General features: G+C 57.7%; 2 protein-coding genes across 3 annotated transcripts; both read right to left on the bottom strand.

Annotated features, from left to right (window-relative positions):
- Positions 1 to 74,658: 74,658 nt before the first annotated feature.
- On the bottom strand, positions 74,659 to 94,155 carry MICALL2 (MICAL like 2). The gene is made up of 17 exons (XM_081299623.1): positions 93,702 to 94,155; positions 87,207 to 87,255; positions 85,560 to 85,701; positions 84,483 to 84,670; positions 83,581 to 83,696; positions 82,169 to 82,963; positions 80,466 to 80,719; positions 79,467 to 79,560; positions 78,570 to 78,730; positions 78,094 to 78,249; positions 77,566 to 77,630; positions 77,337 to 77,460; positions 77,087 to 77,177; positions 76,925 to 76,998; positions 76,219 to 76,333; positions 75,341 to 75,396; positions 74,659 to 75,055 (listed from the first exon to the last, which is right to left on the bottom strand). The coding sequence occupies exons 1-17, from the start codon at positions 93,842 to 93,844 to the stop codon at positions 74,979 to 74,981; spliced, it is 2,700 nt and encodes an 899-aa protein (XP_081155749.1). The 5' UTR covers positions 93,845 to 94,155; the 3' UTR covers positions 74,659 to 74,978.
- Positions 94,156 to 104,747: 10,592 nt separating this feature from the next.
- On the bottom strand, positions 104,748 to 137,375 carry INTS1 (integrator complex subunit 1). 2 transcript variants are annotated; one of them, XM_081299620.1, is made up of 47 exons: positions 137,151 to 137,375; positions 136,536 to 136,826; positions 133,368 to 133,564; positions 133,098 to 133,235; positions 132,647 to 132,806; positions 132,388 to 132,493; positions 132,098 to 132,284; positions 131,840 to 131,985; positions 131,611 to 131,752; positions 130,030 to 130,206; positions 129,321 to 129,429; positions 128,634 to 128,754; positions 128,002 to 128,079; positions 126,874 to 127,031; positions 126,365 to 126,461; positions 124,059 to 124,150; positions 123,857 to 123,917; positions 122,087 to 122,284; positions 121,635 to 121,764; positions 121,139 to 121,318; positions 120,913 to 121,062; positions 120,085 to 120,264; positions 119,900 to 120,004; positions 118,685 to 118,852; positions 118,498 to 118,609; positions 117,292 to 117,453; positions 116,503 to 116,649; positions 116,029 to 116,127; positions 115,689 to 115,813; positions 114,816 to 115,070; positions 114,052 to 114,211; positions 113,707 to 113,847; positions 113,205 to 113,382; positions 113,009 to 113,132; positions 112,119 to 112,249; positions 111,316 to 111,403; positions 111,008 to 111,234; positions 110,779 to 110,902; positions 109,927 to 110,060; positions 109,125 to 109,317; positions 108,492 to 108,619; positions 108,054 to 108,166; positions 106,565 to 106,678; positions 105,950 to 106,020; positions 105,537 to 105,628; positions 105,246 to 105,355; positions 104,748 to 105,165 (listed from the first exon to the last, which is right to left on the bottom strand). In XM_081299620.1, exons 1-47 carry the CDS (start codon positions 137,206 to 137,208, stop codon positions 105,050 to 105,052), a joined length of 6,573 nt encoding a protein of 2,190 aa, XP_081155746.1. In that variant the 5' UTR covers positions 137,209 to 137,375; the 3' UTR covers positions 104,748 to 105,049. The 2 variants fall into 2 exon arrangements, with proteins under 2 accessions (XP_081155746.1, XP_081155747.1); XM_081299621.1 differs by having other exon boundaries at positions 132,098 to 132,291; positions 132,389 to 132,493; positions 137,151 to 137,363.
- Positions 137,376 to 139,799: the final 2,424 nt, after the last annotated feature.

Here is a 139,799-nt window from a genome sequence, read left to right as displayed (position 1 = left end):
CCCAAGGCCCAGATTCTCCAGATGGCAGAGGAACCCAGGGAGGCCCAGCATTCCCTGTCCTTTCTCAGGGAAGTAGAGTCCAGGCCATGGTCCCAGAGAGGGTCTGGCCACTGGGAGTCACAGTGCAAGTGCATTGTGAGGTCCTGCTAGGATGAAGGATGACCAGACTTAATGGCTGTCCCCTCCCTGGGCAGGAAGCCCCTGCTGAAATGTCCCCTCTGACTGTCCTGGGCTGACCTTGTCTTCTCCTCCTTTGACACCCCCTCGCTGCTGGCCAGTACTTTCCTGAGCTGAAGTCCAGGTGGCCCTTGCTGGCCATGTATTTGGGAGTATCCTTAACTTTTCTCACCTCTGGGTCCCTCCTCTTTGCATGGGGCTTCTGAGGAGGGGCGTGAGGGGCCCTTGAGGGGCCCTGGGTCAACCCTCTGCACCAAAGGCCCCAAATCCGCCCACAACTGCATAACAAGCCGCTTCACACACACCTATTTCACTTATAGTCGGAACTTGGCAGATTCAGTGTCTCTTCTGTCCTGGGTGCTGGCCACAGCTGGGGGGCTGGGGCCTCAGGAAGGCTGTTCTTCCGCTGCCAGGGACCTGCCCAGATGGTCCAGGTCACCTTCTTGAGTTAAAGTTGCCTGGGTGCAGGTGTCCAGCCCTGAAGAGCACCCCCCAGCCACTCCTGGACCAGTGTCTGGTGGAGTCGCTGGCTCCACAGCCTGCCCAGGTGAGAGCAGCGTCCCATCTCCAAGGTGTTCCACTCTATTCCTCAGACACTGGTGAGGGGTGCCATGCTGCTGGTCTCCTGGGAAGGCCTTCTGAGCAACCTGGGAGTCCTCTCATGGGGAGGTGAGGTGGCACTTGACTTGGAGGGTCAGGGGGTCCAGTTAAGAAGCATTAAAAAATCCGGGTACAGTGGTGGCACACGCCTGTAACCCCAGCAGCTTGGGAGGCTGAGGCAGGAGGATCACAAGTTCAAATCCAGCCTCAGCAATGGTGATGCACTAAGAAACTCAGCGAGACCCTGTCTCTAAAATAAAATACAAAATAGGGCTGGGGAGGGGGCTCAGTGGTCAGGTGCCCCTGAGTTCAATCCATGGTAACCCCCCCCCCCAAAAAAAAGAAGCATTAAACAGGTACCTGCTGTTTGCCAGGCTCCACTAGGTCTTGGGAGAGGATGGACAGGGGGTGTGGAGGCCTGGCAGGGAATCAGGCAGAGCAGGCCACTGTGGGAATCTTGGTGGACAAGGAGCCCAGAGAAACCACAGAAGAAGCGGTGAGCGGCGGCTTGGGGGACAGAGCATGCGCCCTTTCCCCTTCCCCTCCCCGCAGGGCTGGGAGTCCCCGAGCCCTGCACCCAGGGTGGACAGAGCCTGAGAGCTCTGCCTGCTGCTCTGCCCTGCTCCCCACCCGCTGGCCTTCTGCCTTGGTACCCAGGAGGGGCATACGGGAGTGTCTGTGTGCGTGTGCAAGTGTGTACACACTGTGCTGTGACGGAGTCCTTGGCCCCACAGGGCAGCCCACGTGTGCCAGGTCTCCTGGGGAGCAAGGAACCCCCTTAGCCGTCTGTGAATTGCACCTTGGGCCCAGAGGTTCTGCAGGTTCTCCAGGAGAGAGATTCCAAAAGGCCAAGGGCTGGCCCCTGGGTGGGCCATCGGCTCAGTCTGTGACTTCATTTTTCTTTTTTGATGCCAGGGATTGAACCCTGGGCACTTAACCACTAAGCCACCCTCAGTCCTCACCCCAGTCCTTTTTAGTTTTTATTTAAAGACAGGGTCTTGCTAAGTCCCTGAGGCCGGCTTTGAAATTTCGGTCCTCCTGCCTCAGCCTCCCAAGTTGCAGGGATTACAGGCGTGTACCACCATACTCAGCCTCTGTATTTCCTTCCTTCCTTCCTTCCTTCCTTCCTTCCTTCCTTCCTTCCTTCCTTCCTTCCTTCCTTCCTTCCTTCCTTCCTTCCTTCCTTCCTCTCTCTCTCTCTCTCTCTCTCTCTCTCTCTCTCTCTCTCTCTTTCTTTCTACCAGGGATTGAACTCAGGGGCACTCAGCCACTGAGCCCCATCCCCAGCCCTATTTTGTATTTTATTCAGAGACAGGGTCTCATTGAGTTGCTTAGGGCCTCACCATTGTCAAGGCTGGTTTTGAACTTACAATCCTCCTGCCTCAGCCTCTGGAGCCACTGGGATTACAGGCGTGCGCTATGGTGCCCAGCTTAGCCTCTGCATTTCTTGATGGGCCTGAGGTAGGACCCCTGATCTCTGAGATGAGACTCATGCAACCATTGATTACATCTTCCAGCACATGCCAGATGCCCCCCGAGTGCCTCCTGGGGTCCGGCCAGGGCTGAATGGGGCTGTTCTGGAAGTGGGCAGATGGGTCTCGAGCAGGTGAATGTGATGCCCGACAAGGCTTCCACAGAGTATGGACACATATGGGCACCATGCTGGGCTCTGGGCTTGGAGCAGCAGCACATGGTAGCAAACAGAGAGGCCCCTGGCCCAGCCCTGGCGCAGGGCATCACCTGGGCAGCCTGCACTGCTTGTGGCTGTCACGGCGGGCCCAGTCTCAAGGGGGAGTGCTGAGCCCCATTCCAGGGGAGGAGTATCACTGGGGGCCATGTCTCCGTTATTGGCCCTGTTTTAAAATGATCACGGTGACGTGGTCAGACAGATCTCCCCAAATCACTTTGGCTGGGAGTGGTTAGAGGAGGCCTGGAGCTTGTTGAGTGCTCATGGTGACCAAAGCTTGCACCCCAGAGAGAGAGAGAGAGAGTGACCAAAGGCAGAGGGCAGGCTCAGGACCAGGGGCTGTGTCTAGGATGCCATGGTCAGCAGGCTGGACTCCTGGGGCCTGGGGAAAGCCAGGAGGGCTTCCTGGAGTAGGGGCTGAGAAGACTGGACTCTGACCCAAGACCTGGACAGAGCCTTTGGCCCTTCTGGACATCAGTGCCCCTGCTCATCTGACCCCTGGCCTCCCTGCCCACAGGGCAGCCGGATCCTGGTGTGGGTCTGTGCTCACGTGGGCCTCCCTGACAGCCGATATCTCACAGCGCCCGAGCCAGCTCCCACTCCCACCCGCTCGCTCCTGTTTATGAAGCGAAGGGTAAGTGTTTAATTAGTCGCCTAATTGCCTGGGTAATTGGGAGACGTACTCAGCTCTCCAAGTAATCAGTCGGAACAGGCCTCGAAAATATCTGGCCCAATATTCATTAGTGTGGTTCAATCATTAAACAGTCACCGTGTTTGGTTCACGACGAGGCCCAGCAATCAGCCCGGCGCCCCCCACCGCCCGCCAGCCTGGGCTGGGCAGGCCACCCTGGGCACACCCCCAGACAGATGGCCACTGGGCACATCCCCCCTCCCAGGGCTGCTGGTCCCTGGAGCCCAGGGGGCGCCCCAACCAGCCTGCAGGGGAGCCCCACGGGCTCTGTGTGCAGCGCTGGGGGACAGGGAAGGAGGTCCCCCTGCAGGGGACAGCCCGTCGCCATGCATCCTACTCACCACCCCTTGAGGCTGACAGAGCAGGTGCCTCTGCGTGTCTTACTCACTGCACCTAAGAGAGGACTGTAAACGCGCCCATTTCACAGACAGGAACCGAGGCCAGAGGGGCGAGGCAGCCTGGGCAGAGCCAGATTTCCCCTTAACCAGCAGCCCCAGGGGCCTTCTGGAGATGCCACTTGGCCCCTCTCTCCTCTGCCCAGAGCCCCACCTCCCTGTGAGGAGACGGGCCCTTATTGGGGGATGCAGCTGTCATTCAGGGTGATGTCAGCTGGGCCCTGGGCATCCCTCAGCCAGACAGCCCAGACACCGTCCCCCATCTCAACATGATCTGCTGCTGGCACCCAGAGTCTGCTCATCCCTCCATCCCTCCAAACCTCCATCCCCATCCCCCATCTCCCATCCCTCCATCCCCATCCCCCATCTCCCATCCCTCCATCCCCATCCCCCATCCATCCATCCCCACCCCATCCCTCCATTCCCATCCCCCATCCCTCCATCCCCATCCCCCATCCCTCCATCCTCATCTCCCATCCCTCCATCTCCATCCCCATCCCCCATCCCTCCATCCCCATCTTCCATCCCTCCATCCTGATTTCCCATCCCTCCATTCCCATCCCCCATCCCTCCATCCCCATCCCCCATCCCTCCATCCCCATTTCCCATCCCTCCAACCCCATCCCCCATCCCTCCATCCCCATCCCCCATCCCTCCATCCCCATCCCCCATCCCTCCATCCCCATCCCTCCATCTCTCCATCCCCATCCCCCATCCCTCCATCCCCATCCTCCATCCCTCCATCCCCATCTCCCATCCCTCCATCCCCATCCCCCATCCCTCCAACCCCATCCCCATCTCTCCATCCCCATCCCCATCCCCCATCCCTCCATACCCATCCCTCCATCCCCATCCCCCATCCCTCTATCCCCATCTCCCATCCCTCCATCCCCATTTCCCATCCCCCATCCCCATCCCTCCATCTCTCCATCCCCATCCCCACCCCATCCCTCCATCCCCATCCCCCATCCCCCATCCCTCCATCCCCATCCCCCATCCCTCCATCCCCATCCCCTATCCCTCCATTCCCATCCCTCCATCTCTCCATCCCCATTCCCCATCCCTCCATCCCCATCCTCCATCCCCATCCCCCATCCCTCTATCCCCATCTCCCACCCCTCCATCCCCATCCCTCCATCTCTCCATCCCCATCCCCCACCCCATCCCTCCATCCCCATCCCCATCCCCCATCCCTCCATCCCCATCCCCCACCCCTCCATCCCCATCCCCCATCCTTCCATTCCCATCCCTCCATCTCTCCATCCCCATCCCCCACCCCCATCCCCCATCCCCCATCCCTCCATCCCCATCCTCCATCCCTCTATGCCCATCCCCCCTGACTCCTGTTCTCACTGCTCCTGGCTCCTGGGCCAGCACCGTCTGAGGCTGGCACAGTTCTGAACAAGCCAGATCTAGCTCCTGCCCATGATGTCCCCGGGACACTCTGGGGAGAGGACTGTGCAGTTAGGGTTTAGGAGAAAGCAGGCCTGGGGGAGGGGCTTCCAGGAAGTGACCTTGAGTCAGGCCTGAGCAAATGCCACAGTCACCCCAGGGGGGAGGGGAGCGAGAAGCACCCACAGTGGAGCTGCAGGTGCCAACGCCGCAGACAGGAGGGGGGGTGTTGGCAGCTGGTGGGGTGGGGTGGGGATCGTGGGGGGTGCGGGTCTTGCCAGGTGCAGCTGAGGACACCCTGCTAAGAGTGGTGGGTGACTTCAGGGGTCTCCAGGAGGGGGACAGTGCAGCCCAGCTGACCTTTTATAAAGACTGTCCACTAGGAGGATGGGGCCCAGGACAAATCGGGAGGCCTGTGCAGATATCCAGCAGATGGGACACTGGAGACCAGGGAGGGCCACTTGCCTGTTCCCTCTGCCTGGGACCCAGCAGGGAGCTGGCCCTCTCCCCTGGGCATTGGGGTGGGAGGTGGAGGTGAAGATGTGTTTCCCAACTTCCTCTCTGACGCGCCCTCCTGTAGACCCTGGCTCCCCGCTGTCTGCACGCAGCCAAGGGTGTTCACCCAAGAGCTCTGCTGCCCTCAGTTCTGTCCACACAGGGAACAGCTCCCCTATTAAATCTCCTTCTCCATGGCTGAGGGACCCTGTGGAGCCTGAGCCTCATCCCACCAGGACCAGGACTGGCCTTTGAGTGTCGCACACTAAGCGCCTCTGCCCTCAGGTGAAGATGGGTGGCTCCGTGGTGGTGCACAGAAGGAGCTGGACCTAGACTCAGGAATCTGGGTTGGAGTCCTACCCCTTGCTGTGTGACTTCAGGCAAGACACTTGCCCTCTCTGAGCCTTGTCTGCTCATCTGTAGAATGGAGGTAAAAATAACACCACTGGTGTGATTATCATGGGGAAATGCACTGAGGTCCTAAATAACTGGGATCCAGGGATGAGCTGTGCTGACAGTGCTCCCAGCTGATGGGACTCTTCCCAATGTCACCACGTGTAATCTAACTCTTCCTTTTCCAACGGAGGGAAACTTTGCATAAATTTAGTCACTGGTCATTTTAGTCGCATCCAGGATGGAAAAATTGAAGAGATGTGATCAGCAGAAGGGAGGGCCTGGATATTTTCTCTCTCTCTCTCTCTCTCTCTCTCTCTCTCTCTCTCTCTCTCTCTCTCTCTCTCTCTCCTCCCTCCTCTTTACCTCTATCTTTAAAACTTAGATATTTTGTACACCATGGAATTTTTTTCCTTTAGTTCATATTGAATTTTTAATTAAAACACTGTAATTAAAACTTTTTTGATGCAATTATAGATTCACATGTAGGCATGAGAAATAATGTGTGTACCCTTTGAACAATTTTCCCCACTAGTGACATCCTGCAAAACTATCACATTATCACAACCAGGATGTTGACTCTGATACCATGTCTCGGACCATCCGATGACAGTCCACTTGCTCTCATTTCCTCCAACATGAGGCTTACATTTTTATTGTCATGTGTTTGACATTTACCCCACAGTAGATTACATTGTTTCAACAGTTGATTGTCATTTAAAGAGATTTTTAAAAAATGAAACATGTCATACTTATTTCTCCAAGAAGTTACCATTTGAACTTTAGCATTTGCAGTGCTCTTCATTCCTGTGGAAATTCACATCCTGCTGCTATTTTCTTCTGCTTGAAGGACACCTTGTAATAGGTGTGTGTGTGTGTGTGTGTGTGTGTGTGTGTATGTGTGTGTGGTGGTGTGTTGGGGTCAGAACCCAGGCTTACCCACATGCTAGGTAAAACTCCATTGCTAAGTTCTCCCCCAGGTCCTTCTGGACCTTGTAGCCCAGGCCCAAGGGCGAAGTCAGCCATTTCTTGTCTGAGTGTCCATTTCCTCTTCAGCCTGGAGAGATAGTTTTGCTGGGTATAGAATCCGGGGCTGGCGGGGCCTTTTCTGTATTTCCTCACTGTCTTCTTGCTCCATCGTTTCCACTGAACAGTCTGCCGTCGATCTTATCCCTTCAGCTCTCTGTGAATGCGTTTTCTCTCCGCCTTTAAGATTTCTCTTTCCAAAGGTCTTGAGTGACTTGCTTAGATATGCCTCCTTAGACTTTTCTTTGCATTTCTTAAACTTGGGGTGCATAGAGCTTTTGTTTGAGAGTTGATCGTTTTCATCAAATTTTGTAAAATTGCAGCCACTGATTCATCAAAGTCTTCCTTTCTCATCTGTGTGTTAGGCTGCTGGAAGCTGCCTCAGAGCCCACAGTTGCTTTTTTCACTTTTAGAAAAATTATTGTTCTGGCCGGGCACAGTGGCACATGCCTGTAATCCCAGGGGCTCTGGAGGCTGAGGCAGGAGGATCACAAGTTCAAAGCCAGCCTCAGCCAAAGCAAGGCTCTAAGCAACTCAGTGAGACCCTGTCTCTAAATAAAATATAAAATAGGGCTGGGGATGTGGCTCAGTGGTCAAGTGTCCCTGAGTTCAATCCCTGGTACAAAAAAAAATTATTATTCTGTTTTCTGTTCTGCTTCTTTTGACATAAATATTTACACATATCCCTCATCTAAGATGTTGTCATTTCCATGCCTAGAAGTTCCATTTGGAGTTTTTTTTTTTTAATATCTTCCACATCTCTACTTAACTCTTCAAACATGTAGAATGCAGTTACAAGAATCCATTTAATGTCCTTGTCTGTTCCTTCTAACATCTGTGTCTGTTCTGGGCCAGTTTCAACTGACAGAGTGTCCTCCTCAATGTGGGTCATGTCTTTTCTGTGTCTTTAATACCTAGCAGCCTTCGACTGGATGTCAGACATCGTGAACTGTACCTCATTGATTGTGGGGGATCTTTGTATCCTGTAAGATGTGGGAGCTGTGTTCTGGGATGCAGCGTGGAAATCGTGGGACCTTTCTAGTCTTGCTGTTATTAATGGCTTAGCATCTCTGGGGCGGGTCTCCATCAGGGGAGTTACTCCTCCTGCCTAAGGCCAGCCCTTGCTCAAGGCTTTTCTCCAGGATGGTCCTGGGCCTGCTGTTTGCTCAGCATAAGTCTAGGGGGGACAGAGCCCTCTCAGTCCCATGTCAGCCCGGAGCATTGTTCTCTGATCCTTTCGGAGGGCTCGTCTCCAGTCTTGGATAATTTCTCCAGGTTCACGCACTCATCAGTGCTCAGCTGAATGCTCAGGGGGCTCCTCTGCAGAACTCTGGGTCCTCGACCTGTTCCGCTCTCCCTCTTGGGTACCCTGCCAAGAACTCAAGCCACCTTGGCCTCCCCAGAAGCTCGGGGGCTTTCTGGAAACTCTTGCAATCACAGGAGCTTCATTTCTCCCCCCATCTCAGGAATCGCTGGCCTTCACGGCTGGTTGTCCAATGTCTTGGAAATCTCTTTATTTCCCCTTATATTTTGTCTATTTGTTATTGTTGTTGTTTCAGATTGGAGCATAAATGTGGTCCCTATTACTTCACCTCAGGTAGAAGTAGAAATCCTCGTGTGGCTTTGGTCTTGAGGCTGGAACCATCATCTTAGAAAAACCAGATCCCAGACATGGATCCTGTGATAACAGTTGAGGCCTGGATCAAGCCATACCTGAAGTCAGAGACCTACCCCAGACAGTTCAGCTATAGGAGGCAATTCAGTCCATCTTCTATTGAAGCCAGTCAGGCTGGCCTTTCTGTCCCTTGGGGCTAGCAACTTTCGACTGGACCATGGCTGTACTGGGCAGCTCCCTGGAGGTGAGAAATACTGTTGAGGTGAGACTGAGCCAGGCTGGGTCAGGACAGCACAGACAGGGAGAGGTTTGCCTCTCAAGAGGCCAATCTGATCAGGTGATGAGAGTGGACAGGTCATCTGTTTCCTGCTTCAAACACTTCAAGGCTTTTCGACAAGCTAAAATAAAGCCCTAAGCACAGCTTGCCAGGGCCACACCCTATCAGGGTCACACACTATAAGGGCCACACCCTATCAGGGTCATCTTCTCCATCCCCCTTTTGACCCATGCTGCCTGTTCTGCCCATGTCCTGCAGGCTTCTGGCCCAATCCTACCCCAGGACCTTTGCACCTGCTCTCCGGCCTCCTGGTTGCTCCTCCCTTGGGCATCTGGTGAGGCTGGTCATGCAGGTGCTGCCTTTCCCTCCTGGGGAGTCACACAATAGGAGAGGAACAAAGAGAAGGGCAAGAAAAGAGAAAGGAGAATGAGTTGGGCCCTTCAGAGGCTCCCCAGGACCCCGAATCTTCCAGGCACAGGCCCCAGCGTGGACCCTCCTCCCTGGGGGGCTCCTAGAACTCCCGCCAGCTCCCCCTGCAAAATATTCCCTTTAAACAGAGAGGATGGTGGGGGGGGGGCAGAGAGGAAGGGAAAATAATTACTTCTCAGCCTCTAACCTTTCCGGCAAGTGACTCGGTAATAAATAATCCCCGCGTCCCTCCAGTGCGATCCATCAGCAGGAACTCCTAATTACTTCAGACTCACTTGAAGCCGTTTCCAGTCCCACTTTCAGATAAATAAAAAATTAACATGGACCTCGGGCAGAGACCCGGATGCGAGGCCCCCCACCCATGTCCCACGAGGTTTGCCTGAGATGGGTCGGGACAGAGCCCTTGGGGGGAGTTGCAGGCCCCAAAGTCAGACTAGAGTGACAGTTGGGGAGAGGTGGCTTCCCCATCACCACCCCCCAGCCCAGGGCACATCTCGGGGTCCCTGTGTGCTGCCCTCCCTGTTGTCTTTGGCACCCGGGGTCTCAGGTTCAGGACCCCAGGCCAGGCCCCAGGTAGATGTGCTGGTGACAGCTGGCTGGGTGCTCCTCAGTGAGCCCAGGGTCTGGAGGACATGAGGGACACTAAGCCCCGCCCCTGATGGTGGCCTAGGTCTGTACCCTGAGCGCCCAGCTGGCCTGGGAGGTCCCTGGGGGTTGCTCCTGAGCCCAATGTCCACAGCCCCGGGCCAGCCCAGCGCTGTTGGTGGCAGGCAGGGACTTCTCTGTAGCTAGAAGGTAGATGGAGGAGGACGCAGACACTGTCACCCACTGACCTCATCCGGCTCTGCCCAGGGCACATCACCAGCAGCTGCTGAGGCCTCTGTGAGGTCCACAGTCGAGCATCCCTCCACTCCGGCCACCATCTGTCCTCTCTGGACCTGATGGACAGGTGGGAGCCACCGCCCAGATGGCTGGACGTGAGAGAGCCCACAGCAGGGATTGAGAGGGCCCAGGAAGGTCCTGGGGACCCAAAATGGAGGGTGCCGGTCAGGGTGGGCGAGGGCTTCGGGGGGAGCAGGCTAGACCATGACCCATCGCTCACCCCCTGTGAGTCGTGGGGCTGGGGACATAGGAGGTGCCCCCGGCAGAGCCCTGCTTGGTAAGGAGGGCAGCTGGGGCCGGGGGCAGTGGTGGCCGGGTGGGGACCCTCAGCCAGACCCTCCACAGGAGAATTAATTAAAGGCACTCACCCCGCCACCACCGGGCGGTTTCTGCTGACCTCACCAGGCTGATTAATATTTCATCAGCCTCGAGGAGGGAGGCGCGCACTTATTAACCTGCTGTGTCAATCCGTCAGCGCAGGGGCTCCCGCGGTGTCCAGGGAGGCGGCAGAGTGACGGCCAGGGCGTCCTAGCTCCCAGGGGCCCCCGGGATGGAGCAGACCCCCTTCTGCTGAGACTGGCCCTTCTCTGTCCCGAGGCCTTGGACCCCAGGGGCAGGACTGACGTGTCCCATCCCAGGCTCCACCACGGCCTCTGAGTGAGGCTGGAGCTGCGCTGGCCCAGGGCTTTGTGATCTAAGCCAGAGTGGGCAGGGGCCCGAGGGCTGCAGGGCGCCCCTCCCCAGCCTGCAAGGTCCCCTGAGCACTGTCCACGGCTGCTCTTGGCTCCTGGCTCCTACTGATCTGGAGGGCTGAGGCCCTAGGAATCCCTGGGAACAGGGCCAGGTGCTGCTGGAGGAGAGAGCCAAGTGTGCGACCTGGCCCACCGCCCTGGGCGGCCCTGCCTGCACGGTCCAGGCCCCCAACACGGGGTGGCTCTCGCAGCACCAGCTCAACGATGCCCTCTGGGGATCTGCCAATGTTTTACAAGAAGCCAGGAAGGCGGATTTTATGGGAACCTGCCTGCTTTTTCAATTCCATGACAAATTTTATGTTCACACATAGCTCTTGTGCGCATCGAGTGACCGTGTCAGTACATACATCAGGCCGGCACACAGTGGGCCTCATAAACTTTTGTGGGAAGGACACACGGGAGGATGGTGAGCTAGGGTGGGTCAGGTTCTCGGCGGGGGGGGGGGGGGGGGAATCCAGCCCCGACTGCACCCTTGAGGCCCTCTGCTGCTGCCCACGGCCACGCCCCCTCACCACATGCCCACCCTGCGGCTTCCAGAGGCCACTGGGCCTTTGCATGTGCCGCATCTCCCTGAAAAACCACCAGATAAGCCTGTTCTGGGAGGCAGCTGGAGAAGGGGGTCTTGGGCCCCGCTGGCTGTCTAGGGGCAGATGGTGCCCCTAGGTGGGCACAATGTGGAGTGGCAACAGTCAGGCCAGCCGGGGACCTAAGATGGGGGCTGGCAGTGCCCTTTGCTGCCAGCACCTCCCTGTCTCCTCAGGAGGCCAGAGCCAGGCACAAGGGCCAAGTTGTGAGGCCCTCTCTCCCCGACACTGGCTGGCAGCAATGAAGTTTTTAAATAAGTTAAAAAAATGAAAGCTCCCCCGAGTTTTATTAAGCAGGGATGCTGTTAGGTAATTACCAACTGGCTTAATTAAAAGTCGCCCTCTTTAGGTGGCACTGGGCGGGTGGCCTGGCAGGGAAGGGAAGGAGGGGGAAGGGGCTTGTTCTCCCCAGCTGTAGGGCCTGGGGAGTCCTGAGGGCAGAGTCCCCGGGGGAGGGGAGGCTGCGGCCCCAGAGCCACAGCAGGACTTATCAGGGACAGAGGGGCCAGGGCCTGGGGTCAGAGCCACGTCCTGGGGAGGCTGAGCCTGTGGAGGGACCCGGAGAATGAGTCTTGTTTTGGAGCGGGGGCCCGGGGACTCTCCCCTCTGGGGAAGGTGATCATGTGGTGGGAACCGTCACCTGGGGGGGGCATTGGCTGAGGGGGAGCAGCTCTGCAGAGGCCCCGTGGAGGACCAGGGCTGGGAGGCGGGCGGCTGCTCTGGGAGCCAGGCTTGGGGTTGACCCCAGTGAGGGACGGGGCTCCTTGGGGATTTGCTCTGGTCAGAGGAGCAGTTTGCTGAGGTCCCTGCTGGGGACTGTGGGTCTGTGTCCATCTCGCTCTTTGACTCCGGGAGCCTCAAGCGGTCCCTGGGGAAGGGCCGGGGACCTGGACGGCCCAGGGAGCGGGTGCAGGAGCTCATGGTCCGGGGGTCTCTGTGGGTGAGAGGACTCTAGTGACTGTGCCCTCTCGGCGGGGGCCGTGGTGCGAACTGGAGGGTCCCTCTACCTGGGAAGGTTGGGGTTCGGGACCCCAAAGGGACCCGAAGCTCGGGGAAGGGGATGCTGTGCGGAGAAGGTGGCACTTGGGCTGAATGGGACAGAGTCAGGGTGACAGGGACAGAGACAATGTCAAAGACAGAGACACCCAGGACGGGGGCATCATGAGCCATCACGTAGAGACCTAGCCAGGCTCCCCCAGACCCAATGCCGACACCCCAGCCTAGAGCCGAGGGCCCCCCACCCACTGAAGCCTGGTTCCCAGGTCCCCACATCCTGACGCCCTCTGATTCCAGGGCCAGGCCTGGGGTGTCCCCATCTGTCTCCAACAAGGCTCCTGCCCTCCCGGCAGGGATCCACACACGGGGGGCCACCTGGGGGCAGGGGAAGGCTCTGGGGCTGTCCAGGCCCAAGTCCATCCTGGCTTGTCCCCGGCTGGCTGTGCCCTTGGGGACGTTTCCTGGCCCCAGCCTCCGTTCCCCCATCTGTCAGGTGGCTCTGAGGGCCGCTGAGGGGTGGAGAACCCCAGCCCATGGCTAGCACCCCGGGTGCCCCCACCCCACGCCTGGTGCTGGCTCTGAACCTCCTTCCAGCCCCCCTAGCAGGAGCCTTGGGACCGGCCCCTGCAGCCCAGCCCGGCCTGTCCCTGCTCCGTCCCACTCGGCTCATAAACCCCGAGCTTTGATCAGCTCCATTCTGTCCTGGCCGGAAGAGAAGGGGCTCCTCCCTGGCCAGCCTTGGGCCCAGCTGGGGACAGGCCACTGGGCAGCCTCCCAGCTGCCTACCCCCCCCAACTGACCTCTGCACTCGGAGCCGGAAAGGCAGCTCCAGGGCCCGCGGTTCCCATGACAGGGAAGGGTAGGGCTTTGGGGGAGGACCCCCAGGGGTCCCCGGGAGGCACCGCCTGACAGTCTAAGAGCCAAGGCCGCCATCCTCCTTGAGAGGTGGCCGCTGATGGCCTCCTGCACCCCTGGGGCCCAGGCCTGTCACCAAGCAGGGACGGATTCTCTGTGTCTGAGGCCTCTCCTGCCTGTGGGAGTCCTTGGGTGGGTGTCACGGGAGAGACCCCCATAAGTCAGTTTTCTCATCCAATGCTGTCCCACCTTGGGACCCCTCCTGTCCCTGAGGGGTCTGTCCCATCTCAAGCTGGCTGGGGGCAGTGTCCCCCCACCGCATGGATGCCCTTCTTTGAAGAGGACGCCTCCCCAAGCCTTTTGGAGAGCTGCTCATGGGGACCTCCAGGAGCGCCTCAGTCCCCTCCCTCTGGGTTCTCTACTAGGGCCACTGGCTGACTCTTGTCCCTCCTGGTGAGCCCCTCAGGCCCCCATAGCAATGCTCACTGTCCCTCACACCTGTCCTTCATCTAAGGTCCTTTTCTGGTCCCAGGGCACTGGCCACTCCTGTGTGGCATGCAGAGCTCACGCAGGGAGGGAAGGAGGCCGCCGCTGCCTAGGCCTGAGCACAGGTCCACTGAGACCCCAGACTCACTCTCATCAGAGATGCAGTGTCCCCTCTCCTGCCTGCTCTGCTTCATCTCTGTGTCCCAAGCGCCTGCTGTGGGGCCCTGGACAGCATCACCACCTCTGTGTCTAGACAGCACTGGGAATTCAGCGGAGGGCACCCCTCCTCACAGGTGATGCGAGATGCCCACACACCAGGCCAACAACCCCTAAATGGAGCCTCTCCCTGTGCATCCTCTGTGTCCATGGGGCCACCCTGGAGAGCAAATCTGGAGGCCATGACCCCCAGAGAGGTGCTCCACAAGATGAATATGATGACCAGCCCCTTTCCTGTGAGCCTTGGGAAGAGCCAGACTTCCAACTGGCTTCACCCTCTGCTGTGTGACTGTGGGCAAAGCCTTGCCCTCTCTGGGCTTCTGACCCATCTGGGCCTATGAGCTCCACGGGAACGGGGCTCCCACCCAAGCTCACTGTTGTACAGAGGCTGGGGTCCAACTCCATGGCCCTCCTACTTGAGAGGAGTCTGGCACCTGCCTGCAGCCTCCCAGCACCCCCAGCCTGCCACCCCCCTCCCATCAGCTCCGTCTGAAATCGACACACTTCCTTCTGAGAAATGATGCATGTTTTCCCCGTCGCGTTTACAAATAACTGCAAATTTTACTGTTTTCTTTCCCTAATGAATTCTCTGGAACGGGCTACAAGCTCCCTGGTAATGGATGTGAGCGGAAGCCGGGGACCAGCGCTGCCTCCCGCCCGCCTCCCGGCTCCCTGAATTAGCCTGCAGCGCCCGCACCCTGGCCGCGTGCGGTGGGTGGGAATCCATTATATTGACCACCTCCGCCCGTGTAATTCCTGCATTAGGATTTTGTGCTAAACTGTGTTGGAAAGGCGCTCCTGACCCTGATTACCTCTTTAATTGTGCTTAAAAATCCAGATTAACTCGCAGGCGACGCTGGCCGGCCCCGGGGAAGGGCCTGTGGGGATAGCCATCTCAGGAGGTGGCAGGTCTCCATGGGTGGCCTCTCCACACAGCCCCCCGAGTCTCACAAAGTCTCCTTCAGAGCTGCAGGGAGACCCTCTGGACCTCAGGGGCTGGAGCAGGGTGGACGATGAGCCTCATTGTGTCACTGGGCTCGGGGCCATGTCACGGCTCTCATTTTATAGGTGAGAAATCAGAGGCCCGGAGGCCGTCCCAGCGCCCCACAGTCAGCGAGTGGGCAAGTCTGGGGGGCCCAGGATGCCATCGCTTCGTCCACTGGAGTCCCCCAGAAGCAGCAGGGCAGGTCTTTGTGTGACACCCTAACCCCCTGCCATCCATCAGGGAGGTGGGCACCATCAGAGGGGGCGGGAGGCAGGAGGGCTGGGCCCTGTTCCTCCCCTGAAGCTAGCACCCCAGGACCCTGCCCTGGCCCTGCCTGCACAGGGTCCCCCACACACACTGAATGGGAGCGCTGAGGAAGAAATCACTAAAGGCAGGGCGAAGGGAGCTTCTGGTGGTTCTGAGCCCAGCACTGGAGCCCGAGCCGGAGCTGCTCATCTGCCATTTGCATGTCATCTTTGGAGACGTGTCTGCTCCTTTAAAACACTGGGTTAGCCCCGGCACGATGGTGCACGCCTGTAATCCCAGCAACTTGGGAGGCCGAGGCAGGAGGATCACAAATTCAAGGCCAGCCTCCAAAACTTAGCAAGGCCCTAAGCAACGGGGTGAGACCCTGTCACAAAATAAAAAATTGAAAGAGCTGGGGAGGTGACTCAGTGGTTAAGAGACCCTGGGTTCAATCCCCAGTACCAAAATAAAATTTAAAAATAAAAATAAAAAATAAAACATGGAGTTATTTGATCTTCTTTTTATTATTGGGGTGTAATAGTTCCTCGTGTGTTCTACACAGGTCTCTTACCAGATAGATTGTTTGCCAAAAATTTTCTTCCATTTTGTGGGGTTTTTTTTTTCACTTTTTGATGGAATCTTTTGAAAAAGTTTTTAATTCTAATGAAGTCCAATTTATTGATCTTTTTTTTCCCCACTTTAATGGCATATTTAAGATGGTTTTGTGTAACCCAAGGCTCAGAAAGAGACTCTTGCGTTTTCTTTTAAGAGCTGAACAGTTGAAGCTCTTCCTTTTAGGTCTTGTGTGGATTTTGGTACACGGTGTGAGGTAGGGGTCCAGTCTCATTTGCAGGGGGAAATCCAATTGTCCCAGCCTCCTTTGTTGGAAAGACTCTTTCCCCATTGAATTTTCTCAGCCCCCTTTGAAAAGCAGCTCATCAGGAGTAGGAGGACTTACTTCTGGACTCTGAGTTCCGTTCCCTTGATCTGCGTGGGTCTCCCTAGGCTAGGAGCACCGTCTTGGTTGTTGTGACTTTGTGGTAAGTTTTGGAATTATTGTGGGGAGGCAGCCATGGTGATGGGAGACCCCAGGAGCCTCTCTCCAGGCCCTTTTTGGGGACACCCAAGCCAGAGACGTAAGAGCAGTCCAATCCATGGTTGGAGACTGGGACAGGCCTAGCCTCAGACTGCACGGAGCTGGGGTCTGCAGGAGGACCAGGTCCTGACCTCTGGCTGAGCTAATACAGAGCACAGAGCTGCTCAGCCTCGGGCTCAAGGGTCCATGCAGCAAAATGACCGCAGCCATTCATCGGCATAGCCCTTTACAGTTTGCTCACCCACATCTGTGTTGACTCTTCACTCGTAGATGTGCCAACAGGCTTGGAGGTGGGTGGGGCAGCCTCCAGACCCGGGAGGCCCACACCATGTTGGCCTATTTTCTGCTGCTATAACGAAATACCCAAGGCAGGCTAACTTTAGAAAGAAAAGAGGTTTGTTTAGTTCATCTATCTGGAGGTTCAAGGGCCTGGTGCTGGCATCGGCTTGGCTCTGGTGAGGACTTGTGGCAGATGGACATTGCAACAGCAGGGCCATGTGCAGGAGAGAGAGATCACATCTCAAAGGAACAGGAGCCTTCTCAGGGCAGCTCCCAGTGACCTAAAGCCCTCTCACTAGGCCCCACCTCTTAAAGGTCCCTTCCCTACAACACTGCCGCCCTGGAGACCAGGCCTTCAGCACACAAACCTTTCTGGGGACTACAGCACAGAGCCGTCCCATGGAACCCCGTCCACGCTCCTCAGGGGCCTCTAGGACCAGATTCTAAATGTCCCCACCCTGATGCCTTAGGAGCTCCCCAAAGACAAGACACCTCTGGTGAACCAGAGGAGCCACCACGGCCTGGTGTCCCCTCATCCTGGCACTTTTTCCAGGGGTGCTGAGCCAGTGGGGCCCCCAGCTCTGCAGTATACCCCAAACACAGAGTGAGCCCCCCCAGCAGGACCAGCTCCCTCTGCACACAGCCCCAGGGATGCACACCTCAGAGGGCTCCTGAGGAGCCCCGAGTGTGACCCAAGTCTCCAGGCAGCTTGGGGAAAGGTACCCACCCACCCACCTCCCAGGGCGGAGTCGGTGGCAGAGCTCTGGGCCTCCCACCCCCTGCTCACTCGGGAATCAGGCCCAGGCTGTCACACAGGGACCACGGTGTCTCGGCCAGCAAGACTCCCCACGCAGGGGGCCCAGTTATTTACCTTCCTTAATAACTCTTTATGAGGGGCCTCTCCGCGGCTTCAGGAGGGCAGGGCGCTGGCAAGGAGGGCAACCTTTGGCTGGGATTTTACTAAATTAAAGTCAGGGCCACAGCAGGTTAAGGAGGAGCCCTTCTTCTCCCGGGGGTGACGCTGACCCCTTGCTGTGGCCCCTGCTGCAGGTGTGGTGGCCGCCTGGTTTAATTAAGTCTCCTATATGCACCTCGGCTGGGCCGCAGCTTTGGGCAGGAGACCTCTGGGCCACTGCCACACAGGGGTGCCCCAGCCGACCCCCTGCCGCTGTCTTACCCCTGGGTCTGTCCCCCTCCCCACCCTGAGTCTGACCAACAGGCTCAGATTTCTTTAAAATCAATTTTTATCCAGGTGCAGTGGCACATGCCTGTCATCCCAGCAGCTTGGGAGTCTGAGGCAGAAGGATTACCAGTTCAAAGCCGGACTCAGCAAAAACGAGGCCCTAAGCAACTCAGTGAGACCCTGTCTCTAAATAAAATACAAAACAGGGCTGGGGATGGGCCTCAGTGGTCGAGTGCCCCTGAGTTCAATCCCCCTGTATCAAAACAAAATCAATTTTTTATTTAACCAATCAAAACCAATCAATTGTATTTAAACTTACTATTAATCAGTTGCATTAAAGCATAATTCGTATGCAAGGGGACCGTCCCACTGCTCCCACTCCATGCATACAACTCAGTGAGCTTTGACAAAGTCCACCCACATGTGACACCAACGAGGTCACAGCAGAGTGATCACAAGCCTCATGGCCAGTGGGGCCTGTGCTGTCATAGCTGGTCCAAACCCTGAGAGACTGAACCCAGGGAGCACAGTTATCGAGAAAAGAAGGCAGGTAGCCGGTCCCTAATGTGACTGTATGGTGAGTTGACACAATGTATTGTTGAAGTGAAGGCCACCAAGTAGCTGGAACTTCAGGCACATGTCACGGGACATGGTGCTACCTTTTATTTATTTATTTGTTTGTTTGCTTGTTTGTTTTTGATTGAGTCCACTGGAATCTGTAAAATGGCATCTGTGGCTCATGTGACATTTCTACTGGCCAGTGTCAGGACAGGGCATTCCCTTTATCCAGAAAATTTCCCCCCTGCCCCATTTAGTCACCTGCATTCCACCCATCCCTGCCCGCCAGTATATCTCTGCACTTATTTAGAACTTCTTTTTTTTTTCCTAGAAAATAGAGTTTTTAAATAGTTCTTTGAGTTAAAAGCAACAGTTTTTAATACCCTCAAAGTTAATGAAATCAAGGACAATCTGAGAGCCTTTCACAGACCAGAAAAAGATAAGGAGACATGATAATAAACATAAAGTGTTATTCTGGAAAATATTCTATTCCAAGAAAAGAGTATCACATAAAAAGTTCTAGAGTTTCTTTATTCAACTTTTGTTTTAAAGATCTAACCAGGGGTGAGAGAGCTATGTTAAAGTCACCCAGGCAGGATTATTGTGTTGTGGTCAATTTGATTCTTGAACTTGAGAAGAGTTTGTCTGATGAACATAGCTGCACCATGGTTTGGTGCATATATATTTATGATTTTTATGTCTTATTGGTGTATGGTCCCCTTGAGCAGTATGTAGGGTCCATCTTTATCCCTTTTGATCGACTTTGGCTTGAAGTCTACTTCATTGATATGTGGATGGAAACCCCTGCTTGCTTTCACAGTCCATGTGAGTGGTATGATTTTTCCCAACCTTTCACCTTCAGTCTGTGGATGTCTTTTCCTATCAGATGAGTCTCCTGGAGGCAGCATATTGTTGGATCTTTTTATTTTTTTTAATCCAGTCTGCTAGCCTGTGTCTTTTGATTGGTGAGTTTACGCCATTAACATTCAGGGTTATTATTGAGACATGGTTTGTATTTCCAGCCATATTTGTTTAGAACTTCTTTAATTGAGAAATTAAATCTGTTTTGTGGGTTTCACTGTACAGGGATGGTTCCTTTATTTTGTCACATTTATCCCTGAGTAGCCCATATTTTTGATGCTTTTTGTAAATGTCATCTCAATTCCAATTTCTGATTGTGTCTAACACACAGAGTACATAATTGATACTGCAAATTGATCTCAGGTCCTGCAATGTTTGCTAATAGCTTTTTGTGTAGATTCCATCAGACTTTCTTTACATGTTTTTGTGAATATAGTCAGTTTTACTTCTTCCTTTTTATTCTGGATGCCTTTTATTTATTTTTTCTTGCCTGATTGCTTTGGCACCACCATGGAACTCCTAAGCCAGAGCCTGCATTTTAATATCTCCCTAGGCAGTTCATCAACACATTTCTCTGAGATGAACTGTGGGAGGTTTTGTTCCTTGTAACAACGTTAAATGTTTTGAAGGTCGTGGTCCTTGGTTGTAGGAAATATTTGCTGAAGCATTGGTGAAGAAAGGTCATTCTTTCTGCAACCTACTCTTAAATGATACATTATTATTATTAATGATATAATAATAATAATAATAATAGCAGCAATAAATATCCTGGAGGGGATCAAAACAATGTGAGGAGACAGTACCATTGTGGATCTAGGCAAATTGGTATCCATAATAGTATTCTTGTAACTTTCTTATAGATTTTTAAATTTTCAATTTTTTTTTTCCTATGATGCTGGGAATTGAACCCAGGGTTTTGTGCATGCAAGACAAGCACTCTACCAACTGAGCTCTGTCCCCAGCCCTCAAAGTAAAATGTTAAAGAAACAATTTAAAAAGGGGTCACGGCACAAGAGCCACTGGAGGAGGATGAGGTAGGTGGCTGGAAGCTGGGATTTGGGAACCCAAACCCTGCAGGCTCTGTGTCCACAGCCATGCTATCTCAGGGAAGATGGCCAGTCCTTTCTTAGCTGAATGTGCCCAAACCCCAACTCCCTCCTGGGAGCCTTGATGGGCTCCTGTTCCCTGGGCTCTGGAGCCATTTCTGGGGGGGGGCCTGGAATCCAGGTGCAAACCAGGCTGCACCCCTGCTTCAGGGCCACCTTTCCCTGGGCCTCATTGCCTGCCATCAGGGGTTGATGATGCCTGAGGTCCAGACCCGTTGCGGACCCAGTGTGATGACAGTGTGGGTGGGAGAGCAGCACGGGGCACACCATGGGCCTCTACAGATGCCGGACAGGAAGGTTTCTGTGCTCTCTGGCCACCGGCCATTTGCACCCAACACCTCTGTTTAGGGGAAAAGGTGCTTGTACGTGCCCACCAGTTTAGATGGCCCGAACGTTCTCCCAAAGTCTAGCACCCTTCAATAAAAATAAACAGCAGTACGTAGGACACTTGGGTGACTCAGCAGCCCCCGTGGTGCTGTCTGTGCAAGACACACTGAGGAAAACCCAGGAAATGTGGTCATAGCAACTCCAGGCCCTGACTCACTCACCCATTCCCTATTTAGAGTGCAGGCCCTGCAGGCTCCAGGACATCCTGTGGCCAGGGGTCGCTGTCACAAGTTGCCTCTGGATCCCCTCCTTGCTTGGTCTTCCCCAGAGTCCTCTGAACAAGTCAGGATCATCCCATTCTACCAAAGGCCCAGAGAGGCACAGGCACTTTTCTGAGGTTGCTCAGCCTGTGAGGGATGAAGGACAGCAGAGTCTCCTAGCTCCATCTGGCCACCTGCCCCCTCTCCCGGCTTACCTGCTCAGCACCTGCTGCCCCCTCCCCTCTCAGGCAGGCTTCAGAGCTGCTTCCCACTCTCTCTGCAGCATCCCACCCTCAGGAAGAGCCACCCAGCTATTTACCATGGACTCATTTAAGTTGGTTAATTTTTAATAATGTTGAAATTTCCATGTGAATAATTCAGGTAAATTATTTATTAAAGCACAGGATAAAGGGACCAGGACAATTACCAGTCGACAGTGTTACCTGCAGCGTGGGCGAGGTGTGGATCGGGACGGCCTGTGATTGGGCAGTGTCCCCACATGCTCACACCAGGCCACAAAGCGTGGGAGGCCTCTGGGCTGGACGTCTTCCAGCCAGCCCCTCCCTCCACAGCCCACAGACAGCCCTGCTGATCCTGCTGTTGGGGCCCCTGGTTTCCCCTCTCAGTCCTGCATGTTCACCTTGGACAGGTCTCATGATGTCCTTGTGGTCACTCGGTCCCCCCAATCCAACCCCAGCAGCCTGAGGGGACTTCTCTATGCACACATCTTATGATGTGGCCCCAGGACAACAACCTCTTGCTGTTCCAGCCCCTGCCCAGAGACCGCCTTCTCCTTGAGAGTCCCACCAAGGTCCCATGTGACCCTCCTCTCCAGCGTTGCCTGGAGCCCCCAGGGGTCCCTCCACAGTCCACTCTCCATGAATTCAGAAGACTCAATGTCAAGGAGAGTGTTAGGACCTCTCAATAACTGTGAGGATGTAGTAAATAAGAGTGTTTTGTGTAATATTTTTTCCTACCAGGGATTGAACTCAGGGGCACTCAACCACTGAGCCCCATCCCCAGCCCTATTTTGTGTTTTATTTAGAGACAGGGCCTCACTGAGTTGCTTAGGGCCTCACTTTTGCTGAGGCTGGCTTTGAACTCGCGATCCTCCTGCCTCAGCCTCCTGAGCCGCTGGGATTACAGGCGTGCACCACCACACCCGGCTTTTTAAATATTTTTTTTAAATGTTTTTTAAATGACATCTCTGGTCCTTGTGTAATTCCTAGTGGCCAGGGAGCTTGCTCGCTTGCTCTTTTCCTTCATAGCAGGCATCACTGTGCGTGGTTACAGATGTCTGTGTAACTGGTCAGCATCTGTCTCCCTCCAAACAGTGAGTAACAGAAGAACACAAATGTGGTGTCTTGGACTCTGCCATTTCCTGAGCGCACAGTAGGGGGGGCAGCACACAGTGGGCACGTCCCCAGCACACAGTAGGTGTCTAGTCACAGGGAACGTGTCACCAGTACTTAGCAGGTATGCTGCTCACAGTGGGTGCATCTCTAGCACACAGTAGGTGTGCAGCGCACAGTGGGTGCGAATCCAGCCCACAGCAGGTGTGCAGCACAGACAGGAATGGAGGCCTGCTGCATGGGGCAGTGAGGGAGCAGGTCAGGTGGCCGGTGGGGAGGGGCACAGGACTTGGGGAGCTGCCTTGAAGCACCTGGGAAGGGATCTGGGTGGGACAATCCTGGGTTGAGTGGGGAGTTTGGGGGCTGAGGCCAGGACCGTAAATGGAGGAGGGCCACCAGCCCTATCCCATCGAGGAGCAGCCATCTCTGACTGCCTCCGAGGGTCCTCAGGAGGCTCAGCCCGCAGCCCCTCCCTCCACCCCCTGGTCACTGTGTATTTCTAAGCAACTTCTCTGCCAGGCATTTTTTGGCCTCTTTGTGAGGCCTCACAGGACACTGATGGGACACTAGATTCTCCCCATTTTCCATTGGACTCAGGGCCTCCGGTAGCAAAAGAGCCAGAGTTCAGGCCCAGTCAGTATAACCCAATGTCCTGGCCTCCTGACCCCTCCACAGTACCTCCGAGAGCCTCCCCAGGGCATCTCCTGAGCCTGGGAGGAGGCTGAGGCAGAAGGCCAGAGGGTGCCTGGCCTTGACCCAGCCTGAGGGCATTTCTCCAGGGACTGGCTTTGCACAGGAGCCAAGAGTCCCCAGAACAGACCCCAAACACCACTTGACCCTCTCCGGGGTCGAGCTGACAGGTTTATTAAAATTCAAGTGCTGGGGCTGGGGCTCAGCAGTAGAGCGCTCACCTAGCATGTGCGAGGCCCTGGGTTCCATCCTCAGCCCCACATAAAAGTAAATAAATAAAATAAAGGTATTGTGTCCAACTATAACTAAAAAGTAAATATTTTTTAAAAATTCAAGTGCTCAGGCCCATCTTGCCCTCTCCTGCCATGGGGGCAGCCGCAGACCTGTGCCAGGAGGTGCCCACCCTCGCCCCCTCACCACCACTGGGTCCCCCTCAGCACCCGCCCCCTGTGGCCATCCACTTTAATAGCCAGCACCCGAGCAGCTGAGTGCACCAGGCAGCCTCGCACTAATTAAAGAGGAGGGGACTTTAACAGGACAGCAAGTCCCAGCAGGTGGGGGCCCAGAAGCCATCAGACCTGGCAGCTCACAGAGCAATTCTGAGTTAAGCAGTGAGCAGGCCAGTGACCTGCCAGGTGAGGAGGGAGTTCATAGCCGGAAAGATGACAGGCATGGGTCTTCTCAAGGAAGAGATGGAACCCCACCGAGCTCCAGCTTCCTGCTCTGGTCTGTGGAGAAGAGTCGCACACCCTTGGAGCCTATTCATTGCTTAGACAAACAAGGATGTGGCCAACGGTACTGTCGGTCAGCACTGGCTCCCAACAGCTCCATTCGCCACACCTTGACCGTGACGTGTGCAGAGCAGGAAACTGAGGTCCCCGCAGGCTGGGCCCCCTCCGGGGCAGTGCCTGTCCGGAAGCCCTGCTGAGCCCCTCTCATGGGGCCCTGACCCCACCAGGCAGACCCCGAGCCAGAGCCCTCGTCAGGGATGCCCAGGGGCCCAGGGGTTGCATCCTGACAGGGCAGACATCAGAGGAATCTCACAGGACCATGTTCCCCCGAGTGTCCAGATCCACTGTGGTGGACCCTGAAGGGCCCTGGCAGGCGGGCTGGTCGTATCCCACCGGGTCTCTGGCTCCGGAGGGGCCTAGTCCATCACATGGCTTGGAGCTGGTGTTGGGATAGTTTCACCCAATGAGTGTCCAGGCTGTGCCCACTTAGCTGTTTCCACTTTTATCACATGGCTCAGAGTTTCTGAGCAGCGAGTAGATGTCCATGATGCTAGGCAGGGTCTTCCCCAAATTCTGTCTTCCCACCCCCCACTAAAAAAAAATCCCCAAAGAGCTACAGGGCAGACACAGTGCTAGACTGGGGGGTGCTAGAGATGGCAGAGTGAGTGGGTGAGGAACTGTGTTCCCAGAGCTTGAAAACAAACCCCGTGGGAACTTATCCCCTCTCCCCTCTCCCAGGGGTCTCTAGGCTCCCTGCCAAGGCCTTGGAACAGGGGCTTCAGGAAAGACCCCTCCATCTGGTCCAGTCTTCCTGAATCTGCTGATCCCTGGGGTTGCCTCCAAACACCTGGGATGTGGGACTTAAGTTTGGGTCACTCATCAACCATTATGTGACACTGGCCCCAGTCCTGACACCCTGAAGGTCCCTGCACTCGTGAGGGTCTGGGACTGACTTGGAGGCCCAGGGTGGTGCTGCTTGTGGGTGGGCGGGTGCTCAGAGCACAGCCCAGCAAGTTCGGATCTGCTCCATAAAGTCACCCAGGGACCCAGGATCCTCCCACTCTGTGAAGTCACCCAGGGACCCAGGATCCTCCCACCCTGTGACTCTAAGTCTTCCGGGTCCTCAGTCTTACTGAGGCAAGAGCTCAGAGGATGGCCCCTGAGGTCCCCTGTTGACAGCTGACCCCCAGAGAGGGACAGTCTGCATGTCACACAGATGTCACTGTCCGCCTCCCATCCCTGAGACCCACCTGCCACCTTCCAATCCCAGCTCTGACAGGGTGGGGGCAGTGGGAGCCGACCACAGCTCCCCTTTAAGGAGACATCACTGGGAAAAGTTGTCTTATACTTGATTTAATCATGGGCTGCTGATTTTTTCTGCAAAGCAGGTCATGACCCTGGTCATTTAGTGAAAATGAATTGCCTGGGAAAATGGAAATTGTCACTTTATTATAGGATTAAAAAATTCAATTCCAACTGAATAATAATGGCAATAAGGCAAGCCCATGTCCCTTCTCCCTTTTATTAATGAATTAGGATCCATGGGAGAGGGATTGGCTCTGTAAACATTATTCCATTTGATCCCGTCCCCCAGCCGCCACCCCCCACACACTCTGGAAGCCAGGGTCACCTCACAGAGGGGATTTGCAGCCAAAGGACCTGGCTCCTCTGCCCACCCTCCTCTTCCCCAGCCTTCCCCTCTAGGGGGCTCTGCAGATCCTTCCAGCCAGCCTCCTGCATGGCGAATCCCACCTCTACCCCCCACCGCCCAGGCTGCTCCCTCCCTGGAAGGCAGACCCCTCCCAGGCCACCTGAATCCTTCCGGCAAGGATTGCTCTCATGTGAAGACCAGCCCACGTGACTCTGGTGTATATGACCTTTGCCAGGGTCCTGTTGTGGGGTCAGACATTACATCTCCCATCCCTCGGGAGCTGGGACCACACTCTATTTCATCCCATAGAGCTGGGCGTAGGGTACATCTAGCTGCAACCTGATTTCTGTATCAGTGAGCCCACATATTCAAGGCTTCCAAATCTGCAGGTTCAACCAGGCATTGGCTGAAAATACGTGGAAAAAAATTGCATCTGTGGTTAACACACACAGACTGTTTTTCTTGTCATTATTCCCTAAACAATACAGAATAGCAACTACTTACATAGCATTTACATTGGGTGAGTTAATTATAAGTCATCCAGAGATGATTTAAATACACAGGAGGATGTGGGTCGGTTATATGCAAAGACTATTCCGTTGTGTACAAGGGACTGAGCATCCTGAGATTTGGGTATCCACAAGGGTCCCGGAACCTATCCCACTCGAATACTGAGGGATGACGGTAGGGGTGTAACATAAATAGTGTTGTTTCAGTCATCTTATTTGTTGCTGTGACCAAAAGAGCTGAAGAGAACAATTTTAGAGAAGGAAAAATTTATTTGGCACTCATGGTTTCAGAGGTCTCTGTCCACAGAGGGCGGACTCCACTGCTCTGGGCCCAGGGTGAGGCAGACCATCATGGCAGAAGGGCATGGAGGAGGAGAGCAGCTCAGGACTTGGCAAATAGGAAGCAGAGAGAGAGAGCACCAGTCACCAGGGACAAAATGTATACTCCAAAGGCACACTCCCTGTGACCCTGCTCCTCCTGCCACAGCCTACCTGCCTACAGCCATCACCCAGTTAATCCTTACCAGTGGATCAATCCACATTTTAGGTTCTAACTCATAATCTAATCATTTCACCTCTGAACTTCTTGCACCTCTGAACTTGTCACACATGAGCTTTTGGGGGACACCACATATCAGAATCATGACAAGTGTGTATGTGTGTGATAAAAATCCATACTGGCTGGGTACGGTGATGCACAGCTGTAATCCCAGCCCCTGGGGAGGCTGAGGCAGGAGGATCGCAAGTTCAAAGCCAGCCTCAGCAACAGCGAGGCGCTAAGCAGCTCAGGGAGACCCTGTCTCTAAATAAACTACAAAACAGGGCTGGGGATGTGGCTCAGTGGTCGAGTGCCCCTGAATTCAATCCTCTGCCAAAATGCATACCAATATCTAACCTCTTACCCACTTTTAGGTGTGCGGTTCCGTGGCACTAAGCACATACACATATTTGTGTGGTTATCAGCATCATCCATTATCTCCAGAACTTCAGCCTCCCAAACAGAAACTCTGCAGGCCTTAAGCACTGTCCCTCAAGTGTTGGAACAACCCACCCTCCTGGGCATTTCCCCGAGCCTCTGGGAGAAAGGATGTGTGCAGGGAGTGTGGGTCCCAGGCTGAGCTCCCTGGCTCATACTGGACCCCACAGCACCACGGGCTGGGAGAGATGACGCTGAACCTGTCCCCTGTAGGCCTCAGTTTCTGCATTTCTGTAAAATGGGTCTTTCCCCAGGCCTTCTGTCGAGTCTCCCCACCAGCTCTGGGCCCTCTCACAGCACTGGCCAGCAGGGGTTGCATTCACAAATGTCTTAGCCAAACCAAACACTGCCCACTGGCATGGTCAAGGTGTTGGCCCATCTCTGGGCAGGACATGGAGCCTTGTTTATTGTCTTCCTGGGCAGGGTGTCCTCAGGGACCCAGAGGCGCATACTAATCAGGGCAGCTAGCGCAGGCGGAGAAGCATCACCTTCATCAGAACAAAATAATTAAAAGAGGATTCTGGGATAAGGCAGGCCTGCGACTGGAGGAGAGGGCAGCATTTAAATCTTCACAGGCTGGGCTGCATGGGGCCAGGGCGTGCCCCGGAGCACTGGGCAGGAGCAGAACTGTCTGTGAAGGTCCAGACCCAGGGAAGGATGGCAGGAGGGCCCTGGGTATGCCCGTCACTCCTAACAGTATCCTACGGCCTGCGTCTCCTCTGGGAACTGTCCTCCATTCTCACCTTCTACCTCCGGCCACCATCTCTCTCTTTCCAAGGCTCTCTGCAGGCTGATCCCTGCCTCTGTGTAGCTACAGAATGGACTGAACAACCGAGAGTTCACCAGCTTGTCCAAACTCCAGCCTGACCCTGGGGCTCCTTACCCCTGAGAGAAGGGACCTCAACCTCAGTGAGTCCCAGAGGTAACTGAGGTCATTCTGTCCTAGCCAGGGGATGGGTACCTGGCCTGAGCTGGGCCTCCCAGATTCTGATTCACCTGCCTTTACCTGAACCCAAGAGGAAAGGGATGGAGCAGGGCAGGGACCTGAGTGGAATGGCCTAGACCCATCCACCTGTCCCTGGGGGAACCTCTGCAGAGCTCCTCCTGTGGACCAGGGGCTGCTCTCTCCTAGCAACACAGCAGGGTCTTCCACCTTCAGCAGACCCGCAGGGAATATAGAGACCACAGGTTGGGTAACCCTGAGTTGTAGAAACACTGAGGAAAAAGTCACATTCCCATCATCTCTCTGCCCGTCAGACCACTCCAGTGTAAAATGGCTTCACTGTGCTTTTGAACTCTCAGGTTGACCACTCAGATGGGGGGACTTGTCTCTATGCCATGATGTTGAGGCCTCAGCCTGAAGCCTGAGCCCCAGGGGCAGTGCTGGGCCTCAGCCTGGAGCTGGACCCCTGCAAGCATCCCCCCCCCCCCTCACACTCTGGGCTAGAACAGGGATGCTCCCTGGCCTGTTGGCCTAGACTTTTGCCAATGGCACATGTGCGTGCTGCTTAGGCTTCCTTGCATCATGGTGGCAGGGTTCTATGTGCAAATGTTCCTGAAGACCTGGGGAGCCTCTCCTGCCTGGGCTTGAAGTCATAGCCTTCCTGGGGTCTGGGACTTGAATGGAGACCCCAGCTGCATGAGAAGGAACTAAGAAGATGGGTGAAAAGATGGGAGGTGGTGTTGCAGCCGGGGGAAAGGCCCTGCTACAGGTCAGGGCAGCGGAGGCTCCTATGGGAAGGTGACACAAGTGAGTGTCCAGGGAGCATAGAAGCAGAAAGACTACCCCAGGCTGTGCCTCTTGAGGTGCCCCAGGCTGCAAAGAACGAACACTAACCTTAGCTCAATTGCAATTAGATCAAACGTTCCTCTGCTTACCTGAAAAGTGGTGGCCAGGTGGGCAGGTAGCAGCTAGGCCATTGGGTGGGACACTAGGTTCACACCACCCAGGTGAGTTGTAAGTTCTGCAAGGTGGGCATATATCAGTTCATCCTCCCTACCACCCCATTTCACAGATGACAGGGCCAAGGTTCCGAAGGTGAGGTGACTGTCCACAGCCACCGTCTCAGTGCTGGGCTTATGGCCAGGACAACTGGCTCCAAACTCTTGCACTTGTTCTGCCTGGGGGAGGGGCCCAGGCACTGGCCCCAGACCAGCCATGGAGAGCAGCATCTGCATGTGCAGCCCCCGTTCAGCTGGAAGCCCCTCTTTGTGCCCTGAAGCCAACACTGCTGCTAGCCGGCTGCACCTCACCAGAAAGGGCACCCTCAGGGACCCAGGGAGGATAAACAAGCTCAGATTGGCCCTCGGGAGCTGAGCCATCCTGGGCATCCTGCCCCCACCCTCTCAGCTGCCTGCCAGGGATGCCCCTGGGGCCTGGGACACAAATTCTCCCTTCCCTTGGAGCTCTGTCTCCCCTTCTGTCCCATGTGCCTGGACTTTGGGAGCCCAGAGCCTTCACTGGGTCCTGATGCCAACCCAGAAAGACCCACCACTCCACCCCTGCCCTGGGAGTCCCTTCATTCCAACCTCCCTTCCCAGAAAGGCTCTGCAGTGGGTCCCGCTTTGTCCCTTTGTCCCAGGATCTCACCCTGTGGGAAAGAAGGCTGAGCCACTGCAACAGGAAGAGGTGACACCCAGAAACCCAGAATGCCCAGCTCAGGACAGAGCCACCTGCTGCAGACACTGCCCCTGCCTCTGCCAAGGTCTGGTACAGATCCTCCCAACACACATGGTGGGTTTTTATTAAACTTCCTTGTTAATTGCACAAGTAACACACAAACACATCTGGAGTGAGTTTTAAAACAAACCCCAGACACCATATCGTTTCACTCATAAATACTTGAGTATACAAATGGGGCTTTAAATAATTTGCTGTTTAAATGATGTTGGTTTCTCCTATGATCAACAGAGTACATGCTCACAGAGCAGGAGTGGGGACTTCACCCTGCTCAGTGGTACCTGACTCCTGTCCTCCACCTGGTCCTTCTCTGGCCTGTCTCTGAGCCCAGGCTGGGCTGGTGCATGCGTTTTCCACCCAGCTGAGCTCACTTTGCGAAATGATTTGGCACCTTCTCCCTCTTCGTTACTTTACAGCACTAGCAATTCCCCAGAGCTGTCACCAGCTCAAGAAACATCTATCCCAAAGGCCTCCTTGGGCGCCCGGGTTAGGGGCAATTTTTCACGGTTGTAAACACTGCGCTGAACATCTTTGTGTGGGAGGCACTGTATGGTTTTTGGATCATTCTCTGAGGATGGTTCCCAGCCTCTAGGTCCCACCATCAAAGCTTCCATCCTAAATTGCTTTCCAAGAAGACACAACACTGTTGAAATCCTCATAAATCATGGTGGGAGCAAGCTGTAAAGAGAGGTCACTGGAGCAGGGGCCCCTCTTGCCCTGGGCTGTGGCAGTGTGTGGGAAGGTGGTTTCGAAGGCCACCCCCATTGTCTTGCCAGCAGGCTCCCACCCTTAGTTTCCCAAAGTGGAGTGGACACAGGTGTGTGTGCTGTTTACCCCCAAAGACGCCTGTCAGCCTTGCCTATCACCGCACAGCTCTTCCCGCCTCCTCTTCCAGCCCCTGTGTGGAGGCTGCCCCCACTCCAGAGGGAAGGAGCGTCCAGCAGTGGCCATCCACTTTAGCGTGGCCACATCTGCTCTGCAGGAATTGAGGAGGGGGCCTCTAGAGAGGACCATCCATCTCTGGGCATGGATTAAGGTCTGTTTGTTTTCATTCTCCCCTGTCTCCTGGGCCCCAGCTTGCCCCCAGGAGAGAAAGGCAGCTTTGCAAATCCAAGCAGGAAAGCAGAAGCCTCAGAGCGAGGGACCCCAGACTGCATCTCTCCCCACCTGCTCCTTTCCTGGAGCCAGAGAGAGGATGCAACTTGGAGGACACTGCATGTCTGTGGCAAGGCTCAGGTGCACACTGTGCCCTTGCAAATCAGCCTTCGGCCCCTGCGAAGTCACCAACTGTGTGAATCCTTGTCCTCACCCAGGCAGGGGTTCACAGCATCCGTTTCAGATGAGGAAATTGAGACCGACCGAGCACACCCAGATTCGTTCAAGGGACCCCACCAACCAGAGCCTCTGTTAACCAGCCCCCGCTGGCCGTCGGGGGTCCCTTCCCCGGGTGAAAACGCAGAGTCCCGTTTGTGATGACGCCCTGTTTGCCCGGAAGCCTCAGCCAGATGGAATAAAATCAAGGTAGGTGAGAAAGCCAAGCCGGGCGCAGGTACTGGGGGGGGAGGAGCGGCAGATGGGACGGAGCCTCCCCGGGGACCCCAGGGGATTGCAAGCTGGCGGGGTAGGGACGCAGGCGGCTCCACCCTGCTTCCCCTCCGCCTCCCCCCCACCCCGTGCCTCCCGCAGCCCTCTCCCGCCTGCTCAGCGCAAGCGAATAAGACCACCCAGCGGCGACTCGGGGAGGTTGGCGGCGGGGCCACCCCAGTGGGGGGGCGCCCCCAAATCAGACGCAGCCTCACCCACGGGCGCCCCCGCGGGCAGACGAGGGAGGAGGACCCTCTAGACTCCGCCCCTGAGGACCGAGCCCGCCCGTGGCTCCGCCCCTCGGACCCCGCCTGCCCGTGACTCCGCCCCCTCGGGCCCCGCCTCCGTGGCCCCGCCTGCCCGTGACTCTGCTCCCTCAGACACCGCCTGCCAGTGACTCCGCCCCTCAGACACTGCCACCCGTGACTCTGCCCCTCGAGCCCGCCCCCGTGACTCCGCCCCTCGGGCCCGCCCCGTGACTCCGCCCTTCGGGCCCCGCCTCCCGTGACTCCGCCCCTCAGACACTGCCTGCCAGTGACTCCGCCCCTCAGATACCGCCTGCCTGTGACTCCGCCCCTCCGCCGGAGACATCAAAGACACCGCCCTTTTCCTACCTTCTTCTGTGGCCCCTCTCCCAAAAAAACCCTCCCCCAGAGACCCTGACCGGGCAGACACAGTCCCTTCCAATCTCTTGCTGACCCCGCCCCTCCCCTGCGGACCCCCTGCTCCCCCGAGACTCCGCCCCTGAGGACCACACCAAAGAATGACGGCTCACCGCGACCCCGCCCGCTGCACGGCTCGTGGTCGCGCCCACTATGGACCCTAGCTCACCACTGACCCTGCCCACTATGGTCTACCACTAAGACCTCGCCTCCTGCCCACCATTTCCCCTACCCCATGGGTTCAGCTGAGTGTCGGGACAGAACCGAGACAGGCTCTCACATCCTAAGTACTTGTGTGAATTTGGTCCCATTTTACAGACAGAAAACTAAGGCCCAGAGCGGTTAGATACCTTGTCCTGTGCGGTGGGGGCTGAGGCGGCGTTTGACCCCTGGCGACCTGGAGTGGGAGTGTGTGCGTGGGGGAGTTGGGTTTGCAGAACAGGTTGCGTGTGAATGGCTGTGAGCATCACTCTGGACCAAGGAGGGATGTAGAGACAGGGATGGAGACCCCCCAGCTTCGGGAGCCCTCAGGTCGGGTACAGACTGCCTTGCCTATGGGACCCCTGCTCCTGGGTGTGGGAGGAGGGACCCTGGGGTACCTGGAAGTAGAATTAGGAGGCTCGGCCACCCACCGCCAACGTTCTCCCTGCAGAAAACGTCTTCAAAGAGGGTCCGTGAGGAAAGAGGGACTGGAGACCCCTCAAGGTGAGCTCCATGCCCCACCTACTTTGCGGCTGTCCCACTCCTCCCAGGGAGAGAGCAGCGGCCAGATCAGAGAGGGAAGAAGGAAAGACAGATGACAGGAGGGAAAGACAGAAACCCAGAAACAAACAGGCAGATTCCCAAGAGAACTATGGAGGATGGGGAGGAGAGAAGGGGAAGGCCCCGAGAGATGTTGGGGAGACTTCTGAGTTTCCCCCTGGCTTTCCAGTCTGTCTAAACCTGCCATGGCCAGCAGTGACCACAGTGTGGCCCAGGCAGAGCCAGAAGGCCCAGGCCTCCCTTTTGGCCTAGATGTGGGTGTCTGAGCCTGGATATGGATATGTCTGTCCCACACAGACCTAGGGTACGGGGCAGGGAAGAGACTCTAGACCATCTTGGGGTCCAGCACAGCTAAGCCAGCCATTGCCAGCCTGCCCCCAAGGACAGAATCATAGCAAGGATCTTGGAGGTGATTTTGGCCTCTCCTTGAATGCTTCCACTGATGAGGAACTCACCACCACCCCACCCCGCCCCGCCCCAAGCCAGCTTACTTTGTCTCTGGGCATCTCGATGACTTAGAAAGTACATTCTTATTTTGAGCCGTGTCCCCCTCCCTATCACATCACCCTCAGTTTAAAGAGGAAAATATTGAGGCTCAGAGGACCAAGCACCAGACCAACTGCAATAAGCCCTGCCCTGCCTTGGCCACACAATCCAGTTAGGGATGATCCTGTGACCTATCTAAAACCAATGACAGTCATGCATGCAAGCAAGGCAGACCTCTTTTTCCTCTGGACTCAGTTCTGGCCTGGAGCCATAATAGCCATGGAGTGGGGCAGGGGTGGGGGAAACTGAGAAAGATGCCAACATAGCTATCAGAACTGGGAGATGACAGGAGTCTTGATGGCATCTTGTGAATTCCTGGATCCAGCTGTTCCTGAAGCTAGAACTCCTTGAATTTTAAAGTAAGTCAGATAACACTTCCTTTTCTTTGTGACGCCTATTTGAATTTTCAGCAACCTAAAGGACTCCACATTCCAGAGGATTTTATTGTCCACAAGAAGAGTTTATTGTCTATGAGAAGCATTCCTAGCTGGGCACAGTGGTGCACGCCCTTAATCCCAGCAGCTCATGAGGCTGAGACAGGAGGATCGTGAGTTCAAAGCCAGCCTCAGCAGCGGCGAGGCGCTAAGCAACTCAGGGAGACCCTGTCTCTAAATAAAATACAAAATAGGGCTGGGGATGTGGCTCAGTGGTTGAGTGTCCCTCAATTCAATCCCTAGTACCAAAAAAAAAAAAAAAGAAGCATTCCTAAACATGGATGTGTATGTGGGGGGGGGGGGGGAGTGGGAGGATGGGAAGGGAGAGAAGGGGCCACGTACTGTTCCATGAATCTTTGCAGCTGCCCTACAAAATAGATTGTGTCACTACCCTGTACATTAGTCAGGATAAATAATTAGTTGCTGTGAAATAAACCCCATCAAATGTCAGTAAGTAAACAAAGCAGAAGTTCACCTCCTGGGGTACAAAGCAGGAGCAAGGAGACGCGCTCTTGGTGGCTACATCACTTGTGCCCACATTTCATTGGCCACAACACAGCTGTTTCTGCATCTACCTGCAAAGGAGCCTGGGATCTGTGGCCTCTCTCAGGAAGCAAAGAGAAAGGCCCCATGTTATTTCACAGTGTCCACGGGGTCACCGGAGGTCCCACAGCCAGGACAGGACACAAAAAGATCCAGGACAAAAACCTTGCATGCTCTGTCTTCTGGCCTCAATCTCTCGACTGGACCCTCTGGGTGGGTGGTGGCCTGTTAGGGGGCGGGGGGCTGGCTGCTTCTATCACCAGGAGAAACAGGAGCAGTCCACGGAACAGTGTGGGCACCTCCGGGTCTCCATGTGGCGTCTGCATGTAAGTTCTTCTGATCCAACCGTTGGTGATTCAGTTTGGGTAAAGATGGGTTTAAGATTTTTATAATTGTAAGATAGTGGCTTTCTCTTCCTCTTCAGGACAAAAACCAGATGAGAAGGGGCCCCCTTCCCGGTGCCCATCTTAGCTTCTCCCTGGTGTCCAATGATTTACTTATTTGGCATCTGACTGCCTCTCCCCATGGACAGTGAACTTGACCCAGGCCAGGAGCCCTTCCTAGCACCAATAGGAAGCACAGTGTCAGTTTAGAGACACATCAGCTCTGGTCATTGTCTGCAGGCATCCACCCCAAGAAACAACGGGAGGCCGAGTGGGAGCTTCGAGGATGTCCATTGCCGTGTTGTTTACAACAGCAGAGAATTGGAAATCACCTGGAGGACCCTCTGGAGGACCTGGTAAAATCAGGGTTGCCCGCCACCAGGGGACATTTTACAGTCATTGAAATGGATGCTGAAGAGTTTCTGAAGGTCCTCAGACAGTGCAAAATAAAACCAGCAGATTATACCGGGTACGGTGGCGCACACCTGTAATCCCAGCAGCTCGGGAGGCTGAGGCAGGAGGGTCTCGAGTTCAAAGTCGGCTTCAGCAACAGTGAAGTACTAAGCAGCTCAGTGAGACCCTGTCTCTAAATAAGATACAAAATAGGGCTGGGGACATGGCTCAGTGGTTAAGGCCGCTGGATTCAATCCCCAGCACCAAAAAAAAAATCAGCAGCTATGCTGGGATCTCAATGTGGTGTAGAGGAAAAAAAAAAAAGTCGTGTTAAGTCTCTAAGTTTAGAGTAATTTGTTAGGGCGCTGAGGTCCCTGGATCTGGGTGGGGAGGGCTTTTTTGCATATTTGCCATTTTAAAGTGAGAGCCCCATGGCAGCAGGCACCTGTGTCCTGCTTCTCGGGCTTCTGTCAGCTCTCAGCGCTCCTCAATCCTGACCCTGGTCAGAGGGGTCCTCATGCCCCTCTGACCTCCCTGCTTCCTCTGATTACTTCAGGCCCACCTGGACAACCCAGGTGATCTCATCTCAACATCCTGAACTTGCCACTTCAGAGCCCCTTTGGCCACATGAGGTGACAAATTCACAGGTCCTGGGGGTCGGAATACACACCTCTGTGGAGGGCTATGATTCAGCAGCCCACACCTGGAGTAGACCTCAGAATCTTTCTTATCCCCATGGTTCAGAGAGCAACAATCAGTCAGAATCGGCCCTTCTGTCAATGCAGCAAAATATCTCGAGTTGATGTTCCACCAAGCAGCACTGGGAGCTGTCCTTGGACAGTCGGTCTGTAGGTGAAAATTTATTTTCTCTTGTCTATTTCCTGGAATCTTCTAATTTTTCCAATGAACATGTGTTGTTTTTACAGATGCTAAATAGGAAGGTAGGTAGATAGATAAATAGATATACAGAGATGATAGATAATATAGAATCCTGACAGGTGATGGACACCAATAGACAATAAAGATAGGGGACACATAATAGATGATTGGTGGATGATAGATGAGATAGATGAATCTGGATAATAGATGATAGACAATAGATACGATAGATGATGCTAGATTAATAAATAGATGATAGATGATAGATAAATCAATAGATGATAGATGATAGATAAATGATAGAGATGGCAGAGATGCTAGATAAATAGATGATGGGTGATGCTGGATGATAAACAGATGACAGATGGTAAATAGATTATAGATAGATGATAGACAGATGACTGATAGATTTTTCTTTGGCCTGCTGAACATTGGCTGGAGCACCAAGTTGTCGTGGATGTTCGGATGCCCAGCGCACAGGCTGGGGGGGGGGGGGGGCTGGGCGGAGCTCAGGGAGCTGGGCGGAGCTAGCAAGGCTTCCTCTCCAAGGCTCGGGATTCTGGGCGTCAAGGGCAGCAGGGGCTTCATGGAGCCAAGTGGCCCCGGCCACCTTTTCTCTCTCCCTTCTTACAGAGTTGTCCCCATTCACAGAAGAGCTCAGAGAAGTTTAGGACTTCCTTATTGCTGGCACAGCAGGAAGGGGCCAAACCAGGATAGAACCAGAAAAATACTGGGGACTGCAGAGGCTTGCAGGTGACCGGTCACTCCCAAAAAGTGCCCAAGAAGAGGGCAGAAACGTCCTCATGCCCCAAGTTCCCAAAAGGATCTGGGGGTGGTTAGGGGCAGCCTCTATCTGGCGGTTCCTAGAGTCTGAGGCTAGGTCCAGGCAAGCCATGGGCGTGGGGTCCAGGCCCTGCCCCCAGAATCCCAGGATGCACCGGACTGTGGCCGCAGAAGCCCCATTTGTCAGGAATTCAATTAGGTAGAGAGTCGTTATTAATTTTACCAGCTTCCTGGTCGGAGGAGGCGGTGCCAGGGGTGAAGTCCTGGGGCGCCTCTTCGCTCGCAGCCCGGGGTCAGCCTGCGGAGGCGCGCGATGGCACCAGTCGAGGTATTAATGAGATGCCTCTAGGTGCAAATAATAGTTTAATAGGTGTTACTTCATGGAGCACGCGCACCGCCCGCACGCCCAGACGCCCGCTGCGCCCAGCTCCCTCCTTGTTAGAATAAGTAATTAGAGTGTACGAACACTCACCCTGACGCTTTAATAAAGTGTCAGCCGTCACCAATTTAGTATTTAATAAAATAAAATTAAATATTTATGACATTTTGGGTAGGCATCGGATCCGAAACACATCCGTCGCCCTCACCACCCCCTCCCAGGCCCTCAGGTGTCAAGCCCGGGGAGGCCCCTTCCTGCCTCCCGCGGCAGAGGCCAGGCAGAGGCCCTTCGTGGGAACATGAGAGGAAGGGGGACAGGGAGAACCAGGCGTCCAGGGAGGGCACAGACAGGGAGGGAGACTGTCTGCCAGGTGAGGGTGCCCAGGTGGTGGGACCACAGGCAGGGCTCTGGAGGCTGCTGGCCGGATCTTTGTGTCCTCCATTCCCATCTCGCCCATCTTCCCCTGCAAAAGGCCAAGCCCATTCGGGCCCCACCGGAGAAGCCAGAGGCAGAATTGGGGTTGGGAGAACTCAGACAGCCCAGCCCCACCCCCACCCCATGACCCACAGGGATGTCATGCTCAGAGGATTTGGTGGGGGTCCCAGGAGTCAGGAGGCATGGCTGGGTTCCAGGTGCAACAGAAACACAGAGGGGACAAGAAGCTCCCTAAGGCCTTGGCCCTCCCCACTGCCACCCACGACCCTCCTAGGGGAAGCCCTTTTCTCTCCTTTCCCCCCACCGCTACTGTTAGAAGTCTTCTCCCCCCCCCCCATTACGGAAGTAATAAACAGAGAGGTTGAAAATTAAAAGAGAAAAGAAACTTTAGGCCAGGACCCAGCAGGGGGCAGCCACTGTGTGTTCCTAGGACCACGGGACTCAAAGCAGAGGTGAGGGTTGGGTCACACAGAGCCCCTCTGGGGAGTCACCCCAATCTGGGTGCTTAGGGCCACAAGCTACATCTCCCTTGGCTGTCTGACCCCGGGGAGCCCCAACATGGCTCTCTGGGCAGGAACACCTATTCATGGTACAAAGTGTGTTCTTGGTGTGTGTGTGTGTACACCAAAAATGTGGACAGAAACATTCTAACTGGAACATCCATGGTGACTAGGTCCTGATCAACTCCGTTACTCCCTGCAGGAGAGTGATAAGAGACCTTTGTGGTGGAGTACTACACAACAAGGAAAAAGCTCCCTTCACGAATCACACAGACCCTGATCAGAAGACAGCACCAGGGAACTCATGTACACCACGGCCGGTCTGGACAGGCCAGCTCACTGGGAGGGACAAATGTAGGTGTGTTTCTTCCAGATGCTGCTGATGAGTGGCAGTAGGGCTGGGTGTCCATTGGAAGCCCTGACACTGCTGCCTCCTTGTGGGGTTAACCTGGGAGCAGGGTCCCCACCCACCCCTGCAGGGACAGTCTGTCCCATCACTGGCCCCAGGTGGATACCCTCAAACACTGTCCCCGTCCCTGCTGCTGCCCAGGGGCCCCACCAGGACCTCTGCTGGACCCTGAGCCTTGCCGACTTGGAAAGTGGGGGGTCTCGTGCTGCCTGAAAGGTGCGGCCCCATCGTCCATCTCCAGCCCTCAACACCAAGCCCCTGAGAGCTCTCCTGGTGCCCTGCTGGCCACACCGAGTGCACGGCCGAGGGAAATCCGCCACACCTCCCTGTCTTTATTTGGCATTCTGGTATTTTGTTCCTCACGGACGTTTTGTACTAATTTAAAGGTTTTTCTTTAATATTTTTGAGTGTAGATGGACTGTTACCTTTATTTTATTTTCGTGGTGCTGAGGATCAACCCAGGGCCCTCCACAGGCGAGGCGAGCACTCTGCCACTAGCCCCAGCCCCAGCCCCTCAAAGCCCTTAAAATATTAGACTAGTGCTTTGCTAAGTTGGTGGCCAAGATGCAACCTCCAGCTCACCTCCCTGGGATGCTCTGCTGAGCCAGAGCATGACCAGGAGGGAGCCACCTGGGCCTGCACAGGGGCCAGAGGCTGGGGCGGGACAGGTGCCCTGGTTCCCAGCCCAGCAGCCTGAGCCCACCCATCTGGTGGGGCCGTAACAGCAGCCCTGCCCAGGGGCTCTCCGCTTAGCTCCTTCCTCCCTTCCCTCCTCTCCTCCTCCCCCTCCTTCTCCTTCTTCCTCTTTCTCCTCCTCCTTCCTCTTCCTTCTCCTCCTCCTTCTTCTTTCTCCACCCACCTCCCTCTCTCCCTCTCCCTCTCCCTCTCTCCCTTCCTCTCCCTCTCTCCCTCCCTCTCCCTCTCTCCCTCTCCCCCCTCCCTCTCCCCTCCCTCTCTCTCCCTCCCCCTCCCTCCCTCTCCCTCTCCCTCCCTCCTTCACTCTTCCTCCCCCTCCCCCCTGGTGGACCCCTACAGCTCACTGCTGGGAGGTGGGACCCACTAAGCTCTGCTCCTCCTGCTCTGCTGCTCCAGGACCAGAGCACCCTTGGCCACATGCTCATTCCGGCTTCTCACAGCAGCTCACCCACAGGGAGAGACCCCCGTCCTGCGGCCACAGGTGCCCTGAGGTGTCCTGGGAGATGCTCAGCCTGACCCGCAGGACAGGGAAGGCAAGAGACTCCCCTTCGCCTGATCTAGGGATCAGGGTTGGAACGGGCCCTGCCCTGCTGAATTCTGGACTCAGGCCTGCTTTACTTCTGTCCATGAGAGGAGCTGTCCCTCTGAGGAGCTGTCCCTCTCATCCCCCAGCCCCAAGCTCAGGCATAAGGCTGAGGCACAACAGGCCTGGGGGAAGACCAGGAACCCCGGGCCACAGTGACCTGGTGGGGACACCTCTTAGAAGGGCCCTTGCTGTTGGGAGGTTGGGGACTTGGGTAGGATGAGGTTGCAGCACTGCTGGGTCATGCAGAGCAGGTCCCCTAAGCGCAGGGCACTAAAGGACAGAGGTGCCGGGGGTCCCAACTGCCCCAGGCTGCCTGTGGGAAATATGCTGGGGAGACCTTTCCCAGATGGTGGAGGGGACCTCGGAGGTCCCCTCATGGACAGAAGTAAAGCAGGCCTCAAGTCCAGAATTCAGCAGGGCAGGGCCGGGTTCTAATCCTGATCCCTACTGACCCTGTTCCTAATCCCTGCTGTCCCTGTTCCCTCCTGCATGAGGCCACATGGGGGACCCTCCTGCTGTCTACCTCCAGAGCCGTGGCATGGTGGGCGGCTGTATGATCGGCTTGAGGGTCTCCACCTTACAGACAAGTGCTGACCTCACTGAGTGGCCTCTCGGTCTATGGGACAGGGGAGGTAGCAGCTCTTTCCTGGCCCGACCAGGTCTGCATAGACCTTTCCCACATCCCCAGGGGATGTCACCCAGCAGGTCAATCCAGCCAGAGTCCCCCCAGGGGACAGGTCAGTCCCAGAGCCCCACCACCTCCCCACCCTAGCCTTGGACCCCAAGGCACGAGGGCTGCTGGGGGGGGAAGCTGTTCCCAGGCCAGCGGAGCCCACCGCGCACATCAAGGGACAGACCAGAACCCCACAAGCCCCGAAGGGAACTGGGGAGCAAGCCGAGCTCCACCCTGGGAAGAAGCCTCCATGTCAGGCTCCCCCGCCCACCTGGTGCAGGTGCCGGGTCCCCTCAGGAAGCTCCTCGTGCACGTCTCCCTGACACTGTCTGCACGTGGGGCAGAGGGACGGCCACTCCTCAGTCGTCAGGCCTGGGACCTCAGGATCCTGCCAGAAGGAAGGAGACCCGGGGGTCCTGCGATGACCAGGCCCTAGGGAGGCTTCACTCCCAGCTTCCAGAGCATCACCAGATCACACTTCCTGCCCTGTCCCAGGGGACCTGGTCCCCAGAGCAGCCAGCTCGGCTGGGGACGTCCCTGAGCCCCTGTTGCCAGGCAACCGCCTGGTGCAACTGGGCAGCGGCCATCTTGAGTCTTCAAGCTGCTGGTGTTTCCACTGCGTCAGAGCCTCTGCCCCTGGACTGGCCCTCCTGACCAGGCCACCTGGGCCAGCACCCACCCTCAGTCCTCAGCCTCCCAGCCAGACCCCAGGGTGGAAGCCAAGAATGACATGGTGTGGGCACCTCTCCCCAGGCCACAGTTCATAGAATGGGCCTGAGGCATCCGGGCAGTGAAACGGCGAGCCAAAGGCCACCCAGACCCCAGCCAGGCCCCGGGGCCCGAGGCCACCGGAACAGGCACTGTGACCTGGCTGTCCCTGTCTGGAAGACACACAGCAGGTTTCTGCGTGGGCTTTCTGTTCTGCCCTCAGGCCCCTCTGTGGGGACAGGGTGGGGGTTCGGCACGCTGCCCGGGGTCCTGCCCCTGTCCGGTGCTATGGGTCCCCACAGCTGTGGAAGGGACAGGGACTCCTGAAACCTGTACAAACAGCCCCAGCTGCCTGCGCATCAGAATCGGTTGCAAAGAGCAATTAGCACTTCATTAATAATCAATGAGGTGCCAATTTACACATCGCCAAGAGCCCAAGAACAAATTGCAGATCGGGTTTGGCTGTGGCAGGGAAGGCCCTGGTGCGGGCCTGGGGAGCAGAGAGCGCTCCAGGAGTGACAGGAGGGGTGGCTGGAGCAGAGGTGGGTGGGGAGGTGCAGACACTGTCAGAGGACAAAGGTGTCCCCGCCTGGGAGGGCCAGGGACCACAGGTGCCTGGCCTCGTTCTTCCCCATATGTGAGATGGTCGCGGCGGGAAACAGGCAGCACCCCTCAGTGGGGACCCTCCAACAGGGATGGCTCTGGGTGGTCTCGAGTGGTGCCTGAGCTGACACATGTCCCCTCGGGAGAGGCCAGTCAGTGGTCAGCAGGTAGAAACAGGATGCCTGACCCATGAGCCGTGCATGAGCCGAGGAGATGGACCAACCTTTTCTTCTTGGCCTTTGTGGAGCAAGCGGGGCAATTACTGAGCACCTGCTGTATGCACACTTCTTCCTTCCCTCCAACTTGGCACAGGGGTTCCCCACTTGACAGGTGAGGACACCAAGCTGCACCCCCCAGCTCTGCACACTGGGATCCCGTCCAGCTCCCCAGTCGCCCTCTCTCCTGCCCAGTGGGCATCTCCGCTTATTAACCACTGTGGTCCCTGCCAGGCACAGAAGGCTCCCTGGGGGAGGCCCTGTCTGAGCATTCCCCACAGACCGGGCTTTGCCACTGTCCCCCCAATCTTCCCCCAACTTGGCTCAGCTGGCCTCAAGCCAGAAGGTGCTGTGTGCCTTCACGAGGAAAGTCCTCCAGGGGAGCAGAGAGGTCCAGAGACTCCGAGCAGCAGCTTCATGAGTGTCATTGTTCCATGGCTGGGCCAGTCTCAGCAAGGCACTCGGGGCTGAGGGCATATGGGGAGGGATAGCTGTCCTGGCAGAAGGACCAGCCTATAAGATGACCTTGAGGTGGGATGGGAGGCGGCACAGGTCAAAGTGGAAGGGTCAGAAGGCAGGAGGGGAGGTCAGTTGGGCCGAGCTAGAGTTTATCCCAGGGTCTCATGCAAGGAATGGATGATGTGGCCTGGGCCCATGGGCTGCCATGTGAATCTGTCTGGGAGGGGACACAAGAGGGACCACAGAGCTGGGCGTGGTGGTGCACATCTGTAATCCAGCGGCTCAGGAGCTGAGGCAGGAGGATCGCGAGTTCAAAGCCAGCCTCAGCAAAAGCAAGGCCCTAAGCAACTCCGTGAGACCCTGTCTCTAAATAAAACACAAAATAGGGCTGGGGATGTGGCTCCGTGGTGGAGTGCCCCTGAGTTCAGTCCCTGGGGCTACAGAGAGGGTCACAGGGAGCTGAGGGCCCTGAGGCCAGGTGGGTTAGGGCAGGGTGGGCCAGGTTTAGGGTTCTCAATGCCCAGGTGTCAGTCCTGGTCTTCGCAGGTGTAAGGAGACTCCAGGCTGGCCAGGGTCCCGCAGGACATCTCCGATTCCACCCCTGGCCCGGCCCCTCACCACCTCCCACCTGCACCCGTCACCCTCACTGCAAGATTGAATTTACAATGGACTCCAACACATTTAAATCCATTTATTGCAAAATTACTTTTCAATAATTACATCACTGTGCCGACTGCGTGGCATAATGAAATTAGCATGAGAGATATTAGAGAGAATATAAAATTATAAGAAATATTGAAATACCTCTTTCCCGTCTGTCTTCATGAGGCCTGGTAGCTTAACTGGGAAGCCCGTGCACCTCATGGATGGGATTGGAATGCACAGAGTGTAATTTTATAATGTCTTTTGTATAAATTAATTATAATGGTTATTGCAGTTTTGCATTATTGGATTGAAATCTCCCTCCACTCCAGCCTATTAGTGGGAAATGGGGCCCCAGTCAATGGTCCTAAGGCCCCAGGGGCCATAGCGTGAGAGAGGCAAGGGGTCAGGCAGATCAGAGTTTAGATCCTGGCCCTGCTGTGTGTCTCCAGTAAAGCTGCCTAACTCCTCTGAGCCTATGTTTGTCTCAACTATTAAAAGAAAATATCCTAGTACAGGTTGATTATCCTTTATTCAAAATGCTTGGAACCAGAAGTGTTTCAGATTTCAGAGGGTTTTTTTTTTTTTTTTTTTTTTTTTTAGATTTTTGCATAGACCAGTTGGGCATCCCTTATCTGGAAATCCAAAAATGCTCTGAAATCCAAAATGTCTTAGTGCTGACCTAACACTGCCATACCTTCAGATTTGGGGGCGTTTTGGAGTTTGAGTGCTCAGATCCGGGCTGTTCAGCTGCTTGCCATATTGTGGGGGAAGAAATGGAGTCATACGGGTCCTCAGGAAATGCCACTGGGTCCCAGGCAGACTCAGGTAGCCCTGGCTCACACAATTGCTGCTGGGAGTGGGCTGGGGCTCCTGCAGAGTGGAGGGTGTCCCTGAAGCTGGGCAGACATGCAGGGTAGCACCTGCAGGGAGCCACCTGAGCTCAAGCTGGGGACAGTCCTCCTCCAGCCCTGCACTTTGCCAGCCAAGACTCTGCCCTAGGGAAGCTCTGCAGACGCCGTGGGCACCCAGCTGCCACGTCCACACCCATCCTCCAACCCCGCCAGCTCATGTCTGTAGGCCTCCAGCTGGGGCTGAGTCAGGGGCCGTGCAGGCCTGCCCTGCCTTTAAGAGGCCTGATTATTCTGCCTTGTGCCGTGAGGGCAATCTGGGAAGACTTCCTCCAGGAGGTGACCTTTTGGCTGCGTCTGAGAGACTAATGACAGGCACCGGGGTCCTGTGCTCATTCCTCCAAGCAGCTGTTTTACAGATGCAGGGAGGGGGTGGGGGACTTGGAGGGAGGGTACCAAAGATTGAATTCAGGGGCACTCGACCACGGAGCCACATACCCCCCATTTTGTATTTTATTAGAGACAGAGTCTCACTGAGTTGCTTAGCACCTCACTTTTGTTGAGGCTGGCCTTGAGCTCCCAATCCTCCTGCCTCAGCCTCCCGAGCTACTGAGATTGCAGGTGTATGCCACCCCATGGGCTGGCATTGGTTTTCTAATGCTGCCCAATATGACACACACCTGTGGTCCCAGTCTCTGAGGTCAGGGCTGAGGGTCCTCTGCAGGCTCTCTCAGGCTGCAGTCCTGGTGCTGGGCCCCGTTCTCACCTGCAGCTCCCTGGGAGCCTCTGCCCCAGCTGTTCCTTCAGGCCGTGACTCCACCACACTGGCCTCTGGGGACAGGGGAGCCGCCTCTCAAAAACACCAAAGGTGAGGTCCCCGTGGGACTCCCAAGATCACTGGAGTGCCACACCTCGCCTGTCCCACCTCCGATTGTCAGGAGCATCAGGGTCCTGCCCACACCTGGTGGTGGGGGGGGGGTCCCACGAGGTCTTGAGCTCCAGGGAGCCAGATCACAGGTCGGGAGGTGGGGTCTGTGCCATCCTTTTTTTTTTTTTTTTTTTTTTTAAGAGAGAGTGAGAGAGGAGAGAGAGAGAGAGAGAATTTTCAATATTTATTTTTCAGTTCTCGGCGGACACAACATCTTTGTTGGTATGTGGTGCTGAGGATCGAACCCGGGCCGCACGCATGCCAGGCGAGCGCGCCACCGCTTGAGCCACATCCCCAGCCCTGTGCCATCCTTGATCAACCTCACGGAGCACAGCTCTGTGTGGCTTGGGGGGCAGCCAGTGCCCACCGGGAGAAATGGCGGGTACCAATGGCAGCGAGATTGTGGCACATGCGCTTTCTGAGGGGCTCTGCCATCCAACTGCACCCCGGAGAGGGAGCTGGGTTAATGGATGCCGCTGTTTGTCCCCCGCCCACGGGACCCGGGCTGGGAATCCCCCCAAGGTGTCGCTAAACTGAAGTGTTTAATGAAGTGCTAAAGACACCGTTTCCAAGGAGCGCCCCAAGGATCCAAATCACAGGACAAGAGTGAGCCCAGAGCTGCGGGATGCCCCTGGAGCCCCAGGACCCATGCAGAGACCGTGGGGGTCAGTGCTGCCCACAGGCCTGCCCGGTGCCCCTTGATGCTGAGCCCACCCAGGTCCCCATCTGGCTCCCTCAGGCTCCCTCTCGGGCTGCTTTTGGGTTGGGTCCTGGGTGGGCCTCTGCTGGAGGACGGGGCTGCCCAAGGACCCCAGAGAACCCACCACTGGCCAGTTCCGCCCTGGGCCCTCCCCCAGGATGGCTTCCCAGACCCTGACCGCCTGGGCCCAGAACCTCCAAGTCCAGAGGCCTGGGCCTCGACAGTCACATTTTTCAATGTATTTGTTAAACAGCAACGTGCCCCCAAAATTTAGGGTCTGTAAAGTGGGGAGGGCCTAGCCTCGCACCCCAAAGAGCAAATGCCTGCGCTCAGGTGTCCACAGTAACTGGACATCAGTCCTGGGGGTCACGGGAGAGAGCAGATGTCTGGTGGTCTGCAGGATGGGGTGAGAGCACCAGAGGCCCCCTCCACCAGGACCCCTGGGGCACAGCACGGGACAGGGATTCAGAAGCAGAGGAGCCCACGCTGCATGTCCTGCTTAGGAAGACCCCGAGCACCCAGGGCTGCAGGACGGGTCCCCAGGAAGGCGTCTCCCAGAGCAGTGTGGGCTGCGGGTGGGCACGGGGTCCTGCGGGGCTGGCTGGGCCCCTGCTCTGACAGACGGGCCACCAGGCTGTGCTGACTTCGTGGTCACTGAGCTGCACTTCCCGGGATGCATGCCCTTCTCCAGGGGCCTGGATTTCTAAAGGGGTTAATGAGGCAAAGTTCCTCTCCCACTGTCCCTAGCACCCAGATTCCCTCTGACAGACAAGGTCAATGTCACGGTTTGCTGGGAGTCCTTCCAGGGATGTCCTGACACACAAAACACCTTGTGTCCCCATATGTGGAGCCCTTGGTAAATGGAGTCGGGGAACAGAGGGAAACATAGGATTTCTAAGAAGGGCAGGAAAGTAGGGAAGAAAGTCAAGGGGTCTCGGGACAAGAAATTTCTTTTCTTGTGGTCCTGGGGATTGAGCCCAGGGGTGCTTTACCACTGAGCCACATCCCCAGCCCTTTTTATTTTTATTTTTTTTTTATTTTGAGACAGGGTCTCACTAAGCTGCTTAGGGCCTCGCTGAGTTGCTGAGGCTGGCCTCAAATTTGTGATCCTCCCACCTCAGCCTCCCTAGTTGCTGGGAATGGAACCCACAGCCTCAGCACATGCCAGGCAAGTACCGCTGAGCCACACCTCCAGCCTGTAGGAACAGTGTCTTTGGTGCACGTGTGGGCAAATTGCAACTTGCAGGTCAGTCAAGGTTGGTTTTCCCCGTTCTAAGAAGTACTGTCAGTTATTCATAGTTTTTCAACTAAATTTTTTTTTCTTTTAAATGTTTCTCGTGGTAAAATAGACGTACAAAAAACTTTACCGTTTTAACTAAAATTTTTAAGCTGACCGCTCATGACATTCAGCACACGCACGTTGCTGTACCACCAGGTCATCCACCATCCACAGGACGCTTTCATCTTCCCAAACTGAACACCCTCCCCAGCCCCTCCCCAGCCACGACCCCCGCCATCCTATGTTCTGTCTCCATGGATCGGATGCTCCAACGACATTCTGCCAGTGAAATCACAGTGTCTCTCCTTTTGTGTCTGGCTTATTCCACTCAGCACCTTGTCCTCGGGGCTCATCCACGTTGCAGCACGTGTCACAGCATCCTTCTTGACAGCTGCATAATATTCCATTGTGTGTCCAGACCTTTTTTTTTTTTCTTACTCATTCACTCATCCATGGCCACGTGGCTCGCTTCCATTTTCTGAGTGCTGTGAATGACGCCACTGTGAATAGGGGTGTGCAAATATCTCTTGAGTGTCTGCTTCCAATTCTGCTATAGTTTAGGGTAGTGGTATGTTTGACCTTTGAGGAACCTGCACACTGATGCCCACAGTGGCTTCACCACCTTATCCCACCAACGGTGCCCAGGGTTCCAATTTCTCCACACCTTGCAGACACTTCTGGTTTTTGTTTGTTTGGGTTTTTTTTTTGGGGGGGGGGTACCAGGAATTGAACTCAGGGGCACTCGACCACTGAGCCCCATCCCCAGCCCTGTTTTGTATTTTATTTAGACACAGGGTCTCTCTAAGTTGCTCAGCACCTCACCATTGCTGAGGCTGGCTCTGAACTCGATCCTCCTGCCCCAGCCTCCGGAGCCAATGGGATTACAGGCTTGTGCCACTCACTGGGCTCTTTTCTGGTTTTGTTTTTGTTTTTGTTTTTAGCCATTTGAATGTCTGTGAAGTGCTCTCTCACGGTGGTGCTGATTTGCATTTCCCCGAGGATCCAGTGTAGGTTGTCCACTGTCATATCTTCTTTGGAGAACTCTCTCTCGAGTCCTTTGCCCCCTTGTTAATTGAGTTTTGCTGTTGTCAAGAGTCGTAAGGGACTTTATATATTCCGGATATTAACTCCTTACCGGATATGTGGTTTGCAAATATTTTCTTCCATTCTGCGGGTGACCTTTCCAGTCTCTTGATAGTATCTTTTTTGCTGTACAAAAGTCTTAGATTTTGGAGAAGTCCGATTTGTCAATTCTTCTTTTACCCAGAGTCATGGCCGAGAAATCACCACCACATCCAAGGTCACAGAGCTTCCCCCCACGCTTTCTTCTAAGAGAACTATGGATCTGCTCTTATGTTTAGGTCTTTGGGCCATTTTAAGCTGCTGTTTGTATATGGCATGAGGTAGGGGTCCAACCTGGTTCTCTTGCATGTGGGTCTCCACTTCCCCAGAACTATTGGTTCAGAAGACTGTCCTTTTCCCATGGAGTGGTCTTGGTTTTGTTTTATTTGGGTACCAGGGATTGAACTCAGGGGCACTCAACCCCTGAGCCCCCTCCCCAGCCCTATTTTGTATTTTATTGAGAGACAGGGCCTCACTTTTGCTGAGGCTGGCTTTGAACTCGAAATCCTCCTGCCTCAGCCTCCCGAGCTGCTGGAATTACAAGCGTACGCCATTGCGCCCAGCACCACAGAGTTTTCTATGTGCTACTTAATGTAATTTTAAGTGAAGAAAAGAAATTTAATTTAAATTATGGCCATGAAGGATGTCATGCAATATCAATTTTATTTTTATTTTTTTGACATGGGCGGGGGTGGGGGTCGTGGGTCTCACCATGCTGCCATTTCGGTCTTGAACTTGGGTTGCCCCTGACTTGGTCTTCCAAGTAGCTGGGATGACAGGCGTGGCCACCCGTCCCAGCTGGCGGTGTCCATTTTGAATGCAGATACAGGAGCCAGGCCCACACCTCTGCTCACCTGCTGATCCTCACCTTCAGGTTTTGCTTCCAAAACATGAGCTTCGAGCCACCATTATTAGAAGAAGTTCAAGGCCCCGAGGGCTGAGCATTAAGTCGGGCTCAGGGCCCTTCTGAGCTCAGGGTGCAGGGTGCCTGCGTGGCCCCTGCCTGTGAGAGTGGCCCTGCCTGTCCCTCCTCCCCTCTGCCCCCTGTGGCCAGGTGCATCATGGGAGACATCCAGGGACAACCTCTGCCCAGGCCCCGCCTGCCCTTCTCCAGAGCTTCCCTGGCTGGGGAGGCTGCCGGGCCGCCCACCTGGCCTGCCCTCGGGGGACACAGCCCAGAACAACGGGAGGCTCAGGATCACCCAGCTCTGCCAGGGACTTGGGTCCCTCTGCCTTTCTGACTGAGGCGGGCACAGAAGGACACCCTCAGGGAAGGGGACAACCCAGAGGACTGGAGGTGAGACAGCAGGCCAGGCCCAGGACCTCCTGAGAAGATGAACCTGGCCGTGGAGAGAGGCCTGGGCAGAGAGGCCTGCTGTCCACGGACAGGGCTGAGCCACTCCCTCCGCATGCCCTTGTTCACTGGTGCCAGGAGGTAAGTGGGGACGTCCTGGGGGCTCACACTGACAGATCCTGGTGGCCTGGGAGAGGGGTGTTGGGGAGACCAGAAGCCCTTCACAGTGAGGTACACAGTAGGTGCTCCATAAGTGCCCGCTGGCTGGTAGAGGTGAGGGGTGAGGAATGGTTGGACCAAACTGCAAAACAGGAGGGCTGAGTCTTAGGCAAGGGTGAACCCCAGGTCCTGTGCCAGAAAGGGATGGGCCTGGACGCCTGGTCCTGGTGAAGACCTGCCCTGGCTTTACGGCAAAAATCTTGGTTCATTCACTGGGTTTTTAATGAGCACCTATTATGCACCATGCACAGGCTGCATCCATGCAGCAGCACTGGTTATTAAAATGGTGAGGTGATGCCATGCAGGCCCTTGGCCACTAAGTGCCACACCCCACCCTAGCTGCCTCGACCCCTTTCCTAGGACCCCCAGCCTTTCCCCATGCTCCAGCCCCCCAAACGGCCTCCCGGGCCCTGCTTCCAGTTCCAACTGGTTGAGGCCCCAGCCACAGAGACAGCTGTGGACCAAAGACTAGGATTAGTGCCCTCAGGACTCACCTCCTGGGGAGACAGAGAGCAAGGGAGCTCACCAACCCCGCGTCAGCCTAGTCACAGGACAGCAGAGCCTCTGCCTTCATCTGCTGGAGCTGCGTGACGAGACGCAGCCTGCTGGCAGCTCAGCTCAGACACCGATTCCTCACCTTCAGGAGACTGGAGTCCAAGGTCAGCTGCAGCAGGCTGGCTCCTCCTGAGGCCACTTGCAGACCGCCCTTTCCCCGAGTCCTCACAAGACCGTCCCTCCACGTCTGTGCACGGATCCCTTCTACTTCTACGGCTCAGATGGGTTAGGGCCACCCGTGACCGCATCCACCTGACAACCACCCCTTTCTGTTATCCACGGTCAACCACGTCTGAAAACATTAAATGGAAGATTCCAGAAATACATGATTCGTGTTTTAAATGCACGCCATTCTGAGTAGCGCGGTGAAATCTCTCACCCTCCTGCTCTGCCCAGGCTGGGAAGCATCCCTTTGTGCAGCGTGTCCATGCTGTATGTGCTACCCTCCCATGAGGCACTCAGCAGCCGTCTCCGTTATCAGGCTCATGACTGCGGTGGGTGTCAGGTGACCCTCCCCGATCTTAATCATGGCCAAAGCACAGGAGTCACAATGCTGGCAATTCAGATATGCCAAAGAGAAGCCATAAAGTGCTTCCTTTAAAAGTGAAAAAGAAGCTAGTCATGGGGGCCCATGACATCGTCCTAGCCACTCGAGAAGCTGAGGCAGGAGGATCCCAAGTTCAAGGCAATAAAAGGGCTGGGAGCTCTGATTTCAAAGTGGGGGCCTGAGGGTATAGCTCAGTGGTAGGACACCCCTGGATTAAGTCCCCAGCACAAAAATAAAATGAGGAGGGGAAGCATCCAACTCAATGAGGAAACGAATCGTCTGGCGAGCTTGCTAAGATTTACAGGACATAAGATATTTTGAGAGAGCAAAACCACATTCATATAACTTTTGTTACAGTGTATTGTTATCATTGTTCTATTGTGTTTTTAATTATCATTGTTAGTATCTTACTGTGCCTAAAATTAAACTCAGTCTCAGGCATATGTGTATAGGAAGGGGAAAAAAACAGTATATAGCCAGGAGGGGTGGCGCATGCCTGTAATCCCAGCAAATTAGGAGGCTGAGGCAGGAGGATGACAAGTTGGAGGCCAGTCTCAGCAAATTAGTGAGGCCCTGAGCAAGCTAGTGAGACCCTGTCTCAAAATTTAAAAATTAAAAGGGCTGGGGATGCAGCTTGGTACTAAACCACCACACCTGGGTTCAATCCCCACTACCCAAAACAAAACAGTCTGTACAGGTTTCGGTACTGTCTGTGGTTCTAGTCCTCCACTGGGGGTCTTGGGAGGCATCCTCCACAGATGAGGGGGAAGGCTTAGTAATTTCCTCTGCACAAAACCTGTCTCCAAATCCAGCTACATGCTGAGGTCCTGGGGGGTTATTCAGCATATGAATCTTAGACAGAGTGGACAAAGGGGAGAGCCAAGGTGGCCGACTGCATTGTCCAAGGAGAGCTGCAGCTGCACCTGCCATCCCCTGTGTTCTTCCAAGACATTCCCAATCAAGAAATGAGACCAGGTCCTCCCTCCCTTGGAAACTGGACAGACCTCAGTGACTGACTGCACTCAGAGCCTAAGAAATTTCCAAGGTTGGGTCATAAAAATGCCAGGCACTTCTGCTCATTCTCCTGGGATGTTTGCTCTTGGAACCTAGTGCCAGGCTTTAGGAAGCCCAGGATCCAGTGGAGAAGCCGGGTGGAGAGGGTCCAGGGCTGGGGACCGCGGCACGGGCAAGCTGACTGCAGTGGACTCTCTGGCTCCCACCAGAGCCTCCCTTGGAGCCCTGCCCCAATCGCATGTTCAAGGTTAGAACAGGGCAGGGGTTGTTAGAGCAGCCCCCAGGGCTCCTTGGACCTGGACCCCCTGCTCTCCAGCATGACGGGTGACGAACTCCTACTCGTCCTTCAAAACCCAACTTGGGTTCACCTCCTCCTTGAAGGCTTCCTTGCCTCAAGTCCCAGAAAGAGTGTGAGACCATCACCCTGCATGACCTAAGCCCTAGGGCATCTTCTTATTTGCCACCCAAACAGAGGGACAGAGTAACAGAGGTCCTCCCAGGAACCATGAACCCCTCCGGGGAAGCGTGAGACCCCGGGTGCCTTGCTCTTCTGTGGCTGCAGAGCAGGCGCCTTCTTGACCAGCCTGGACCTTAAATATGGCAGGTGCTGGAGCAGAATCTGCTGAACGGAGGCAGAGTTTGGCCTTGTGGGTTCAGTCCCGGGGAACTGAACTTGCACTTCAGGAGACAAGGGGGTCCTCACGTTCTGGTCCAGCTGCAGGCACGTGCTGGCTTAGCCTCCAGGAAGGAATCCAGGGCCTCCTCTGGAGGAGGGGCCGCCTGAGGACTCCCTTTGACACACAGATAAGTGACTCTGCCCAAGAGAAGGACGGGGGACCTTCCAGAGGGAGTGAGCCTGTGAGGCCCAGGACCTAAAGGGATCCAACGGACCCATGCTGAGAAGCTGCAGCCCGCCAGCAGCCCCAGCCTTACCACCCTGATGTCCCGAGAGTCACCTCTCCAAGTGCCCCACAGGAGCCCCAGGGAGACGGGGATGATGCACAGCATGCATTGGGCTGTGCCTGTCTCCGTGGACAGCCCCCAAACTTCTCTGTGACCTTGAACCACACAGCTCCCATCTCTGAGCCTCAGTTTCCCCATCTGTCCAACAAGAGGGTCCACAGATGCCCTCCCGGTTCATGTGATCTCCCGGTGGCAGGTTTGCCCCCTCCCTGGGGCCTCTGCCATGCCCCTTCTAGTTGGGCAGTCCCTCCAGGGTCACCCAGGAAGTGCCCGGAGCAGGCGCAGCCGGGGCTGGCAGCGGGCAGCCTCGCCCGCACTCTGCCGCTCCCGGCCGGTCTGTTTGTTTTCCTAAGCAATTCAATATTTAAGACCCGGCCGGCCGCGAGCTCGCGGGCTCCCCCTTCCTTTGTCTTACAGCTCCCGCCGCCGCCGCCCGCCTCACACCCCCTCCGACGAGCCGCGCGCGCTGCTGATGGAAAATTCATTAGTGGTCTGGTCTCCTTCCCGCCCCTTCTCCATGTTCCCAGGCAGCTCCGCGCTGGCGTGTCAGCCTTTCCATCCTGATTATCTGGAGACGCCAATTTCAAAGAGACATCTTAATAGTGATGTCAACGAATTAATTAGATGTGTTAATGAGCTAAAAGCAACCCAAATTAAATTAATGCAGTAATAAGCGCAGACAGCAAAATTAGCTCCAATTTCTCTAAATGATTCTGAACTGTACACAACACCTCCTCTCGCTAGAACATTACCATCCCCCAAAGCTAATCAAGAACCCGGCGCAATTAACTGCTTAATTACAAACAGGCGCGCGCGCGCGCGCGCGGGCGCACACACACGCGCGCAGGCTTGCACGCACTCACACACAGGGCGAGGAATTCAGCAGGCAGGAGGAGTTAGCCTGGGGGTGCAGGGGCTGCAGACCCCCTGAAAATAGCCCAGGTCACTGCCCCTCCTCTCCGATTTTTTTTTTTTTTTTTTTTTTTTTTTTTTTTTTTTTTTGCCAAACCTCATGATAGAAAGCGATCGAGGGCGCTTGGCTTGGGAGGGTCCATCGCTGTGGGTGATGGCCAGGGCGCTGGACCAGGCCCGCAGGCTGCAGGGAGGCTGCTGGATCCCCGGGACCACTGGGCATCTGGGTGGGGAGGCCCCCCTTGGAGGAGGAGCAGGAGGAGGAGGGGACCGGGAGGGGGCAGAGAGCAGCCAGTTGTTTATTGCTTGCATCAGAATCCGAGTTGGAACTAAAAAGCTAATTGTCCAGCCAGGCTGATTTCCCACCGGGCAGGGAGAACTGCTAATAGCTTCGCAAGCGGCTCAGGTATCTGATTAGCTGTAATTGCAGCTCGAGATGAGCAGGGGGTGAGGACAGCAGAGGAGGAGGATGGGGGAGGACAGAAGGCTGGGGGCCTGGCATGGAGTCAGAGGGAGACCAGGTGAGCTGAGGCCGAGGGAGGCACCCGGCACCAGGCAGGGGCAGGAAGGGGTCAAATCAGAGGCTATCCCTCTGGCCAGCCATGGACTGTCCTCCCTGAGGACCCCCACTCGTCTGCCAGGCAGTACCACTTCCAGGGGGTCTGCCCCTCCTGTCTGAAAGTGGGGACAGTCCCCATCACTAACTCTGACCCAGAGCCCAGGGGGCAGGAGCAGGCCAGAGCTGGTCAGTCAGCACCAACACTGGGGCTGGAGCAGCTGCTCCGGTGGACAGGAGTCTGGATAGGTGGAGAGGCCCAGGATGCCCTGGGACAGGGAGCCTGCCTGCACCCCAGGATCAGGCCAGTCCCCCAAGTGAAGTGTGGTTTTGTTCATTTCAGATCCGGGTGCCTCTCCCAGAGGGGACAAGGGGGCCAGGCGACCCTCTTGTCCTCCTCCAACAACCCCCACCCCTCCCCTCTCCTCCCTTCCTCTGTCTCGGGTGCATTTCTTCCCCAAGGTGCAGATGACTGCCTGCATTTGGCTTTTTAACTTGTGCTTCAGTTGAAATATGTCTGTTCCCATCCTGGTTGCTAACAGGAAGCAACGCGTCGCCACCTCACCAATCTTCTGGCCACGAGTTTGGTCCCTCAAGCTGGGCACCACTCCCAGGAACACCAAGATGATGGGTCACTGTCCCTGCCTTGCAGAGAGAGAGCTACCGTGCACCGTGACAGCCTGTGACACCTGACCAATGATGTGGGCGCTGCAGGGGACACCGCCAAGCAACACCAGAGGGTCAGAGGAGAGTCCCAGAGGTGGCTCTGGCTGGGGAGGTTGCAGATGGGCGCTCAGGTGGGAGCTGGGGTGCAGGGACGTTCTGAGGCGGGACAGCTGAGGTGCAGGAGCCCTGGGGCTGATGTACCCTGAGCCACGCCACCGCACCCCAGGACTGGCACCCCATGTTCCCTTAGCACTGGGGGCTGCAGAATCCTAAGGGAGGTGCCAGGGCACCAATCAGACCCCTGCCTGGGGCTTTGGGGTCTATCCCAACCCCATGTGCCAGAATCAGCTGTAAATTCTGTGGGACCTCCAGGGTTAAATCTGAGAAATGGGGACATCATAAACTGAGCTTCTAGAGAAGGAAAAGGCCCAAGGTGTTCACGCCCAGGAGAGCCTTGCAGCCACCCAAGGCCACCAGGCGTTGGCCTTTCGGGGACACACTCAGGCTCTACCTTGTAGAGATGGGGAGAGAGAGGCCAGGGCCGAGGCTGGGGCTGGGGCTCAGGATCCCACCGGTCAGCACAGGCCTCTCCGCTCACTTCCCGAATGCCAGGGTGGCCACCCTGGTTGTTGTCACAGGCCTTTATTTCCCCGCAGGAAGAAAGGATTGTTTTGCTCTGGCAGATGCCCCAAGGAGCGCTGTGGTCCCTGAGCGAGGAGCCCGGGGTCCCAGGGGCCCACCGCAGGTGGGAGGGGCTGGGAGGAGACTGGAAGAATGGTCCCCTTCTCCAGCCACCTTGCACCTGGCAGCCACCACCAGACCCTCAGCCTCTGCCCCCAATTCAGGAGGGGGCTGGGCAGGGACAGCCCAGCCTGTGGCTGTGGCAGGCCATCGCACACAGAATGCACGTGGACAGGTGCACAGGCACAAGGGGTGGGCAGGCCGGGCCCTGGGGAGCCGGCCGCCACCGTGTCAGGCACACACCTGGAGGCTGCCCAGACGCCCGCGGCCCACACCAATTAGGAACTCACTTTACATTATTTTAATTTGTCTCTGGAGCCTTGGAAGGAAAGTCATGCGATTATTATTATTATTATTTTTTGGAAACTCCAGCAGCCATTATATAAATTATGTCTAATTGAATACATTGGAGGCAGTTTTTTTTTTTCTAAACAATCATGTTTTCCCTTCCCCAACGACGGGGCCACCATCCCCTAATAATTCTGCTGAGTGTTGCAATGGGAAAATATCCTGACCCTGAGAGGAAGAGGGAGGCCTCTGGGTCACACTGACCTCTCCACCCAAAGAGGGGACAAAAGACTTTGAAAGCAGTTGGTTTGGGGTGCCATGGGTGTACTGTGTGACCTCTGAGAAGCTGCCTAACCTCTCTGAGTCTCTGTTTTGCATCACAGGTTGATGCCCTCCAGGTAGTGCCCTGGAGCGTCTTCACCTGCCAGGTGGATCCGCTGAGCCCAGAGCAGGGACAGAGGACATGGTGATCGAAGGGGGCCTGAGATGCGTTGTAACCAGGTATGGTAAGACACACAGACATGGCAGTGACTGCCACGAAGGGACACATTTTTATCATTGTCACCGACCTGGGAAAGGGAAGGAGGCATCCCACCCCCAGATGTCAGAGCAGCGGATGAAACAGGAATCCGATGGACACCAGCTGCGGGCCCAGGCTGTAGTCCTGCTGGTAGGCACTGGGCATTTTCGTGACCTTGCTTGATGACCACAGTTGCCCACTGGGGCTGGCCTGAGTGTTCCAGCCCTGCGGTGTGGACAAGGAAACTGAGGCCCAGAAAGGAAACCCCCTTCCCGAGGCCACACAGGGACAGGGCCAGGGTGAAGACCAGCCTGGAGTGACACGCAGGGCCCAGGCCGAGGTCCCCTAGGGGCAAGGTCAGGAACTGTGGGCTCCTGAAGACCAGAAGAGGGGGAGACCAGTGGATCAGACATGGGGTGGCTCCTGGGCTGTGTCAGAATCTAATGAGGTTGTACCTGGGGAGCATCAGCACTTAATAGGTGCTCAGTAAGCAGCACTCTTGGGTGAGCCGGAGGGGCCCCTGCCCCCCCAGTGTCCCCATTTGTACAGCAAGGAGAGCTCTGGCCACTGCACTTGGGGGAACTCACCCGACTGATGCTCGAATGCCCCAGAGACAGGGTGTGCCAAAGCAGCACAGTAAACACCCAGAGACATCCCCGTGTCCACCAGGAGGACACATGCACATAGGGGGCTGCTGGGGCCACCGCACAGCTGGCAAAGCCACACGTCACATGGAAGGAGGGGCAGGAGCAGCCGTGGCCTGACATCACCCAGGCTGGCCTGGAACCTGCTATCCTCCTGATTCAGCCTCCTGAGTTGCTGGGTTGACCGGCGTGGGCTCATCCCTTTTGTACCATGTGAGGAAGAGATATTTTTTAAACTGTGTACTTGTATTTATTCATCTATGTGACTATTTATCTATTCATTCACTCATCTATTTAGCTATTTGTTTGTTTGTTTATTGTGGTGCTGAGGATGGAACCCAGGGCCTTGCACTTAGTCTTAAGCATATGCTCTGCCACTAAGCTACACCCCTAGCCCCTGCTTTAGAAAAAGGTTTTAAGCACTTGTGGGCATACGTACCCAAGGAAAAACTAAACCGTGCACTCAAAAACCTACATACGAATATTGATAGTCGCATTACTCTTTTTGTTTTTGAACCCAGGGACACTCAACCACTGAGCTACATCCCCAGGACTTTTTTTTTTTTTTAAATTTTGAGACGGGGTCTTGCTAAGTTGCTGAGGCTGGCCTTGAACTTGTGATCCTCTGGACTCAGCCTCCCCAGCCACTGGGATTCCAGGCATGCACCACCACGCCCAGTGACTGCAGCTGTTATTCACAACAGTCAAAGAAAGATTGAAAGCCACAGAAATGTCCATCAGTGGATGAACAGATCGACCAAATGTGGTTCATGGGTTCAACAGAACTCCTCATGGCCCCTTAAAGGAATGGAGGCCCTGTGGACCTTGAGGACCCCACTTCTGTGGAGTGTCCGGAAAAGGCAAATAAATCATAGCAACAGAGAGGGCTGAAGCTTGGGAGGGGAAACCAGGAGGTGAGTGGTGATCGTTGTGATTTCCTTGTTGGGAGGTGATGAGAACCTTCTGGAAACAGCTAATATGAGTGGTAAGTCATATAGTCTGGGAAGATACCGAACTGTGCCCCGGAAGGGGCGAGTTTGCTGGAAAACCTCGCATTACTTTCCCGGGGTTGCCTTTAACCAAGTGCCACAAACGGGGTAGGGTTGGTGGCGGGACTGGGGCTTGGGGGGGGGGTGGCTTTCAGCAACAAAAATGTATCATTTTACAGTTGCAGAGGCCAGAGGTCTGCCGTGGAGGAGCTGGCGGGGGACAAGAGGTGTTGGGTCACCCACCTGAATGAGTTCCACATGATGATATCTGCAAAGATCTTGGTCCAAATAAGGTCACCCTGGCCCATGGGATTAGGACCATCTTTTGAGGGACACCCTTCAATCCATCACATTATCTCATTAAAGATGCTTTTCAATTTTTGAGCAATAAAAACATATATATTAAAAAAAAAAAGAGATGGAGGAAACAGACCCTACAGTCAGGAGCACAGTGACCTTGGAGAAGACCCGATTCTTTGTCACCCCCTCTGCTCCTATAACCAGCACTAGAATAATGTTTGAGGGAGCAAAACCCCGGGTGACCTCCCAGGGCTGAGCCTTTATCCCTCCCGCCCTGAATGACCCAGGCCCCTATCTAGGCCAGCCCAGTTCCAACCCTCAGCTCTGACCTCGAATATCTTTTGGCCACCCCCCCCCCCATTCTGCTTGGAATCGGTGGCACTCAGGCCTGTCACGTGCCAGCATCCCCAACTTGTAAAGTAACAACCTGTCACGCACACAACCTCTTTGCACCCAAAATGTTCTCTGATCTGTGTAAACTGCAATTGAAGCTGCGCCGCTTGATATTAATATCTTTTGTTTGTGTGTCAGGGTTCTGCGGAATCTAATTAAGGAGTGTTCTCGGAGTATCCAGGGTGTTCCAACAATTCCGCCGAGCAGACCGCGCGTGCTGTTGACCTGCACAGATAAACTGTGCTTATGGATTCGGGGGTGGCGACGGGTGGGGGTGCCCCAACTGCTCTTTTCTGCTGGGGTACCAGGCATTGCCCGCCTGTGTGTGGCCCATACCTGGCAATGTGGACATCTTGGCTGGGGAGTGGGGGTGGTAGCAGCAATTCTTTTGGGGCACCTCTGTATATACACATGCACGCATGCACCAGGCCTTCCTGGGCAGTGGCTTCTGTCCCCGCCGCACTTGCCCTGGTGTCTGTCTTCCCTCTCCACACCCTGAGAAGCCAGCAGAGATGCCCAACTGCACAGATTGGGGACTGAGGCCTCTGGTGCCTGCGGAGGACCCGTGCTGTGGGGAGGGGGTCTCTGAGCAGTCATTGGGCAATAGACAAAGCCACACCTGGGAGGTGCTGGGCTCACCCCAGATAATGGCAGGGACAGAGCCTGCAGTCTGTCCTCACGGGTAGGCCAGGATAACTGTCATCCCCTGGGAAGACAGAAAATTGAGGACAGGAGTAGGTAGGCACTTGCCCAGCATGGGTGGAGGCTGGCGGGCAGAGCTGGGCCCTTCCTGACCCTGGAGCCTCCAGCGGGGATCACTCGGGCCAGGAGGGACCAAGAAGCCAAGGAGGAGTGTCCTTCCTTCTGAAGGTCCAGTTGTCTAGGCAGCCACAGGAACCCCTAGACCTAGGTCCTGGCCTCACCCAAGGGGAACCTTGTCAAGTGTCCCTCTCCAACTTCAGTGACCTCCCTGGGAAATAACAGGACGCTGTGCCCTCAGCTCCAAGGTCAGTGGCACCAGAAGCTGGGAAGGGTCTGCACTGTGCTAGCACCAGACCATACCAACATCAGTGCGCTCCCACCAGGCCTTGCGGGGTGATCCTGCCCCTAATGTCCCTGGGCTGAGCCCCAGGGGTGAGGTGCTGAACGCCCACTGGGGAAAGCTCCGGGCCGGGGTGCATGGTGGGGCGGGGGAGGGGCTTGGCAGCAGTGAGAGAAAGTCCTGGACACAGGCTGAAGCCGGAATTCCAGCGGAGCCGAGGTTTGGGCGAGGAGTGACCTCCGGGCCGGAAGGGTCTGCTCGCATGTGCACGTGTGCCTTGGATGCGCCAGCATTTGTGCAGCCGGGCGCACGTGGAGTCGTGTCCCCTTGGAATCCGTGCGCACGGGAGTCCGCATCTGCCCCCAGCACCCCAGGCTTGCGCCCTCCCAGCGCGCTCAGAAACGCCAGAGCGCCACCTGCCGGCCGTGCGCTGCGAGTTCGCCGCGGGCAGTTCCTGAGGCCCCACCCGCCGTGGCCCCGCCCCGTTCTGGGGCCCGCCCTCCACCGGGTGTGGCCAATGATGCAGGTACCCGGAGCCAGAGCCCACAGGCTCAATTAACCACATTCCAGGAGGGCCCCCAAGAGCTTTCCCTGGGTCACTTAAGCCTGCCATTGTGTGGCTCCATTTTACAGAGGAGAAAACTGAGGGGAGAAAAATGCAAGTAACCTGCTCAAGGTCACGTGGGAAGGAAGTGGCACAGCCCCCCCCCCCCGGGCACACTCAACACCTTCCAGTGGCCAGTACACTCATATTTAGTCAACAATTAATTAATAGTTATTATGAGTCTAAACCCATCCAACCCTTGCAGCCTTGAGTAGGTGTCCTGGCAGGACTCCACCCCCAGGGTTCTGAGCCGTCACCAGCCCCTTCCAAGGACAGGAATCTGGAGGAGAAGGAGAGGATGAGGATGCTCAGGACTTCAAGGCCAAGTGAGTAGAGAGGTGGGAGTAGGGAGGCGGGAGGATGGCCGGGGAGGGGGGTGGGGGGGAGGGCAAGTGAGTAGGGTCTGCCCTCCCAGGGCTCTGGGCGGCCCCTGCCACCCCACTGAGCAGCCTTCAGCAAGTTCTTGACCCCTCTGGGCCTTGGTTTCCCCGTGTGTGCCAGGAGGAAGCTAGAACATGTATTTTCTTCAGTTCTTCCCCCTCCCCAGACAGTACAGGGTGCCAGGAATTCCCGAGCACTGCTCTGGCGCAGGGTGGGGGTTTGGGTGTCCCAACCCTGTGTCAGGCCCCTCCCATTCCCGTGGCCCTCCCTGATGAAAAGCCGAGTGCTTCTGCTGGCCACTTCCAGCACCTCCAGCCACGACCCACTCCCCACTTCCTCCAGGGTCTCCCTCCGAGTGGGAGGCATCTTGGGCAGAGGGTAAGGGGCTGCCAGGGACAGATGGCACTGGCCCGGGTGCCAACCCAGCAAGAGTCGGGCAGAACCTGCTGGTGTCCAGGGCCTCTGCCAAGCACAGTGGCAGGCCCTGAACTCGGGCTGCACCTGGTAGGCAGGAGGTTGTGCTGGGGGGACCTGGTGGAAGAAGCAGCCTGGCACAGCAATGTCTTTGACAAGCGTGACCTTGGACAAGTCCCTCCCGGTCTCTGTCTGGCCTCTTCCTCTCCTGGCTCCCAGGTCTCTTGCTGTCATGATTTCCATTCATCTTCTACCACGTGACCCCAGAACCCAGTGATACACAGCTCCATTCTCACCACCACCAATGGGCTGTGTGGCCTCCAGCAAATTCCTTTACCTCTCTGAGCCTCCTTAGCCTCATCTGGAAAATGGGCTGACACCCTGTGCTGTCTCTGGCCCCCGGTGTGGAGCTAGAACAGAGTCAAGGGCAGAAGAGAGGGAATCTGCAGCCTGGGACCCGCCCCACCCCCAGCAGGACCTTGGAGGCTAGTGGTGTGCTTGTACCAGAGAGCAGGTCATTTTGTATTTTATTTTTTTTAAAGTCTTTTCTTTTTAGTTGTAGATGGACACAATACCTTTATTTTGTTTTCATTTTTATGTGGTGCCGGGGATCGAACCCAGTGCCTCACGCATGCTGGGCAAGTGCTCTGCCACTGAGCCACAACCCTGGCCCCTGTATTTTATTTAGAGACAGGGTGTCACTGAGTTGCTTAGCATCTCACCATTGCTGAGGCTGATTTTGAACTCACGATCCTCCTGCCTCAGCCTCCTGAGCTGCTGGGATTACAGGTGTCTGCCACCACACCTGACTTCGGTAGAAACAGACTTCCAACTGATGAGTCGGCATGGGCCAGGACGGAAGTGGTCAATTTCATCCCATCCTCAGACCCAGGGCCCCAGTCCTGTAGCTGTGGGAAGAAAGTGCAGTGACTTCACTGACCTACAGACTGTCCCGTGCCCCCAAGGACAGAAACAGCCTGAGGCTGAGGGAGACCTGGGTGGCTGGAATGTCTACCTCCAAAGACATTCCAGGGCAGACACTCCAGGGCAGACGTGCCAGGGTGGGCAGCCCTACCCGCTACCCCTCTCTCTCCCTGCACTGACGCACACATGTGCCCCTCTGAGGTCACAGCAGACACAGGAGTCAAGAGCCTGAATCAAGAGGGGTGTCAACCAGGGCAAGGAAGCCTGAGACGGGGGAGCTCCGATCCAACTGCAGTGTCCCTTTGGTTTTGCCTGATCGCCCTGCACACACACGCCAGGTGTTCCGGCCTCCCACCTGCCCATCTGCCCTGCCTCGGGCAGGTGTGTGCCAGGCTGAGCTAACCTGTTGACCTGATTGTGTATGCCCAGATGCCTGGTGGGCTATTGAACACTCAAAGAATTCCCTGCTGGAAGGGTGGGTGGACAGACAGATAGATGAGTGAGTGGAAGAGTGGGCGGATGGGCAGATGGAGGGATGAATGACAGCTGTACGGAGGGACAGACAGACAAGTGATAAAGCGCCCCCTCTGATGTTCGGTATGGAGATGGGTCAGGCTAAGGCCTGCTGTGGGCCCCATTTTACAGACGACGAGACTGAGGCAGGGGGTGAGCAGTGACAGATGCAGGGTCACATGTCAGATTCTCATTCCTGAAACCAGGACCCCGTCTTCAGGAGGCACAGGGTTGTCAACACACCTCAAGGACCTGAGATGGAGCTCTGGGCTCAGACCTCTCATACGCAGGTGCTACCCCAGTTTTGGTGTTGAGGCATCTGCCCGGCCCCTCCTGCTGTCCCATTCAGGTTATCCTGCGGCTGCTGCTGCTGACCCTGCCCCAGGCCCACCTCTCAATCCCCACCTGCTCCACTTGGGGTCCAGACCTCCCTCACGTCTTGGGCTGGACACGGCACCGAGGCAGGGCGTGCGGGGGGACGGTGGGTTGATGCCCACGAGCTCTCCCAGCCCGAGGTAATTAAAGTGCATGGTTATGGAGAAGTTTGTAATTAAACACTTGAGCATCATCAGACATCCCAGCATGACGCCTGATGGATTAATTACGAGGATGCCAGACCCTCAGGTCTGTGTCCTCACTGAGCGTGCAGGGGTGGCCCCGAGCCTCCGTGTGGGGAGGAGGGAGCAGACCCGGCCTCCACCGCCTCCTGCCCACAGCCCTCCCCTGGCCCTCCTCCTGGCCCCCAGCCCGAGCACCCAGCCTCCTCCCCACATCCCCACTCCCCAAGACCTGCAGACTCCAACTGCACACGATCCAGGCTCAACCATCTCAGCCGCACCCAGCACCGTCCCCCACCCACCTGGTGGCACCCCTTCCCTCCACTGGACTCTCCGGTGCCTACATCCTGCCCCTCCCAGATGTGACCACCCTCCCCAGATTGACCCCAAAGCCCAGCACAGAGGGCGCTTCACCCCGGCCTCGGCTCCCTGACCCAGAGCCTCAGAATAACCAGAAAAAAACCTCAGACGAACCCCAATCTGCAAAAATTCCCCGACTGCTACCCCTCAGAGCGGCCAAGACAGAGCGGCAAGTCGATGACAGTCAGGTGAGATCCTGGGACAGAGAAAACACGCCAGGGGCCCCGGGAAACTGAATACAGTGTGCAGATGCCAGACCCTCAGTCCAAATCCCAGAAGACAGGAACACGGTGGGGGGACACTGCGGGGGGCGGGGACTCTCTTTGCAACTTTTCTGTGAAGCTAAAAGTTCTATAATCAGAGGTCACTTTGGACATGGAGGGTTCCCTAGCCGGTCCCATTAGACCCCAGCAGAAGGCCAGCGCGTGCTTCAGCTTGGTGGTGGGTATGTCTCATGCTGGTTTCTGTGTCCCCAAGGGAGGCACTTAAGAAAACGCTTAGCCAGGTGTGGTGGCGCACGCTGCGGTCTCAGCAGCATGGCAAGTTCAAGGCCAGCCTGGCAACTTGGCGAGACCCTGTCTCAAAATAAGACGTGAAACAAAAGGGGGACTGGGGAGGAGGGAGGGAGACAGGAGGGAGGAGGGTGGGAAGAGGGAGGGAGGGAGGAGGGAGGGAGGAAGGAGGGAGGAGTGGCCTGGCACCTCCCAGAGGCACGGCCCTGAGTGCCACGTTCCAAGCTGACCTTGCCCACTGCCTGTGCCCTCTGACGTCACCCAGCCTGGCCAATCCCCAGCACCTGGAGCTCTGCCACTTCTGACATCATCCTGAGCTGGGGCCTTCTCTGTCTGCCACTCCTGAAGGTCCCCCGCAGGGAGGGAGTCACCATTGCTTGTCCCACCAGACATCTGCCCCGGGTTTCAGAAGGCCGCCTCCACCCCAACAAAGGGCCTGGGCCCACCTGTGAGCAGGGCTTTGCTCGTCCATTTCACAGATGAGGAAACCAAGGCTTCTCAGAGAGAGCCAACTGGAGTTGGGAAGCATCTGGACCCGAGCCCTGAGCTTAGCTCTGTCCTCGGCTGCCCTCCTGTCCCACCGCGCACCCAACCGGGATGGGACGCACCCTCAAGCCCCCTTGTGTTCCTGTCTGGACACCCCCCTTGGCCCCTGAAGCCCTAGTGGCCTTGCTGACTCTTGTCCCCGGGTCTTGGCACCACATGCTCTGTCCTCAAAGCATCCCTGACCCGTGCATGGCGCTGTCCCTGCTGGGCCACTTTGGCTTGGAGCCCTGGACAGTACCTGGCGTCCTGTCTACTTGAGTGTCTGTCATCAGCCGTCCCCAGCGCTGGGATGGAAGCTGGCCTTGCTCTTGAGTGAACTGAGGCCTGTTGTCCACTGCTGAAGCTGCCCGGAGCACCCCATTCCCAGAGCACCCCATTCCTGGAGCACCCCATCCTTGGGAGAAACCAAGTCCAAGATGCCCCGTGGTGGCCGAGGGCTGGGCAGGTCTTCTTCTCTGGCCAGGCCGCTGCCTCAGCTTTTTTGACCCAAACCCAGCTGCAGTGCCAGAACTGGCCAGGCCCCAGGGGACACATGGATGTCACCTGCCCACAGCCTGGCTCCTGGCTCCCTGTGGCCTTGGAGGGTCCCCACATCTTCCCAGAGCCTTGACTTCTAGCACAGGCCTTGAAAGAGCTCGCTGAGCTGAAGGACAGATCCAGAGACGTCATAACCCCCTGCTTTGCAGACCAGGGTGACCGCCACCCAGGCCCTCCAGGGGGGCCCTGCACTCCAGCCCAGGCAGGGAAACCGAGGCCCAGGGAGCAGGAGGTGCCTCACAGGGACCCCGGGAGGTTCTGGGAGAGCTCAGCTGTCACTCTGGTGAGAGCACACGCATTCACACTCATAAAAGCCCACACATGTGAACACACGGAGGCAGGCACACGTGTCCTGAAGTGCACACACACCAGGGCAGGGGGAGCCAGGCCAGAGCCAGGCCTCCTTGGCTTATCACGCACATGTGTGAGGTGTGTCCCACAGTGTCCTGGGCCAGGAGTCACAGCGATATGTACCCTCGTGCATGAAGGTGACATGCTCTGTGTCACCTCTGTGTGGCACAGCAGGCCATCTCCTGCTGCATCCATGCTATAAAATGCCTGGTGGCCAGGGCGTGGCGCTGGACATGAGGGTGTGGCCAGTCTTCACTGCAGAACCTGAAGCGTGCCGAGGTTGTGCAGGGTGCACCATGCACTGTGCCCAATGCATTGGAGGTGACGGATCTGTCACGTGAAGGATGTGTTAGTTTATGAATTCAGCAAGCCTTCACTGAGCACCTATTATGTGCCGGGACCTGGGAATTCAGCAGTGGACAGAACAGGTAGAGTCCCTGACCATGTGGGGCTCGTGCTCTGGGAGGGAGTTGACAGTGAGCAGGCATCTGATGTGACGGCCAGCGCTGATCACATCGTGGACAGAGCAGAGGGGACTCATGGGGACAGCCAGGCAAGCCCACGGGGCTCTGGAGGACCTGCTTGCCCCTGGGGACCTGCCTGATGTCACAGAAGAGTCACTACAGAAGAGTAAGGGAGCAAAAAGGAGTCTCGAGGGCCCACTGGGCTCCATGTGACCCAACTCAGTCCTGAGCCTCCAGGTGACCAGCTCCCTGATGGGACACCCACAGTCCCAGGCCACAGAGGGCCAGGCTTCTGGGAGTCAGGTAACTGGCCAGGGCTAGGGGGAGCCCTGGGGTCCTGGTGCCAACCAAACAACGCTGGCCCACCAACTTCGGAGAGGTTTGGCAAATGTCCCCCACAGACTGGTTGACACTAGGGAGATGGGAGGGCTGGGAGCAGGGCAGGAGGGGCCAAGAGTCTTGGAAGTCTGTGTGGTCTGCCCGGGGCCATCACACCTCAGGGAAACTGAGGCCCGGGGAGGGTGAAGTCTGGCTCAGACCCTTAGAATCTCAGGACAAGTGTCTGGAATAGCTCTTGGGCCCTGCCTCCCCGGCCAGGGGTATCCAGGTAGGTAGTAGGCAGGTGTGGCTCACCTGCTGGGCAGGTGACCCACGACAGGGCTGAGTGCTTTGGTAGGAGCTAAAGGCATTGGGACACCAACCAGGTTTTGAGAAAGGGAGACCGAGGCACGGCGAGCCCTGTCCCCTGGCCTAGGACTCAGTGGCACATCCAGATCCAACGGGGACCTCACATTTTGCCCCCCAGGTCTATGACAGCAAGAAACCCAGGTCCTGGGTCCGGGCCACATCCCACCCTGGCCTCACCCTGCCCCAAAACCCCCAAGGAACAATTTACCTTTCAGAGCTGGTCCAAGATATTAATTAAGATAAATCTACCTCAATTTTGAGATTCTCTTATCATGTAATTTATCAAAATTATGTTAATTATTTCTGTAGGGCAGCAAAATTATTACCTCTTTTGTGTCTGATTCGTATTAATATTCATAATTTAATAATTCAGCAGCCTGGCCATCTGGTGGGGCAGTCAGCTCTTGGCCTCCCTTAGTCCAAGCCAAAGCAACCCCACCACCCCCCTCAGCATCCCCGAGCCCCAGCCTCCCTGTCCCCTGTGCCTTCCCACTGTGGCCCCGAGGACGCAGGCCCCTGTCTGGGTTCCTCCCTGGCCCCCGGGGCCCCCTCAGCCCTCTGCACAGACAGGTAGGCACCCGGGAACTCGCTCAGGTAACGCACACCCACTCCCCACCCCGCTTGGCAGGTGAGCCGAGCTGAATTGACATTTCCACACTTTGTGAGTTTTACACTGTAATTTGACATAATTAATGCCTACATTACTGCTGATAATTTAGCTAGTTAATTAAACTCGGAGGAGATAATTAAGGAAAGGCTACTGCTTGGATTGCTAATTGTTTTTGTCATTATTTCAGGGGCCGACAGCTGCCGGCTGAGTCATCCTGTTTTGTCAGCTGATGGGTCATGTGACACAGGGTCCCCCGAGGGCCCCCCACTTCCAGGGGAGGGAGACAGCGCAGCCGGCTACCTGGCTGCAGCCTTGGAGTCTCGCCAAGCGCTGCTGGCTGATGGGCCCCCTTCCGTTCCTACTTCTTGGAGCAGTGACAGCCCCTCTGGCTTCTGGGGACCCTCCCAGCCTTACCTGAGAGCTGTAGCCTGGGGTCATGCAAAGGAGGAGGGAACCCCTTGCAGATCCAGCATTCAAGCCCCAGGGGTCAAGGGGCAGCACCGAAGCCTTTTGCAAGTGGTCAGATAAGAAGTGGAACTTCTTGGGCCTGTCGGAAGCCAGAATCGATGATCCCACATAGGAAAAAAAATAATGGGAGAGAGACCAGAGAGACATGCACACACGTGTCCTGCCTGACTCTTCCCAGGTGATGCCCTGAACTGCCTTGGCTGAGAAGTCACAGTCCCTCGACCTTGGACCTCCAAAACCATGATCCAAAATAAACCTCTTTAAAAAAAAAAGGGCAGGGGGGCTGGGGATGTGGCTCAGGTAGCGCGCTCGCCTGGCATGCGTGCGGCCCGGGTTCGATCCTCAGCACCACATACCAACAAAGATGTTGTGTACGCTGAGAACTAAAAAATAAATATTAAAAATTCTCTCTCTCTTTCTCTCTCTCTCCTCTCTCACTCTCTCTTTAAAAAAAAAAAAAGGGGGCAGGGGGTGTGAGCTGGGGTTGAGGCTCCCAGCATGAGTGAGGCCCTGGGTTCAATCCTCAGCACCACATAAAAATAAATAAATAAAGGTATGTGTCCGACTACAACTAAAAAATAAATAGATAAATAATAAAGGGCACAGTGGTGCAGGCCTGTGATCCCGGGTCTGGGGAGGCTGAGGCAGGAGGATCACGAGTTCAAAGCCAGCCTCAGCAACTTGCAAGGCCCTAGGCAGTTCAGTGAGACCCCGTCTCTAAATACAATATGAAAAAGGGCTGGGGGTGTGGCTCAGTGGTTAAGCGCCCCTGGGTTCAACCCCCAGGACCAAAAAACAAAAAAAAGTTGTGGGGGGATTCTGGGAGCAGAAGGGCTGAGACTCTGTCCTTGTGGGGCATTTGATGTTGGTAGGGGGCTACATTGGAGCCCTCAAAGTCCTGCTTCCTCCCCAGGGAGGGCCCTGAGGCCACTCCCTGCCCACCCGCAGAGAGCCCATCCCTGGGCCAGAGGCCCTCAGAGTTTCTGCCCACAAAACAACCAGTAGCCGCACATCACCCTCATCGATGGTCCCACTGGTCCCCGAATCTCTGTGGGATTGTCCGTCAGGCTCAGGGCCACGTCCCCAAAGAGCTCACATCCTTGGGGAGAAAGAGTTGCACGGTGCAGGTGAAATCTGTTGGGACTCGACTGTCCGAATGCTCAAGTCAAAGAAGCCTGGGGTTTTTTTTCCCTCTGTACCACAAGGTTCTAGACTGGCAAATTCAGGCAGGGCTCAACAAAACATCAACGAAGACCCAGGAGCCTTTCTTTTCTGACCTGCCAGTCTCGTCCCTCATGGTCCCAAACTGGCTGCTCTATAAGTCTCACATTCCACAGGCCACCCTGTGCCCCACCCCACATCCAGCAAAGATAATAATCAGACTATTTCCTTAAGGGGAGACTTAGAGTCTCAGGACATTCTCCTCTTGGGCCTTCAACTGCTTACTTCCTTTGGTACTAGTTCTAGTTGGGCCATGACAACTGGCTTTCTCAACCCAGCACAGAGCCCTTGGTCAGTGCAGGTGATGGCTTCAGACAGAGCACTGTCCTGGTAGATCCCTGATCTTGCCTCTCGCTCTCAGAGTGGCTGCCTTGCACAGAGTCTCATCACGCTCTGAGTCCTTACCAAAAGCCACAATAAGGAGCAGACCTCTGCCAGCCTGGTACCAGTCTCCGTGTCCCCAGCCTGGACAAATGCGCCTCTGGGATGCAAGGCCACCCATGCAGCTGAGTCTACTCATAGCAGGGACCGACGCCCTCAAAGAATGTGGGGTCCTGATTTCAGCATAGGTGACCTGTTGGTGGCCCTGTGTCCCCTCCTGGCCCCAAGCCCCACTCAGGTAGGACTCTGCCATCTGCAAACAGAAAGTCCAGCAGGAGACCAAGACCCCAAGAGGTAGGGCCAACAGTGCCCCAAACCCAGAACCTCAGAGCGTCACCTGATGTGGAAACCGGGTCTCTGCAGATGTCATCGGTCGAAGATGGCAAGAGGAGCTCGTCCAGCAGGGAGTGGCCCTGACTCCACGGCTGGTGACCTTACAGCAAGAGGGAAATCTGGACACATGGGCCAGGGGAGGAGGCCACAGGGACTGGGGGGGAGAGACTAGAGGGATGTGGCCACGGGTCCAGGAATGCTGGCAGCCACCAGAAGCTAAAAGGGGCCAGAAGGATTGTCCCCTGGCGCCATCATGGGGAGCCTGTCCCTGAATCTCGGTCTCGGACCTCTGGTCTGGGGGGAACCGAGATTTGCTCGTTTAAGCCCCAGTTTGGGGCACTTGGTTACGGCAGCCACAGGACACTCGTACCCCCAGTGTCCACCCCTCATCCTCCTCCAGGGCAAGGCCTGCTGGGAGGACCAGAGAGAGGCCACCCACACCAGTGTCCTTTGGAGCTCTGTGGGGCCATGTGACTAGATTCTGGCCAAGGAGGGGAGAGCAGGCCCACCTGGCCCTGGGCTGTGTATCCAAGTTCCTGCTGCCCCACGCCCCAGCCCCTGTGACCCTCCACACCACAGCCAGAGCAGGCTGTGAAGGTGGTCCTCCCCTGGAGGCTGACCGTGGCCCCTGTCCTGATGGTCCACCCGGCCACCCCACGCGCCATCAGAGTCTAGTTCCAGCCAGATCCCGTGCCTGCCCCCTGCCACAGGGCCTTTGCAGGTGCTGCACCCCCACTGCCCCCAGTCCGGCTAACCCTCCTCTGAGACCCCTGCACCCCCATGCTCTCCCCACAGAGCCCCTCCCCAGCTGCAGTTCTCTGCCTGCTTGCTTGTCCCCTGCCCCTGAGTCCCTGAGGACAGGACCTGTGGGCATCTTGTCCGCTGTGGGGCCCTCAGCACCCAGCAAGCAGCCCCGCCCCCAGGAGCGGTCAGTAGGCATTGGATGAGTGGACAGAGGTGACGGAAGGAACAAGCAGTCTAGGGAGACTGTCGACGTCACCGGGTGCTTCTCCCGATGATGTCACTGGAGACAGCGTCCTAGGACAAACGTTCCCCCTGACAAGCCCCTGACAGCTTTCTCCCACGGCTGGGCACCTGGTGCTGGGGGGATGTCCAGGGTGACACAGGACCTAGCCTTGCACATAACAGAGGAGAACCCTGAGGGTTTCCAGCAGGGTGGGGGACACCAGCCCAGACACATGGTGGCCAGGAAGGGGAAGGAGGATGCGGAACAGGAAAGCTGGCCCTGGGAGAGAGTGGACAGAAAGTGGACAGGGCAGGGGAGTGGCACCCACGCCCTCAGGAGACACCAAGGGGACACCAGTGGGATCCCAATGAGCCACCCGACCACAGAACACAAGGCCATCTGTGAATGCAGGGGCCACGTGCCTCGTTCAGAGCTTTCTAGTTGACATGTTTTTTAAAAATCAGCAAAAGGAAAGCGGCTTTGCCGGGCGCGGTGACGCACACCCGCGATCCCAGCAGCTCGGGAGGCTGAGGCAGGAGGACTGTGAGTTGAAAGCCAGCCTCAACAACTTGTGAGGCCTTCAGCAACTTAGCGAAATCCTGACTATAATCAAAATCCAAACAAGGCTGTGGATGTAGCTCAGCAGTTAAGCAGCCCCAGGTTCGATCCCAGTACGAAAAAGAGAAAAAGAGGTGAAGGTGAAGTTCATTTCATGACATTAAAAAAATATATATTTTGTTTTAGTTGTCGTTGGACACAATACCTTTCTTTCTTTCTTTCTTTCTTTCTTTCTTTCTTTCTTTCTTTCTTTATTATATTTATTTTTTAGTTTTCGGTGGACACAACATCTTTATTTTATTTGTATGTGGTGCCAAGGATCAAACCCAGGACCCCGCTGTGCTAGGCGAGTACTCTACCGCTGAGCCACAACCCCAGCCCCTATTTAGTGACATTTTATTAAACCAAATATTCCTAAAGTGTGGCCACCTCAATAAGAAATCAGTGCTGCAGGTCCTTTGGAAACCCCAGTGTGTTTTATGTTTCAGGAGCTGGACAGCCACCTGTGGCCAGTGGCTACTGTAGCATGTGCCCACGTCACAGGATCCCATTCCCCACCAGCAGCTGTTCACCTGAATGTCCCTCTTCATCTATCGTCCCTTGAAAGCCCGGCCAGCTGCCCTGGCCGCCAGGGCCTCATGGTAACCTGAGCTGAAGCAGGAAATTTAATTCTGAGTCAGCCCAGTGGGCTCTGGTCCCTGTCCTCAAGGTCTCACGTGGCCATTGGAGCTTTGCCCCTGGGCCCACGCTACCTCCCACGTCGATGGACCCGGCCACCAGCCCCTTCTGGCTTCCGTCTGTCCAGCAGAGATTCTTCAAAGGCCAACACGCATACACCAAAATCGTCCCAGTGTGCCTTGGACCCTGACCCCAGCCACCCGCGGACAAGACCAAGGACATCTCCCCAGGGAAGCAGCCCCATTGCCCGGCGCCTCCGCTCACGAATCCGATCACCACTTTCTGGAAAGTTCTCCCTCGTAAATAAATGAGACTAGAAATAGCCCATATGGATACGTAATGTTGTTAAAACCACTGATTAAGTTTTACACAACCGCGTGAGAGCAAACGGAAAGGTTTTAGCTTTTTAATTTAAGAAAAGAGGAATATGATATAATTTCAATTTGTGATAAGATAAGATGTTCTCGATATTGCGGTTTCAATTGGATTACATCCTAATGTGCTTTATAAAGTGTCAGGACGGCTATGGATGAAGGTGTGTGTGGGATCTTCTTTATTAACCATTTAATGGGCCACGTTCGCTCTATCCGTCTTCATCAAGGGCTTCCTGGCCGCCTGGGAGGCCTCGTTAGTGCAGAACCCCAAACTCCAGGCTGGGCTTCTTCGGGAAAGCCCCTAGGTGGACCAGAGACAGATGCGCTTCCAAAACTGCCACCGCACCTGGTCAAAGGCTTCTGCTGGCAGAGGTGACCAGGGGCGAGGTGGGAGGGCCCGCAGGTGGGAGGGCCCCGGGAGGGCCCCGCCCTGCCCCTGTCCTCTGGCTGCACCCCTCCTGCGGGGTTAGGGATCTCCAGGGAAGAGGGAGGGGGCCACCCAGAGCTGAGTCCACTCCCACACCTGGCTCCACATTCCCCGGCCCCTGAGTCTCTTGGGGTCTTCCTGACGCCCCTGAGCACCCCCGGGCCCACATGGAGGTGACCAGGCAGGCCCTGGCCCTCAGGAACAGGGGCGGGCTGTGGGTTCAACTCTCACCCTGGGCCCTACACACACTGCGGGGACTGGATGGGGGTCTGGCCCAAGTAGAGGTGTGGCCCTCAGCTCTGGGACACCCCCAGGGACCTCAAGCCCTCACCAGTGCGCTGAGTAGGGTTCAGGCAGTGTCGGGCTCCATTGCTGGTGCACAAGTGACAAACTGGAAGCCACAGGGCGTGGACAGCCTGCGTCACAGGTGGAACCCGGTCTCCTCGCTCCTTCACACCCCCCCAGGGGATGTCGGCCAAGCTCTGCTCGGGGCCAGGCACCATACCAGGGCAGGGGACACACACACAGTGCGGGGACAGGCAACCCCTGACCTCAAGAACCTCCACCTGAGAGAGGGGACCGGACAACAGCCAAAGCCAGGTGAGCTCCAGGGGCTGAGGGACTGGGGCCCCTCTCCCAGGAGGGCACAGGGACCTGGACGGGGGACTTGGGGGTTCAGGCAGAGGGGCCTGTGACACAGAGGCCAGGGAGCTGGGAGCAGTGGAGAGGGTGAGGCTGGAGTCCCCTGGGCCACCCGGCTGAGCCCAGGCCTGGAGAGGCCCTCCCTGCCCACCCAGCAGGCCTCCCTCCCCTTCCTCCTGCCTCAACCCCCAGCTCCTGAGCCAGGCCTTGGTCCTCGCTGCTCCCAGGCCTGGACTGTCCTTCAACCCAGCCTGTTTCAGACCCCCGGGGGCTGCAGGCCTGGGGACCCACGGACACAGGGCTGGGTTGGGACAGAGGCAGCCCCTCCCTAATTATCCCCCACCCTATATTCACGCATGAACACTGCTGTTCCAGGCCACTCTGGGAATAGAGAGGACTGAGCACACATTAAGTGCCTCCTGTGTACACAGGCAGGAGAGGGTGGCCCTGGGGCACCTCTGGAGATTGCCTGAGCCCCATGTCCAGTCTGGGGTACAGGGCAAGTTGTCTGGTCAGCTGTGGGGAGGCCGGTTCACTTCCAAGTTGGGGGCAAACAGGCGCCACCCCATCCCCAAGGGGCCACCCCAGGGCCCCACAGGCCTCACTGCTCCAACACTGGCTGCTGGAGCCCAGCATCCGGCCGGGTCGGGCACCTTAAGTCTGCATCCCAATGGCCAGTGTCACATGGGGCTGCGGGTGCCAGGCCCCTGGCAGGCAGCAATGTATCCTCCCTGCTGGTCAGTGCTGGTCAGTGCTGGGGGGCCTTGACTTTCAGGGCCCCATTTACTGAGCATTACATGAGCCAGTGCCACCAGGCACCCTACAGCTGTTCCTAGGGTCCCCTGATGGCTGGATCCTGAGTATGGCCCTGTGGTGTACCTTGGAGCTGTGTGGCCCCAGCAGGCCCAGCCCAGGTGCCCAAGGTAGTATCTGGACACCCTTGTCTTCCCTGTCCAAAAGCCCCATGGCTGCCCTCCTGACTCACCCCCCAGGAGCACTCACGGCCCTTCAAGGGCACAGTCTAGAAGCCCAGAGGTTGACCCCAGGTTCTAGTCCCTGGCCTTGCATATAATGTGCTGTGCAGCTTCAGGACATTGTATCACCTCTCTGAACCTCGATTTCCTTATCTGAAAAATGGAGCTGCTTTGGGGGTGCGCCAGGCTGCCCCATCCCTGCTGCGTGGCACTCTGCCTCCCCCTGGTGGCCAGGATGCCACACTGCCACAGGTCCCCTGGTGGGTCAGATCTAAGGACATTGGTCTGGGGAGCCCCAGAGGCTCAGCTGCGCCGTCAGCCCACTGCCCAAGCCCCTCCTGCTTCCCCCTAATACACAGAGGCTCCGGGGCCTCTGCTCAGAACTGCTCACAGGCCCAGGGCCCAGGGAACCAGGCCACGCTGGAGCACCTGGCCCAGGCCTGGTGACCACTCGGGCAGTCTGCCTCCCGACTCTTCCCTCTGGCCTCTCTGCCCGCACTGGGCATCTTTAAGCTCCCAGACCGTGGTCCTGCGGTTCCTTTGGCCAGTCACACCCTTCCCTACCCAGGGGTGTTCCATTCCTGGGCCCGGCCACCAATGTTTGGAACAGCCAAGGTCTCAGATGTCAGGCCCCTGAGGTGCACGTCTCCTGGGGGCCACGTCTGAGTTCAGTTCCACAGCGCCCCCCCCCCCCGCCCGCACGAAGCTCATGTCCAGCCTCTCCATGCAGCCAGGAGGCAGAGCACCCTTCTCAGTGAGCGCAGGCAAGGCCCAGAGAGGGTCAGCTGCTACTCAGGGCCACAGAGCTCATCCCCTCTGGGTAGAGCTGGACTGAGGTAGGGCCCTTGGGCCTGGTGCTGGGCCCCCAGCTCACCTAAGGAATGTGGAGGAGGACATCAGGGACATCAGTCAGTTTCTTTTTTTGGTACCAGGGATTAAACTCAGGGGCACTCGACAACTGAGCCCCATCCCCAGCCTGTTTTGTATTTTATTTGGACACAGGGTCTCACTGAGTTACTTAGAGCCTCGCTTTTTGCTGAGGCTGGTTTTGAACTCGCGATCCTCCTGCCTCAGCCTCCCATGTCTCTGGGATGACAGGCGTGAGCCATAGCGCCCAGCTAGTTTCTTTTTTGAAGCCACGAGGAAAGGGAGGCACAGGCCCTGTGGCCAGAGTGCCCCTCCAGTCCAGTCCCTCCTCCAGCCTAGATGCACGGTCTGGGCCAAGGTCCAGGGAGGCTCTTGCAGCCCCTGCCGGGCAGCTCACTCGGGTTGACCAGTCTTGCTCTTAGCGGACCAGATCTTAGGAAAGCGGAACTTGGACTTTTTCCTCTGGAGACCTGAGGAGAGGAAGGAGAGTGAGGTTGTTCTCCATGCTGGCCGCTGCCCACACGAGTCCCTGTGGGGAGTCCTTCCCTCCCACCCACCAGGGTCTCCAGGGCCCGAGGAGCTCTGCACCCCATCCTCAGCATGCCCACCCCACTGAGCACCGTGAAATGCCCCGGCCAGTGCTCCACACAGATCCCCAGCCATCAGCCGCTCAGCTCCCTGGGGAGTCGGCCTGGCCAGGCTGCCGTCTGGACCCAGCCCCCAGTCCCGGCAGCCCCTGCGCCCACACTGCTGACCTGAGGTACCCAGCTTCTGGATCATGTTCTGTAGCATCTGGTCTTCCTCTTGCTCCCTGGAACACAGATGGGGTGGCCATGAGGGGACAGGCCCTGGACAGGGCAGGGGAGGCACCCTGTCTCTGGTCCCCTCCCACCAGAGCCCTGGCCCCACCTGATTGGGGCCATCTGCCTTCTCCAGACCAAGAGGCCAGAGCTTGATACCACTCTCCCCACCAGGTGGACCCCTGCCCTCTCCAGGCCTAGCCCCTTAATAGTGACCTGGGACAGCAGGGGGCTTTGGGCTGACCCCAACTTTGACATAGGGACAGCAGGGGGCCCTAGGAAGTGCCTTCAGGCTCCCTCATGGGCTCAGCCTTGGCTGCTGACCCTGTGTGGACCGGACAAGGCCCTTATCTGGGACATGAGACAGGAAAGGTCCTTGGGGACAGCCCCGAGGCCACACGACCCAGCGCTGTTGCCAGAAGACACGCGGCTGTGAAAATTCACATCAAAAACAAAACTTCAGATCCAGCTCCCAACTGCGCAGGCCACAGGACAAGCGACCAATAACCATGTGGCCAGGGGCTCATGGGGGACCGTTCTGATAAGGGGACATTTCCCTCACAGCAGAAAGTTCCTCTGGACAACGCTGACCCTGAAGGCCGGGGACCTGGGGCAGGAAGGAGCTCTGTGGCCGGGAACTGAGATGGTGGCCTGGGAGGCCTGTGTGGCGTGAGGGGCCTAAGGGACGCGCCTGAGCGCACAGGCCTCCCTCCTCCCTGGGGGGCAGAAGGTGCCTAGTGAGGGCAGCCTGGCTGGGAGGGGCCTGGCACTCCGGGGGGCGACGCTCCCCAGCCCCTCAGCCCTGCCCTCCCCTGGGCACATCCTGCCCTCACCGGAGCCGGTCCTCGTCCAGGAAGTCCACGATGTCACTGCGGTCATTCACCGTGTTCACATACTGGCTCAGCAGCTCCTGCTCCCGCTGCTGGTCCTGGGGTGACTTCAGAGCCTCTGCAAGGACAGCCGGTCAGGGGCATCCCCATCCGCTGGGGGACACAGTCACCTGCCCAGGTGTGGGCTTCTTCCCTCAAGGGAAGGTGGGTGCTGAGCCCCCAAGCAGGCTCCAGACCAGCGGGTGGCAGAAGGGACTGACCCGTCTGCATGCTGGACCCTGTCCCTTGAGCCTCCCCCCCAGTGCTGGCCACTGTGGGACACAGAGGCAGGCGCAGGCCACAGCCACGGCAAGGACAGGGAGGGCAGTCATGGCCGCTGGGGGACGCGCCTCACCACTGCCCTCTTTTTGTCCCACACCAGCTGTGAAGGGTGCCATGTGGCCGTGTTTGGGGAGGATGGAAGCCAGACGCAGAAGCCAAGCAACGTGGCCAAGGACACACGGCCAGGAAGGGAAGGACTGGGGACTCAAAGCCAGCCCTGCCCACTCGGGCCCCTTCGCAACACCACCAGCCTCCCACGGGGGCAGCAGGGCAGCTTGGGGAGCCCGCACTCCTGCTGCCGGCCTGGGGCTGAGGCCTCCCACCCGTGCTGGCCCGCGCCCTGGGGCCCCCAGGCTGGCCTTCCTGGCAGGAGGGGCACAGGACGCACCGGGCTTGGCCATCAGCCGTCGCAGTTCATCCTCAAGGTCCAGCTGCTGCTCCTCCAGGTGCTGGTCCTTGGACCTGCCGGACACAGAGGTCTGAGGCCTGGCCTGACCTGCCCCACCGCCCCTTCTGGCAGGCCCCTGGCCCCGGGCTGCGGGACGCTCACTTGTACATCAGCTCCGACTCCAGCCTCAGCAGCAGCTGCTTCTCGTGGATGAGCTGGAACCAGTCCACCATGAGGCCGTCCTCCGTGTCATCTGGGGACAGAAGCTGGCTGGACACGGAGGGACTGCCGGCTCCCAGCCCCCCCCCCAGCACAAGGGGTCTCCGTCTGGTTCAGGTCCCAGGGCCAAGGACATTCCCCGGGGGAGAGCTGGCTGCCAGGCAGGCACTCAGGAGGGACAGGGCCCGCTCACCTCCCTCTGCTGCCCGCAGACGCTGCTCCAGCTCCACGCCCCTGAGCTCCAGGGTGTCCAGCTGCCTCTCGATGTCCTGCACCTGCCTCTGGATCTCCTCTTGGGGGATGTAGTCAGGGTGCAGCTAGGGACCGAGGGAGGGAGGGGGACAGTTGGGTGCAGCTAAGGACCAAGTGCAGTGGGGGACGTGGGGTCCAGGCTCCAGGGCCACCACTGACAGTCTACTCACCCTGACGGGGGAGGTCACCTTCTTGCCGGGCTGAGTGGGCACACCCGCCGGGCCCAAGGGCCTCCCTAGAGAAGCGGCAGGCTGAACTCCCGGGCCATAGGGCACCAGGCCCAGGGAGACCTGGACGTGGCCCGGACTGGTCTGACCCAGGGCTGCTAGGCCCGCCTCCTGGATGTCCCCTGCATCACTTGCTACCCAGCTGCCTGCCCCAGCCACAGGTACCTGGGCAGTCCCTGCTGATGCCCAAAGGTCAAGAGCTCGCACAGGCCAACCCAGAACCCATCCCGCCATGTCCCCACCTTCCTCTGGATCAGCAGTGACAGACACACCCCTCTAGCACCCCTGGCCACTCCAGACTCTCAGGCTGCCAGGACAGTGCTGCCACCCTATTCACAAAAAAGACTTGGTCCTCCAGGCCGCCTCAGCCCAGTGAGCTCCTACACATCCTCCAAAGCCCCAGGAAGCGTGTCCTCCCCAGGAAGCCTCCTTGGTCTACACCCCAAATAGGAGCACGGCTCTGGGGCTGACCTGGTTTGCCCCCAGGATGGGGCTTCTCCTCCTTCCAGCTCCTGGCCAGGGCTTCCTGCCCAGAGGGCTCCGGCTGCAGCCAGTCAGCAGAAACATCGAGATTGGCAGGGATGGCCAGTCTCCTGCGGTGGACGAGGGTGGAGGAGGGGGGAGGGGCTGCCCGCAGGCAGGGGACAGAGCCACGTGTCAGGCCAGGAGCGCTGATATCACAACACCCTGGGCCCCTCCGGCAGACACAGAGACCAGCCCTCCAAGACCCCCGCATGCTGCCCGACTGGCCACGTCCACCCACAGAGGGCAGCATCCTGACTAACCTGCACGCACTCCCCACACCTGAGCCGTGCACCCGAGTCCCATCCAGAACATACACGCACAGTGCCTGCCCTCCTCCAGCTGAGGACACCGTTGCCCTTCCTGCCACAGTCCACGGACCCCACCCCCAAGGTGCCTGGAGCCCCGGGTCCCTCTGGCATTACCTGAGATGCCAGACCTGGGGCTGACTGGTCTTGGTGTCCCCTCAGGCCGCACAGGGGTCAGGGTGATGCAGACACTCCCAGTGGAGTCGCCTGAGACCTTCCCGAGGGCCTCTCCCACCCTCAGCTCTGCCGGGATCCGCGGCTCCCTCAGATCCAAAGACCTGGGCAGAAGGCTCAGGGTCAGCCACCGCCCCATCAGCGCAGGCCTGGGCCCCTGGAGAGCCTCCCAGAGGACAGGCGGACAGGAGAGAGGCAGGCAGCCTGGAGAGAGGGCGCCTGGAATGTTCTGGGTGATCACCTGCCTCCCAGCTCAAGACCCCTCGGGGCACACTCACCTGTGAACCCCCCAGATGTGAGTACAGGCTCAGGTAGTCACGGGTGACCAGACACGAGCCCAGGACCCCGTGTGCACACGCACGTGAGCTGCCATGTCCAGGAGTGGACATCTGCCCCGCTGCCTGATATCTGGGATGTGTCCCCATGTCATTCTGCTGGTGTGAGTTATTCTATGACACTCAAGATGGTATGAGTTGTCCCCTGTCACTCAGCGGGTGTAAGTCAGCTGGTGTGAACAGACCCCTGTCACTCAGCTGGTGAGTTGTTCCCTGTCACTCGACTGGTGTGAGTGGTCTCTGTAGCTCAGCTGGTGTGAGTATTCCCCTGTCACTCAGGTGGTGTGAAATGGTGCCTGTCATTTGTCTGGTGTGAGTCGGCTTTTGTTACGTACACCTGAGGGGCACAAGTGACGTGTGTTTGTTGGAGCCGTGGTGCGTGCATCTGCTGGCGTGTGCCCTCAAGCACCTTGGCCCAGACCCTGTGCCCACTTGGTCCCATGCTGCAGACACCAGACACAGGAGCGGGTCCAGGCAGGCTAAGCCCCGCCCACCAGCCCCTCACCTGCTAGCGGGGGTCTTCTTGTCCACAGGCTTCAGGCGGGCCCTCCATTCTTCTGGCCTGTCCTCCTGGCCTTCCTGGGGGCTGGCACCTGGGCCTGGGCAGACGAAGGGGGTTAAGGGCCAAGGAGACAATTCATAAGAGGGGTCTGCCCTGTCCTGGGAACACAGGGCCTCCCCCTCCTGTCTTCCTGCAGCCACCCACCCTCCGAGGCCCCCAGAGGCATCCAGTATTCAGGAAGAAGCCTGGGCTGGAATCTAGAGCTGGGGCTCCAGCTGGGCTACCCCGAGCCTCGCCTCCTCTTCTGCCATCGGGGCAGGGGTGTGTGGGGGGAGCCCTGGTCACTCGTGTGCCCATGGAAGGGAACAGCTGAGCTGAGCTGTCCGTCTACTGGCTTTCCTGGCTCAGACCTGATGGTGGCTTTATCGGGGAAGGGATGGAAAGATCCAGAAAAACAATTTGCACAGTGCAATCCGAAAGCTCTGAGCCTGCCTGATGGTGGCACAGGAACCTCCGAGATCCACCCAGATGTCTGGAAAACGCTCCAGGACCAGAGTCTCATGGCCCTGAGACCGGAAGCAGCGCGTGCCCCCGAGCCTCCAGGAAGGGCTGGGCCTGGGGCCGCGGATCTTCATGGGGGACATCATGACAGGTGCGAGCCTCACACTAGGGACAGAGCTGGCACTGGGCACCACCCAGAATCATGACTGAGGACAGAAGCATAGGGACTGGGCTGGGCACTGGCAAGGAGAAGCAGACACTGGGTGGCACATGGTGACAGACAGTGAGGCCCTGCAGACACGTATCACAGCCACATGGGAGCAAGCAAGGATCCAGGGGAGCTATGAGGCTGGTGTCACAAGAGAATCACAGGGTCCAGGAGCAAGAGCAAGGGCTGGACTGTGCAACGGCAGAAACACAGGACGCAGCCCAGGGAGAAGGGCAGGGAGTCCAGCAGCCCTCACCCCTCGACTCCGCACCCCACATTAAAAAGGCTCTTACCCTTTGCAGGCAGGGCCTCCGGCTTCGGCCTAGAGACGGAGCTGACCCTGGAGGACACGGTCAAGTTCCTTCTGCCAGCCTGGGGCGATGGCCTTGATGTGCTGCCCACACTCAGTGGGGGAGGCAGCTCCGTCCTTGAAGGGGGGCTACGAGCCTGGGGAGCCGCTGAATGTGAGGCTTGGGCTGCGGGAATCGCTTGTGGCCCGTCAGTTTGGGGATGGGGATTGTGGGCAGGAGTGGTGACTGGGGAGGGCCTGTGGGTAAGAGATTAGGCATCAGGCAGGGGAGGATCCAGGATCCTCTCTCAGTGTCCCAGGCAGAAGCTGCACAGACTCTCCCAAAGCTAATTCCCAGCGTCCACCCCCAAGAGCACAGTCCCCCCGGCAAAGGATGGGCCACAGGCATCGATTTCTGGCACTTGTATACATTGGTGGCTGATCTGCCACTAAAGCCAGCATTGGCTGAGATTAAAAATGTTCCCAAACACACCCCACATGGAGGCCAGGACCCAGGAGCACCAGGGACTGCGCTATGGAGTCCCTGCCCAGAGCCACGGCTGGCCTGGGCCTGCCCAGCTGCACCCTCAGAGCTGTGTGGCCCAGAGGGGCACAAGGCCTTCACACGGGCTGCATGGGCTGGGGCCACCGTGCCCTGCCTCGGACGCAGACACATGCAGGAAGCCCAGGCTGCTGGCATGCGGAGCCCAGGGTGGGGACACAGGCACCTCCCCGAGCCTGGAGCTCTATTCCGCTGGGGTGTCCCCAGGAAAGGACCCACCCTCCTCCCATCCCCATGACCACCCTGGGAGTCTGGGCACCAGTGTGGGCTGCAACCAAGCAGGTCTAGGCCAAAAAATGCATAAAGGGGTCACACAGGCAGCAGGCACAGCATGTCACCAGCTGGGAGGGGTCTCCTTACTCGCTGGGAGACTGTGCTGGGTGGAGCAGGGCCTCCCAAAGTTCACGTCCAAAAGGGACGCTCAGAGTGGGACCTTATGTGGACAAAGGGCCTTGTGGATGTGGTCACATTACGATATGGTCTGGTGGGAGTGGGGTCCTTTGAGAGAGGAGACGCGCGGGCAGGATGGAGAGAAGTGGCCGCAGGCCAAGGCACACCGAGAGCCTCCTGCACCCAAAGACCGGAGGCTCCTGCCCTGGGCCCTCCCGGGGACCACAGCCTGCCGACAGCCCAAAGCCAGACTGCTGGCCTCCAGGACTGAGAGGACACTTGTGCCATTAAAGCCACCCAGTGAGCAACTCCAGACACTAACAGTGACCGTCCACATTCTGCCATCTGCTCAGGGTACTGGGGAAGGCACTGCACATGCGCCAGTCAGATGGCCAGTTCAGACTGGCCAGTAGGACATCCTGGACCCAACCTGTTTTCTCATTCTACAAAGGTGCAGGGTCCTCTGAACTGACCTGTGTGTGCCCCACAGCAGACCCTGGTGGCAATGTCATCGCATGGAAGACCCTGAGCATGTGCCAATGACAGCCTATCACCAAGCCCAGCCGCTCCTGGAATTCTCTCCCCATTTCCCAGGAGAGAAAACCGAGGCTGGGGAAATGCAGCTGTTGTGATCACAAGGCCAGGAAGGGCAGGGCCCAGGACCCCCAGCGGCTCTCCAACCCCTCTGGCCTCCTGGGGGCCTCCGTGGCTGTGGACAAGCTGTGACTGTGCCCTAGGTCCCCTCCTCCACTTACCTGCTGGGTGCCTGGGTGCCAGCCTGCTCCAGCCCCGGGAGGGCCTTCCTGAGAAAGCTCAGGGCCTGCTCTCTGCAGCTGTCCCAGGGAGAAGCATCCGCTGCAGCGGGGCCCTTGCTTGCTGGGCCACTGCTGGGGGACACTGGCGTCTGGAGGAACTTCTCTCGGGCCTGCTGGGTCCTGGAGGCCGAGGGGGTCCAGGCTGGAGGGTCCGCTGGGCCTGGGGACCCTGAGCTCGAAAGCAGCTTGGTCTGGGCTGATGCCACTTGGGGGGTCCCCCGGCCTGGCGGTGTGGCAGGACGAAGGTCCGGGGCACTTGGGGACACAGTAGGACGCGAGCTGGCTGCCACTGCACCCTGAGCAGGAGACGACCACCCCACTGGGGAGCTGTTGGTCACCCGTGTGCTGACTTTGCCGTCCACAGAGGAGGTCACTCGGCTCGTGGACAGCCTGGGCCCCTCTGGGCTCCTCCCATGGATGGGAGAGGAGGTGGCTGGAGGGTCCCGTGCAGCGGGAACAAAGCCCTTGGCGGTCGCATTGCCTATTACAGGCCCCTGGGCCACGGGCCTGGCCTTTGGGGCTGCCTCTCTCAGCCCATTTGTCTCCTGGGCCTTCTGGGGGGCACTGGGGGGCCAGGCGTGCCCAGGGACGGCCCCCGTCTGTCTGGAGGTTGGGCCTGGCAACGTGGGCTGTGCAGAGGCAGCTCTGGGGAGGTGGCTGGTACAGACGAAGACGCCCGGCTCCCCTGTGGCTCGGTAGGCCCCCGAGTGCAGTGTGTTGGAACACTGCTGGCACCTGCAGGAGAAGGTCATAGGGGCTCTGGTCACTCCTTCAGCTGCTCACTGTTCATGCTTTCCCAAGAGCACACACGGACGTACTCCACATGTCTACACATGAGGTCACTGAGTCATTCAACAAACCCTCTTCTCATGTCCGTAACCACCATGAGTCATAGGCTCCACTGAGAATCTCCCTGGGGGCGTGTGGGAGCCCCAGAGAGTGTTCCTGTCAGCACACGCACGAGCCACCCTATGCCCCACTTTGGGGGCTGACCCATCCCCAGTCTTGCAGATGGAGGCCCCTGGGGCTTGCCTGCTGGGAGCCCCTAGCCTGAGAGCTACAGGGTGGCCGCAGAGGGTGCTGTCAACGGCCACATGGCAGAAAGCCCCAGTGTGAAGGTCTGCAAGGGTCTAGGGAGATGGGGTCAGCCTGTCTGCAAGGGCAGTCAAAGGGTATCTCCCAGGGGACACCAGGGGACTACATCAGACCCTGGGTGCCCGGGAGCAGTTGGGCGCCTCTGGCCACCAGGCACTGGTGAGACTGAGGAGGAGGATGTGGCCGGGTGGGAGGGACAGGAGCCAGGGAGGTGTGGGAGCAGGGCGGTGCCCACCTGGGCACGGGGCAGGGCCTACCTGAAGCAGCTCCGGTGGTACAGCCGCCCGTCAGCCAGGTGCCGCTGCACCAGGTGCACGTGCTTGCCGCAGACCCCACAGGTGCTGCTGACCGAGCTTCCTGCCACCGTGGGGCCCTGGGAAGGTGCAGGAGCTGCTGAGCCTGGGCCGGATCTCTCCAGGCTCCCGACTCAGCCAGGGCACGTTTACCCTCCCGTCCCCGCGCCAGCTGCCCCTGGCATCTGGAGACGCCATTTTACAGAGCGGAAAGGGAAGCCCCCTGAAGAGCCGCTAGCAAGGGGCCAGTCAAGGATCCAAGTTCAGGGCCTCCAGCCCAGCCCCAGGAGGGAGCGGATGCCTGGCTTCAGTGGTCCTGGGGAAGGGCCAGGGGCCAGGGGACAGACCAGTCCCTCCTTTTCCCAGCTGGGATTCAGGGGTCCAAGCCCATTTCCAGTATGTGAGGCTCCAGCTCTTCAGAGCCCGAGGGATCACCCAGGGACAGCAGGGGGCGCCCAAGCCCATCCCTCGGCTCCACCTTTGGGAAGTGGAGCCCACTCTCACAGCCCAGCTGGCCTGGGAATGAAGGGCCAGCCGGGGCCCCTCCCATCCCCACAGGGAAGGGAGAAGCCTGCGTGAGCCCAGAAAGGTCTGGATTTGGACTCTGCTCCACCTGCATGGCCTCTCTGGGCCTCAGTTTACCTGTCTGTATAATGGGGGTGATCATCTCAGCTGTGCAGACTTAAAGGAGTGGAGGGGGGGGCGGGGGACAGGAAGCCAGCCCCAGGAGGTGCCACATATACAGCAGCAGCTGTCCATGCTCTGGACCCCGGGGAGCCGCCCCCCACGGGCCTTGTGGTTTTGGGCCACACACAGCCCCACAAGTGCTGGCGGGAAACCAGAGGGAGGCCTGGTTGGGTGCTTACAGTCTTCGGGGACGGGGCCTCGGAGCCCCCATCCTTCCTCTGGACCACGGGGTTTGTCCTAGCTGGAGAGAGTGGTGGTCCCCGAGCTGGGGCATGCGCGGGCAGCTTGGCCGGCTGGCATGGGGCCTTCCCAGAAGGTTCCTCTTCGGAGTCTGATGAGGGCCTCTTCACACCAGCCATGCCCCCAACTGACACGAGACACACAGGGGTCAGGGGTTCCCAGCAGCTGCCACCCTTGCTCTGAAAGGTCCTGGGTGCCCCCAGAGGCTCTGGTGTCTAGCACAGGGCTGGGTGCCAGGGAGGAGTGGGGTGGACCTCCCGGGGCCCTTGCTGGGTGGGGTGGCCTGGGGCACATTCTTCCCAGGACAGCCTGGCCCACACCCCGTCCCCACTGAGAGCCCGATTTGGGGTCAGGCAAAAGGGACTTTTCTTTTCTCCACCAGGCAGGGCTGGCCCTGGGCCCAGCGCAATTCCGGGGATTTCTGGAGCCTAGAGGAGGAATGTGGGGGCGAAGGACGGAGCAGCACCACATGTGAAGGGCCGGGGAGAGGCCCGGCCTGTCACCCTGTCTGGGCCAGCCCAGCCTCCCCAGGCCCCGGAGTCGAGACGACATGGGGGGGGTCTGATGGGCCATGGGCATGGAAGCACGGGTCTGAATGGGCAGAGTGGCCCGGGGTGGAGGACAAACTGGGAACAGGGGTGAGCAGGAGCCACGCCATCCCCCAGCACAGCAGTTGGGGACTGGGGGACCCAGGGCGCTCCACTGGGACAAGCCCACAATCTCTTTAGAGGAAATCACAGCCTCGGGGGCCCCACACACAATGTGACCCCCAGAAAGGCCTCCTCCCTGCGTCAGGGCTATAACACAGCCCCCCACCCAATGTGGGACAGTGTGGGATGTCAGGACACTGGGGGGCTGGGCAGGGCCCCAAGAGGGGGAGAGCCACATGGCTACAGCATAAATGGATCTGGTGGCCCCAAGAAGGGCGTCCCAAGGAAACCCGGGGAGAGCCCAGGCCCGAGCAGGCCTTGGTCTCCTTCCTGCGGCCAGGCCCAGGCCAGGGGGCAGGGACTCACTGGGGGAGCGGCCGTGGAAATAGTTGTAGTACTGGGACACATAGGTCAGGATGCTCAGCCGGTCAGGCACTTTCAGGGCCACCATGTCCTCAGCGTCCAGCAAGGCTGGGATACCCAGCTGCTCCTCAGCCACACGGAAGGCCTAGAAGGTGGGCAGGGGTCAGCAGGAAGCAGGCCAAGAGAGCCCCTGTCCTTGGCCCCAGTCCACCTGGGAGCCAAGGCCCAAGCAAGGCAGGACACAGGCTTTGAGCCCAGAAAGCCCTGCCCGACCGGGAGACCGGGGGCTCTGCCCGCCCACCTGGGTAAGGGACCAAGATTCCAGCTTCCTGAAGCTGCTCAGGGGAACCAGTCTTGGTGGGCTCTGCTGGGGGACCTCACATCTTCCCGGAGCCTCCCCTGAGCGCCTTGTGGCCCCCAGCCCTGTGACGCCAGACCCTGTCCAGTCAGAGAGGAGCCTCTCTGTGGCACGGCCAACACCCATCCAGGGCCTCCAGGGCCAACAAGGGACACAAGAGCAGCCTGTGTCCTAGCAGCCTGAACCATGGGGAGGAGACATTTGAGGCTAAGATGGGACACAAGACACTGGGCTGGGGAGGGCCAGGAAATGTGCATTGTAGAGACCTGCAGCATACTGAACATGGCTGATTTTAGCTTCAGTGCCACCCTGGCCGGCTCCACAGTGTCCACTGCCTCCCTCTAGCAGACAACCCCCCAGGGGCTGTCCCCAAGCACTCGCTGCCCGCCACCCCCCCAACTCCTGGGCTCACTTGGAAATCAAATCCCCCAGCCATGGCCGCAGGTGGCTCCCACCCCCAGGGCCAGCACCAATCCACCAAAGGTGGCCACACAAAAGCTTCTCTGGGCTCACAGGCCTCACTTAGTCCAGGCCAGGGCCCTAGGGGTATCCTAGCCAGGAGGGCTCTGTCTACCCTGATGATCCACCCACAGGCCCCAGACCCTGTCCCCGGCCACCCTGTGTGGCAGGCTCCATCTGCTACTGCCTATGCGACCCCTGTGCAAAACCCAAACAGGGCACCTGCCCCTCGCAGACCTGCTGCCCAGTGAGGGCCCTCAAACCCGAGGCTCCCGTCTCCTCTGACCCCTCCTCCAAACAGGCCAGGATCCAGTCCCATCTGCGGTCACCACCATGGGCCATCCCTGCCCCTCCTCAGCAGCCCACAGGAGCAGCTCCCAGCTCGTCTCCCGGGGTCCCGTCTGGCTGGGAGTGGAGGCCCAGGTCCTCCCCACACCCTGCCCGCCCAGCCAGGCGCCCTCCGGCTCAGGGCCTTTGCCCCTGTGGTCCGGGGCCTTGGGACACCCTTCCTGCTGACTTTCACGAGGCCTACCCAGGACTGCCAGGCCTGGCCCTCCCACAGCCTCCTGGGACCCCTCTCCATCTTGGGTGGCTGGACCAGGTCCCCTTAGGGAAGGATGCTCCCTGGCCACTCCCTGCCCCCTGACCACCCTACTGAAGAAGAGAGAGGACCAGAGAGGTTGGGCTCCAAGATCAGAGGCCACTCCTGGAATGCCGGGTCACCCAGCGGAGGGCTGGCCACTGAGCTGGACAGCTGTGTCGGGCCCTCAGGGGACCCGTGCAGCCAGGGGAAGAGGCTGGGCTGGGAGGGCAGGACAAGGTGGGGGACTCACCAGTTTGTTGTTCTCATATATGTTCTCCTTCCGGAGGGCACTGAAGTTTCTGGAAGATTGAAAAAAAAAACAAAAACTCGTATCCAAAGCAGCTCAGAGTGCGGAGGGCAGGGCCCAGCGGGGCCTCCGCAGATGCAGAAGCCAAGGCCAGGAGAGGGCAGGAACAGACAGGCTCCAGAGTGGAGAGAACTCGGGGCTGCAGGGGGCCCCAAGCTGGGCTACCGGCCTGCTTTGGCCAGTGAAGCGACCCAGCACCTACGATACTGCTGCCGCCCCTCACCTGGGCACAGACAGCCCAGGGTGGTCCTTACAGCTCGGCCTTCACCTCCAGTCCCTGGGGAGGCTGAGCCCTTTGACACCACTCCTGCCCCAATCAGAGGTGGCAGAAGACAGGATCAGAGAGGCAAAGCCACCAGCCCAGGGCAGCCCAGCCAAAACACAGCTCAGAATAAGGTTGCTTTCAATACCAAGTTCAGTGACATGGTGACATGGTGGGCCAGAGAGGACAATGTTCTCAAGGACAGAAAGATAGGGTGGACATGAGAGGTCCCAGGGCAAGGGACCGCGACAAGAGAAGGATGGAAAGTCAGGAGGCCAGGCCGCCACAGTGCCCGCCCATCAGATCCATCATTTGCTCCTGTTTTCACGAGAGGGGTGCCTTTCTGTTCTCCACCAACACCTGCTCTCCCCACCCCCGCCTGTCCTACAGAGTGGACCCTGGGCATGTCTGCATCTCACAGATGAGGAAACTGGGCACAGAGAGGCTGCAGGACATGCTCAGATCACACAGCAGGAGGTGGGAGGTGGACTAGGCCACGGCTCCAGAGTCTAGGTGCTCCCTCTTCCAGGATGGAGTGGCGTGACCAAGTGCCCACCAGGCGCTCCAACTCCTCCAGGGAGGGCAGACCCTCAGGAATGAGGCCATCAGAGCCCTTCCTGCCTCCTGGAGGCAAGGCCCCGGCCAGCCTGGACACGGGCACACCTCTGGCCGACTCCAGGACTGCACGCACCCTCCCCAACATGCCCAGGACCACACACCACGGGCCACCCCACGCCTAGGGGACGCTCTGAGCCAGGGTGAGCTGGTTAAACTGTGACCCATCCAGTGGCTGTCAGTGACCACTGTCAGGAGCTGGATTGTTCCAGAAGCCTCCTGGCACATGAGAGAGGCTCAGGCCCCACACCTGACCTGCAAGGCCTCCTCGCTGGGGCCCTCAGCTCCCCTGGCCCCAAGAAGACAAGAGCCACGTAACAGCAAGGCTGGCAGGTCAGGTGGAGGAGAGGAGGCACTGGTCACCCGGGGCCACCTGGCTGGGACAGCCTGTCTCCCAGCCCAGTCGGCAGCAGAGGTCAGGCCCTGCTAACCCTCAGAGAACCAGGCTGTGCCCATTGTTCAGATGAGCAAGCCGGCCAGGCAGGCCGCGGGCCACCCACACCACAGGGTCCCAGCCAGCCATCAATCTGCCCAGTGCTGGGGGGGCCTCCAGCCCTTGTGGCGAGGACCACCCCCCAGGTGATGCGTCCCAGATGTCAAGACCACCCAGGAGCACCAGGGCTTCTGGTGAGGAGACGGCTGGACAGATGACAGCAGGAGGGTGGGTTTCAGCACCTGCAAGGCTGGGTGGCCTCTGTCCAGTCTGCCTGGGCACTGTCCACGGGGTCCATCCCCACCCAGTGGGCCCCAAGCGTGTCCAGGAGCATGTGGGTAGAGGCCCAGCCCCCCAGGTCCACCCTGCCCGCTTCTCCTCAGCATCTGGGGACAGAAGCCCGGTCCCCCCTCCCCCCACATTCCCTTGGAAGTCAAGTCTTCTCCAGATCCCCAGGTCACTGCAAAGGGCAGGCTGGAGTCCAGCAGAGGCCACTCACTGTGGGGCAGGCGGGAGAACTATTTGTTTAGTCTCCAAACAAAGCAGGAGGTCGCCAGCCTTCTGCATGTGGCTTCATCTACCAGGGCCCAGGCTCCCTCCTGCAGGGCCATCTTGTCTCCCCGACCCAGAGTGAGTGTCCACAGCTCCAGGCAGGTCAGGCACCCCAGGGTCCCTGCGATGGGACTGGCACTCTGAGCAGGGCACAAGGCACAGGTCGGGCACACGAGAACTGCTGACCCTCGGGACCACGTCCAGGCTGCTTCCTGCCTGTGTCTCACTGAGGCCTGAGCTCACCCTCTCAGCGCAAGGGCAGGTGGCGTCACCTTAGTCCCTAGGGGGCTGAACTGAGAGGCCAGTACACTGGCAGAAACCCCCGGAGTGGGAACCCCACCCATCCCTCCAGGAAGTCCACATGCCCAGGACCCATGGGGAGGACACCTGACGTCACGAGCTGAATTGTTTCCTCCAAAAAAGTTATGTGGGCGTGCAAACCCCGGGGACATCCAAACACGACCTCGCTTGGGGACAGCGTCTTGACAAAGGTGGTCGCATCAACCCTCATCATTTAAAGTCAGGTTTTTCTGGTACCTGGACCCCAGGGCCAGGTACACAGTTGGTGCTCTATTCATGCTTGCTGATGAAGGAGGCCACTCGTGTCTGCAGAGTAGGGGTTCCACGGCCATCGTTGGTTCTTTGAACACTGGCAGGACAGATGAGTCTGCAAGGCCTACAGTGGCCAGTCACGCGTGTCTGTCACCTATGCCCAGTGTGTGCCCAGCCTGGCCAGACCAAGGCACAACCCTGCCTCCCGCAGGCCACCAAGGCCCCACAGAGTGTTAAGTTCAGCCGGGGAAGGCAATGCTCCCGCCCAGGCACCCGGGAGGAGGGCTTCTGGGAATGTCAACCCCCTTTCTTGCTCCCAGATGGCGGGTCCCATGTTTCCCAGGACAAATGCAGCCATGCAGGGTGGACAGGGAGGGAAAGATCCTGGCTGTGTGTCTTCCAGGAACCTCCAGCACATCTGGAGTTAATACTACCAGGATGGGGGCAGAGGGAGACAGACAGACAGACGGAGGGGCCCCCACCTCCAAAGCAGAGCGGGATCCAGGGACAAAAACCCAGAGAGACACAGAGACAAACAGCACTGGGCGGCAGCGGGGCTGGGCCTGGGGGCCAGCGCTGGCCAGGGCTGCCCCCAGGGGCAGGAGCCATTCTGAAGAGCCCCGGCAGGAAGGCAGCAGCAGGGGCTTGGGCAGCAGGCCCTCAGGCCTGGAACAGAAAGCCTCTGTCCCCAGGCAGCTTCCTGTGACCACAGGGCCTGTGTGGGAGGGGGAGGAGGTCACCCAGCCACGACAGCCACCCCCACTCCCAGGGCCCGGGAGGGAGAGAGGGCAGCCTCTCAAGCTTCCAGGAAGGGCCTCCATGTGAGTGAGAGCCCTGGGGACCCTGCCACAGGCGAGTTAGAGCCTTGGGGATCCTGGGGGAGTCCTGCCAGCCAGGGTGCCACCACCCAGGTTTGGTCAGTCACCTGCTGCTTCTGGCCTCAACCACTGGCCTCCAGAGCTGGAGAGGCCTGGAGAATGTTCAGGCCACCCTGCCACATGACTGAGGCTGGGGAGGGGGTATCTGCACAACCCCAGGGCCCCCCAAGTTCTGAAAATGGACCCTGCGTCCTTGATCCCCAGAGGAGGGCTGTAGGGTTTCCTGACCACCGAAAGGGCCCCTGGGCAGGTGCGGGGGGCTGCCCACTCCCTCCACCCAGCTCCCGCCTGCCTCAGAGCCCAAGGGTGGTTCCTGGTCAGGCCCAGAAGGGGAAGGGGTCTGGGGTCACCCTGCAGCACTGCCAGCCCTGGCAGGTTCACTTCTCAGGCTTGGGGAGGGTGGGGCTGTTTGCTCTGGGTGGCTCTGGAGTCACCTGGCAGCTGGCAGCTGTGGCTCATGGTAGAAACAGACCTGTCTGCATGCACCCTAGAGAGCTGCCTGCAGACACTCTACAGCTCTGGGGCACGCAGGGCAGCTGACTGGGCAGGGAGCCGCCCACTTGCCTGTTTCCGGATCCGGATCCGCAAGTGGAGATTCACACACACCTTCCGGTGGAAGGAGCAGGGATACAGTTCAGGTGAACTCCCCCAACCTGCCGGGCATAACCAGGAGCCGGGTGCCCCACCTGGGCTGGCTCAGTGCCCTATACTTGCTCCCTCATAGCTGTTCTCCCTGAGGGCCAGAGGAAACATGCTCAGCATGCAGCAGGAAGGACTGAGGTCAGACAAAAGGAAGGCCTTCCTGGTGGCAAAGCTAGGGATATGAAGACAGGATGTCCACCTTCCTGCTACCAGAGGGTCTTCATGTAAGAAGAAGACAGGAGTCCTGGGAGCTGGGTCCCACCAGACCAAGGTCTCACCCGAACTCTGACTTCAGGGCTCCCCAAAAAACCTGTCATTCACAAGTTGCCTCCTTTCCTGGTAGCTACTGGGGACAGAAAGATCAGCTTAGGGTTTCACTGTGCTTCGCCCCAGGCACCTCTGGCCCAGAGGCAAGGCCAGGCAAGGCAGGAGACAGGAACAGGCATGTGCTCCCCCCTCTGGTGTCCCATTAGCCAATAGCCACCAACCCTGTTGTAACCCACATCTGTGTAACAAAGAGCCACAAACTGAGGAGTGCACTTCCTCAGTCCAGGGCCCAGAAGCCCAACCTCAAGGCCAGGCCAGGCCCGCTGGCTCCAGCACCCCTGGGCTCGCAGCCCCACCACGCCTTATCTGTCTCTTCGGCTCTTCCTCTCCTCCAGCTCCTGCTCCTGCCCACAGGCAGCTTCTGGGCCCCCACTACATCCACAGCACCCCGGGTGCGCGCTCTCGCCCGTGAGGCTCCAGCTACGGCCAGACATCCACCTCACAGGGCACCAAGCACAGGGGCTACCGCGGTAAATAAGAGATACCCCCACCGCTGCAAGTGACAGACCAGTGGGGACAGACAGCAAGCAAGCCAGCAGTGCACAAGGTGATTCCCTCCCATAAGTCACTGCACCCAGCCTCCTCTGCCTGTGGTGGCCTCCACTCTCTGAAGTCACTTTGAGCCTTGAGTCATTGGTCTGCTCACTGCTCGACTCTGGGACTAGGACAGCGGGGCTCACTATATTTGGGGACTTTATACAATGCTGGGTACACCACAGGTGCTCAGCAGCCATCAGCTAAATGAATAGGTACGTGGTGTCTGCTTGTGCACATGTGTGCATACTCCCATGTACACCTCTGTTCCATGTGGGCAGTGTGTGCTGGGCCAGGGGCACAAGCACATCTAGCCTCTGACCCCAGAGAGCTGGGAGCAGAAGCTCTCCAGGGTCAGAAAAGCCCCAGATACCCAGTGACACCCGTCCAAGGCTGCAGGGCCAGCAAACGGTAGCCCATCTTCCCTCCACTTGAAGGCTTCAGGACTTGCCCCCTAGCCCATCTGGGCTGCCTGGGTGAGTCACCAGCCAGCTTTACCCTGAACCCAGTGGGACTCAGCCTGCAGCCTCCCCACTCCAGGTCCCTCTCCCAGCCACCATGCCCCTGGCCCACTGTCCATCAAAGCTCAGCCTCAGGCTCTCCACACCGTGGAAACATCTCCACCTCCAAGGGCAACTGAGGCTCATGCCTGGGCAGGGAGCAGAGGCTTCAACGTGCCCCACAGAGATCCCCTGGGAAGCTCCACAAAAGTACATCACAACCTTAGGCAGGAGCCACAGCCTCTTGCTCAAGACTCCCAGCTTCCTCGGGAGAGCAAAGCTTGGTACAGGGGAAGAGCAGGGTGCCAGCCCTGGCTCAGCCTGTGTGCTGTGTGACCTGGCAAGGGCCCGCCTCCCTCCGCCTCAGTTTCCCTGTGCACAGCAGGGAGCCTGAAGCCAGGTCCAGAAGGTGCTGCCTCTGGCCTCAGCCATCCCCCAAGACCTCCCTGGCAAACACACCCGCACCCCAGCCCTGGTCCCAGCCACTCAGCCAAAGAGCATTTGCTGAGTGAATAACTGATGGAACAGATTCAGCGAGGGCCAAGATCCAGCAGCAAGGCAGGGCCAGACTCCCAGCCACCCATGCCAAGACCCTCCTGGGGGGAGAGGACCTGCCTACCTCCTGTAGTTCTCAGGAACAGGGACCCAGTCTCCTCGTGTCCCCATCACCCCAGGGTGCAGAGGCTGCCAACAGGATGTGGGGTCTCAGGGCTTTCTGCTCTGATTGCCCTTTGGGCAGTGATGCTGGACTGTATTCCCAGGAGCCTGAGCAGGCTGGGGACAGGGGCAGCACCTGTACTAGATGCCTGGAAGGGCCAGGGACTTGTTGCAGACCCCAGGGGAGTATCCAGTCCCAGAGGGCCCAAAGGGGCAGCTCTGCTGGGTCTTTCCCAGGGAGGGGGGTGGCTAATGGGGCCCAGGACACTGCCCTGAGTCACCACTGACTAAGCCGGCGGCTGTCCTGGCCGTGGCCCAGCTGCCCTTGATGGACGGCGCACTGAGGCCGCTGGGTGCAGCCTGGGCCGGGGTGGGTTGTGCTGTGGATGCCTGCCCTTCCCAGTCCCAGGTGGCCCATCTCCGGGGCATGCCCTTGAGTTCTGACTCCCCGCCCCCTTGCCCCAGCCCAGGGCAAGCCTCACTCACATGAGGTCAGGTCTGTGGCGGTGCAGGATGGCGCAGAAGGCCAGGCCGTCGCGGAACGACGTGGTCATGTTGGTGATGTTCACGTCGCGGTACCCCTCGCACTGCTGCCGGCACCACAGCTGCAGCGCTTTGATGGCGGCCATGTGGCTGGCGGATGCTCCCCACGCGGGCTTGGCCCGCTCGGCCCCCCGGCAGAAACACACCGATGGACGCGCGGACCGGCTGGTCCGCACGCAAGCAGCCGCAGGGATAAGCAGCAGTGGCCACCGCCGCCGCCGCTGCCGGACCCTGAGCCCGCGCGCCGCCGCCTGTCCCGCCCCCAGAGGCCCCGCCCCCAAGGGCCAAGTACCCCGAGGGCCCGCCCCGATAGGCCTCGCCCCCGGCAGGCCACGCCTCCTGTCGGTCCCGTCCCGGGAAGCCACACCCCGTTTGGGTCAACCCCCACTCCCGTACTGGCTCCGGCCGGGCCTCCCGCTCCGCCCCTAGCCAGACCACGCCCACTGAGGCCCCGCCCCGCCGGCCCTAACCCTGGACGCCGGAGGGGGAAGGGAGGGGCAGCTCCAGGTTTAGGATCCCGCGGCGGCTCCCTGCAGAGGCTTCGGGTTTTCCTTTCAAGGCCCCACTTCCCATCGTCCCTCTGCCACCCTCCAGAAGGAAGGACAGTGGGCCAATGGAGAAACTGAGGCTGGAGCCGACCCAGCTTCCTGGGGAGCAGGAGGCGTCTTGTTCCAGGGTGTTCGAAGTACTTCCCGCCTGGTTTCTCCACTCCCGGTGCATGCCCGCCGAGATGCCAGGCGAGGGGTCAGAAGACAGACTGGCGGGGTGGGGACATCCCCAGGGCCCACCTCTCCTGTCTCTAGGGCTAGAGATGCCATTTCCCATTTTGAGCCTCTTTGACACCAGTAATTAAGGAAAGCGCCTCTTGGGCTTAGGGCTTACCCCACCTGCTGCTCTCCACCACGTTCTTCAGACCCTGTGAACCGGACTAACCCAAGAAATGCGAGATGACCCACCAGCTTGGCTGCCCCAGGGCTTGTTCAAGCCTGAGGCAGGAAGGTGTTTTCCCGAAACTGACACTGACCCCTGGCAGGCAGCCAGGGCAGCTTCTCTGGGTCCACTGGAAAGAGCAGAAACAGGTCTTCCAACCCCAAGCCACACAAGGGCTCTGAGCAGGCATCTAGGTGGGGACCGCCTCCTGCCCAGCTGTGTGAAGCCCACGTGGATGGTGAGTTCCCCGTCCCAGGGGCATGCAAGCAGGTGCAGAACAGGGGTCCCCCACTGTTACCCCAGATAGTCATCCTGACCCTTGCCCTCCAAAGTTGCTGACCCACCAGGGATTTCCCAGGAGGAGACAAGGGCAACATTGTGCCACCCAGGGCTGTTCCTGGAACTGGGTTTTCTCGACCCTGAGGGCAGCGGTCAGGAGAACCGGAAAAGCTGGTAAGGAAGGAGCAACCACGAAGTGTGTGCAGATAGGGCGTGGGTTGGGTGAAGGGCCGAGAAGGTGGTGGCCAGCGCTCTCTGGAAAACTGTCTCACAGGTCCCCACCATACTCCGCCTCCAGGGCTTCCTCTGATGACTGAGTTGGGAGGCAGCATTAGTGGCAGCCACCAAAGATGTCCCTACCAGCACCTCACACAGCATATCTTTCCACGGTCCCCAAGCCAGGAGCCAGGACACTCCCAATCTGGTTCCCCTGGCCCTTGCCCAGCACTGCCATCCCTACAGTGAAGACCACCACATCCTGCCCCTCGACTGGGCCAGCTCCCTGGGGCCCAGCAGCCCAAGCACTCTTTCTAGCAGCCTCTTTCCTACCTGGTGGCCCTCTGAATAAAGTCCATACTTTATCAGGCCTCAGGCCTCACTTGGTCCTGCCAGGCCCTGCTTATCAGGGCCCCACCCTGGCCACACCTTGGGTGCTCCACTCTGACTCTGAGCCTCTGCCATTACTGTGCTGGGCTCCACACTCCTCCAAGACCCCAGCCCCTGAAGGCTTTCAGGTACCACTGTGCTCCTCCTTGGTCCCAGGTCCTCATGTGGCCTTGTGCACCCGCAAGGCTGATCCGAGTTCTGCATTCCCACTGTGTCCTATGCTCTGTGCCACCTCCTTGCTGGGTCTCCTTGTCTGTCTGCAAAGCTCAGAGGCCCTCCTCCCAAGGGATCTCAGAACCAGGCACTCATGAATGCAGATCATGTGCTCACACTTGAGCCTGGGGATGAGAAACAGGTATCAGCTATGTGAGCAAGACAGGCGCTGGGGTGTGGGCTCCAGACACCAAAGCCTCAAGAAAGTTGCTGCTTCCAGCCTGCAGCCGGGGCTGGGGGATAGATAGATACACAGACCCCACACCAGAGAGAACAAGGCAACATAGAGCGAGCAAGAGACAGGGGCAGTGCTGGGAGAAGTTATAAGAATTGTCTCCTGAGCAAAGCAATCCTTATCTGTTGTAGAAGATTCAGAAAACACGCCAAGAGGAGGAGGACAAGTCCAGTTGGTGTGCTTGTGACACTCACTGAAGTGTTTGACATAAAGATGAAATAAGGTCACCCGCCCATGGCCTGTGGCAGCAAGTCCAAAGTCCTCTGTTGAGTGTCATGTACCCCGCAGGCTTTCCAGCACCTGCACGTGGCAGTTTTTGCAAAATGTGGCCACCAGGCTGGGTGACCTGCTCTTTCTCCAGCCTGTGACTTAAGGGCTGGAGGAGGAGCAGGCGGGCGCGTGGTGCAGTGGCAGGTCTATGGCCAGGCTGGGGAAGTAGTTGGAGGACTGCAGGCGTGGGAGGGAGGAGCACAGAGGCCAGTCACACCCTGAGCACTCTGGAGGCCTCGTTCTGCTGCCCCTGGAGCTGTACAGTGCACAACAGGCACCACCATCCGCTCATCCCTGGCCACCTGAACAAGAATACACTGGGGGAGGCTGAGCCTCACCTCTCACCCAGCCTCATTGGAGGTGCCTCCTCAGGTGTCCTCTCCCTGCTCAGCCCTCCCTGGCCCCACCACTCCTTTGGCCAGGTCTCAGTGCTCTGCAGACCCCATCCTTTCCCAGGCTCATTCCAGCACATGAAAGTGCCCTGTCAGCCACCCGCCTCACTCAGTCCAGAGCCAGGACCCCACGGGGTGCCATTTGCCCACCAGGCCACCCTCTCTTCCTCCCTGGCTGCTGCCACCCTCCATTCATCCCACTCAAATCAGCAGCCTCCTTGGGGACCCCAGAGATGTCCACACACACCCCTTGTCCTTGCATGGGCTTGTGGCTCTGCCTCCCCTCCCCCTGCAGCACTCCTGAACTCCTGAACACGGGGTGCCAGGCCCTCCTGTCACTCAGACTGGACCCCCACACAGACCACTCCCACCAGCCTCCCATCTGACCAAAGCAGAAAACTTGTCACCTCCCAGACCTGCTCCCCCTCCACACTCACTGTCGCATTCCTCCTCCCCATGTCCTGGACCTTGTTCAGACAGGTCCCTGCCCCCACCACGTCCACCAACCCACTCTGGCCAAGGGTGCCCTGCTTCATGCTGCCATCAACCTGTGGTTCTGGGCCAGATCTGAACAGTGTCTCCTCCTGTGGGACCCCACCCCGGGTCCCCTCTGCATCCTGGACTTCCACCTTCTGTTACTCTCCGTCCCTTGGCAACCACATGGCACTAAATTCACACCCTTGTGACAGATCCCAAGTGTCTACTCCTGGCCTTTCCAAGTGGCTCTTGTGCCCAGGACCTCCCTCACGGCTCCTGCGTGCCTCCAGCTCAACTTCTCCCAAACTGAACTTTTAACTCTGGGCCCCAAACTGCCCACCACAGCCCCACACGCTGCCCCACGCACTGCCCACTGGCCGCTCACCTCCTGGCCCTGTCCTGCCTATGTCCAATCCGGGGAGGTCGGGAACTCGACCTTCAGGACACCTCCTGGGCCTGCGCACCGCACGCCACCTCCTTGCCAGCCTTGTCCCTACCCCATCTTCTCTGCCTGGATTTCTCCGGGAAGCTTCTCAAATGGCCTAGCTTCTGCCTGGCCCACGGTCCAGCCTCAACACAACTCAACCAGACAGTGAGGCCGGGTCCCTTGCTCAGATTGCAAGAGCACGGTCCTGGCACTGCCACTAGTCCTGGGCTCTCTGGCACCTCCTTCTGCGCTCCCACCTTGAGCCTTCCTCCTGGCCACTGCCCAGGAGACCCCTTCTCCCAAGTGCCTGCCTGCTTGCCCCACCCCCTTCAGCTTTCACTCAAGTGTCCCCTCCTAAGGCCTTTCCCCAGCCCCTGGTCCTCACTACCCCACCTGCTCTGCATCATCTGACACTCAGGAGAGCCCTGTGAGGTCAGGACTGTCTGCCAATCCCTGCGGTGTCCCCAACAGCCGGCAAAGCACCATGCACAGAGCAGGTGATCAGCAAAAGCGTGGACGGCCAAGCCCCCACGCAGAGGCTCACAGTCTGGTAGGGGAGATGGGAGCGAATGACCTGATTTGGGGTTTTCTCCTTCTCCAAGGCAACCCTGTAGGCGGGGAAAGCCCCACCTCCTAGCCGATGTGAAGCACCTAGATGTGTGGCACCTAGATGGTGGACCTTGTGCAGGCCAGAGGGCATGGGATGTCTTTCCAGGGCGGGAGACATGAGGACTGGGACCCACAAGATAAACAGGGGAGGGACAGGACAGTACCCCAGCCTCTACCCTCTTCACCTTCCTCATTGTGGCTGGCGAGACAGAGGTTCCCGGAGGGGCAGAGGCCTCCTGTCCAGCCAGGCAGGAGCCCTGGTCAGCGTGGAGGAGGGCTGGGGAGCCCTACTGTGGGCAGGACTTCCAGGCCAGACAGCTTCAGCCTCCACACGCCCCTCTCAGAGGTGATGCAGGGGCCTCTTGGGAAGGAGGGAATCGCAACTCGTCACTGGCAGGACAGGACTAGAAGCATCACTCATCTCCGCAGCAGCCCTGGCCCACCCACCCACCCACCGCTCTGCTCCTGCAGGCTGCGCTAGCAATGGCACCCAGGGGGGCTCCAGTGGGGTGGGGCGCGGTGGGGCAGGGCCTGCAGAGTGACCCCAACGAGCCCAGTGGGGTGGTGACCACACACGTGCAAGTGCAGCGGGTCTGGCAGCACCTGGGTCCACGGAAGAGGGCGGACAGAGGGGTGTGAGAGGAAGTCCCCCGTGGGCAGCAGTTCCTGCCGGACCTCTCAGAGCCCCCATTTCCCAATGAGCCCCAGGAGGCAGCTGTGCTGCACAGTGGTTCCCCAACTGCCTGGCCCACAGCTCCCTGTGGATGGCTGGGGGTCCCACCAAGTTCACCCTGGAGCGCCTACAGGAGGCTTCCCCATCTCCAAGGCCACTCAGGCATCCTGGACAGCAAAGCTGGCTCTGGCCCCGGACAGGAGAGAGCGTGGAAGCCATGACACCCATGTTAAAGGGCCCCCCATTAATTAATTAGGCCCGATGCATAATGCAGGCCACCCTGGGTATATTAATAGCATATTTCGGTGGCGTGCTGAGGGTAGTATACTTTCTTGTCCGACGCTTCACAAATAATTCATGACCCTGCTCCTCCCGGCCGCCAGGAGAAGCTGGCCAGTGCTCGGGCTGGGGCCGCGGGTTGCTTCCAACAGCCAAATTTTACATTTCATTATAAATGGTTTTGCTGGGCCTGTCGGCAACTTTTACATTTCCATCCACTTTATTATTAATGGCTTTCCTGAACTGTAGCAGCCCAGCATCGCGCACAATGCGTTATAAATATTTGATCCGGCATCTATAGTCCGCCATTTATCATTTATAACGGGTTACAAAAACATTATAAAACATTTACCGCACATTTATAGATCATTTTCGGCTACCACGACGATGTGTTATAAATACATTATTAATCCTCCTCACGCCATTTATAGGAACCCCTTGTAATGGGGCCTGGCCTGCCACACTCCCAGTAAACAGAGCGCACAGGGCTGATGAAGGGGTCACCAGGCAACAGGACCCAGCGGATGGAAGAAGCTCAGCCTGCTCTGATTGCTGTGTGTCCTTGGCCAGATTACAGCGTCTCTCTGTTCATGTAATAATGGAGGCCAGGGTTGAGCAGTCCTCACAGCCACTATGCTAAAGCTCAGGTATTATCTTTATGCCCGTTTTACAGCTGCATAGGTGAACTGGCAAGCACCCTGGTGGCCTGGACTGTCTCGGGGTTGCCCACACCACTCTTGACTTCAACCTGGCTGCCCCTCAGCTCCTGTAGCCATAGGCTTTGGCTGGACTCTGGACTGTGAGCCCCGGGGGCACAGACGGTAAGTCAACCAGGGACCTAGCACCCCCTCCATAGCACCTCAACTCCAGCTCAGCCTCCTAGGACCTGTGTCCTCAGGACTCGTGGCATCAGTAGGAGCCCAGGGCTAAGAGCTGCTACTGGCCAGCTGGCCTGGGCTCTGCAACCAGAAGTTCTGCCCTGACTGCCCTGTGTGTGGCCTCAACCTCGCCCATTTTAGGAGTGCGTGGCTCCTCCCTGACTCCTGCCCCTCTGGGCCCTGGTCTCCCCACCTGGAGCAGCTGGAGCCCGACCATTCGCTCCCTACTCACCCCTCAAGGTCCACGCCACTTCCTTGAGCAGCCTTTCCTGACTGCCCAGGCAGCGCTGGCACTTCCAGTGCCCAGACAGAGGCCTGTGGCATCCAACCTCTCTCCGTGGTCCCAGCTGGCCCTGGCACTGGGAAGGCGCCCTTTTGGGTCTGGACCCTTGAGGGGCTTGGGAAGAAAACATCCCCAGAGCTTCCTCACAGATCACCTCCCAGGAGGGCAGGGCCAAGGTCCCTGGTGGCCTCCAGCACACCCCACCCCAGACACCCAGAATGACCCCATGCTCCCAGCCAGCTCCTGCTAGGGTCAGAACTTTTGAGCTGCTTATGGGAAGAAAGGGGAGGGGCAGCATGGGACCTGAGACCCACAGCCTCCCACCTGCTCCCCACCCCTCCTGTGACCCTGGACCAAAGTGGGGGCCTCCCTGCCTTCACCTGCAATGTGGGACCAATGCCAGCCTCCTAGGGCACGTGCCAGGGAAATCTCATGGGTGAAGCTCAGGGCCATCTGCCTGGAGCGTTTGAAGTCCACCCAGGACTGAAAATGAAACCCAAAGGCCTATTCTGAGGCTGTGAGGGAGCCATGTGAGCTGTCAGGTGGCAACACCTCACCTGTCCCCCACCCCCACCTGAGGAAGCCCAGAGCTGGCCAGGCCACAGGGAGGGGCAGGCTGCAGTGCTGCCCTTGGGCCCTGCCTGTGCGCAATTCAGCACCCACTGGCCTCCTCAGAACGCAGGGGACCCTGGGCTCTGCTGACCCATGTCAGGGGGACCTCGCCACAGCAGCACCACTGGAATATGCCATCCTGGAAGAGATGACCACCTAATGCACCGAGCTCCTGTCAGGGGCCCCCATGGCTTGTGCTGGGGGTTCTGTGAAGGTGGCATGGGGAGGAGTTGGACAGGCAGAGGGTATGGACTGCACCAGCCTTGGCGGCCCTGGGCCTTCCCACATTCTGCATAACCATCCAGGGCTGGCGCCCTCTTACCACCTCCACACCTTGCCCTTGAAGCCCCCGCCACCCCACCCCCAACCAGATCTTCTGCTCACAGGTTTGACTCCACCATGGATTTGCCCACACAGGCTCAGAGCTCCCTTCCAGTCCTGCCCAGCCCTGCAGAGCCCTCCCCGCCTGAGACACCCTGAAGAGGCCTCCTCTATGCTGTGGCCATGCTGGGCCATCCTCCAGGGGCTATCAAAGCTGTCCACCTGGTGTGAGTGCCAGGTGCCCTGTCTGCCCTGGGTACCATAAATGGGAGCATCAGCACCCTGGGAGGGGGCGCACCTCTGGCAGGCACACTGTGTCCTTGCTCAGCACATGTGCTCCTCACCTGAGTGCCCATGGCCTGCCACCCTGCACCTGGCCTTTCACAGGGATGTCTTGGCTTAGCTGCCCCCTCTGCCTTGTCAGGCTGGTGCGCAGGCAGCGCATCCATGAGCGGGAAATGGACTCCAGAAAGGGAACTGAGACAAGTCCTCGGTCCTGAGCCTCTAGCCCCTGCTCCTCCTGGTGCGTGGGTGCCATGAGCTGCTCTGAGCCAGGCTCAGCAGTGGCCCGAGCTTGCCAAGGCTGTCCTTTCACCCACCAGCCCCATGAGGCCCTGGAGCCAGCCTTGCTCCACCTCCTGGGGCAGCACACAAGCTATGCCAGCAGGTGACCAGGCTCTGAAGAACATCCCCCCCCCCCACCGAGGGAGGGAAGGTCGAGTTTGGGTTTCAGCGGCAACAGGTCTGGGGTGCTAAACAGGGAGAGAAGGCTCTGCTGGTGACACTCTTGGTACACACTGACCTTCCCAGAGTCATGTTCTGGCCTGTGGGGCAAAGGCCCCAAGCTTAGGTCTGGGGGAGGCAGCCTGGCCTCCAGGACTGGAATCTGGGCACAGGGGACACAGTGGGCTCCAAGTTCACACCATCAGATGGGAGTGGACCACACCCCCCCAGCCAGGACTGGATACTTCTGTCCTGAGACTGGGTAAGTACAGGGACACTGAGGGGCACTCACTTCACATGCTGCCCACTGCTTGTGTGACACTGCACACACCCTAGGACTGAGAGGTATCCGCATCACTGCCCAGCATGAGGCACAGATGGCCCCTCCCCTCAGCACAAGCCACCAGGCCCTGAGCCCAGCAGGACCAGTCCTGGGGCGTCTGGGCTCTTTCTCCCAATGCCAGAGGCAGCCCTGCCCTTCATCAGTTGGTGACCTGGCCCCACCCCCCACCTCCCCAACTCCTGGAGCCCATCTCCCTGTGCGACAGACACCAGCATGGCCTGGCGAGGTCTGAAGCAGCAGCGAGTGCTTCACGAGCACCTGCTTCGTGTCAGGCCTGCACAATGCCTGTGTCCACGGCCCCTGGCCCTCCCCTTCTGTCACACATGGAACACGTGCAATAAGCCAGGGGCCAGGGGAGGCCAGGTCCAAGGTGGACCAGGACGAGGCCGGGCTGCTCCAGCCTTGGGATGTCTTCAGGCCTAGGTGGGATGCTGGCCTGCCCAGCGGGAGGCCCCAGCTTCCTGTCTCTGCTGGTGCCACTACAGCCTGTTTCCCCCCTGCACACCCATGGCATCAGGAGGGGTAAATGCTTTAGACAGAGTGACAGGGACACAGACGTGGGCTCCAGCCTCAACTTCCCCACCACCATGTCCTCGCTGCCTTCTCAAGCTTCTGGGGACCTCTTCTCAGCCATGAGATGAAAACATGCCACCCACCCTGCCAGGTGGCTTGGTCCTGGGGGTAAGAGGACACAGCCATTATCCAAGTCCAGGGCAAAATGACGTGATGCAAAGGCAATGCCCAGCCACCAGGCTCGGGCCCTCCTTGGCAAGGCAGGAGGGCACAGGACATGGGTGGTCCGGGGAGGGGAACGGGTGGCCTCCCTGCCATGCAGCACAGGAAACCCCACCCTTCTCTGGTCTCCTCTGTACAGGGTGGGGCTGGCACTCCAATCCAGGGCAGCCGTGCCAGCCCCAGGCACCCTGGCCAGAGCCTCACAAGAATAGAGGTACCAGGCAGGAAAGCCAAGAACAAGCACACACCAGAAGAGCCTGCTTCCCCCCAGCACGCCCATGGCTTCCAAGGGCAGCATGCAGGACTGGCAGGGCTTGGAGGGTGGACACCAGCAGCACCAGGGGCAGCCTGGCCCCCAAGTGTCACCTGGGCAGACTCTGAATGAGGTGAAGACTAAGTAGTTTGGAGCAGGAAGTGACCTCTCTACACCAGCCCCATGCCAAGTGAGCCCCCATCTTGTGGGAGGGGTGTCACCATCACCCCCAACTGTGATGCCAGAGACCAGCTCCCACACTGGGCTGTGTAGGGGACCCTGCAGCACAGAGGGCAAGGCTGGTAGGAGGGAAGCCCTGAGTGCTGGCAGTGGGGACCACTCAGCCTCTGGCCACTTGGTAGTTCTTATCCTTACTTCCTGGCCAACCTGGGTTTCCCAGAGCAACCTCCCTCCTCCAGCGCCCCAGCCCACCTCAGGTGAGCATGTTTGGGCACCCCAGACCTCAGACCCACATTGCCTTAGGAGACTCCAGAGGAGGGGTGGGCAGGCAGGTGCAATGGAGGCAGGCTAGAGGCCCTCAGGAAGTGGACATGGGAGGGAAGGCTAGGACTGATGGCCAAACAGGATGGGCTGTGATCCTAAGCCCATGTGACTGTCTTGGGACATCTCTGTGCACCTGGGTTGGGAAGGTCTCCAGACAGGACACCTCAAGAACCTCTGGCCTCTGCCAGCCAGGCTTGGGAGAGGGCCTGAGCTGCATTCTAGCCATAGCGCCCCCTGGTGGCCTCAGACAGTAAACCTAAGTGGGAACCACACAGCCAGGTTGGATCTGCCTGAGTGCTGCCTGCCCTGCAGTGCTGGTGCCAAGGGGAGCCTTGGACTGAGCACACCCCTCTGGCACTGATGAGCTTCTGGCTGCTGAAGGGTGGAGGGCCGATGGCTTCAATCCTAACCTCGAAGGCAAGGAGACCACGTGGGAGAAATGCCAGGGGTACAGCTCTGAAACACAACTCTGTCATGTCCCCATACCAGCCCCACAGCCTCCCCCTGTGGACACTTGCTGAACCTCAGCTCCTCAGGCTCACTGATGAGCACAGGACAGGGCCAGGGCCACTGGCTATGTGGCTGCTCTGGCACCAGCTCCTTGCCCTCAGCTTCTGGAGACACACCCAAGACGAGGCTCTCAGGGCACCCCTCTGGGGCAAGAGGGGAGACTGCTCGGCTCCCTAGACCTTATGCAGCCCTGTGACCTGAAAAGGCTGATCCTGAGCACAAAACTCCAGCAGTCACACTACAGGAGGCCAAAGGCAGTGACTGGTGTGGACATATCCCCGCGGAACAGGCTGGACCATGAGGAGAGCTCTGGGGCCCAACCTTGCTCTTCACCTCCCAGGACCCTGCTCAACTGCCTGACACCTCAGTGGTGGAGAAACAAGGGCAGGGCATAGGCCCACGCTGGCCAGGCGCAACACAGGACATCAGTCAGCACACAAATTCAGAAAGCTTCATTTACAACCAGCCCTTGGAGTGCCTCGCCCAGACACTAGTCTCTCCTTGTGCTGGCCCATGTCCCCTGTGGCTGTGCAGCTGAGCTATGACCTGGGGGGTGGTGTAGCCTCAGCGGACTGTCCCCAAAAGTCAGCTGCTAGCCCAACAGTGCTGCTCCAGCCCCTGCCCAGCCTTGGCCAGCTCCCAGATAAGACCACCAGTGGAGTGGGCTTCCTGAGCTTGGCCTCAGTCGCTCAGGTGCCAAGGGCACTAAGGCTGATGGACAGGTCAGGCTGCCGCAGGTTCACATCACAGCCTCCATGTGCAAGATCTTCAGGGCCTCGGAGATCTGGGCACTGGTATCCATTTGGCCATACATGCCCACCAAAAAGGCCCGGTGCAACAACACAGCTGCATGCTCTGTAAGAGAGACACGGTCAGGCAGCTCTGGAAAAGTGAGGACTTGCCCAAGGACCTAGCATCTGGACGGGGGCACTCACCTTGGCAGAGCAGGGTGTACTCTGGCAGGTTCCTGAGGGCCGTCTGTACTACCTCAAAGTCCCGGCTGCCCAGACAGTACATAAAGGTGGGCAGGAAGTCAGCTGCAATGCTGCAAGAGATGCACTTGGCTGGGCACCTCCACTGTGCCAAGGAGCCTAGACTCTGCCTGGAGCTCCGTGGGCAGGCCCTGGCTAGGCAGGGCAAACTGACCCGTCTGAAAGCCTGGTTCAACCACCAGGTGGGCCAAACTGACCTTGGCAGCAGCTTAATTCTGAAACCGTTGGGCTCACCTGGGGTTGTTCTGGATGGAGCGCAGCGCCAGGCTGAAGGCCAGGCTGCGACAGGACTCCTCAGCTGAGCTCATCAGTCGCTGCAGATTGGTCTGTACAAAGGCCAGGGTGGGGAAAGGACACAATGACCTGGGAGACCCTTGTCCAGGGCTTCCACCCACAGCCCTCAGCCTTGGAACAGTGGCACAGCAGCCAGGGACTTCTTCCCAGGCTCCCAACACTGGATGGCAAGAGGCACACATGGTCAGCAGGTCCAGCCTGGAGCAGAGGGTGGGCCCACTGTGGCCACCTGTCTATAATTGCTCAGGACAGGGACCCATCCCTGAGACCACAGGGCTCTGTGGAGCTCAAGCAGCAGAGTTCAGGGTGGCGTTCCTCCAGAGGCCCCTCCCCCTCTTCCTGGCCCTACTCACCGAGAAAAAGCCCAGGATCTCAGGTCTCCTCCGGGACATCTCGTCTATGTCACTCAGCGCCTCCAGCAGATCTAAGAGGGCACAGAGGGCCAGGCCAGGCATGCAGAAGAGCCTGTGAGGGCCAGGAGGAACTCCTTCCCCACTCCTGCACTCCTTCAAGCAATCCACAGGCAGGAGGGGACAAGTCCCTAAGCATCTCGGTTCCCTGGGAACGGAGCTCCCCAAGTGCACACCCTGAAATCTGATGGGGCCCAGGGATCTGCATCCATGCCATGCTGCACAGCTGTCGTCCATGGAACAATCCCCCAAGCTGGTGGACATTCAGCCTCATTCAGCTGGTGGGAACTGACCTCAGTTCAGCTCAACACCTATGTCCAGGGTGCTCTAAGCACCACCAACCTCTTCTACCCCAGCCTTGGTTCCTTTCTAAAAGACTCCAGCCACCCTGCCAGCCTTACCCACCAGGCCTTTCTCCCTGGAACATCCCCTACACCTCAGGAGCCCCCAACATTCTGCTTTCCCTGGAGACTCATGCCCCAGCAGAACCTAGAGTAGAGCGGCACCCTCACGGGCACAGGACACCAAGCTGGTTTGGGAGGAGCAAGCCCCACTCACCCTCAACAGTCTGGCCCCGGGAAAGCCTCTTCATGTGTGGGGCCATCTCGGCCGCCGTCAGTGGAGTGGAGAGGGAGACGCTGACCAGAGGCAGGGAGCCAGCCGAGCGCTCATCTGGAAAAGGCCCCAGTCAGTGATCAGGACAGGCTGGGGACACTGAGGCAGTGAAAATGAGGTGTCTTCCCAAGAGCATACCAGCCACTGCCCAGACCACTGAGCAGTGCTCAATAAGTGTGGGGGCACCGTGATGTTGAGGGGCTGATTTGGGGGATTCAGGACTTCCTTTTTTTTTTCATTTTCCTTTTCTTTCTTTTCTTTTTAATATTTGCTTTTTAGTTGTAGATGGACACAATATCTTTATTTAATTTTTTTTTAATGTGATGCTGATGATTGAACCCAGGGCCCCGCACGTGCTAGGTGAGCGCTCTACCACTGAGCCACAGCCCCAGCCATCCATTTTCTTTCTTTTCTTTTCAGAGAAACCAAGAGATCTTTATTGCAGCAGTGTCTGATTAACAGGGAAGGAAGAGAAAAAGAGGAAGAGAACAAGGAAGAGAAGAAAGAGCAAAGTGCGTGCGCACGCGAGGGAGAGGGAGGGAGGGAGGGAGGGGGAGAGAGGGGGAGAGAGAGAGAGAGAGAGAGAGAGAGAGAATAATCCACTTTCTCTCTCTTTTTTCTTTTGGTACTGGAGATCAAGCCCAGAGGCACTTTACCATCAAGCTATATCCCCTACCCTTCTTTTTTTTTTTGTTTTTGAGATAGGGTCTCGCTAAGTTGCTTAAAGTACTGCTCACTGATTGTGCCACAGGAGCTTCTGATTATGGCCTTACTAAGTTGCTAAGACTAGTCTCAAACTTGTGATCCTCCTGCCTCAGCCTCCTGAGTCACTGGGATTACAAGTGCACCTGGTGGGACTTCCTGTTTCTTCACACTGCCTATAACCCAGCCCGACCAGAGCGTGCTCACTTTCTCCTCTCCCCTGGAGGTACTGCAGGAGCAGAGCTGTCCCCTCTGCAGTCCAAGGTCTGAGGCCTGCATGCCACATATGCTCAATTAATGTGCTTATGTGCCCAAGAACTGCCTAAGAGCTACTGAAAACAAGCTGGCACAACAGGGCCTGCAGAGTGGCTGTTACCAGCATCGCCAGCCTGGCTTCAGGGGCTCCTTGGAAGGGCTCTCATTTGCCACCCATCTGGTATATACTACCATTGGCCAGCAAAGCCACAGTTAGAGACGGGACAAGAACAGCGAGAACCGAGGACAGCCCTGCCCAGCAAGGCTGGGGAAGTCTTCCAAGAAAATGACATCTGAGACCAGGTGACATTCTCCAAAGAGTGGGGTGCTGCTGCTCAGACCAGCTGTGGCATTAACCACACTTCAAATGTATAAAATAGGCAAGATCCCACAGCTCACTAAGTCCCACTGGACACCTTGGACCTCAACAGGACCTCCCTGCAGCCCATCCAAGATCCCAGCTGTCCACACTCACCCTCTCCCTCCTCATCCAGGCCCCGGTCAGCCCTGCCGTCCCGGCTGGGAAGGCTGAGTCCTGCAAGAAGGGACTTCAGCATCATCAGATCACTGTTGTCAAAGGATAGGTCACTGGAGAAAGAAAACATGGTTTCACCTTGGCAGAAACCTGGCAGGTAAAAGGCATGTTGATGGAGGGGAAGGTGGGAACCTGAGTGGCACAGGAGCCAGGATGCTAGGGAGGGGCAGGCAAAAGGAGTCTGTCACACACATGGAGTGAAGCCCACTGCTAGGGAGGCAACCCAAAGGCTCCCTATAGAGTAGAGGTGATGGCCGGAACCAGCCTTTGTGCTGGCCCAGGCACCAGACAGGACCTGTTCTCAGTCGCCACCTCCCTTGGCTCTGGAGCCACAGACCTGCCCTGGTATGGCCCTCCCGGGTCCCTGAAAGTGCTCACTGGAGGGGCTCTGCGTGCTTCTGAAGAAAGGACACCGCAGCTGGGGCGCTGCAGGTTATGTACTTGTGGATGAACTGCACGAACTTGCTGATGAAGGGGGCCAGGTGGCGGGAGGACTTCCTGTAGTTCTGAAGATGGATACAGTCACTCAGGGCTCTGCAGTCCTGGTCCCAGCCCCAACCACCCTCCCTGACCCTATTGCCATGTGGGTGTGTTAAGGGTCTGGGGTGGGCAGATTGGCTTTTGTCCTTCATGAGCTCAGCATAAATGACACATGGCAAGCTCAGCAGAGGGTCTGAGAAGTTTGACCTGGGCTTCTGAAGAACATGGGATTCCCAGGACTTGAGAAGCTGGGGAAACGCAGGGGCCTCGCAGGGCAAGAGCTAGTTCCTGGGGCAGGAGAGGAGGCAGAAGCTATGGCACAGGTAGCCTGGCCTTGGATTGGTGCCAGGTTAAGGGGTTGGGCTCTCCCATTGCTCCTGGTTAGGAAAGACCAGGCCTGGCTTGGAAGCAGAAGGGAGATAACTGGGACGGGGGAATCTGAGCACTTCTGGGTGGGGAAGGGTCCCCACGCAATGTGCAGCCCAGGGATCCAAGGGAGACTCCAGCTGGAAGACTCCAGCTGGGACCCACCAGGAGCAACCGGATGAAAGAGAGCAGGCAGTCCCACAGCGCCCCCTGGTGCTCGCTCTGGAAGACCCGTGGCTGCAGCAGCTCCAGGATGCCCAGTACATGCATGAAGAAGGTCAGGTGGTTCTGCTGCCGGAATTCCTGGAAGTTGAGGTGCGTCCGGCCATGCAGGAGAGCAGCGATCATGGGCAGGTGCCTAGTGTGGACAGAAGGGACCTCTGTGGTCTCTCTGCCTAGAACCAGATGTTCTCACTCCAAGAGCCCCAGCCAGACATCCAACATCCCAACTTCACACTCCCTTGTGACCCAACTCTGCACCAATGATGGCAAACCAGCCTGGCTTCTGGCTCTCCTAGTGCTCGCCCACCAGCGAGGCACACTCCATGCTCACTGACCAGAAGGTGGCTGTATTTGCGCCCCTGACAAGGTCCAGGTGATACTGTCAGGGAGTGGCTTGGATCAGTGCACCAGGCTGCACCAGGTGGATCAGTGCAAGTCTGAGAGGAGCACTTCAACTATCTGTCTGAGGTCTACCCAGCTCCTCCCAACCCTCAGCCACAGGCCAGAGGTTCTTGTGCCAGACACTGAGACGGGGGCAGGGGCTGTTGTGTGCCAGCTTCCAGCTGCATACCCTTCTTAAACTCATGGCTTCAGAGGGCAGGGTTTGTAACACCCACCGAAGGACCTGCTCTGGTTCAGGAGTAGGGAAGGAAAGGGCCACGCTCTGCCCTGTGGTACCTTCCAGAACACAGTCAGACCCCAGGCACCTTCCTCTCAGGCTGTCGGTGAAGAGCCTGGGCAATACCTTAGCAGTAGGATGGGGTGGGCCACAGCCAGCTTCCGACAGGCCATGTTGGCATCGGCCACTCGGCTCTCAGACGACCTGGAGTCACTGGTATCTGCGAGGAGCGTGATGAAGCGGTGAACAAGCCCATCCAGCTAAGGGGGGTGAGAAAGGGAGGCCTGAGGTTCAGGAGGTATGAACACAGCCTAACAGACTCTTCGTGATGGCTCCCACAGGCTCAAAGGGGACACATCCCAAAGGGCCCTCAACAGAAGAATGGATAACAGGTCTATCTACAGCAGACACCACTCAGCAGCAGCAGCAAGGAACAGACTATCTATGCACACCCCACACAGACCACCTTGAAATTATGCTGGAGGACACCAAATAAGAGCACATGCTATGATCCTACTGACAGGACACTCTGGAAGATGCAAGCTAATGTATCCCGCCAGGGCGGAGAGGCACTGTGGGGAAGGGCAGGAGGAGGGCTCCAGGGACACTGTGGGGTGACGGGTGCTCCCAATCTTGCCTTGCAGGTATCACATGCCACACACACGTGCAACTTCCTGACAGTCACACCTCTGCAAGGCAGGAAAAGGTCAGGCAGATGGCTCTCCCATGCCACCGTCCAAAGGAGAGGTGAGACCAGGAAGGCAGCAGGGAGGGCTCTGCCCTCAGCAAGGTGGGGTCAGGGTGCCCACACACCACATACCACTCCCTAACTTGGGATTCTACTTCGAAGTCAGTCACAGAATTCCTCATGGGGACCAGACTTCTTGGGAAAGCCAGCCTGCTAGACTGACGGCCTCTGTCCTCCCTTTCTGGTCAGGGCTGCTCAGGAAAGGTAGGCAGCAGGAAGCACCAGCTCACCTTGCAGATGCTGCTGCCAGTGGCCCCTTCACTCTGCAGCAGGACCTCAGGAACCGGTACCCGGAGCTCTGGCCGCTGCAGATAGAGCTGCAGGAGCAGGTCTTGGCAGCGCTTGCCCAGCAAACTGGAAGAGATCAGGCAGGGTTTGCTGGGGCGTGTGAGGGCTAAGCCTGGGCCTGGGCCTGGACTTGCTCCATCACACCCCCAGGGCACACAGGGCTTCAGGCACCTGTCCCCCCACTGCTGGATGCAGTTTGTTAGGTACTCTGTCACTTTTCTGATGCTTTCGTCATCACCACGGCAGCAGCTGAGCAGCAGGGGCAGTCTGGCCTGGATAAGAGTCCAGGCGGTGGCATCCCCATCCTGGCTTCTGGTCTCCGCCTCAGCCAGAATCAGCTCCACCAGGCTTATGAGTTCTGGAGCCTGGACACGGAGTGCCAGCTCTTCCCGCCGCTTCTACAACCAAGTGCAAGCCAGTCAGCCCCAGGATACACCATCCCACCCTACCCCACAGGCTGGCTGCCCCCTATGGCCTACCTGTGGGGTGCGCTGGTCCCTTCCCTGCCAGATCCTTGGAACATGGATGCAGGCCCAGAGGAAATCCAGGGAGGCAGAGGGGTCAAACCTGAGAGGAAACCGAAATCCAGCTGAGCATGAGAAAATTCTGAAACCAACCAGGGAACATAGGGTAAGAGCTTCCAAGTAGAGCCCCCATGGCCCTTCTGAAGAGACTGCTGGTCAGGGGCCAGTTGGTCAGAGGAGATGGCATCCCAACCTCTCCCTCCCATGGCCATGAGCCAGGCATCCAAGAGCACATCCCACAGAGGGAACATGAGCTCCCCCAGCCCACCTCACAGCTTTGCCAAGGGACCACCAGGCAGGCTGGGCTCTGGCACTGTGGGGTGCTACACCTCACAGACTTTTCATACCCCACTTTGGCAGCCCAGCCTGGACAAGTAACTTGGATTTTTCACAGATGAAGAACATGGCCCAAGGACAACACTTGAGGAGACTAGCCTGCCTGCATCCTTGGTGAGGGCAAGGTAGCCATGACAGCACGTTTGTGCCCCGTGGAGCAAGGGCAACTACAGAGGTGCTGCCCAGGCAAGGAGCAAGAATTCCAGCACTGGGTGTGGGGTGATGGCTAGACACCCCTGGGGCCCTCAGTGCAGAGCCCAGATCCACCTGAGGCAGCAGCAGAGTGCTGTACCTGGTGTAGCTGAGCTGACAGCTCTCAGCACAGGGACATCAGCACAAGCCCCACAGCCATCACATGGTGCCCGTGGAAGGGCCAAGGGGCCGCCCAGGGGGTACAAGGCCAAGATGCAGAAGGGCCTCACCTCTGTTCCCGGCTTTTACCCAACAGGACGCGGATGCACTGGTGCAGCGTGGACCAGCTGGACTGGTGTGTGAAGAGGGCCAGGAGGTAGGGACGGAAGGACGGCACCTGGGGACCTGCAGGACCCTTGCCCTAGGGAAGAAGAATGAGATGGTCCCAACTGAGCTGAGACCAGCTGTTGGGTCAGATCAGCTGAGAAAGTCCTAAGAAGCCACCCAGGAACAGGCACAAGGACATTTCCAATAAGACCTGAAGCATTCCCAGGAAGCAGCCCTGAGCACCAGCCCAGGGAGCTCAGCAGACCCTGTAGGTGTGGGACTCTGTCCACTGCACAGGCCTGGTAAGGAGACAGGCCAAGCGACCCAACAGCATTGGCTGTTCCTGCCCAAAAGACCACTGGCCACAGCACTTCAGGTGGCCGACTCCAGTGGTCATTGCCCACAAATAGATCAGTTGCACCATTTCCTTACTTCTCCGCAGGGAGAGCACTCAGGCTCTGTCACCCCTCACAGAGGGCCCTGGTCTCCCTGGGTTGTGCCGGGCTCCAGTTACACCAAGGAGTCCCACATTGCTCCCCTTCTGCTGACCACAGATTCTCTGTGCTCCCCTGGAAAGACCTGGGCCCATTGGTCCACAAAGTCTGGCAAGCCCCTCCCACCTGTCCTTGGAACCAGATCTGGTCACCAGTGTTGGCCTTGAGGGGACACGTGACCTGGTGTGGGACTAGAGGGTCAGGACTAGACTGACCACATCCCTCCTCTGGGGCTAAGTGGATGCAAGTTCTTGGAGTGGAGGGGCTGCTGGTGGCCACCTCACTGTTCCAGACCAGAATCTTTCCCCCATGCAATCAGGGAGTCCAGAGTACCCTCTGCCCTTGGACTGCCCTGTCACCTTCTTCCGTGAAAAGAGCAATTTCCGTTGTAGGTCGGGGCAGCTGCTGACCACCTCAGGGTCCAGCATCTCCAGCCAGTCTACCAGCAGCCCTGATGAGGGTCCCAGGCACACAGTCTCCAGGCTACAGGAAGGAAGAGACTCAGAAAAGGACCACCAGGGCTTCCTCACCCACTGGCCATGGTTCTTGGCTCACCTGTCATCTGTGTCCTGCTTCCCAGAAACCGGGGGCTCCTCCTCCTGCAGCAAGGAGCTCACCACCACGATGGCCTTGGAGGCTGGACTCGGACCAGTGGCACCCATGGTAGCTGAGAAGAGTGCTGTCAACAGCTCCTCCAGATAGGGGGATCTTACCTCGATGAGACCCTGAAGGACTGCATGAGGGACAGCAATGTCCTGTCTCACCCCAGCAGGCAGACCACTAAGTGGCAAGCCCAGGCGGAGTGTGAGTGAGCACATGTAGGACGTGCCCATGGCAAAGCACAAGCAGGCCTGGGGGGGGGGGCAGGGGTTCCTGGGGACACCATGCCATGTTGTCATTCTCCAGAGGCCCCACTTAGGCACTGGAAGAGGACTTCTATGGACACCTTCCAGGGATGACACCAAGTGATCACTACTGGTCTCCACCTGCAGCAAGGGGAGCCGTCCAGACAGGGTCTGCCCGTGGCTGGCAGCTGGAGGCTTGGGTGAGCATGTACCTTTGCTGACAAGCTCTGGCTCCACACTGCACTTCTCCCCAGATTTCAGGGTGGCAATGACAGCCCGCACAGTGGAGTTGATCACCTCTAAGTCACGACGGAAGCTCAGGGCCTCAGCCAGATGCAGGAGCCCGCTTCGCACTATAGGAGAGCCCATGTGACTACTGGGGACGTTTGACTTCTGTCCTGGCTCCTCCCAGGATCCCATCCAGGAGGCCCCCCAAGCCGTGCAGGCTCCATCTTCCCTCAGGGAACCCACATTGCTCCCCAATAGCCTGGCCACATGTGTTCACACCAAGCCACCACCAGGGACCTTGGGTGCCTGCCACTCCCTCCCACTCTTACCATCGCTGATCCTGTGTCTTGCTGAGTACTGGGTGGCGAACAGTTTGAGCTGAGCCTGGAGGGGCCCTTCCTCCACAGAAGGGCTGTCCAGCCACTGCAGGATCTGCATCAGCACTTTGAGGAAGAGGGAGGAGAAGCCAGTGTCCTGGGGCACACAGCGCTGGGGAAACAACCGGCAACTTGTGGGTTACACTGGCCCAGGGACATCAGTGATCCTGCACAGGGCCAGGAACCCAAAGGAACCCAAAGCCCAGAAAAAGGGCCATGAGGCTAGGGCCAGGGTGGGGCCCACAGGAGTTGGTCCCTTGCAGCTGGCCCAAAATCAACACATTTGCCACTCAGAATAGCGCATCCTGTCACGTGCCAGGATGACCTCGTGGGGCCTTACTTCTGCTGGCAACTTGTTTTCGTGGGATTCAGGGGAAAGGAATGGAAGTAAACATTCAAACATAAACGTGTGCACAGAGGCAGGCCAGCGAGACCACTGGGCTCGAGGGGACTGGGGCTGGAAGTGTGCACAGGGGGCCATCACTGTTCCCTCACCTTCAGTAAGGAGAGGGGCCTCTGCCTCATGCCTTGGAGCGCCTGCTTTGTGCACACAGGAACCAGGAACAAAGCCCACACAGGCAGCCTCCAGATGTGCTGGGAGGGCGTTGGGCCTCTAGCAGACCTGAGTGGGGCCTGGAGCTTCTACCTATTTGTCCTGCGACACTTGAGTCATCCCTCCCCTCACTCCATTGCCAGAAGCATCCACACCTGGGTACCTGATACTGGTAGAGCTGGCGCATCAGCGGACAGGACATGAAGTGGCTGCGGTGCATGGCCATGGCCAGGGCCCCACCGTGCGGGGAGCCTAGCAAGGTAGCCATGGCCTGCAGGAGGCGCACTGTGATGCCTGGCACCTCAGGGTCCCCCTGGCGGACTCGGGCCAGCTCCTGACCCAGAGCCTGCTGCAGCGCCAGGGCAAGAGGGCGGGGGCTAGAGCTCTGCCACCGGGGGTCTGGGCTCAGCGGGAAGATCTGGAATAGCAGGGGTGGGAGTCAGGAGGAGGAGCAGGTGGGACTGAGGACTCTCACAGGCTCCCGTGTCAGAGCCATGCCCTTAGTTGGATCCCTGTTCATGTGTGGCTCTAACTGTGTGCAGTGAGGGGCCCAAGCTCTTCAGGCTTGTGCAGAGGAACTCGACATCCCCAGGAGCTTCCCTTGGAGGACAATGGTATCCAGAGCCTGCCAAGTGCCCAAGGCTCTCCAGGGCTGGGGTGTGGCTCAGAGTGCTTGCCTAGCATGCACAAGCCCCTGTGTCCCACCCCCAGAGCACCTTCCTCCCAAAAAAAGGGAGGAGTGAGACAGGTGGGAACCACACTGGGACACAGCACCAGCAGTGAGACCTCAGGTAAGTCCTGCAAACCTGGCTTCAAGGAGAAACCAGAGTGCTAGGCAGGGGGGAAGCTGCAAGGATGGCAGAAGCAGAGTGAGAACAGGGCTCCTCTTCCCTCTCCTCCCGCACATCTGAGCCCCAGAAATCTACCTGAGAGTGAAAGTAGAGGGCACGTGCATGTGAGAAGCACGTGTTGGGTGGGCACACACACACATCACTGAGTGAGGTGGTGAGGGGCCCTCGCACAGTGGGGCCAGTACCTGTAGGAACATGCCAGCCAAGTCGTCCTCGGGGCCAAGTGCCCGGACCTGCATCCCAGCACGAGTGCAGCCCTGGCCTGGAGGGTGCTCAGGGCTGCTCTTTGGCTTTGGTGTCTCTGTGCTGTCTACAGGGAAGGGAACATCACGGCTGAAAACTTTATGACCAGCTGCAGCCGGGGATCCCTGCACACCAAGGCCAGTCCCACCCAGAGGGCATCACCAGAAAGAAGAGCTGGTACCCAGGTCCCACACAGACCCAAAACAGGGGCCCTATGCTGGCCAGAAGCCAGTGCTGACCAAGGAAGCAGTGTGGGAGTCTGTGGCCAGGAGGGACCAGTACCTCGCCTGGGAGGGAGGGAAGCCGTGAGCAGGGAATGGAAGGTCTGCCCTCCGGAGGCGCCTCTCTCGTGTTGCACTTCCACCAAGTGAGCCATGTAATCTGCAGAACAGAAATGGGTAAAATCCAGGCATGGACAGGAGCAAACACTGCCCTTTCCACAGGACTCTGGCTGGAGTTCTCATGTGAAGGCCCAGCAGGGTCCAGCAAGCAGCCTGAGGACTGTAAAAGTGAGCTATGAGAGTTCCCACCAAAAGGTCAGTCAGTGTCCCCGGCAGCTCTCTCTAGCCTCAGAACAATTTCCAAGCGGTACCTGGTGCTGAGGCCAGAGCTCTCCTGCCACTCCAGCCTCACTGGGCTCCTGATCTAGCACCTGCTGTCCACATCCCACCTCCCGCAGCTCCCCAGTCCCTTAGTTGCCCACAGCCCCAGGGAACTCAATGAGGATCTGCTGACCAACAGGATCCTGATGCTTACTCTTGTCCATGATGTTCTGCTCCAGGGTCTGGGGGTCATGGGCCACTGCCTGGTCCAGATACTGGAGCAGTTTGCTCATGCTGGACACGGGGATGCCAAAGGACTGAACGAAGAGCAGCAGCTGTTGGGGCTCCAGGTCCTGCAGGGCTGTGGGATGCTCACTCAGCACCCCCTCGGTAAGCATGGAGTCCTTCCAAACCCAGGCCCCCCACCCTGGAAGGCAGCTTGGAGGTGTGACTGGCAGATGCGGGAAAGGCTCGCAGCATCAGAGCGGGGTGCCCGCCACAACTGCAGGCAGGCCACTGGCTCAATCTTCATGCCCCGGTGATGCCGTCACCAATATTCCCCAAGCTGACAGGAGTCCAAGGCTCCTCAGCATGTGTCTTTCAATGGGCTTCCTGAGCGAATTCACCAAAGTCCCTTTGCCCTGCCCAGGGCCCAGTCAATAGACCTGCGTTGGCCAGACCCTCGTCAGTCCCTCTTGGGGCCCTCCACTCTCCCCTGCAGTTTGCCTGATACCCACAAACCCTGCACCACCTTCCCTTCTCCCCTCCCAATCCCCAACTGCTTGCTTTCATTTCTTTCTCAGGACTGATTTCTGACCTTGTGGGCAGGGGTAGCCCAGAGCTGTGCCAGAGCTCAGTAAGCATCTGCTGGCCACAAGGACTCATGGGAGCCCTTCTGAGGTCTGAGAGGCCCCTGGAGTATGCCAGGCTCACAGGCAGCAGGTGCGAGGCTGGACCCTAATTTGCTAGGCCTTCCCTCTCCAAGCCCAGCCTGCGCCCATACCAGCGTCCACCAGCCGAGGGACTTCTGAGCGGATCATCCGCAGCTTGAGCCAGTCAGGCAGCAGCAGTGCCTCCTCTGATGTGTCCACCAGGAAGGCAGTGGGCAGTGGCTTCTTCTCTGGAAACCAGATGTCCAACAGCTCGTAGAATTCGCCATCACCAGCTTCAGGAAAAACACGGGTAAGCAGCCTCCTCAACCAAAGAGCCCTGCCCTCAAGAAGGACCAAAGGCCAAGGCTGGACGAACGCCCAACCACCCAGGGTAGTTTTCCTTATGGGGAAACTGAGGCTCTGGGGGAACAGAGGAGACTCCAATGCAGATGAGCACAGTGCCAGACACAGGTGTGAATTAGCTGACTCAACCCTCCTGCTGCAGGGCCAGCATCCTGGCTTTATCCCACTCACAGGTGAGGAGACACATGCCAGGAGACAGCCCCACCACAGCCATGTCCTCACAGCACACCCATGCCCTCTGGGCTCAAGCTGCTTGGCTGAGCCAGTGCCATCTGACCTCAGCCTCCACAGAGCCCATGGGAACTATACAGGCTAGCCTTTCCTAAGGTGACACAGTGGCCATACACCTAGGGTGATTACCTCGCCCCCCTCCCAGTGGGTCACCATTCTGGCAGAGCCCACCACTACACACATGCAAGTGGGTCCTGTGCCCTTCAGGCATCATTAGGTATGTAATGGTGCAGTTGCAGCAGCCAGCCAGAGGTGTTGGACATGGGCTCTAGTCACAGGCTCTGCCCACGGCCAGCAAGTCCTCAGGCCACAAACATGGGCTCATGAGGACCCGGGCTCATTTGGGCAAACTAATGCTTGCACCTTTATGTAGAGAAACCCGGTTTCACTGGCTCAGCCTCCTAGCCCCTAGGGACAAGGCCTATGTCCAGGGTGGGGGAGTGGAAACTCTGACAACAACACTCAGCACAGGCACTCATTCTCAGGGGCTCAGAGTTTCCAAGTACTGCCTGAGGACCCCGCCTGCTTCCACAGCATGCTCTAACACAAGTGGGAATGGCAGCAACATCTCCAATTTACAAAAAATATTGTGGCAAAGCGGTGAAGGGGATTTGCTCAGTCACGGGTGGCACAGCAGTTCTTCCCACTCCCCATGAATTCTGACCAGAAGCAGAAAACCTTGGACAAATAGCCACTGGGTAAGGCTGTGAGCTGCCTGGACAGACCCATGCTGCCTCACTCACCTCGGGGCGGGCCCAGCGTCAGCAGGATGACCATGGCATGGACCACAAGGATGTGCATGGTAGCAGTCTCCCCACTGGTCCAGCGCAGGAAAACCTGGTCCTGAGACTCTGACTGTGGGGAAAGGACAAGGAATGGGGACTGGTGGCTCAGAGCGTGGGGGGGGACCAAGGCTGAGCACCACCTTACCCAACTGTAGACCTCCTCGCCCTCCTTGCTCTTGCGCATGCGCCGCACGTAGCGGGAGAACACAGACAGGAGGGCGCCCAGCACGGCGTCAGAGGCAGCGCTGCAGGACAGCTTTGAGAAGAGGTGCGCCATGATGGTGGAGCGCTCCACAACAAGCCGGGCCACATCCTGGCAAGACAACAGCCATCAGAGGTCCCACCTCCTTTCCCTTCCTCCCTGCACAACACCCAATAGCCAGGGGAAGGGCAGGCTTTTATAAATTGGCCACATCACTGAGTGACACTAGTCACATTGTGAGCCCCACCAGGAGCACTGCAGCCATCTTCAGTGATGCACCAGCTGGCGATGGCAAGAAGTGCAGCCCTCAGTGCCACAGGCCCTCACTCCACCATAGTGGGACACAGCACACAGGGCGCAGCAATGGGGAGGGAGAGCCACAAGAGCATGGCACTCAAAGAGGATGCCTTGGCCCTGAAAATGACATTATGGCCCTCAGTCTGCCACAGCATGGAGAGGAAGGGGCAGGGAGGAATGGGTCAAGGACACCACCCATGGAAGCAGAGACACGTACTTTCCATGGCCAAAAGGAAAAGGCCGTCACGACCCGTCTAGACGCTCTTTGTACTCGTCAACAATGCCAAGAAGCCTGGCTGTGGGCCACGCAGCCAGACACTGGACCGGACTCAGAGGACAAAGGCCTCAAAGGCTACTGGGCTGGCCAGGTCTGGGTTTTTCGCCCCCTGCAAAGAACCCTGGCAGCAGAAGACCCACTGTCCCAGTGACCCTGCCACCTACTCACTGCTCATTCACTCATCTCACCAAGCCTCGGGCCTGTGACCCTGTGCTTAGGTTGCTTTACTAGGACAAGCAAATCAAGAAGAGGTGATGGTTTAAGAAGGGCACAGGTGACACCAAGGGCTCTGACAGTCCTCAGTGGGTGGTATGTGAGGTTGTCCTCCAACCACCAAGCCACCCCCAGAGCCTGGCACAGCAGGAGGCAACTCCTGGCTCCAGCCCCACCCCCACAACCAAGGCCCTGCTCAGTCTGGGAAAAAAATGCTCCATGAAGGGAGCAGGGACTACAGGGTACTGAGAGATAGCTGTGGTAACCACAAAGGCCATTCAATGCCTCCACGTGGCACCAGGCCATGGGGAACAGGCTGGGTGTGGACACTTCAGACCCAGAGTCTGGCACCTCTGGCCCCGCCCTCTCACCAGGGCCAAGTCGCTATGTGGACCCTGCTCCTCCACCGGCGTGTGCTGGGACAGGTAGATCAGGTAGGCGCTGATGGTTTGGGGGTCGGTCTCCATGTGGATGGCCTGGGGAGGGAGGTGTGTGAGCCAGCTCCTGGGGCAGTGCTGCCGACCCCGCCCACCCACAGCCAAGGCACAGCCCTCACCTGCTGCAGTGCCAGGGCTGTGGTGGTCCTGACGCTGTCAAACAGGGGCAACCTGGGCAAGTCCCGCAGAAGCCACTGGTAGCCCTGTAGCGCATCCACCTCCCCTGAGTCCTCCTCCATGGGAGGATCCTTCTCCTCCTTGTCCCGCAGACCACCCTCTGAGAGTACCAGCGATAGGCCCTGTGGACACACAGAGCTGGGTCAAACCATGTGCCAGCACTTGGTGGGCCCAGATACTCTCAGGCAGCACACATGTCCCTCAGAGCCCCGCGCAGAGAACACAGAACTTCAGGCTCAGTCAGGATTAAGGAAAGAAAAATAACTCCAGCTGGTTCCTTCAAAGCCTTTTTTTTTTTTTTAATTTTAAAACAGGGTCTCAATAAGTCATCCATGTTGACCTTGAACTTACAATTCTGCTGCTTCAACATCTTGAGTAGCTGGGATTACAGGTGGGCACCATTGCACCAGCTCAAAACACTTTTGTTCAATACCTTTTAAAAAATACTGATGCTGGGGACGGAATCCAGGGCCCTGCACATGCTAGGCACACGCTGCCTCTGAGCTCCGCCCCAGCCCCGGCTCAATACCTTTTAAAGACAAGAAGCTGTGGTTTATTAAGTCACTCTGAGTTCTCCATGCCACCACCCAGAGAAGGAACACCAGAAGGCAACCGAGGCCCCTTGGTTCTTCCAAACTGTGCTGGTGACATCTGTCCCTTCTACATGCAACCAGGAAAGGGTCTAGGAAGGGTGGGTAACGAGAATCAAGACCAGAGTAGGACAGTGACAGAGCCTGTGCGGAGACCAGAGGCCCTGGCCTGGCTCTCACCTTCATGGCCAGAACCCTGGAAGCCACCTGCGAGGAGCCAAGACGCCGCAGGAAGTAGTCCAGCACCTCACATGTGGTCTGCTCATCAGCCTTTGGGCCCAGCAGCAGGTCCTGTAGGCGGCCCAACAGCTGTCGCTGCTTCTGCTGCCTCTGAGGGACGAGAGGGCGTCTCAGAGGACCCGGCTGACTGAAGAGCCGCAGTGGGGCACAGTGGGTAGGGACCTACCTGCCGCTTCTTGGCCTTCTGCTCCCTGCTCTCACCCTCATCCTCCTCCTCCCCAGAGGCGGGGTCGTCGGCAGCGTCGTGCAGCAGGAACTCACACAGGCACTGCACGGGCAGCACGTCCAGGGAGCCCTCGCTGGACTGCACCAGGTCGGCCAGCCAGGGCATGGACTGCGAGGAGGCCTGGGTGGACAAGAGCAGCCCACTCAACGCCTTCGTGACCAAGCTTGGGCGACCCCCTCACTTACCCCACCAACACCCCAATTCCTAGAGCAGCCCCCTAGGGCCACAGGCAGACCTGCCAGGAGGCACAGCCGGCTCCGACCTGAAATCAGTGCCATCTGCTCACCTGGAATTCACATGCCTCTGAATCCCACATGCACCTGCTTCCCCTCTTCCGGCCATGACAGTCACTGCCAGGTACCACTGAGGCCTATCTTCCAAACCCACCCCAGCTCTCCTCCCTCCAGGGCCTCCTGTTCCTCAGGGTAAGACTCACCTGCCTCTGGATGATGTTGAGGAGGAAGTCTGGGTTGCGGCTGCGACAAAGGAGGTGCCCGAGGCGCAGGGACTGGTTAAGACCCTTCACCTGGTCCAGGATGTGAGGAGGAGGCCTCCGAGGGGGCCCTCTGAAGGTGACAGGAACAAGAGTGTCAGAATGCTACATGTACAACATGTCCCCAGCAACACTGATAGGTAAGGCAAGGAGCGCCCAGCCTCCCAGTCCCACTGCTGGGGGCAGCTGAGACCCTGGGACTGCTGTGACACCTCAACCCAGCTGTCCCTGGTCAGGCTCCCTCTGGAGCCTATGACGTAGGAATGGATGCAGGGGGCACTTCAGTGGTGCGGTCGGCTCCACCAGCCCTCCAGCCTCTTCCCACCCAAGCTGCCCGCCTGCAGCAGAACAGACCACGCCAGGCCTGGGACACAGGGGTGGGGAGCGGGCCATACTGGGGATCCAGGCTTGTGAGTTGTGACAGGAGGAGGCTGCTGCTCTCAGTGATGGTCTGCTTGGTGGACGCAGCGGCCAGGTGCCCCTCAAATGCCAGGATCTCCTGTTTCTCCCGCTGGGAGATCTGCAGCTCCCGGTTAATCATCTCTGTCCGGGTTTCCTCATCCGTCAGGGTGCACGGCGGGTAGGAGTAGTTACTGGGGATCAAGAAAGGTCTTGCTGCCCTGCCCTGCCAGGCTCGCTTCTGCCAGACCATGCGTGCACACAGGGTGGACCCTCACAAGACCTGCACCTGAGAAACCACAGGCCCCAGCAGCCCACCCATCACTTCACTGCAGCCCAAGAGCCATCTCAGCTCCAAGTCCAGCCCATGTCAGAATTCCATGGTCTCTTCCAGGACACCTACTCTGCCATGCCCTGCCATGCCAGGATCCTTGTTCAATACCAGGAACCAAACAGACTGGTATTCTAAGACCCTGGGAATCTCAGGTTGGGGGAGCACTTCCTGCTTCCAGAGGCAAGCACAGCTTTTGGGGAAGCACTAACTGTTCATCTCCTTTCATGTTTCAAAATCCATCTTCCCGTGTATCTCCTCCTGAGCTCGGTCTACTCCTCACTTCACCACCCCTCACCACTCCCCACCTTCCGTCTACCGCTCAGTTTCAGGAGAAGACGAGAAGCTCGCCTTCCAGCTTAAGACCACACCTCCAGTCCCCACCACTCCAGTCACACACACACACACCCCAGCCCCTGCCACAGCAAGGCCAGAGACACCCAGCTGCCCAAGGCCATGGCCACAAACATTCAGTCCACATGACACTAGAGCCAGAATCTAGCCCTATAGGCCATAGACAACCAGCCCCTACAAAAATCATAGCCACGCACACCCAGCCCCCACCATATAAAACACATACACCTGAGTCCCCCCCACACATACACCCAGGTTCCTAAGCTGCCACAGCTCCACACACCCAGTGCCCATGCCACAGCAAAACGCGCACACACACCCGACCTCCACACAGCAGTGACACGCAAAGCTAACTCCCACAATGCCTGGTTCCCTCAACACCAGTCACACGCCATGGTGCCTCCAGTGCCACAGATACACACACACACACACACACACACACACACACACACACACACACACACACGCCAGGTCCCCACAATGCCACAGTGTCAGGCTCCATCCCAGCCTGGACAACTGCCCTTGCAACACACACCTCACCCGGCTACACTGGACACCTGGCACGAGAAATACCTCACCCTGGCCTATCTGGGCACCTTGGCTACAAGGGCACAACTCACACCGAGCTACACTCCATGCAGTGGCCGGCCCCTCCTGCTGACACTGTGTTGACTGTCCAGGGAGGAGGATGCCTGTGCTGACGCCAAGCACAGCCATGCTACAGCTGCCAAAACCCACCTGTATGCCCAGTCCCTGCCTCCAATCTGCGTCCCTCCCAGTCACTGTCCACTGGTCTGACTGCTCTCTGCTCCCACTGGCAGAACACATGCTGCCCAGAATGTGCCAGGCAGGGCCCTGCCACCCTCCATGAAGGCTTCCCCGAAGCTGCCTGGCTCGGGAGCCACACTGCCACCCCATCCCTCCCCACCCCCAGTAAGGAAGAGACTAACGCGTAACAGACTTGGACTTGGAGTTCAGGGAATCACTAGCAGGTGCAGCAAGCTGGGGCAAGGCCGTGCAGCTCTGGAGTCCAGGCCCTGCTCCTCTGCTTGCCCTCCCCCAGCAAGACAAGCCCACTCACTTGGTCATCACCATCTCCATGAGCATCTTCAGGGTGGGGTACTCCTCCCAGGCAGCCAGGCCTGCGGGCAAGGACACAGGTGTGGCCATCTCTGCTCCTCCTCTAGTCCCTCACGGGGCTCTAGCCCAAATCCCAACACAGATGCCCCAAAGGAAGAGCTGCCCACCCGCAGCCAGGTCTGCCCACAGCCAGGACAGCTCACCGATATTCTCTGGGTTGAATGCAGCCACAACCAGCAGCAGGGGCCATGCCTTCCAGTAGAGCGTGGAGATGGCCAGGTTCGGGGGCTGATACCTGGAAGGAGGATGGCGTCAGAGCGGCTTAGCTGCCTGAGCCCAGAGAAGAGAACTGGCCACACCAGGGCAGCCCCGGCACGGCAGGCTGTGACCAACCAGCTGGGCACTGCTTTAGATGACATTGATGGTGGAGCCTCAAAAACTTCCCTCCAGGAATTCATACTCCAGCAGACCTGTCTACACCACAGGTCTGTGACCAAGCACATGCCACTACTCAGAGCCCACTAGGACCAAGCCCACTGTCTCTCGGCAGTTCTGAGCCCCTGGGCCTTGTGACTTTTCTAAGCCTCAGTTTCCCACCCATGTAATGGGAACAATGATGATGGAGCACACACACCACAGTCCAAGAAAGAGAGTGAGAGAAAAACTCCACAGTCATAGGCTGAAAAAAAAAAAGAAAACCCCTAGGCACAAACTTCCAAGAAAAACACTTAAGGTTTATCTAAGGAGGGCTACAGAACATGATCCACAGAAATTAAAGACCTAGATAACAGGAAGCCCACGTTCATGCAGGGGAAGACTGAGTACTGTTATCTTTTAGGCAGAAACTGATGAGCTGATCTTAAAAAATCAAATGGCAATGTCATGACTCAGAACAGCCAAAACCACCTAGAAAAACAACAAAGCTGGAGGACAATGAAAGGACAAGCCACAGAATCAGAGAAAATATTTGCAAAGCACAGACCTGATGAAGGTCCAGAATCTAGAACAGATAAAGAACTCTTAAAACTCAACAGCCAATTAAAAAGTCAGAAAAGGATTTGAATAGACCTTCCTCCAGAGATCTACAAACAACCCGTAAACACATGAGAAGATGTTTAGTGTCATCACTGATCAGAAAAATACAGATGAAAACAGTAAGACGCCAACTCAAACCCACCAGGATGGCAAAGAATGACAGGCAGCCATGTTGGCCAGAGTGGAAAATTGGAGTGCTCACACAGAGCTGGTGGGAATGTCACATGATGCAGCTGCCGTGGAAAAGCCTGGCAGCTCCCCCACCAAGTCAAATGTGTGACCAGCAAGTGCACTGCCAGGTATGCAGTCACACAAAAACCTGCTCACTAACATTCTCCTAGCATCCTCACAGCAGCCAAACAGTGAATACAATCCAAGTGTCCACCAGCCCATGACTGGACAACGTGGTACTCTCCATGCAATAGTATGTCATGTATAGAAAGTACCAAGTACCAGTGCACGCTACAACATACATGAACCTTGAAAACATTATGCTGAAGGGTGAAGAAAATCAGTCACAGAAAGCATATAGTATCTGGGCACAGTGGTGCACACCTGTAATCCCAGCCACTCGGAGTCTAAGGCAGGAGGATCTCAAGATCAAGATCAGCCTCAGCAACTTAATGAGGCCCTACGCAACTCAGCAAGGCCCTGTCTCTAAATAAAATATAAAAAGGGCTATGAATGTGGCTATGTGGTTAAGCACCCCTGGGGTTCAATCCCCAGTACAAAAAAAAAAAAAAAAAGGAAAAAACCACACATTATACAATTCCATTTACATGAAGTGCCCCAAAAGGAAACTAATAGGAGAGCAGATGGCTGGTTGCTGGGAGGAAATCTGGGGGACAGCTTCTCTGAGGGACAAAAATGTTCTAGTTAGATTGCAGCAAAGGATGCACAACCTGTGGACATGCTAAACATTTATCAATTCTTTAAGCACATGAAGTGCATGTGAACTGCGTCTCTGCGAAGCTGCTAGTAAGTGAAGCATGTTCACCATGAAGAAACAGTGACAAGTTTTTATGGATCAGTCAAAAAATAAATTTAAGCCAGACATGGTGGTGCACACTTGTAATCCCAGCAGCTCAGGAAGCTGAGACAGAAGGATCACAGTTCAAAGCCAGCCTCAGCATGTGAGGTGCTAAGCGACTGAGAGAGACCCTATCTCTAAATAAAATATAAAATAGGGCTGGGGATGTGGCTCAGAGGTCAAGTGCCCCTGAGTTCAATCCCCAGTCCTCCCCCCCCAAAAAAAGGAAAAATAATAAACTAAAAAAGCACAAACTCACTGCTGTCTAAGAAATAAAGCATTCACACATTAACACAAAAAAAGCAAGCATAAGAGACATTAAAGAGAATAACAGAATTTACCACCCACACCCAGCAATAATGGGAAAACCGAGGTCACCCCACCCCACAGGTCTTGAGGACAGGCTTCCTGGGTGGGCTGGGCTGTGGGGGCTCCGGCTCTTACCCAGGAGGGAGCTGGATGTTCTCGGGGTGGTGGTAGGTGCACAGGTTCAGGACAGCGTCGATAAGCTGAATCCGTTCCACCTTCAGCACTTCCACATCTGAAACCCCAAGCCACACCCAGAAGCCCACTCAGTTCACGCTCTGGGCATCGGGCAAAGGACTCAGCCTTGGGGCATCAGAGTGAGAAGACAGGTCTTACTCTGGGTTGAGGGTGGGATGGGAGGTGACCCAGGTACCACATGACAGGACACAAGGTGCCTGGCTCAAGGAGGGGCAGGGAGGGTCAGGGCGTCACAGCTGGACCTGGGGAGCCAGGACTATCCTGGACAGCAGTGCAGCCTGCCCAGAGGGTATGCAACCCAGGCAGAGCAGACTCGCTGCTGCAGGGCGCAGGGATGTGCACTGGCATCCTCTCACGGGCTTCTGCAGGGTGGGGGAGGAGTAGAGTGTGGGGGCTGTTGCCTGTGGGGGCCCAGGACAAAGACCACAGAAAAGTCCAAGGGGCATTACCATCTGCTTGCACAGCTGCAGCCCGCTTCACCAGGTGGTCAGCAAGCTCCATGGCGTCTGCAGGGCCGAGCGGGAGCTCCCGGGACAGCCCAACGACCAGGATGCGCATCAGTGTGTCCTCAAGGATGGGCACCTCTGAGCAGAGGCGCAGGAAGAAGCTGTGGGCAGCAGAGGGAGACGCTGGGCTTGGTGGGGCCCAGCCCAAACCTGCAGAGGCCAGGCGTCAAGGCCTCAGGCCAGTGGGCAGCAGCCCACCCTCCCCAGCCCTGGCAGGGCAGGAGCTGCCGCTGGCGGGCTTGTCTGGACAGAAGAGAACAGGAAGCTACCCACCCTCCTCCAAGGCCTTGGCCGCCACCCACACTGCATGGTCCAGAGCATGCAGGGTGACCAGCAGCATGGAGGGGGACAGTCAGAACAGCTAAGTGAAGAAGGGCAGTGGCTGTGGCTGTTTGGGAGCACCCAAGGGCAAAGAGTGAGTGTGGGGAACGGGTGTGCGTGTGCAGAGAAAGGTGTCTATGGACATCCCAGAAAATGTCCAAGAGGCAGGAGTTTGGGGGTACCATGGGTGCAGACCCTGGTGGAGCCCCAAGAAGACAAAGCCATAGGAATGAACGCAGAGTTGTTCAGACATTGTAAGGATCACTCCATCAGCACGACATGCACCTTCTAATAGATACAATGACTATCAAAGTATTATATGTGTATGTGTGTGGGTGTATATTACACATTTTACTTTGAATCACATTTACTATTATTATTCCTCTTAGAGGCAATGCTAAAACCAAATGTCAAACTCTAGAGGGGACAAAATTAAGCCATTTACAGTGTAATATACTTATCAAGAGTGTAAAAGAAAACTTTAGTCACTCCTGACATTCATTCTCTCTGTTCCTCAGTAATAACCGTCCTGATTCTTAACTTGGCACACAGCCGTCTAGATACGCAAAGCATTATTCAGGAGTGGGGGGGGTGGGGCGGCTCTGCAGACACCAGTGGTTTGCAGGGTGGATGGAATGGGGCCACTAAGGACAAACAGCGGCTCCATACAGTGGGCCCCTGACAGCCAAACTCCCAGAAGCTCCTCAGGCCTGAAGCACACAAGAGCCCCTGCCCTACAGGCTTGCTCACTTGCGGTCACTTTCAGGTGGCCAGTTGTCCCACTTGTAGTAGGTCTCCGGTTGTTCTGTGAACAGCACCTTGTGGAGGCTGCGGAGGCAGAGAAGGGCTGTCAGTCAGGAAGCAGCTGCCCAGGGCACTCACCCCACCTAGCGGGTCCCCTGCAGGCTCAACTCAATCAAAAGGTATGGACTGGAAAGTGTGCAGGGACTGCTCCTAAGCTGTCCCCTGGAGATGCCCAGAGGACTCAGCCACATCACAACCACTGAGTGGGGACCCTTCCTCTCTCCTCAAGCTTTCTAAATCATATCCACTGGTTAAAGCAGAAGTTATCTCACGTGGTTCTCCTTGTACGCAGGAGCAGTTTACAGGATCCCAGCAGATAGGTGGCTCCCGGCTACGTGCCCCCCCCCCCCAGTGCTTATAGGCCCCCACCTCCCCCAGCCAGGGATGTGCCCAGCTCTAACACACTCAGGACCCTGCCTCCTTGGCTGAGGGAGTGCTGCTGTTCACCACCCTGTCTGGCTCTTGAAAAGACTGGGGCCAGATGGTGGTCACATCCAGAGGGGACAGGGTCCTTTCCTGCAAGGCCCTGAGTCAGCAGCTGCTGGGAAGGTGGCTGCGCAACAACGCAGGGCCCGTACCAATGCACGTAGTCCTTGGGGGCAAGTTTACTGATGGAAGGGACGACCGTGTGAAGCCACCAGACGGCGTCGCGCTGGATTGCAGCAATCTGGTTCTGGAATGCCCGCAGCACTTCAAGGTCTAAGAGGGACAGGTTTAGTGGTGTGGTGTGTGTGCAGTGGCCCAGGGGGCAGCGAGCACGCCCAGGGTATAGCCCAAGGCCTGTCCCAGGAGGGAGGCTGGAGTTAAGGGTTGGAGGGACCCTGGAGAGCACAGAGGAGGCGGCTGTCTGCTGAGATAATGCTCCAGGGAGTCCAGCAACCCACCCAGGGACCCAGAGACCCCGGGACTGTAGCCTCGCTCAGTCTCATTCAGTCAGCTGCTTCGGGCCCCTATGGCCAGGCCCTCCAGCAAACCAGCTCACTGGCCCTCTCCCTCCTTCCCTTCCTGTCTTTGGCTGGAAGTTCCAGCTGTGGTCCCAGAACTGGGGTGTACAGACGATGTGGCACAGCAGTGCAGGGGCAGATCATCCCAGTCCAGACAGGCAGGACAGAGGGACAGCCACTTCCACAAGCTCCCTCAGCCTCCTCCAAGGGCCATGACAACAACCCTCCCTCCCCACCCTCTGCTGGGCCTTTCAAGGGACAGCCTCAGCGCCTGGCCCGAGACCTCTGACTGAGCAGGGCCAAGCCTGCCCACAGCCTTACTCCTCTTCTCTCCTTTGTCCCAGGCAATGCCAGCTTCCTTCACCTGAGCCGTGATGCCCAGCATCATGGACACAGCCAGCACATCCGTGATGTGAACCACAAACCGCTCCTGCAAGCACAGGACCACAGGGCTCGCATCCTGGGAGGACCTGCACCCGAGAACCCCACACCACCCACAAGCAGACAGACAGACGTACACAGGTAGCTGAAGACAGTGGATCCAGAGCAAGCCAAGACTGCTTTGCTAGGAAAGGGCCTGGCAAGAGCAAGTCTTGGGACTTAAGAGCCACTAAACAAGGCCTGGTCAAACCCTGGAAGGTCAGCCACAGCAGCTGGGCCCTGGAATCCTCCCTGACCTATGCCTTACTTCCTCCTATCCAGCATGAGCCCCCCACATCCTCAGACTGCCCACCCCAATGGCTGCAATGCCCTGTCCCTGCTCATGCTGCCGCACAGCTTCCCTGGTGGCACCAGCTACAACTCTGGCACACCTAGCCCAAGGCGGGTGACTTCCAGCACATGGTCAGCATGTTCTCAGTCCCCACGTGAGATGGAGCCAAACGTCCCTCTGGGACTTGGTGCCGTTGCTGTACTGGCCGCAGCCAGCGTGCTAGACTGGCCTGGTTGCTGGTACACCCACGAGGAGAGATGGCTGAATGTGACCCAGAGTGAAAGAGAAGCATGCAAACCCATTAGGAAAGGGAGGCACCTTGAACTCCATGTCCAGGTACTGGGGCTCCTTGCGCTCCTGCATGAGCCCAAGACAGAAAGCCTGGAAGTTGATCTCGTGCTTCGTCTGCTTGATGATTTCCCGGAGCAGGGCCCGTGAGGCCCGGAGGTAGTCATCTTTGTTGGTCAGCAGGTCCTGGAACACCATGGCCAGGAACTGGCCAGAGACAGGCCATGTGAGGTGCTGTGAACAGTGGCCATCCAGGACAGGTACCCTTGCCACCAGCCTATCTCCTCTATCAAGCCTGCCATCAGCACCTCTCAGCCCAGCAAAAAGCCAGGAGAACACACGTCCAGGCTCCCCGAGGCACCACCAGGCTGGTCAACATGTGAAGGGCCTACAGCAGACCCCACAGGCCTGTCCCTGGGCCGTGAGGGTCTCCCCTCCATGGCTGAGCTCTGAGTGCAGGGACTGCATCCCTGGCACCTGGCTCTTGGAAGCCAAAGCTTGTCAACTGAGGGGTGGAGTAGTTAACAGATGACAGCAAAGCCACAGGAGTGAAGCTCCCCAAGCCCCCTCCCACCTCAACAAAGAAACCAAGACCCCAGTGCAGGTCTGAATGAGCCACCTCGTTTTTCTCCTCATGCGGGGGGGCTGCGAAGATGACCGAGAGCTGGTCATCAGAAATAACAGGAGGCCAACACACAACCAAGCTGCTTAAAAGCCTGACTCTGAGCAAACCACAAGAGCACTCTTCTGGGTTTCCCTGCCCAGGAGACACTGAACCAGGAAGCCCACACCCAGGACTCCAGGCAGCACCACAGGGCTACTCAGACTCCGGCTGAACTGGGGAAAACCTCTGCTGAGGAAGTTTGGCCTGGATCTTGGTCTAGAAACTTTGGTGGCTTTTTAAGGACTCAGCGCTGCTCCTTTAAGAAATCACATTTCCTGGGCATGGCGGTGCACACCTATAATCCCAGTGGCTCGGGAGGCTGAGGCAGGAAGATTGTGAGTTCAAAGCCAGCCTCAGTAAAAGTGAGGCGCTAAGCAACTCTGTGAGACCCTGTCTCTAAATGAAATACAAAATAGGGCTGGGGATGGGGCTCTGTGGTTAAGCAAGAGCCCCTGAGTTCAATCACTGGTACCCACCCCCTCCAAAAAAGGAAAGAAATCACATCTCAGTTTACAAGGAAAGATTGGAAGTCAAACTCAATGAGATCTAAAAACTCAAGCCAGGCATGTGGCACGTGACTGTAATCCCAGCAATTCAGGAGGCTAGAGGAGGAGGACAGCGAATTGGAAGCCGGCATGGGTAACTCAGCCAGACCCCGTCTCAAATTTAAAAAAAAAAATGGCTGAGGGTGTAGCCCAGTGGTGGGGTACCTGCGTGATGTAAGTGGGCCCTGAGCACCATGGAACCAAACAAATCAGAACAGCTCCTGCCCACTCCCAGAGCCGGGAGCCTGTTCCCACACCGCACCACCAAACCACCCACCCTCATCCAAGCACATGAGAAGACAGGCCGTGGAGGGGTCCTCTCCAGGCTGGAGCCCCACAGCCCGTGGACAGGAGCAGAGTCCAGCTCAAGGCCGGATGGAGCAGAGGCAGCCAGCCTCCTACCTTGGGTGCCAGCTCGGCGCTGTGCTGCAGTACTGTGTAGAGGATCTGCATGTTGTTGGGGTTGCGGGCATTAGACAGCTCGTTGAAGATCACAAACTTGATGGTGGTGCCCAGGTTGTCCTTGTGGGCATTCAGCAACTCCCTGGACACGAGCGCCAAGACCGTGGGAAGGGGCACGGGCCAGACCACCCACCTGCCCCATCACCTTCCACCGGCCCACCGCACACACCTGAGGCAGAGCATGTAGTGGTTCAAGAGAACTTTGGGCTTGAGGCGGATCTTGATCAGGTGAGAAATGACATCCATGTCCTCTGGGCCATGTGTGTTGCAGTTCATGCAGACGGACATCAGCAGGTCCTGGGCTGGCCTGGTCAGCTGCGAGGAGGCCGGGGAAGAACCGTTGGGTGCACAGCAACAGCTGAAGGGAGTCCCCGGGAAGGCACCGCCACATGGGTCTGCCCTGGAACACGCCTCACACAGTGCCCACCTTCGGGTTCTGCAGCCACATCTCCAGCCGCTGCACAGTCAGCAGCCGCACCTCCTTGTAGCCGCAGGTGGAGGTGAGCAGCCGCAGGAGGTTCCTGGAGACGTTGTCGATGGGCTGGCGCCGATTGAGCTGGTCCCGCAGCATGTCGAGGACATACTCCTCCACGCTCTCTGCGAGGTCATCGTACCTAGGCCAGAGGGGGGAAGAAAGCCGGGAGGAAGCCATCCTCTGGACACCTACCCCACATGCCTCCCAGCTCACTTAGAAGGCCCGGCCATGCAGCCACCTACCTGGGCATGAGCTGACCCTCTTGCTCAGGGCTCAGCTTCTCCTCGGCTATCAGCAGCTCTGTCTGGCTGTCCTCCTCCTCCGTGAGGGAGGGGTGCGGGCTGCTCCCTGCATGGACCATGGACAGCCCCACGAGGCCCACTTTCTACTCATTCCCCACCAATACCCAAGTTAAGCCTAAAGATGGAGGGAGGTGACCTCAGCCCTCTCCCAGGGCGGGACACCCTGTGCTTGTCCCTGACAGGCCCCAGAGTTTCTTACCAGCCCCAAGGTCTCCCCCGCTGCGCCCCACCTCCCCCTGAAGCAGCATGCTCTTGGGGGGCATCCTGGTGTTAAATGCCGTCTGGATGTTGTCCACGAATGTCCTGCAGTGAGGGCTGTCCACCCAGATCCGCTCTCCCAAGGAATCTTCAATGTACACCTGCAGAGTACCACACTCTCAGGCCCAGTCCGTCACAGGGCCCCACTTGCCCCCACTGCTAATGTGTGCTTCCCTGAAGGCCCCACAGCTGCCCAGTGGGTGCCCTCACATGGCTTCTCAGTGCAAGAGGGACAGTGGCAAGACCCCCGGGGCCATCCGACACGCCTCTTCCAGGGAATTCCCTCCGTTTGCTTCTCTCCTGTTCACGTCTCTGCTGGGCCTCCCCTGCTCCTTCCCAGGCCTCCCTACCACCAAAGTAGCTTCTCTGAGACCCCAGTGAAGGTGACTGACCTTGACAAAGATTTCAGGCCAGTTCTCATCCTCCTCATAGGCGGCCATGAGGAGGTTACAGGCCAGCACAGATACCAGGCTGTTCCCCTTGGTCTTGAAGTTGATGGAGGCATCTCGCCGCAGAAGGCTGCACAGGGCCTGCAGGGAGGCTCAGGTCAGGGTGCCCACCTGGGCCTCAGAGGAGGCACAGGTTCTGGTGCCCACATCGAGTCCTCAGTGCCCAGGTGGAGGCAATGGGGGTCCAGGGAGGAGATGCCTGCCAGTCCTCACCTCGATGACGCCCTCAGTGGCAAAGATGTTGGGCTTGATCTTGGCCAGGTACATGAGGCTCAGGTACAGGGTGCTATCGGGCTTGGCACGCGTCACCTTCAGCTGCTTTACTGCCCCACACAGCACCCCCTCGATCCGGTCATCGTTGCCCTCCAGCTCGGCAGCTTCGATCTCATCCAGCAGCACTGTGGGCAGCACTGGACAGTCGGAGGGTCTGGTTAGAGCAGGTGGCCAGGGGCAGAAGTCACCCTCAGAGCCACAGGGACCCGGCAAAGCATCAAAGTCCAGTAGACAGTCAGCTCGGAGCCCTATCCTTTCTGAACAGCTCCCCACCTTGGTACAACAGCCGTCCTGCGGGCGCAGGTCCTGTCAGCCAATCAAGGCCACACAGCAAGGCTCAGGTTGGGACCCAAAGTTGCTGCAGGCCTCCATCCACAGTGCCCCACGCGGCTGCAGTCTCTGCTCACCAGACATGTTGATAGTTTTTCTACAAATTAATGGCTTTGCAGCCTGGCTCTTCTCTCTCCTTTTTGGGGGGACCAGAACGGTGGTACACACCTGTAATCCCAGCAGCTCGAGAGGCTGATAAGAAGGATCACCAGTTCAAAGCCAGCCTCAGCACCTCTGCAAGGCCCTGAGCAATTTAGCAAGACTCTGTCTCTACGTAAAATATAGAAACGGCTGGGGATGCGGCTTGGTGGCTAAGCATCCCTGGCTTCAATCCCCGTTTCCAAAAAAAAAAAAAAAAAAAAAAAAATTAAATTAAACAAAGACAAGTTCTTGCTAAGTTGCTTAGGGTCTAACTTGTTGAGGCCGGCCTCGATCTTTTGATCCCCGTCTCAGCCTCCAGAACCCTGAGCTTACTGGCATCCGCTGTGCCTGGCCTAGCTCTTCCCTTGATAGTGGCTCCACCTCCGGTTCCTTCCCACAGTCCTTGCTGCACCCCACCCCACCTCCCCACAGGTCTGCCTGTGTTGACCCTCACTCAGCTGGCCTTCTGTGTCCCTGGCCACTGCTCCTGTCACCGGGGCTCCTCCCCATCTCCTGTGGCTCATGCATGCTCTCACGTGGGTCCCTGGGCTGTTCCTCTCAGGAGCGCCTGGGCTCTGGCCCATGTTCTCTTCTCTGACGCTCATTATCAGTCAGTTCTGGGTGTCCCCTGGTTTCACTGTGATTTCAGCCCAAGGGTTTTTAGGATCATGTGTTTAACCCCCCAGAGGCAGGTACTGCTGCAGGTTTAGCACTTGTCTACATCCAGGTGCAGTAACATTTACTGACACCTGATCAGTACGTGGCAGGACAGACAGATGGTCTGCGGATCCTACAGGGTCTGGCCTTGGAGGGGCTCCAATACAGACCCAGAAATAACTGGATGCGGCCTGCTGACGCCATCTGATACCACAGAGAGCTTTATCCTGTGGAACACACTTTTCACAGTTATCTTACTTAATCCCCAGAATCACACAGGCAACGCTAATGACAAAGCACAGCTGGCAAGAGTGACCTGCCCGAGTCAGGGCCTCCACCTGCTACCACCTCATCTTCACCGCACCCATCATGCTGGAGTCTGAAGCAACTGCCTCACTCCTGTCCCACCACAGCTCCAGTGTCATCCTGCCTACCCATTCTAGGCCCCACCTGCCCTGCACAGACACCACCCACAATGTCATCTGGGCTCTCACCATTGTGTGACAGCCACACCAGCCACACCAGCCCAGCCCTGCTCCCTGGTGCAGCTCGACTCTCTGCTCTGCAGAGCTCACACCCTCCATTTCAATCGACCCTCCCCCAGGACCTACTAGGGGCTCCCTCACACTGTAGCAAGCTGGCTCCTCCTCAGAACTCCCTTGGAGCCTCTAAGCCCCCTAAGGACAAAGGCCACAGACCACTAACCCTCAGGACCTTACACACAACACCAACAGTAAATGGTGGCTGAGCTGTAACAAAAATGTCATCACTACAGCTAATAGGACACTTGTTCTTTTTAAAATCTACAAAAACATACTAAACAAATGCTCCAGCCAGGCACAGTGGCGCACACCTATAATCCCAGCAACTCAGGAGGCTGAGGCAGGAGGATCACAAGTTCAAGGTCAACCTAAGCAACTTAATGAGACCCTGTCTCAAAGTAAAATTTTAAAAAAGGGCTGGGGATGTAGTTCAGCAGTAGAGCACACCCAGGTTCAATACTCTATACCAACATGAAAGAAAAAAAAAAAAAACATAGGAAAGAAAGATAAAAAGATCCCCAACAGGAACAAAAACACACAGAGAGCAAGGTCAGCCATGGGCTGCTACGTGCTCAGTGACGTGGATTGGTCTAGTGTCCGCAGCTCTTCTCTACAGAGCCAATAAAAATTATCCCTGGGGGAGCCGGTGCTGTGGTACATGCCTGTCATCCCAGCTGCTTGGGAGGCTGAGGGAGGAGGATTGCGAGTTCAAAGCCAGCCTCAGCAATGGTGAGGTACTAAGCAACTCAGTGAGACCCTGTCTCTAAATAGAATACAAAACAGGGCTGGGGATGTGGCTCAGTGGTCAGGGCCCCTGAGTTCAATCCCTAGTAACAGCCCCCCCAAAAAATGATCACTGGGAAAGTGACGCAGAAAAGCGGGGTGACGTTAGATGTGAACCAGGTTACAAGTGCCCGTGAGGGCAAAGGCCTGGGTGAAGTCCTCACTGACTTCTGTCTTCAGGGACGCTGTCTGCTGCCTTTCTGCTGGACAAAGGGAGGGACAGGCTCTCCCCTGTCTGCAGCTGGAGGAAAGGCCAGCAGAGGGCAGATCAAGGGCTCCCAGGTCACAGGAGCCAGAAGGCTGCCTGGACTGTCACTACCTACGGTCCACCTCCCCCTACCAGGGCTCAGGACAGGGCCTGTCACAAAGAATGTTCAACAGATGTCAGAAGGACAAGGAAAGAGCCAGTTCCCACAGGTGCAGACTGCCCCTGCAGGAGCTGCTCTGAAGAACAAGTCCAAAGGGAGCCAGGGGTGCCCACAGTGAGCCAGGGGTCCCCAATGAGCCAGGGGTCCCCACAGTGAGCCAGGTCCTCCGGGGTGGCTGCCTGGTGCGTCTCCAGAGGACCCCGCGGTATGGACGATGCCACATCTGGAGGTGGCCTTCCCTGGACACCTGGAGAATCACTCTGCAGAAGCCTGTCGCCTGGCCTTACCTTCAATTGGCACCACCGATGGCTCTTTAATGGAAGGAGAGATGGCGCGCTTTTCCGCCACCGCGGCCTCGGCCAGGCGCCCCAGGGCGCTCAGCGGGGGCGTGGAGGACAGCTTGGGGCGCTTGGTGAGGCCGGTCAGCGCCGAGGCGCCCGACAGAGCCGCCGCCGCGTCCCGCTTGCGCTCCGAGGGCAGGCCGGACGGCGCGGGCTTCAGCAGGGTGGACGCGGCTTTGGCCTCGCTGGCCTGACCCTTGGAGCCCAGAGCGATGAAGTCTCCGGGCGGCGGGTGGCCTGCGGGGAGGGGAGGGAAAGGCGCGACGGTCAGCCAAGGTGCGCGGGGAGGCCGGCCCCCAGGTCCTCCGCTGGCGCAGCAGAGCCGAGACTGGCTGGCGTGGGCGGCCACGGTGACAGTCCCAGGGCCATCCACACGTCCGGCTTCCCCCTGTCACTGCAACAGGGACTGAGGCGCGGCAACTCGGCCACGGTGGCCGTCAGGTCCCAGGGCCTGTGCCTCTGCACGCCGCGGGCTCGCCGACCCAACGCGTCCCCGGGAAGTCGCCCACCGAGGCCCGCGGAGACCCGGACCCCCGCCCCCTGGCCGCGGAGGGGACGCACCTGAGGGCTTGGCCGCGGCGCTGGGCCGCCGCACGGTGGTGGGCTTGGCCCGGTTCATCACGCCGCCCTCGCTCCTTTCGGCTGGAAGTCGCTGGGTCGCTCGTCGTCGCCCCTCACGCCGCAGGCGCCTCCGGCCCGCAAGGCCGCCCAGAGTCGCGACCTGTGGCTTACAGCCCACCACTCGGGCTCCCCGCCGCCACTGCCGCTCCGGAACCAGAAACCAACCTTCCGCGAAAACCGGAAACAAAATAGCACGGCGACCGGAAGGGAAGGAGAGGGAGCCAGTGCGCACGGCGAGTGCTCAAAATCTGTAGCGCCCTCTGGAGGCAGGGATAGCTGATGCCGAGCCTTGCGGGCTAACGCTTTATTCTTGCCAAAGAAGCTGATATGTTAAGTGACACGCTCAGGGACACAGCTAGGGAGGGTGGCAGCAGGAGTCAGATCACTGCTTTTCCACTGACTGGGCACCAACTGCATTTCTCTGTAACCAGCCGGCCACCTGGTCTCTCTCTGCCTAGGTGCTGCCTACACTGGCCTTCCACCTTCAGGCTGCCGCAGGACGGAACCAGATTGTCCACCTTTTGGGGGAATGTCTGGGTCCAGGCAAAGGAACCCAGCCACTGGGGCAGTGTGAAGCTCCAGGTCGATCCATGGGGTCAATGTCCCAGTCCTGAGTGCCCTGTGATAGATAATGCCACCAGCCCCACCTACCACGCCCCACCCACTCTAAGCAAGCTGCTGGGTACCCGGCAGAGGAGGGAGGATTCAATGTGTGTGTGTGTGTGTGTGAGTGTGTGTGTGTGTGAGTGTGTATGTGTGATGCTGGGGATGGAACCCAGGGCCTTGTGCATGTGAGGCAGCACTCTACCAACTGAGCTATATCCCCAGCCCCACTTCTTTTAAAATATTTTTTTAGTTGTCAATGGACCTTTATTTATATGCAGTGCTGATGAAGCCAGATTTAAAGTTAAGTAGTCAGTGTAGTTAGGTAAATCGCTTCCAATATCGAGTGAAATCTAAAATGGAGGCCATGTGGAGAATGAATTCCTGGAAAAGTTGAGCAACTCTCGGGATGTTAATGAAGCCCAGGAAACAGCCCCCAGCAGATCTGAAGATAGCCCATCCCAAAGAAATGTTAATAACCAGCAAACTTGAAGATGCTGATTACTACTTCGGCCCACCTGTGTCCCACCCCTCTTCCCACCTACACATTCCATCACCGAAAACTATAAAATGGAGAGACAACCGCACTTGCACGGATTCCACCTCTTGGGTCCCCTTCTTCCTCCTGGAGAAGTCGTTTCTGCTGTCCTTTAATAAACTTCTAATTTCTACTCTGACCTTGCCTCAGCGTGCTTCTCTGGTGTTATTCTTCAACATTGGGGAAGTAAGGACTCGTCCCCGGTCAACAGTGGTAATACTGAGACTCGAACCCAGTGCCTCACACATGCCAGGCCAGTGCTCTACCACGGAGCCCCAGCCCCAGCCCTAGGGAGGATCCGTTTTTCACTGAAGATCTCCATTTATTTTAATAGGCAAAACCCCACAGTGGCAAAACCCTAAAGGATCAAAAGATTAAAGAGGGGCGGGCAGAGGCTGGCTCCATGGCTGAGCGCTGCCCTGGCATGCATGAGGCACTGGGTTCCATCCTCAGCACCACACAAAAATAAACAAATAAAATTAAGGCATCTGTCCATCTACAGCTACCAAAAAAAAAAAAAAATAGTCCCCCTCACACCTCTGACCACGAGCCAGTGTCCTGCCCAGAGTTGGCTCCTGCCTCTCCTTAGCTCGCCCCTTCCAGCACATTCTACACACACCAACAACCACAGGTGTGCGTTCCCCCACCTCTGAGTGCTGAGAGTGAAGGTGGCCTGCAGCTCTGGCTGTCCCTGGGAGCTCACCTCTAAACCAAGAGCAAATCCCTTCTGCTGAGAATGGAGACCGAAAGGTGGCAACCTCGACCCCGACAGGTGCCACAGAATCTGAGAGTGGAGATGGCCCCCGGGTCCAGCCGGTCTCAATCTGTATGTGTGCAGGGATTTGGAAGATGGATTTGGGGGGGGCGGGGGAGCTGGTGGCAGTGCTACCAGGGATGGAACCCAGGGACGCTTAACCACTGAGCCACACCCCCAGCCCTTTTTGTTTAGGGTCTTGATAAGTGGCTGAAGCTAGCCTCATACTTTTGATCCTCCTGCCTCAACCTCCCAAACTGCTGGGATTACAGGCGTGCACCACCACGCCCAGCTCCAGCCCTTTTTATTTTATTTTATTTTTTATTTTTTTTTTTAGTTTTAGGTGGACACAATGTCTTTGTTTTACATTTATGTGGTGCTGAGGATCGAACCCAGTGCCTCACGCATGCTAGGCAAGCACTCTACCACAGAGCCATCACCCCAGCCCCCCCTTTTTATTTTTTATTTTAAGTCACGGTCTCACTGAGTTGCTTAGGGTCTTGCAAAGTTGCTGAGGCTGGCCTCGAACTTCCCATCCTCCTGCCTCAGCCTCCAGAGCTACTGGGATTACAGGTGTGCTCCACCGCGCCCAGCTCTCCCTCTCTCTTTGCTGTGCGGGGTTCCCTCGCAGCGATGGCCACATCATCCACCCGCGGATGGGACTGGCGGGAGGGACGGAATGCATGTCCTGTGC

Source organism: Spermophilus citellus, assembly GCF_964194105.1.
Source record: "Spermophilus citellus genome assembly, chromosome: 6".
NCBI classification, from domain to species: Eukaryota; Metazoa; Chordata; class Mammalia; order Rodentia; family Sciuridae; genus Spermophilus; species Spermophilus citellus.
Note: the sequence above shows the minus strand (reverse complement) of the source record. Positions and strands in the feature narration are given on the sequence as shown.

What these genes read in the sequence shown, in the direction of transcription:
- MICALL2 (XM_081299623.1), bottom strand. Translation starts at nt 93,844, where the DNA reads ATGGCCGCCATCAAAGCGCTGCAGCTGTGGTGCCGGCAGCAGTGCGAG. An exon ending in CGCCACAGACCTGACCTCAT is followed by an intron (nt 87,256 to 93,701) that starts GTGAGTGAGGCT and finishes TCAATCTTCCAG; the next exon opens with AAACTTCAGTGCCCTCCGGA. An exon ending in CCAGAAGCTGGGTACCTCAG is followed by an intron (nt 75,056 to 75,340) that starts GTCAGCAGTGTG and finishes TCCTCTCCTCAG; the next exon opens with GTCTCCAGAGGAAAAAGTCC.
- INTS1 (XM_081299621.1), bottom strand. Translation starts at nt 137,208, where the DNA reads ATGAACCGGGCCAAGCCCACCACCGTGCGGCGGCCCAGCGCCGCGGCC. An exon ending in CACTACATGCTCTGCCTCAG is followed by an intron (nt 131,753 to 131,839) that starts GTGTGTGCGGTG and finishes GCTCGTGTCCAG; the next exon opens with GGAGTTGCTGAATGCCCACA. An exon ending in TGGCTGGCATGTTCCTACAG is followed by an intron (nt 115,071 to 115,688) that starts GTACTGGCCCCA and finishes CTGCTATTCCAG; the next exon opens with ATCTTCCCGCTGAGCCCAGA.